At 37.9% G+C, this 144,179-nt stretch overlaps 1 protein-coding gene and 1 non-coding gene across 2 annotated transcripts; both read left to right on the top strand.

The window, feature by feature from the left end:
• The first annotated feature begins 2,959 nt into the window (after positions 1-2,959).
• On the top strand, positions 2,960-96,489 carry FRK (fyn related Src family tyrosine kinase). The gene is made up of 8 exons (XM_060114536.1): positions 2,960-3,330; positions 58,448-58,569; positions 80,312-80,475; positions 82,166-82,334; positions 84,882-85,040; positions 94,472-94,653; positions 95,730-95,895; positions 96,281-96,489. The coding sequence occupies exons 1-8, from the start codon at positions 2,960-2,962 to the stop codon at positions 96,487-96,489; spliced, it is 1,542 nt and encodes a 513-aa protein (XP_059970519.1).
• Positions 96,490-128,155: 31,666 nt separating this feature from the next.
• TRNAA-CGC (transfer RNA alanine (anticodon CGC)) lies at positions 128,156-128,228 on the top strand. Its single transcript has one exon. It is a non-coding gene; the product is annotated as a tRNA-Ala (tRNA).
• Positions 128,229-144,179: the final 15,951 nt, after the last annotated feature.

The following is a 144,179-nucleotide window of genomic DNA, read 5'->3' on the forward strand; positions in this document are numbered from 1 at the left end:
GCATCACAGTGTGTAGATGTAGGAGTCAAGGGCCGTGAGGTTCGAGAAGTTACCAGAGCCTTGTGTGTCCTGATAAAGACAGCAGGTTCTATTCCAAACATGTTGGAGATCCCTGAAGGATTTTACACTGAAGAATATTAGCCTTTTTTTAGAGTCACTGAAACACAGGAGTTAAAATCTCAGACTCTGGAGTCAGATTGAGACCAGGGTGTTACTCATGGTTCAGCCACATGGGGGCTGTGTCACCTTGGGCAAGTTACTTAACCTCTCTGCTTCAGTTTCTTCTTCACTAAAATAAAAAAAAATACTACCTTCCTCACAGGTATTGTTGTTTTTTATTTTCTGAGAGTTAAATGATGTATCATTTGTAACATTCTTAGCACAGTGCCTGGCACATAGAAAGCCCTCAAAACTGATAGCTACTTTTACTAGTACTCATATCACCTCTGGCATTGTTACTATTATAAGAACTGCTCTGGGAGTGGTGTGCAAGATGAGTCAGAAATACGAGATAAGCTGGAGGAAAGGGGATTAGTTACGAGCCCTCTGGAATAATCTAGGGAAGAATATTTGTTTTGTCCAACACCCTGCTGTCATTCAGAAGGAATAAAAAAAAATGTAGAACAAATGAAGACAGACAAATGGAATTTAGTGATTGATTAGCTCAAAGAAACCAGGGAAAGAGTAAAAGATGACTGCAAGGCTTCAAACTTGGGTGACTGTAGAATTCTGGTGCTATCGACACAAGGAAACCCTTTCTCTCCCCACCCCTTGCCTCAGGTTTCTCAGGCCATTGCTTACCTGACGTCTTTGGATGGCTGGTTTCTTTTTTCAATTTCATTCACTAGCTCAGTGACTGTGCTGTGCAGGTCTGCCACTCTGTCTTTTTCTGGAATGCCTTGTCATAACCATAATGGAGGCATATTTGAATTTCGAAACTTCAAATTTCTTAAGTCTTAAACTCCACTTACAAATTGGTTTTGAATACATCTCTCTAGTGGCTTCCAAATCTTATTTCATATTCTAGATCATGTAGATATCTCTGGAAGGACTTTAGCATCTATACCTCTGTTTAGGGGCATTAATAGGATCCTACACTTTTTTACAATTAATATTGTGTTTGGAACAAAATATTCTTGTGGCTTCTCAATATTATATAATCATTATTTTCTCTTCTGTTTTATATTGGAATTCTATTTTTGGTCCCAGATCACAAACAAACACACAAACAAACCTGGCTTGGCTTTTGGCTTTTCTCTTCCTGCCAAATTAGTACTTTCTACTCTGACTCTGAAGACAATTGGAGAAACCTAGAACATGAGATCTTGTTTTAACCCAATGATCTGTCCGCCATGAATGCCTGACTTTGGTACAAGGAAATAGCAGGAGGGGCTAAGGCCACGGTCCTCTGGTTGTCTTTCTTTTCTTCTTTTTTTCTTTTTCTTGAGTTCAGTTATTCTGATTACTAAAAGTGCCTTGCTATTTGACAAAGAACAGGAATTTTGAGTTTGTACTGGGGTTAGGTTAGCCAGGTTCAAGGCTCCAGCAACATTTAGAGAAATTGTTTTTAAGAGAGGAACTTGGTAATAAAGGTCTTATACAAAAAGAAGTGACACATCATAAACAAGTCTGCAGAGTTCTCTACTAGTGAAAATGGCCTTGTGTTGACCCATCTAAACTTACTGCCTAGGTGTTCTTGGGATCCAGGGCACCCATTTGTGAGACAGCTGCCCTGAACTAGGGGAAGTAGAGCAAAACTCACTGCCTATCGCGATGGCTGCCCTGATGTCGGCTTCATTAGTCCCTGAGCTCCTCCTGCCAGCGAAGTTAGCAAGAGCTAGTGCAGACCTGAAGTCAAAGTTGAATAGAAGGAGCTTCCACAGCAGCTCACATGCAGCCCTCCTACTCTTTCTCTCCGCTGGTCACCTAGTCTGTGTGTGTGTGTGTGTGTGTGTGTCTGATATAGTACATGAAGGATGGGAAATTACATGTCTTTGTGGGAAAATGCAGTGTTTCGGTTTCTCACCGTTTTAGTCAGCTGCTCTTGTATTTTTCCAGACTGTAAATGTATTTTGAGGCTATCAAAATCTATTCACAGTGATTAAAAAAAAAAAAGGTAGGAACTCAATGGCTCTTTCCCAGTTGCCCTTTTGTCCAGTAACAAGTACCCAAACACTTTAATTTTCCATTTTATTCCCCTTAGTGGTGGCAAAACTATCCTACTCTTCCTTATGGAAGAAAAATATCTCTGCCTTTAATTTCTGTGCTGGTAGCATAGCAGGACAAAATGCTCCCTGGGCTAGCCTGTCTGTCCAGGAGCATGGATTTTGACAGCTGCTTTTAAGAGTTTGGCTCCCTGGTGAGGGCGCTAGTCTCTCGGGTGTGGGAGAAGGGAGAGGTACAGAGGACGGGAATCCCGTTTAGATCACAGGCACAAAAGAACCAGGAAGTAAGAAGAAATTATTACAGTCTGTTCCTAGCTGAGGATGTTAAAGGCAGAAGCCTGGGCCGGTTGGTTATTCATTGACCAAAAAAAAAGAGCAGTGGGCGTCAGGACTGGTCAAACCACAGAGACAGACCTGACGCGGGAGAGAGCTGCTGGCAAAGGTAAGACGTGGAGATCTTACCTGGAGTTCACCTCTTTCGCTTGGTAACTTTTCCTTGGGACAAGAGGCAAGAGGACTCTTCTGTTCTCAGACGTTTGTCTAAATAAAGCCCTCTCAACCCAGCTCCCACCCGGTTTTGCTCTGGGGCAGCAGCTACGGCCACAGAAAGCAAGCCGGTGAGTCTCTCCAAGCAGGTCCGCGGGACTGCTGGGAACCAGGGCTTGGTACACGCTCCCCAGACCTGGAGGACTGGTGCTGATTTCAAAGTTTCCAGGTGGAGGAAGAGAAAGTGGATCTGCAGAGAGTAAGGGGAGAGGGAGAAGCCCCTCTCCCCCACTGCCCACGGGGGCGCCATGGGTAACATCTGCCTGAGGCTCCGGACGTACCTGGAGCCCTGTCTTCCCTGTTTGTCTCAGGAGGCAGACAAGTCGGTGGTGATTCAGAACCCATGGACTGTCTACCCCCCCGATCCTCCCCGGCCGCCGAGTCCGGAACCCGAGAGAAGCCAGGGCCAGTACTTTGTGGCTCTGTTTGATTACCAGGCTCGGACCCCAGAGGACCTGAGCTTCCGCGCGGGCGACAAGCTCCAAGTCTTGGACACGTCCCACGAGGGTTGGTGGTTCGCCAGGCACTTGGAAAAAAGGGCAGACGGCTCCGGCCAGCCGCTGCAGGGCTATATTCCTTCTAACTATGTGGCTGAGGACAGGAGCCTCCAGGCAGAGCCGTGAGTAGTACACACATTTTATTTCTCAGCTCTCTGAGGGCGGGTAATGAGGTTTCCTTCATACCTACCTGCAAACCCACTAATTTTCAAAGAGCTGCCAGGAAAGTATAAGGAAGTACTGGCAAGAATCTTCTAATTGAAACACACCTCCCCTGCTAGGTGAGAGTGAAACTGGAAGGTAACTGTTGAAATGACTTCTATTAACAGTTTGTATACCCACAGGCCCTGGGTGCGTTTTCATCAACGTAAACGAATGGTGCATTTAATGCTCTGTCTTTTCTTTGGCTGTAAAATAAGTCATGCCTCACTTTAACACAGAACTGCATTTCATTTGCAGGTATATCATAGATCTTCCTTAAACTACACTTGCAAATCTAAAGTCCAGCTCTCTCTTGTTTTAAACTTTTGGAAGCATCAACTCCTGTTCTGATAGGCACACACAGGGGTAACTAATGTAGAAGGTCACATTTAGAAGATGCTACATTTTCCCAGTGAAATCATGACTGGATATTTTTCTTTGAGTCCCAGATATGGAGTTATGCTACCCAAATTATGATATCTTTTGGGTTTTATTATGATTAGAAACTAGCCAGCTACAGATGTTTAGGAAGCTTTAACAAGAAAAATAATGACATTATTTCTCCAGAGAAGGAGATTAAGACTTTACCCTGATATTTGAATAAATCCTATGAGTTATAGTGGAACCAAGGAAACGTTAGGAAACGTCTTATTTTACACCTAGATAGAAATGAACTGAAATCTAGAATTTTGACAAATGGAATTGATCAGTTCTCAAATGAGAAAATCACCTGTATGAACATTTATTTCTGTGATAATCTATACGAAATATCCTTACTTATTCATTGAATGCTTAGTTATGTGCATTTATGATATGATTTTCACTACTACATGATTTCCATGTAAGGTATGGTATTATGTATGTTTTATATTCAGTGTAACATATACTATTAAATTAATGCTGTAATATTAATACTAGTGCCTTGAATTCATAATCTACTAGGCTTGGATATTTTCAATTCATTTAACTGCTTAGGACCTCCGTTTCCTCATCTGTAAGGTCTCTGGGGTCTCCTAGCCCTCTCCTAGCCCTCTAGATTCCTTGATTATCTGGGAACATGACTTCTTATGTTTCAAGTGTAGTGGTTCAGCTACATTCATACCTGACAGAACAGCAAATGCTGAAGAGAGCAAGTAAATTGAAACAAGACAAGCAATTCAAAAGAGATAATGTTTTGGGTAACAGGATCAAGCACAACACCCTCACTTATTTAGATTCTTTTTGCCTATCAAAGACAAAATAAGACAACTAAAGTATTGTGGATATTTTTTCATTCTCAGGGGCTGTCTGTAGCCAAGAATACTCTTTTCCCTCTGTATATAACTCCTGACCTTTCCTCTTGGAATTTGTTCTCAGCAGTGTTCCCCTGTGTCACTACCATCTGGTGTCTCTGTGGTGGGCTTTTCTTGGGATCTTCGCATCCACTGGGATAAAAACTTGTTGCCCAGGTGCTGCTGTTATGCCTCCTGGTCAGCTTGAGCAACTTGTTTCCTTTTAAGTGTACACCATGGCTTTCACCTGTGAACCCAGGTTGCTAATGAGGGTTCTTGCCACCAAATGGCAAAATTGCTTCAATACTTTTAGTGCAGGTGGCTGTAGCCTCTAGAATTTCACCCCATTTCAAGTAGAAGCAATTTTAACTTAGTCTTCTAAGTGAGGGTGTCCAAGTGACCCACAGTGCCTTAATACCCAGGGAATTATTAAAAAAAAAACTTCTTTTAATAACTTTCTTATATGAGTTTTCAAACTTGTACTTCATTTTTTTCCTTATGAATACTATGAAAGTTAACGTTTATTTTACGAGCTCAGTATACAGTATTAAGTAAAGATTATTGTTTATATTCACATGTGTGAGATGAGAGGCAATGGGAAACCAATGAAAGTTGAGTCATCTAGTTCCTTAATTGACTAGTTTAGTGAATGCATTTTTGTGTTCATCTGTTAATGCCTTTATTCTTGACTTGCATTAATAAGAAGACAGTGCAAACACTTTTGGAGTTATTAGTGGCAGGGCAAATCAGGTAAGTTTCAGTGTTTGGTTTGTTTCTTTGTTTCTTTTAACACTAGGAAGTAAAGATGTTTAAAAAAAGAACTATTATTAAAAGATAAAGCAATTTTATAATTGACTATTAAATTCCACCTAGAAATTCTTTACCTTTTCTGAATATTTTACATTAAGTGATATAATAAACCCATTCTTAATGATTTATTTTGTTTCTAGGAAGAATCATTGTTTTATCTTATCTTCAGTTTGAATTCCTAGATCCCTTCATAGGGAGTGTTTTCCTTCCACATCTTCAACATGGAATCCCTCAAAAATCTTGCTCTTAGGCTCTGATTACTCAGTACTCTCTGTATACTTTTAAAATTCATAGTGTTTTTAGAGATGTAGTTAAAGTTCACCCAAAAAATAATGGTATGGAAATTACATACGAATCATGGAGCCAAGAGCAATGACTTTAAATTGCATTGTTTTTATTATTAAAAAAATTCAAGTAATGCAATATGTTGATGAAAAGCAAAATGATCAGCAACTGTATAATTTACACAAAGCGTCATTCATTTACAAAGAGTTTAAAAGTTGTCTGCCTAATTGTTTAAGTGTGCTTTATGCTAAATTGCTCTAGGCTCAGAATCACTTTGTGGAAAAATTTTCCTACTCCTCTTACTGCCTTGTAAAGGTAGATTATTTCCAATTCCTCTCCTATTCACCATTTTATGGGCTGCCTTGAAAAAGATCTCAAGAATAAATATTTGTTTAGGGAATATTTTCCTAATCATGGTCCTCTTTAATGTGTCAGGCTAGAGTGCTGTCAAGATTTTATCTAATTTAAAGTCATTGCCATTGTCTGGATTGAAGAGAGTTGCATGGAGAAATAAAGTAGTATATGCTCACAAAGAGAATTCTCTTATACCACCATCTAAAAATACAATTGCAACTTTACTATTTGGTGATTTGAATACTGCTGAATTTAATAATTATCTAATACAAGTTGTACACAGTGTTCCTAGTCGTCTTCAGTCTAGATGTCAGTGGATTTCTTTCTCTGCTGGGGTATAAAGCCTGCTTTTGAATCTTAAAGATAGAGGAACAAGGTGGTTTAAAAATTAAAATTATTATTAATAAATAAATAAAGAAAAAGGCATCAGAATATTCACAAACCAGTCTGACATATCTACTTGAGTAGATATGAGTAGTTTAAATCACTAGAAAATAGTGAGTAGTTTAAATCACTAGAAAATCACCTATCAGCAAGCAGTCCCATAAATATTCTTTTTTTTTAAGATTTGTTTTGATGTGGACCATTTTTAAAGTCTTTATTGAATTTGTTACAATATTGCTTCTGTTTTATGTTTTGGTTTTTTGGCTGCTAGGCATGTGGGATCTTAGCTCCCCGACCAGGAATCAAACCCGTACCCCCTGCATTAGAAGGCGAAGTCTTAACCACTGGACCCGGGAAGTCCCTCCTATAAATATTCTTAATCCAGATCATTTATTCCTTTTTCTTTGTGCTAGGTTTCAGCGAAGACTAAATGCATATATGTAGAAATTGAAAACAATACACTTTTAGTTTCTTTCCTCTAAGACAAAATATACTTAGATCTATAGTTTAAGAAACTAAAAAAGACGTTTATGTATATAAGTTAAATGCATTATAAAAATATATATGGCTGTTTATAAAATTAAATGTTTTGGATAATCCCAAGATAAGAATTTTAAGACAAATAATTTAAATCAACGAAAGCATATTTTTATGCCGAGATTGATTAGAAAACTCTATTATTAAATGACTGCATTATAGAATTACAGATGAATTATGAATTCATCTATAGAATTATGATGTAGTCTTCTTTCTTTATCCTTTGATATAAAATAACAATATGACAAATAGGTTGCTAAAATAATTTGTAAAAAATTACATTTCAGGTATAATGTTATATGATTTTTTATATTAATATAACTGTATTACATTTATGTTTATATAACTGTTTATCTCAGTTATTGAATGCATTTTTATATACATTGTCACCATTTTTAAGAAAAATGATAATTAACTGCTAAATTAAATGCATTTTATAAGAACAATGGCAAAATCACAGAAGTGAGGGAAAGAGGAACAACTGAACTTCATTAAAGTCACAGTTAAAGTATAAGTGTAATTAATAACAGTTTAAAATAGTTGGTTAATAGAAGTAAAACTTGATCACATGCATTTCAAAATACCTTTGAGAAGCAATGAAGTGCCATAGTATGGAGTCATTAAAATAAGTCAGAAGTCATTCTTAATCTTTTCTAGGAAAATTGATAATACTCTGGAAGTTTCAACTGCAATATGCCATTCAGAATCACACTCTCTTAATAAAAGCATTGATTATATTTTTCTTTTCAGGTTTTTAACAAATTACTAGTAGTGGAAAAAAATTTATGTGAGTGAAATAAACTCACATAAACTACTTTGCTTCAGTCCTAAAGATTAGAACCTAAATTCCAACTTGATTGAATTCATTCTTTGAAAAAAAAAAGAAAGATTCTATTGGTTTGTTTTTTCAAATTGGTTTGTTTTTGTTCAAGTGAATTTATTGAAATGTTTTGTTTGTCTCTGTAGATATATCCTAGTGTTACTTTTTCAAGCATTTCACCAAACTGACATCTAAGTAGACACAACCTTCTATATAGTAAAGTAGGACTGTTGTTAAGCAACTAGTATGTCCTGTGTACTAGGTCTTGAGGGTCCCCAAAGAAAAACAAACAAGACTTTGCCTCAGTTAACTGTCTGGTTTTCAGCTCAGAAAACTCTCTTTGTATTTTCCAACTGCCAATACCACAGTGAGAATCTATATGGTAAATAAAAATCAGATAAATTTTGGGGTTTTTCTGGTGGATATTTTAACTAGGTCCAAGCGTTAGTGGTACAGAGGTATAATGCTGGTTGCCCTTTTTGATCTGCCCTGTGGTGTGCTTAAAAACATAGGCTATGGGCCCCAAAGATCTGAATTTGAATCTGGCTCTGTCATAACTTAGCTGTGTGACCTTGAGCAATTTATATTAAATAGGAACAAAAATGACCCCTATCTCATAGGATCGATATGTGACATAAATGTGGCTATTTGTGCAGAAAGCATGCACCACAGAGAACCTGACCATAGTAAGGGTTTGAGAAATGTTATCTGTTATTTAGCTGGGCAGTTCTTCCTTCACCTCTGCCTAAATATATAATATTTTGCACACCTCCACTCCAGCCTCATCTCACAATATTTTCTCCCTATAACAGCACTCACATGCAGAGTGTCTTTACATCTTTCTTCCATACTGTCCTTCACCTGCGGTCTTGGGCTTCTTATAGGAGTGGGCTCTTCTCCTGCTTGCCAACTCTCCCACCTCTTCTTTTTCTGACCAACTCTCATTCATCCTTCAGGTCTTAGTGTTTATTCCTCTTTCCCTGAAGCCTTTCCTGACATTCTAGACTACATTAGGTCTTCCTGCTCAGAGCCTTTAGCATCATTTGTCATTATTCTCATTTATTTTCTGTAAGACTTGTAAGCTCTGGATGGGGAGGGGCGAAGAGGCGCTATTGCCTTGGGCTCTGGAGCTTAGTGTGGTGCCTGTGCCTAATAAACACTCATAAATGTTGGTTCAGTAAATGAATAATTAAATATGATCGCTTATCTACCAATCTCAGGTCTTTTAAAAAGCAGCTGTCAGAGCCACCTCATTTCTTCAACTTTTCCTCTCTGAGTTGCTTTTTTACTTACCAGGAAAATCTACTGAGTTTCCTTGTTAAAGGCATTAGGCCATTTTGCATTCTTTTCTCAGTGAATTGTTCATGCCTCAATTTCTGGTGGGACTCATAGTCATAATAGTATAATTTACAGGCTCCTAGAAATTAGTGGCTTTACTCTGTCCCTAGGGGAGAAATACTAAGGGTGTCACAGACTGATTTGTGTATTCTTTGAAGTGTAGAATGAATATCAAGCCAGGAACTGATTGTGAATCTCACTGAAGTGATATCTAAAAATGACATATATACACGGTAAACTATACTGTGGTTAATTTAAAGTAAAGGAATCACTGGCCTGAGCTTTTCGTGGACAGAAAACCAAAACCCAGTTTGCAAAATTAATGTTGTGGGGCCAGAGTTGTAATTTCAGTTTTTATGGTGAACAGACATAATTTCAAACTATTATGTATATGAAATATTTTTCAGTTTGTGCATGCTGAAAGTTTGACTCTTTTACTGAATATTAGTAGATTTTCACTGTTACATTCTAAAACATTACCAAACAGAATAATTACATGTTTTTTTCACTAGTTTTCTTACTGATTAGCTGCTAATTTCTCTGCAGCATTCTCTGACTCCCATTTTTAATGGGAGTTCTTAGCACTGGAAAGATTGGGCCAGTTTTTCTGGGGAAGGTAGTTATGCAGATTAATAGCAGCTTGAATAACATTTCAGACCTCCTGATGGCTATTTTCTTGGGACTGCAACTTTAGCAGTTAGTTTATGTGAATGTTTCTTTGAAGATTAACAGAAGAATTTTGCTAAAATGCATAGATGCAAACATAGAACATGTGATCTGTATTACCCAACTTCTTGCTTGTTTGGCTAATTCCAGGTACTGCACTTAGACTACCCCTTCTGTAATATCATTTTTTTCTACAAAGTTTTTCAGTTAGATTTTTTTTCTTATTTAAAAATTGAATTGATTTTAGTGTTAGCTTCTTTAATTGTTTTATTCATGCTTTCTTTTTTTATTGATACAACATCTTTTATACTGCCTTTAATCCAGACTAAATTTCTCAATTAGAGGTTTTTTTCCATTAATTTTGTGCCTTCTTAAGGGTAAAATGAGAATGCAATTCAAGAAATAGTATTACTGAGAACTTTTGAACTTTTTATTAGGTTGCTAATTTGAAAGGCATTTAGAATCTTATTTCAAAATAAATATTGCCACGAACACAAATGTTGCATAGCACATTGGCAGCATTATTTGGATGATTCAGAAGAATCCTATATAGTTCCAATGAAAGGCCAGTAATTCAATAGATTTAAGTCACTCTAATGCTGTTCCAATATCACATATACTTTTAGCCATTTCTGAAAATCAGTTATGACATACCAAGATTCCCATTACAGGAAGGACATTATTGTAATCCCCAGAATTGTGCTGCTTGCAAAGTCACTGCCAGGAAGTCATCTCAGAAGGGTGCCTGTGTCATTTCTGTGAAGTAGGACTCAGGACACTTTCTCCAAAATCTTTTCAGCATTTCTAGTCATTGAAGAAGATACAGTCTATGGGATCCATTCCATAAACTTTTTGTGTATATTAACTATGTTAAAGGCACTGTTTTTGAGCAATAGGAGACCTCAAATGAATAAGACAATTCTTTTCCTCCAGAGAATTTTATAATTTCTGGAGGTAAGACTATTAAACCAAGAATGTATGTCAATGCCTATTAGACAAAGACCACCACAAACACACCTGTAGTAGTTTATTGTTCATTTCAGGGGAGGAGAACACACACCACAGACAACAGTGGAGCATCTCAGTAAGAGTGTGTTAGAAAGGACACATTACAGGATTTGGGGTTGTGACTCTGGGGAGAGTTTAAGGAAGCAAGACTTTGCTCTGGGTTGATTGGTCTCAGGAAGTGAGGGTAACTGTATGATTGTGTATTTTAATTAATCTTATTGAGAAAGAAGGAAGACTAGATCAAGATTAAAGCTATAATTGGTAAAGAAACAGCAGTCACTTATAATCGTCAAGGTAGGTGGATGCTTGGTTATTTTTGCTGTTGGACAATGTCCAGGCTTTTGTGAGTGTTCAGATATGATTAAGAGTGATCCGATCTTGATCGACCTTCAAGATGGCAGAGGAGTAAGACGTGGAGATCACCTTCCTCCCCACAAATACATCAAAAATACATCTACATGTGGAACAACTCCTACAGAACACCTACAGAACGTTGGCAGAAGACCTCAGACCTCCCAAAAGGCAAGAAACTCCCCACGTACCTGGGTAGGGCAAAAGAAAAAAAGGAAAAACAGAGACAAAGAATAGGGACGGGACCTGCACCAGTGGGAGGGAGCTGTGAAGGAGGAAAGGTTTCCACACACTAGAAGCCCCTTCACTGGTGGAGACGGGGGGTGGGTGGGGGAGAAGCTTCGGAGTCACGGAGGAGAGCACAGCAACAGGGGTGCAAAGGGCAAAGCGGAGAGATTCCCGCACAGAGGATCGGTGCCGACCGGCACTCACCAGCCCGAGAGGCTTATCTGCTCACCCGCGGTGGGGGGGGGGGGCGGGGGCTGGGAGCTGAGACTCGGGCTTCGGAGGTTGGATCCCAGGGAGAGGACTGGGGTTGGCTGCGTGAACACAGCCTGAAGGGGCTAGTGCACCACAGCTAGCTGGGAGGGAGTCCGGGGAAAAGGTCTGGAGCTGCGAAAGAGGCAAGAGACCATTGTTTCAGGGTGTGCGAGGAGAGGAGATTAAGAACACCACCTAAACGAGCTTCAGAGAGCAGCGCAAGCCTCAGCTCTCAGGGCAGACACCAGAGACGGGCATGAGACGCTAAGGCTGCTGCTACAGCCACCAAGAAGCCTGTGTGCAAGCACAGGTCACTATCCACACCTCCCCTCCTGGGAGCCTGTGCAGCCTGCCACTGCCAGGGTCCTGAGATCCAGGGACAACTTCCCCAGGAGAACACACGGCGTGCCTCAGGCTGGTGCAATGTCACACCGGCCTCTGCCACCGCAGGCTTGCCTTGCATCCGTACCCCTCCCTCCCCCCGGCTTGAGTGAGCCAGAGTCCCCGAATCAGCTGCTCCTTTAACCCCGTCCTATCTGAGCAAAGAACAGATGCCCTCAGATGACCTACACGCAGAGGGGGTGCCAAATCCAAAGCTGAACCCCGGGAGATGTGCAAACAAAGAAGAGGAAGGGAAATTTCTCCCAGCAGCCTCAGGAGCAGCGGATTAAATCTCCACAATCAACTTGATGTACCCTGCATCTGTGGAATACCTGAATAGACAACGAATCATCCCAAAATTGAGGCGGTGGACTTTGGGAGCAACTGTAGACTTGGGGTTTGCTGTAGGTGACTAACTAGTTTCTGATTTTTATGTTTACCTTAGTATAGTTTTTAGTGCTTCTTATCGTTGGTGGATTTGTTTATTGGTTTGGTTGCTCTCTTTTTTTTTGTCCTTTAAAATTTTTTTATTTTAATAATTAAAAATTCTATTTTAATAACTTTATTTATTTTATTTATTTTATTATTTTTTCTTTGTTTCTTTTTTTTCTCCCTTTTCTTCTGAGCCATGTGGCTGACAGGGTCTTGGTGCTCTGGTTGGTTGTCAGGCTTGAGCCTCTGAGGTGGGAGAGCTGAGTTCAGGACATTGGTCCACCAGAGACCTCCTGGCCCCACGTAATATCAATTGGCGAGAGCTCTCCCAGAGATCTCTGTCTCAATGCTAAGACCCGGCTCCACTCAACTACCGGCAAGCTCCGGTGCTGGACGCCCCATGCCAAACAGCTAACAAGATAGGAGCACAACACAACCCATTAGCAGAGAGGCTGCCTAAAATCATACTAAGTTCACAGACACCCCAAAACACACCACCGGATGCAGCCCTGCCCACAAGAAAGACAAGATCCAGCCCCACCCACCAGAACACAGGCACCAGTCCCCTCCACCAGGAAGCCTACACAAGCCACTGAACCAACCTTACCCACTGGTGGCAGACACCAAAAACAATGGGAACTATGAACCTGCCTGTGAAAAGGAGACCCCAAACACAATAAGTTAAGCAAAATGAGAAGACAGAGAAATACACAGCATATGAAGGAGCAAAGTAAAAACCCACAGACCAAACAAATGAAGAGGAAATAGGCAGTCTACCTGAAAAAGAATTCAGAGTAATGATAGTAAAGATGATCCAAAATCTTGGAAAAAGAACGGAGAAAATACAAGAAACGTTTAATAAGGACCTAGAAGAACTAAAGAACAAATAAACAATGATGAACAACATAATAAATGAAATTTAAAATTCTCTAGAAGGAATCAATAAAAGAATAACTGAGGCAGAAGAACAGATAACTGACGTGGAAGATAAGATAGTGGAAATAACTACTGCAGAGCAGACTAAAGAAAAAAGAATGAAAACAATTGAGGACAGTCTCAGAGACCATTGGGATAACATTAAACACACCAACATTCGAATTATAGGGGTCCCAGAAGAAGAAGAGATAAAGAAAGTGACTGAGAAAATATTTGAGGAGATTATAGTGGTAAACTTCCCTAATATGGGAAAGAAAATAGTCAATCAAGTCCAGGAAGCATAGAGAGTCCCATACAGGATAAATCCAAGGAGAAACACGCCAAGACACATATTAATCAAACTATCAAAAGTTAAATACAAAGAAAAAATATTAAAAGCAGCAAGGAAAAAACAACAAATAACATACAAGGGAATCCCCATAAGGTTAACAGCTGATCTTTCAGGAGAAACTCAGCAAGCCAGAAGGGAGTGGCAGGACATGTTTAAAGTGATGAAAGGGAAAAACCTGCAACCAACATTACTCTACCCAGCAAGGATCTCATTCAGATTCAACAGAGAAATTAAAACCTTTACAGACAAGCAAAAGCTAAGAGAATTCAGTACAACCAACCAGGTTTACAACAAATGCTAAAGGAACTTCTCTAGGCAGGAAACACAAGAGAAGGAAAAGACCTAAAAACAAACCCAAAACAATTAAGAAAATGGTAATAAGAATATACATATCGATAACTACCTTCAATGTAAATGGATTAAATGATCGAACCAAAAGACATAGACTGGCTAAATGGATACAAAAACAAGACCCATACATATGCTGTCTACAAGAGACCCAGTTCAGACCTAGGGATGCATACAGACTGAAAGTGAGGGGATGGAAAAAGATATCGCATGCAAATGGAAATTAAAAGAAAGCTGGAGTAGCAAATCTCATATCAGACAAAATCGACTTTAAAATAAAGACTATTACAAGAGACAAAGAGAGACACAGCATAATGATCAAGGGATCAATCCAAGAAGAAGATACAACAATTGTAAATACTTATGCACCCAACCTAGGAGTATCTGAATACATAAGGCAAATGCTAACAGCCATAAAAGGGTATCAGCAGTAACTTAATAATAGTAGGGGACTTTAACACCCCACTTTCACCAATGGACAGATCATCTAAACTGAAAATAAATAAGGAAACACAAGCTTTAAATGACACATTAAACTAGATGGACTTAATTGATATTTATAGGACATTCCATCCAAAAACAACAGAATACACCTTCTTCCTAAGTGACCATGGAACATTCTCCAGAATAGATCATATCTTGCATCACAAATCAAGCCTTGGCAAATTTAAGAAAATTGAAATTGTATCAAGGATTTTTTCGACCACAATGCTATGAGACTAGATATCAATTACAGGAAAAAAACTGTAAAAAATACAAACATATGGGGGCTAAACAATATGCTACTAAATAACCAAGAGATCACTAAAGAAATCAAAGAGGAAATCAAAAAATACCTAGAAACAAATGACAATGAAAACACAACGACCCAAAACCTATGGGTTACAGCAAAAGCAGTTCTAAGAGGGAAGTTTATAGCAATACAATCCTACCTCAAGAAACAAGAAAAAATCTGAAATAAACAACCTAACCTCACCCCTAAAGCATTTAGAGAAAGAAGACCAAAAAAAATATTTGGAAGTTACCAGAAGGAAAGAAATCATAAAGATCAGATCAGAAATAAATGAAAAAGAAATGAAGGAAATGATAGCAAAGATCAATAAAACTAAAAGCTGGTTCTCTGAGAAGATAAACAAAATTGATAAACCATTAGCCAGACTCATCAAGAAAAAAAGGGAGAAGACTCAAATCAATAGAATTAGAAATGAAAAAGGAGAAGTAACAACTGATACTGCAGAAATACAAAAGATCATGAGAGATTACTACAAGCAACTCTATGCCAATAAAATGGACAACCTGGAAGAAATGGACAAATTCTTAGAAAAGCACACTTCTGAGACTGAACCAGGAAGAAATAGAAAATATAAACAGACCAATCACAAGCACTGAAATTGAAACTGTGATTAAAAATCTTCCAACAAACAAAAGCCCAGGACCAGATGGCTTCACAGGCTAATTCTATCAAACATTTAGAGAAGAGCTAACACCTATCCTTCTCAAACTCTTCCAAAATATAGCAGAGGGAGGAACACACCCAAACTCATTCTATGAGGCCACCATCACCCTGATACCAAAACCAGACAAAGGTGTCACAAAAAAAAGAAAACTACAGGCCAATATCACTGATGAACATACATGCAAAAATCCTCAACAAAATACTAACAAACAGAATCCAACAGCCCATTAAAAGGATCATACACCATGATCAAGTGGGGTTTATCCCAGGAATGCAAGGATTCTTCACTATATGCAAATCAATCAATGTGATACACCATACTAACAAATTGAAGGATAAAAACCATATGATCATCTCAATAGATGCAGAAAAAGCTTTCGACAAAATTCAACACCCATTTATAAGAAAAAACCTCCTGAAAGTAGGCATAGAGGGAACTTACCTCAACATAATAAAGGCCATATATGACAAACCTATAGCCAACATCATTCTCAATGGTGAAAAACTGAAACCATTTCCACTAAGATCAGGAACAAGACAAGGTTGCCCACTCTCATTGCTATTATTCAACATAGTTTTGGAAGTTTTAGCCACAGCAATCAGAGAAGAAAAAGAAATAAAAGGAATCCAAATCAGAAAAGAAGAAGTAAAGCTGTCACTGTTTGCAGATGACATTATACTATACATAGGGAATCCTAAAGATGCTACCAGAAAACTACTAGAGCTAATCAATGAATTTGGTAAAGTAGCAGGATAAAAAATTAATGCACAGAAATCTCTTCCATTCCTATACACTAACAATGAAAAATCTGAAAGAGAAATTAAGGAAACACTCCCGTTTACCATTGCAACAAAAAGAATAAAATACCTCGGAATAAACCTACCCAAAGAGACAAAAGACCTGTATGCAGAAAACTATAAGACACAGATGAAAGCAATTAACAATGATACCAACAGATGGAGAGATATACCATGTTCTTGGATTGGAAGAATCAACATTGTGAAAATGACTATACTACCCAAAGCAATCTACAGGTTCAATGCAATCCCTTTCAAACTACCAATGACATTTTTCACAGAATAGAACAAAAAATTTCACAATTTCTATGGAAACACAAAAGACCTCGAATAGCCAAAGCAATCTTGAGAAAGAAAAATGGAGCTGGAGGAATCAGGCTCCCTGACTTCAGACTATACTATAAAGCTACAGTAATCAAGACAGTATGGTACTGGCACAAAAACAGAAATATAGATTAAAGGAACAGGATAGACAGCCCAGAGATAAACCCACACACATATGGTCATCTTATCTTTGATAAAGGAGGCAAGGATATACAATGGAGAAAAGACAGACTCTTCAGTAAGTGGTGCAGGGAAAACTGGACAGCTACATATAAAAGAACGAAATTAGAACACTGCCTAACACCATACACAGAAATAAACTCAAAATAGATTAAAGACCTAAATGTAAGGCAAGACACTATAAAACTCTTAGAGGAAAACATAGGCACAAAACTCTTGACATAAATCACAGCAAGATCCTTTTTGACCCACCTCCTAGAGAAATGGAAATAAAAACAAAAATAAACAAATGGGACCTAATGAAACTTAAAAGCTTTTGCACAACAAAGGAAAACATAAAGAAGATGAAAAGAGGACCCTCAGAATGGGAGAAAATATTTGCAAATGAAGCAACTGACAAAGGATTAACCTCCAAAATTTACAAGCAGCTCACGCAAGTCAATATCAAAATAACAAACAACCCAATCCAAAAATGGACAGAAGACCTAAATAGACATTTCTCCAAAGAAGATATACAGATTGCCAACAAACACATGAAAGGATGCTCAACATCACTAACCATTAGAGAAATGCAAATCAAAAGTACAGTGAGACATCACCTCACACCAGTCAGAATGGCCATCATCAAAAAATCTACAAACAATAAATGCTCGAGAGAGTGTGGAGAAAAGGGAACCCTCTTGCACTGTTGGTGGGAATGTAAAATGATACAGCCACTATGGAGAACAGTATGGAGTTTCCTTAAAAAACTAAAAATAGAACTAGCATACTACCCAGCAATCCCACTACTGGGCATATACCCTGAGAAAACCATAATTCAAAAAGAGTCATGTACCAGAATGTTCATTGCAGCTCTATTTACAATAGCCAGGACATGGAAGCAACCTAAGTGTCCATCAACAGGTGAATGGATAAAGAAGATGTGGCACATATATACAATGGAATATTACTCAGCCATAAAAGGAAACAAAATTGAGTTATTTGTAGTGAGGTGGATGGACCTAGAGTCTGTCATACAGAGTGAAATAAGTCAGAAAGAGTAAAACAAATAACATATCCTAACACATATATATGGAATCTAAAAAAAAAAAAAAAAAAGGTTCTGAAGAACCAAGGGTCAGGACAGGAATAAAGAGGCAGATGTAGAGAATGGACTTGAGGACACAGGGAGGGGGAAAGGTAAGCTGGGACGAAGTGAGAAAGTGGCATTGACATATATACACCACCAAATGTAAAATAGATAGCTAGTGGGAAGCCGCCGCATAGCACAGGGAGATCAGCTCCGTGCTTTGTGACCACCTAGAGGGGTGGGATAGGGAGGGTGGGAGGGAGACACAAGAGGGAGGGGATATGGGGATACATGTATACGTATAGCTGATTCACTTTGTTATACAGCAGAAACTAACATAACATTGTAAAGCAATTATACTCCAGTAAAGATGTTAAAAAAAAAAAAAAAGAGAATCCGATCTTGTTTTTGTCCTGATCCGTCATGGTCACAGAGTGGCCTTTTCTGACGTTGGTATTCTGTGACGTTTTTTGTGTTCAAGAGGAGAACACCCAGGCCTAGTCATAAGTGCCAGGCAAACTCCTGGACGCTAGGGTCTGCTTTTCTCTTTTTCAGCCAGCATAATACAGATGCTGCTAAATGCTGTCACACAACTGTCTGTCATATAGCATGCACTTAAAAATAATATCTTAATGGATGAATGAGGAAACAAATACATGGCTGAATGTATGCAGACATAGAAGAGACAAGTCCTGGTTTGGGGGAGAATCACACCTTTCTTTCAGGGTTCAGCTCTCATGACCCCCTTCTAAGAAGCTTTTTCTAACCTTCATAAAAAGAATTCATATTTTTCCCCCATGATTTTATATATCTTGTTAGTAGAGCAGTAATAAATAATAACTGATGTTTATTGAGAGTTTACAATTATGCTACTGATCACACAAAATAACTGCACTTGTAGTACCTTATATGTTACAACCTGCTGAGGTAGATACTTTTATTACCTGCATTTACAGATGAGGAGACTGAAGCTGAAAGAGTTTTAAGTAAAGTGCTCAAAGATTTGCCTGCTTCCAGCCTGCCTCTGGAGCTTATATTTTTATCATATAATGGCTAGTTGTACAACTTCTCTCTTTCATATAAGACTGTGAAGTCTTTGAGGGCAGGATACTTGTGTTTCCTGTATCATGACTGGAAAACTATTTAAGACAGTGCTTCTGCTCCAGCGAATTTATAATCTCAGGAGGTGAGACTCTATCTCCTCTTGAAGTTGTAGATTCTGTGTAGTAGAAGCACTGTCCCATTCAGTTTTACTCAATGCTTATTGACGGGACAATTCAGTACAAATTGTTGAACATGACATGGCAGAAGGGAAGTAAAAGTATATCCAGGGAATGGGAAGTTGTACAGTTTAGTTGAAGCATTTATGGAGAGAGCAATGAGAAATCTGGAAAAAGAGGTTGGGGCGAGGTTTTGGAAAAGACCATGTGTGCCACGTTAAAGAGTTTGAGTTTTGTCTGATAGGAAATAGATGGAAATCAGAACTTTGAAAAGGCAGTGATGATGTGAGAATGGAATGGAGAAGAGAGAAAGAGGCTAGGCAGGAGTAGGGAAATTGTACCAAATGTCTCCAGCATGAGGTTATCAGGGTTTAATTTCTAATTGTGGTACTGTTAAAAAAAAAGAAGAGTAGGAATATGAACCATCTCAGGAATGAAAAATTGAGAGGACTTAGGGGAAGGGAAATAATTAGCATTTTTAAGTACCTTTGATGTGCTGAGCACACAAAACCATATATATGAGCTAATTTAATCTTTATAATAGCCTTGCAAGGCAGGTTTTCTTATCACTGTTTTTAGGATGAGAAAATTGAAACTCAAATTTAAATAAATCCAAGAGCATTCTTTTTTTTTTTTTTTTTTTTTGCGGTATGCGGGCCTCTCACTGCTGTGGCCTCCCCCGCCGCGGAGCACAGGCTCCGGACGCGCAGGCTCCGGACGCGCAGGCTCAGCGGCCATGGCCCACGGGCCCAGCCGCCCCGCGGCACACGGGATCCTCCCAGACCTGGGCACGAACCCGCATCCCCTGCATCGGCAGGCGGACTCTCAACCACTTGCGCCACCAGGGAGGCCCCAAGAGCATTCTTATCTGGTAAATAGTAGAGGCAAAACTACAAATTAGATGTAGAAGAGAAAGAGAGAGAATTAAAAATGTTATTTGGGACCATGTGAAATAGTAAGAGAAATATACATTTCATAAAGTACTTCTTATTAGGGGGTGTGGTTGAAACAAAAGCTGACAACACATTCACTTTTAGGCATGTTGAATATGAAGTACTAATAAGTCATCTCAATGACAATATCCAGAGAAATGTAGAAATACAAAACTTTGGGCAAAAAGAAATGTCTATTTTGTGAAGATAGATTTTTGAAGGCATTCACACTGAGGTGTTATAGATATTACAGGAATATAAGAACTGCAGGGCATTGTAGGCTTTGCAAGGATTATGAGAACCATAGTGTGAGACTCTAAGAAACAGGAGAAGGGGCCAAAGATTAACTCTATAGAAATGCCCATAATTTATGTGAGTAGATGTGGTGAGTAGATTGTAGTAACGGCCCTGTTTTTTATACCTCCTTACTACACACTCTCAGGTAGTCTCCTCCCACACAAAGTCTTCGTTGACCACGGAACTTGCTTTGGCCAATGGGACGATAGTAAACGTGACAAAAATAGAGATTGAAAAGGGCTTGCATGTTGGGGCTTGCTTTCTTATTGCTCTTGGGATTCTGTAACTACTATGAAAAAACTCAAGCAAACCTCCTGGAGGAGGGAAGACCATGTGAAGAGAAGCCCTATTTTGTCCCAGCTGACTTACCAGCTGAGTGGAGACTCATGAGCCCAGCTAAGGTCAGTGGAGCACATCCCAAATTGCTCACCTTTAGATTCCTGAGTTAACCAAACACAGTTAGCTCTTCATATCTATAGGTTTTGTATCTGTATATTCAGCTAAATGTGATAAAAACTAGTTGGAAAAAAAAATCCAGAAAGTTCCAAAAAGTGAAACTTGAATTCGCCACATGTTGGCAACGGTTTACATAGCATTTATGTTGTATTAGGTATTATAAGTAATCCAAAGATGATTGAAAGTATCTTTAAGGTATGTGCATAGGTTATATGCAAATAATACACCATTTTATATAGGGGCCTTGAGCCTCCACAGATATCAGTATCCTGGAACCAATCCCCCTCAGATAGGGAGGGAAGACTGTAGTTGTTATGAAGCAAAACCTAACTCATACAGGGAAGAAGAGCCCCTGAAGGAAACAATGAGCATCTTACTCAAAATAAGAAGATAAAATGTCAAGAAGGAGGTTTTTGGTCAAATGCTAAACAAAGGTCAGAGTGATGAGGAAGAGGTAAAGACCATTAGATTTGCTGGAAGATTACTGGTGACACTAAAAAGCAGTTTTATAATGTAAATACAGATGATGTCATTCAGTAAAGAGAGTGAGCGAGTTATAACAAGGAACTTCATGCTCTGTCTGGGACTCTGCATTGGGAGGTTTTGGCTGGGTTGAGCCATAGAAAAAGTATTTTATGATAGGGCTCTACACGTGGGACTTGGGTCCATCCTGAGAACCTGAGCCAAGGAAAAGCAAAATTAAAAGAGGCAGTGGAACTTAGCTGCCTCTGTCTCTGAGCAGAGTATGCAGGGTCCTAAGGACTATGTCTGTTTGGTTGGGATTTACCAAAAAATTCACCTTCTCTAGGGCATCAAAGTTGTAGCTTTTAAACATCCTCTGATAAGTTTAGATATTTAGATTTAGAAGTTGGTGCAGAGTGAGGATAAGTCAAAGTTTACCTTTAGTGCAGTTTGGCCTTCCCAAAATTGTTGGCAAAGTTAAAGAATTTTTCTCTTGAGTGCTATTCTCCGAGTTTTGGGGTCATGTGGAAAGACTGAGCTTAGTTCAAGGTCTTAAAGTACAGGCAGCAAATATATGTAACTTTTAAAGAAGTTTGTCTGTGAAGGTAAGCCCTGTTGTCTTCTATGACATACTACAGTTATAAGATATTCATCGGTTTAACTTCAGGCTATTATCATGCAGAGAATACAATGATGTTTCAGATAAAAACAATAGAAAAGTGACTCAGTATCTTGTATCTGTGTTAGGCAGTAGTTTATAGGAATCAGGCACATATTGGTGTTGATGCTGAATCACTCTGAACTCTGTACTACCTCTTATTAAAAGCCTCACTTTAGGGCCTCCCTGGTGGCGCAGTGGTTAAGAGTCCGCCTGCCGATGCAGGGGATACGGGTTCGTGCCCCGGTCTGGGAGGATCCCATATGCCGCGGAGCGGCTGGGCCCGTGAGCCATGGCCGCTGGGCCTGCGCATCCGGAGCCTGTGCTCCGCAACGGGAGAGGCCACAACAGTGAGAGGCCCACATACCACAAAAAGAAAAAAAAAAAAAAAAAAAAAAAAGCCTCACTTTAAAAAGCAGTAGTTTAGGAAAATGGAAAGTCATGCCATTAATTTAGCAGGTCCTGGTAAAATGGTAGAAAGCAAAATAGTTACATGATAATTAATGGAGATCAAAGGATCCCAATAGGTGATTTTTCTCTTATGATAATTTTGGTGCTTACTGAAACCCCTGATATCTTTTAAAGCATAATTGTCCATTTTCTGAAAATGTTAATATTAGAAAATATTCTAGTTTACTGATGGTTTTTTAAAAAAAAACAACTTTATTTTTTTAAAAAAACATGTTTGATAAATAGAAAATAATATGTGCAACTTTAAGGTAAGATTTAAAGCATGATGATTAATGAACATCCATTTAACCAGCTAGCCTATGACCTAGACTATTACTAACAATAAGTCTATGAGTTCTTCCCCTCCCCCATCTCTATAGTAAAACCTTTTCCTAGGCAATGTTGATAGCAACTCAATTTCTAATAGCGAAAGGCTGGAATCAATCCAAATGTCCATTAATAGGAGAGGGATAAATTGTGGTTTATTTATTCAATGAAATATTATACAATAGAGAAAACGATGAAGTGAGTGGCATGCAACAAGTTGGGTATGTTTTTTTTTGTTTTTTTGTTTTTGTTTTTTTGCGGTACGCGGGCCTCTCACCGTTGTGGCCTCTCCCGCTGGGGACCAGAGGCTCCGGACACGCAGGCTCAGCGGCCATGGCTCACAGGCCCAGCCGCTCTGCGGCATGTGGGATCCTCCCGGACCGGGGCATGCACTCATGTCCCCTGCATCGGCAGGCGGACTCTCAACCACTGTGCCACCAGGGAAGCCCCATAGGTATGCTTTTGAAATATGTTGAGTGGAAAGTAAATTTCAAGAGATGGCATATAATATGATTCTAGTTTATGAAGTCTGCAAATAAAACCAAATCATATATTGTTTGGGCATGTATATTAGTAAACTATAAAATAAAGTAGGGGAATGATAAACAGCTATTTGATTTACTTATCTGAGTATTGTAGATTCTATGCTTCTGTTGAACATTTAAAGAAACGATTAAAAGAATGATTTTCATGATTCAATCATGAAAAGTAAAGGTAACAAATATTCTGGCCAAAAGTTCAAATGTAGATATTGTGATTGATCAGGTATTGTTTATGACTCTGCCCTCCTCACAATACTATTTTCACTGAATTATCCTTTAATATTACCCTCCTAATATAAGAAAGGCATAAAAAGTTATAGCTTTGGGGACTTTCCTGGTGGTACATTGGTTAAGAATCCACCTGCCAATGCAGGGGACATGAGTTCGAGCCCTGGTCCGGGAAGCTCCCACATGCCGCAGAGCAACTAAGCCCGTGAACAACTACTGAGCCTGCGCTCTAGAGCCCGTGCTTTGCAATGAGAAGCCACGGCAATGAGAAGCCCGCACACCTCAAAGAAGAGCAGCCCCCAGCTCGCCACAACTAGAAAAAAGCCCGCGCACAGCAACGAAGACCCAACGCAGCCAAAAATAAATTAAAAAATAAATTTATTTAAAAAAAAAACTTATAGCTTTTGCAATTACTGTTGTCATTATCCACTCTGACTTTTAAGATACTCCTTCCCCGAATTCCAGTGACAAGAATTCTTAACCTTAGACCATGGACTCCTAAAGTTTCCAGAGAGGGGCTTGAGACAGTCTATGAACCCTCTGAAATTACATATAAAATTTGTGTGATGTATATTTGTGCATTTTTTAGGATAAGGGGTTATAGGTTTTATGATATTCTAAAAGGAATGGTGTTTAAAAAGTGTAAGAACCTGTTGTAAAGTTAGCACAGGCAAAGTTTGTTTGTTTCTCTTGAAAAATTTATTTACTTCTTTATAGCAAATAATAAATTCTTAATTTATTATACATCACATTTTTTTTTTTTTTTTTGCTGTACGCGGGCCTCTCACTGTTGTGGCCTCCCCCATTGCGGAGCACAGGCTCCGGACGCACAGGCCCAGCGGCCATGGCTCACGGGCCCAGCCTCTCCGCGGCATGTGGGATCTTCCCAGACCGGGGCACGAACCCGTATCCCCTGCATCGGCAGGCGGACTCTCAACCACTGCGCCACCAGGGAAGCCCTATACATCACATTTTTATTCTTAGCTACGAGGAAGCTCAGAGTCCAGTTAAATGCTTGTTCACAATAACTGTATTTGACCTTAATTCTGGCTTATTTTCTTCCTTCTCTCTCTCTTTCTTTTTTTGAATTCTTTTTTATTTCTACTTTCTAGAACATAATATTGAGTTTTGTAGGGTCTGTTGTTATAACCTATTTTAATACGTAAATACTGATGATCAGTCTAGACATGTTTTATGTTTTAGGATCTTAAATTATAAATAAAAATAATTTTATATCTTTATATACTAATTAAAGAGTACTTTAAAAAATTGTCTTTCTGAGCTTTGTTGAGCGACTGGTTCTAAGCCAAACTGACAGGTTGTTTGATAGAATACAATTAAAGACTGTTGGCCAAAAACCTACCTTGCTACTCCCTTACTTTGCTCCCACTTTGCTTTTCTGGCTCTAACACTGGTTGGTGCTGTCTCCCCTGCCTCTTACTTGTTTGTTTCATTGCTTTTCAATTTCAACCAAGGGCACACATCTTTGTCTGCTGGAGAATTTGATACAGCCTCCCCACCATTTCTCCTTGTTTCCTGGATTGCAGTCAGCTTGTGTTTGTGCACATGTGTAGGATTCATTCTGGTTATCTCTTGATCTGCAGAGTGAGGCAGAAAAGTGCCCTCACTAGAGGCTTCAGCCCTGTGTAAGACCCACATGCATTAGAGGAGAAACACACAAGGAGCCAAGAAAAAAAAAAATAGAGACAACGGGAAGGAAGGGACATAGTAGTTTAAAATGTCGGTAAAAAAGGCAGATGAGGGGCTTCCCTGGTGGCGCAGTGGTTGAGAGTCCACTTGCCGATGCAGGGGACACGGGTTCGTGCCCCGGTTCGGGAAGATCCCACATGCCGCGGAGCGGCTGCGCCCGTGAGCCATGGCCGCTGAGCTTGCGCGTGCGGAGCCTGTGCTCCGCAACGGGAGAGGCCACAACAGTGAGAGGCCCGCGTACTGCAGAAAAAAAAAAAAAAAGGCAGATGAATTTTTAATAAACATCAGAAAAGGAGATGTAAGGAACAAACCGAAGATCCCATAAGCTAAAATAAAATAAAATAAAATAAAATGAAGCTAATGTTTAAGGAATACAAAGTGAGAGTATGTGAGAAATTAGAGAGAATAGGAAAGAGGATTGAGGAGCAGACAGACAATATGGCTTGGTTTGTAGTTGAGGGAAGACTAGGTAAGGATACTTAGCATTTCCATGCTAAGAATGGAAGTATGTCAGACAAATGTGTTCTGTAGGGAAGTTCATGATTCTAGGCTTATCGTATTTAACTGTATTAAAATAAATATTCCTGGAGCTTTTGCTTTTGTGTTACATAAGCGTTTATACTAAGGAGACTATAGGCAACGTAACTTTTCAAAGGCAGGCTTTCTGTTGGGTCCATAGTGAAGAAAATAAAATGCTAATCATTGTCACTGAAAGTGAGTTAAACCCTTTTCTTCCCTCATTCTATGCCCTCTTTCTACCACCCAAAAGATCTGTTATATTTTAGGGTTCATCATCTTTCACAATGTAAAAAGAAAAGAACCCACAAAAATATGCGTATTCATCATACAGAGAATGAAACCAAGTGACTTCAGGGACCTAACAATGAATTGGCCTCCCGCCTGGACTGTGGGCAATTTGGATTAAAGCAAATTGATAGTGATATAAGAAGTCTTTTACATTCACTAATGGAAAATTGGCTGTATAGGCAAAGCGGTAAAACAGAAGACTTCTGTAGGGAATTAGAGGAAATTAACAGCCTTGCTTGCTCCCACTGGTTGAGAAGGTCTCACAAAGAAAGTACTCCATTAGGGCAAACAAGGATTTATTATTTGCTGATTTAATTGTTAGGGAAATACTATGTTCATAATAGTAAAACCAACTTTTGTTCTGCTGACATGTTCACATGTAGACTATGAAATCTCTTTTTGAGGAAATAAAAGAATAGATAGCTGAACATTTATCAGGGAAGGTTTACATAAGCTTCTGCACAGTTCCAATGATGACTTTTCCTAGGACAGAGGTCACTTACTTTGCTTACCTTATCTATACATTTACATTTGCAGTTAAGAAGACTAATATTTTTCTTGTAAAGCTATTTCATTTATTTAATGCACAAAATACTATTTTTTTCCTTTTCAAAGGAACATTTTCAGTTTGACTTTGAAATTAACTTAATAGAAGCTAATCTTCAAATGCAAAGAAAGAACATCTCCCAGGAATCTTTGCTTAACAGTTCTAGGAAGATAAAATATTGCAAAAAGCGTTTCGTTTTAACATTCTAACTGCATTGTTGCAGCTGACAGAGATCACTGAACATGCTTAGTGGTTTAGTTTTGTACAGGGGTTGTTATGAGAAAAATGATCCCAACTTGTTTTTCAAACCTATGTTCTTATCCATTCAACATATTTTAGTAACTTTTGGTTATTATAATTTTGTGCCATTGTAAAGAAATAGGAGTATAAATAATATACAGTTTAGTTTGATCCAGCAGAAAGTAAGTATATTTGCTAAGGGTAACCCAAGTAATTGGCAAGGTTACTGCATTCCTGGAGCTTAACCCATCTGATGGATCTCAGTCCCTGCTGAAAGAGGGGAGCAAACTATCCTTATCACTGGAGGTTTTGTCATGGAGAGAGGCTTTGTCCAAGCAAAGAAGGTAACTTTGTCATTTCTTCTTAAATTGCTTTTCTATTTTTAGAAACCAAGTATTTGGTCTGACAAACTTATTAAAAAAGAGCAGACAGGGCTTCCCTGGTGGCGCAGTGGTTGAGAGTCCGCCTGCCGATGCAGGGGACACAGGTTCGTGCCCCGGTCCGAGAAGATCCCACATGCCGCGGAGCGGCTGGGTCCGTGAGCCATGGCCGCTGAGCCTGCGCGTCCGGAGCCTGTGCTCCGCAACGGGAGAGGCCACAACAGTGAGAGGCCCGCGTACCTCAAAAAAAAAAAAAAAAAAAGAGCAGACAGATCTACTGCATGTCCTTCTTTTGTCCAGACACTTTTCCTAGAATGGAAAATTGAAATGAAATCATGTTTAATGGAACTTAGAGGTAATGGTCATTGAGAAAGCCAGATGAAGAGAAAGAAAATAGATGGAATGAAGACAAGACAGAGGAGATGAAGGAGAGCATAAGGAAGGAGAAGGCAATTTCTATTACAAAGGAAAGTAACAAGTGTCAAACAATCACTGAGCATGTTCTTCTGTACTGTTAATAGAAACCACAGAAACAGACATTCACCCTGCTCACTATTTATTTGTGAGAATTTGTTGCAACACAAAAATTCATTACCTGTTAGCTTAGCCACTAATATTGAAAAAAGAAAATCAGTACAGTGGAGTATTAAGGAAAACCTTTAATAATAGCTCAATTAAGAGGTCAATGAGTTGGAAAGCTTGATTTTAACGAGTGGCTACACAATTTATATGACAGTTTCTCTTCTACCTTTTTTGATTCAGTCATTTTGTTACATTTAGTTCAAATGTATTGACTATAATGCACAATACTTTGCTAATCAAATATGTTAGCAGATTATAACTTTGAAACAGAATTTTTCAATCAATGTTATTAGGTGAAAAGTTTCTGGTAGTATGTTTTTGGTGGGTGCATAGGAGTGAATAACGGCTGAGGGGGCATATTGAAAAAGAATTAGCAAGTTTAGAATGGGCCTGAACCTTAAGCGGTCTGTAGCTTCAACTGAAATTGAATCTATGGATATTCATTTCTTATAAAAATTCTTGACCTCTCTTAAGGTCACCACTATAATTTAAATTCCAGTTAGTAAAGAATTAAATTATTTTTCAGAACTCATTTCCTCTTGGAAAGCTATGCAGCAGCAAGCAAATAAAATCAACAGTCTTAACTCTTAAAAACAACCCTTAACTCCTCTCCCCCTCTGGCTATTGCACATAATCTCTTCTCTACAGCAAACCTTTGAAAAAGTTGCCTTTACTTGGGGTCTTTTTCATTTTTTTTTTCTCTATCTCTCTCTCAACCACACTCCTTCCTTAAATGTTTTTACTATATAAATTTTCCAACATTTACAAAACTGTAGAAAACAGTACCCCGTGTCTCTTCACTCAACTTCAACAAATATCCTTATACTCCTTTTTCCCACCTCTACTCCCACCCCACCATGGGTTAGTTTGAAGCAAATCCTAGACATCATATAATTCTATCTGTAAATTCATTTGTAAGTATCTCTAAAATACATGAAATACTCTTAAACAAACAAACATAATTAGAGTATAATGATCACTCCTAAAAATATAAAATAACCCTAATATCATCAAATATCTGGTCAGTGTGAAACTTCCCATAGTTTTATAAACCTTTTCTTAATATTTGGTTTGAGTCTAAATTTTTGTGGATTTATTTTGTGATTTGTTTGTGAATCCAAATAAAGCCCATACATTACAACTGGTTTATTTGTACCTTTTAATCTCTCTTAACTTGGATTCCTCTTCTATGTTCATTCTTGGTTCATTCCTTGAAATGTATTTCCTTTGCTTCCCAAGCTGGATTTTGCTGACTGATTCTCTCTTGAATTGACTGTAATTAGACTTTATCACTCCAGGAAGCTGCTCTTATTAAAGCTCACCAAGAAACTCCACATTGCAAAATCCATTGCTCAGTTCTTAGTCTTCATCTTAGTTATCTTACCAATACTATAATATTTAACACACTTGATAACTCCACCATCCTTAATACACTTCTTTTAATTGATCTCCAGGATACCCAGTCACCTGGTTTTCTCCTGCATAACTGACTGAGACATTTGGGCTGGCACCCTCTCTTCTCCCAGACCATTAAATATCGGAGTGCCCAGTCCTCTGACTTTGATCCTCTTCTCTATCTGGCCTCATTTTCTTGGTCATCTCGTTCAACTTGAGACATGTATACTTGACATCACTATATCCTAATGGAAGTTTCCAAATTCCAGGCATTTCCAACACTTCCAAAACTGAGCTCCTACATTCCTCCTATGAACCTGTCCCACTGTCTTCCCCAGCTCTGTCAATAGCAACTATGTGTCCATTTGCTCAGGCCAAATATCTTGGAATCACCAACTGCCATTTCCCTTTCAGACCTCAATTCTCATCAGTCAGAACATCATTTTGCCTCTATCCTCAATAAATATCCACAAATCAGTACCTTACCAACCCCTGCCATTGTCTGGTCCAACTCATCTTGATCTTTCAATCTGGCTTAGTGTGATAGCATCCTAACTGGCCTCTCTGATTTGACTGTTGCCTTAAAATATAATCTATGCCCAACCCAGCAGGCAGAGTGACCCTTAAAATGCCAAAAAATTAAAATTACTTCTCTGCTTGAAACTCTCCAGCAGCTTCCTGTCTCACTCAGAACTAACTCCCAAGTCTCCTTGCAGTGACCCACCACCCCATTTCTACCATTACCTCTCTGACTTCACTCCTCATTTCTTTCCCTCTGGCTTCTACCTCTGCCACATGACTTTTTGGGGGGGAGGGGGAGTGTGGATCTAGCTGAAAATGATTTTGTAAAATTTTGTTTAGAGTCTGGAATTTGAATTTTTATTGCTCATTAAACTTGTAAGACATAGGGAGAAATAAAGAACTTTGTAGGTGTTCTCGTAGATGCAATAACTTGCTCTACCCTGAACCATTGATATACAAGGTGTGGCCAAATTACTCCTAAATCATTAATTTTGATATTAAGGAGAGGAAGTCTTTCTTGGTCCATGAATATGTATATTCATCCTAAGAATATTGGAGAACATAACCAGTTTCAGGTCTATTGATCAGGTACGAAAGACTATTATTTTCACTTAGATTTTGGAATTGAAGAGTGGCCTTTCAATTAGCTTGTGCTGATGTTTCATCTGTGTTTGGCATTTCAAACTGATTCTCTTTAATAAGGGACAGCCTATGTGCCATTGTATAGTTTTGAGAACACAGTCTTTCTTGCTCATTGATGCTGAGGGCAAAAGGGGAAAATCTGGGAGTTGAACAAATTGGCCTCTTGTACTAACATCAGCAAAAGGCTGTGTTATTACTAAACAGGTATTTAGATTTCAGTCCCAGGCATTTTAAGATCCTTGACATTGCATTTGCTTTTCTCTTATTTATGTCTTTATAGGAGAATTTTTCTTAATGAATTCAATGCAATGTATGCACATCTAAAAATAACTACAAAAATTATGAGTAATTATGTGTTGTCATCATGTAAAATTACCTTCTGCATCTCAAATATGTTTCTCCTTCCCCTAAGAAATTAAACACAAACATGAAAATATAAATAAATACATTCTTGCTATAATGCTACTTGACATTTTAGCTGTAATTAAAAGGACTTCGAATATTAACAACATTAATTAACGATGTAAAGTGCCTTAAGCATGAAATGTAATAACAATGCTGAGTAGACTAGGCACATTCATCAATACACTTCATGCTTATTAAAGATTTGTTTTTGAATGCTGCATTATTAAACAGGTTTATTATGCCTACTATATGAATCTTGAGTTTCTGCTATATTTGTTCTGTAGATATTACTCCTTCCTGAGGCTGTTGTGGTGTTGAGGACAGGTTCCATGGTCTGAGTATACAGGGTGAGAGGCTGATTGGAGGTGTGGTTCTGGGAGAAGCAAAGCTGACTTCTGTTTTTGATTTTGGTTATGCTAGTATTTTATTTTTCTTAAGTCCCAAAGTGCACCGGGGAGTTGAGGGGGGAAGCAGAAAGGAGGGAGAATAATACCTCAGGAGTCCCACAAAATGCTATTTCTTTTGGTGTGGTATGCCTGGCACTCTATGATATTGCTAACTTACTTCCAATGAATCCAAGAACTCAGCAAAAAAGCATTCCCCAGGTGGTGCTATTTGTGGATTCTGTTCACTTATAATGTCTATGCCGGTAGTTTTCATTCAAGCAGCTTGTGGCTAGAATGGCTTTGTGCCTTAGCTGCTCATCCTCTCATGACATTATGTTGCACAGTCCCCACCTTGGACATTTTTTATGAATATTATAATGATTTTCAGTTTTCCTTTCTTGTAGATACTGACTGGCTTCTCCCTTGACCCCTGATCCTACCTCTGAATAGTTCTTTTTGACCAGTGTCTCTAACTACCCTGACTTACTCCTGTACGTTAGCATTAAACGAAAAAAAAAACCCTTAAAAGTTCTTGTTTCACTTTGAAGTTTTCTTCTAATTTTAAGAAATCTTAATCTTTTTAATCATATTTTTTCTTCTTTAAGCCATTAACATTTTTTTGTTTACTGAATCTGTTGTAGACCTATAATACTGGATTAAAAATCTTCTGTTTTCCCTTTTAATTGCAAGTACTTCTTACTTTATGTTATTTTGATTTATACTATTTTATATATATTAGCATATTTTAATTTTTAATTATGATTATCAGTTACAGTGACCTTTTTATTCTGATGCTTTCAAAAACCTCCAAAATCTACTTCTTCTAAATTAATATTGTTTTTTCAAGATTAAAAAAATTAAGTGGATAAGCATCTATCTAACATTCTGCTGTTATTATTTCTGTATCTTTTTACCTTTGGTGCCCCAAATAGTAAAACATGCAGTTATATTTGGTCTTTTAAACCAGTCTTAAATTCTATGACTTGATGGACCATTTAGGCTGCTTATATCCATTATTCATTATATAATATTCATTTGCTTACATAATATTTATTGTTATACGTATTGTCATTTATCATCCTATTTGACACTTTAAAAATTATAGCTCCTTGTCTCTTTTCTATCGAGGGTCTTTCTTTGGGACTGTTTTTATTTTGCTCTACTAATATGACGGATGGAAGTTATTTCATCTTAAAGAGTAGAAGTGTTTAAACACTGCTAGATGATTTAAATATGTTTTCTCATTAGTCCTTTCATCATGTAATTAGTAATTATTATCTTCGACACATCAGTCAGTTTAGGGTGGTCCATGGCCAACTCTTTAAGGCCTGATCCTAACCCTGTGGGAGCACATCACTCTGCATAAAGCAAACATGATGGCCGTGTCCAATACTTTTTGAGATTTATTATGAACTCCTTATCATCTCTTCCCTACTCCATACCCTTATTTCTTGCCCCATATTGACACCTTTCTCTGTTTCTCCAGGTCCCAAGTCATGGCATCCTTTACTTACAGGCTGCATTTTCCTTCTTCTGGTAAATCATTTGTGAGGATTATCTCTTTAATAACTCACCTTTTGTCTTCTCAAGATCTTTCCTTTTCTGATTATTCTTGTGGAAAGAGTAGCCAGTTTTCTCTAACTTGAATCCCTAAGAACTTGGCTCCTTGAAGGACCCATTATTCACATACCTGACACTTTTACATCAGTGAAAACAAATCTTTATCTATCTATCTATCATCTGTTATTTTCTTATGGTAACTGATGTTTGATCTACTCTGGCCCCTTTATTGTCCCTATTATGCTTCGGCCATGAATATGGGAACTACTTAAACGAAAACAGCAACAACATCAAATTTCTGGGCAGTGTTACTCAAGAATTACTCTAGGTGCATCTCTTCTTCAGTCACTTAGAATTTCCTTACTTATCAGTATGTCTTGTTTGTCATCTCACTGACTTCAAACATTTTACTGGAAAACTGGGGCACAGGAATTGGTGCCCTGTGGGTTTTTCTCTGTCATCTTTCTAGAAATGGATGTTTATCTCCTCCTTGCTCTTTTTCTTTACCTTTTTTTTTTTTTTTTTTTACTTTATCAATATATGTTATTTTAGCTTGCTGTTCAAATTTGGTTCCTTGAAAAGTGTACCAACTCAATTTCAACTAATAATTTGGATACCTTTAAATATATCACACAGTTGATATTTTGACATCTTGTGCCACAGTAATTTATAATTGCTACAACCATTAATGCCTGCAGCATATATAAAATAAACCTCAGTTTCTTCTTTTTAGGTCTTTTATTTATTAAACAAGAAGGCATATTAAATTATAAGCAAGTGGGATAACTGATTCCACTCTGAGCTTTAAGAGACTGGGCAATTTGTAAACATCAGTTTTATTTATTTATTGTATTTTATTTTATTTTTTAACATCTTTATTGGAGTATAATTGCTTTACAGTGGTGTGTTAGTTTCTGCCTTATAACAAAGTGAATCAGTTATACATATACATAAGTTCCCATATCTCTTCCCTCTTGCGTCTCCCTCCCTCCCACCCTCCCTATCCCACCCCTCTAGGTGGTCACAAAGCACCAAGCTGATCTCCCTGTGCTATGCAGCTGCTTCCCACTAGCTATCTATTTTACGTTTGGTAGTGTATAATCAGTTTTATTTTAATTGAAGTAGAGTTGATTTACAATGCTGTGCCAATCTCTGCTGTACAGCAAAGTGACTCAGTTATACACACAGAGACATTTTTAAAAAATATTCTTTTCCATTATGGTTTCTCCCAGAAGATTGTATGTAGTTCCCTGTGCCATATAGTAGGACCTTGTTGTTTATCCATTGTAAATGTAATAGTTGTAAACATCAGTTTTTTAAGTTAAACATTTTATTTTAAGATAATGGTAGATTCACATGGAGTTGACAGAAATAATACAGAGAGATTCAGTATATCTTTTCCCCTCTTTTCCCTAATGGTAACATCCTTGAAAACTATACTGCAATATCAGAACCAAAATATTGATGTCGCTCGCTGTAGTCAAGATTCAGGCAGTTCCATCACCACAAGAATCCCTCTTCTTACTCTTTCATAGTCAGCCACTTCCCTGCTTCTCACCACCCCAGTCCTGGTCCCTCCAGCCCCTGGCCCCGTCCCCTGAAAACTACTAATCTCCATTTCTTTAGTTTTATTTCAAAAATGTTACATACATGGAATTATACATTTTGAGATTGGATTTTTTTCCCGCCCAGTGTAGTGCCCTGGCAATTCATGTAGGTTGTTGTGGGTATCAGTAGTTTGTTCCTTTTCATTGCTGAATAGTATTCCATGATGTGGATGCACACAGTTTGTTTAACCATTCACCCACTGAAGGGCATTTGAGTTATTTACATGTTTTGGGTATTATAAGTAAAGCTTCTGTAAACATTCTTACTCAGGTTTTTGTGTGAACATAAGTTTTCATTCCTCTAGGATGAATGCCCAAGAGTACAATTGCTAAGCATATGGTAGTTGCATTTCAGTTTTATAAAAATTAGCCAAACTGTTATCCAGAGTGGCCGCAGCATTTTATATTCCCGCCAGCAATGTATGAGTGATCCAGCTGCTCTGCATCCTTACCAACATTTAGTATTGTCATTTTTTATTTTAGCCATTCTGATAAGTGGTAATGATATCTTTTGATTTTAATTTGCATTTCCCTTGTGGCTAATGATGTTGAAGATCTTTTTATGTGTTTATTTGCCCTTTGTATATCCTCTTCCATGAAGTGTCTCTTTATGTCTTTTGCTCATTTTTTTAAAGGATTTTTTTTTCTACTGTTGAGTTTTAAGAATTCTTTATATATTCTAGACACTAACCCTTTGTCATATATGTGGTTTGCATATAATGTACATATTTTCTTTCAGTCTGTAGGTTGTCTTTTTATCTCCTTAATGGGATCTTTCCCAGAGCAAAAGTTTTTAATTTTGCTGAGGTTCATTTTATCATGTTTGCCTATTATGTATCATGCTTTTGGTGAAAAGTTTAAGATCTCTTTGCATAGCCCTAGATTCTGAAGATTTTTTTTTTAATTTTACATTAGTGCATTTTAATTGGAGACTTACTTGCTGCACTCCTCTGAAGTGAAATCAGTAGTCTTGATTCCAAAGTCAAAAACTATGTAAATGAATAAATGTATGAATTAGCCATAGTCTATGTCGCTGGAGTCTTTAAAAAATATTTTTGATGGTTTTAGCATTGTGAAGAAACACAAAGTGCCTCTACTGTAGGTACTGTCATGAAGGAAGAAGATCATGGATTGATAGGACTCCTGCTCTCTGTGCCTTATAGAGTTATTGGTAGATTACCAGAATAAGAGGCATCCAATAGAAATGTCGAGAAGGAAGCTGAGGTCAGAGGTCATGCAGCATGCAAAACATATTCATTTCCAGAGAGTAAATGGCAGACTTTGGACTCAAGCATAAACTGAGAACTTTTAGCTTGTTCTCCTAAGTGTGTTTACTGTCCTGTATTACAGAATCACAGAATCAATGTAACATGACTCCTAACAACAAAGGATTATAACCCATGAAAGGTTAGTAATAGGTAAGAACATTGCTGAAAAATAGACTATCAGAGAAAGATATAATCACATACCTTGGGTGTTTGGGCCTTCTAATAAGCCTGGTCTTTTAAAAAGGTCAAAATTATAAAGGTGTGGCTTCAAGCTTTATTATTTCTGAAAAGGGCTTGATTACTTTGAAAATATGTTCAAGGTTCAGGCATAAGTTCACAATGCCTTCATCAGTAGTGGTAATTTCCTTTTAGAACTGAAAATTAAAATAATTTTTTACAGTTAAATAAGCATAGAGTTCATATATAGATTTTAAGATGAAGTTTATAGTCATTTTTCAAATAAAAGTGAAAGCAAACAATGTATTTTTTTTTACTTCTTGGTCTTAATATTTCCTTTCTAAAAAAACTAGCTAACCAGAAGCATAGCTTTGTATGACATATTGAAGATTAGACATTTACTTTCTTGACTTCAGGCTTTGAGCACCAGTTAGTCTCCTGAAAATGTGAATATGTCTATACTGTCATAATCAAAGAAGCAGTGGCAGCCTGTGTGGTATCATTTGACAGATGTTATGAGGCTGCACTAACCCCAGCTTCTCCTTTTCATGGAGCCTGGAATTTTTGCTGTCCTTCGAGTTAAAGCCTTCTATGCAGAAGATCTTTATTAAAAAGGTAAATATCTTACCAGGGAAGTAGATATTAATATCCTCAAGAGACTCACATTTCCATACCCATCCCTTACCTGAGAATAGAATCCTAAAGAAGCAGAGCCAGGACAGTTATATTCATATGGGGCATCTAAAAAGGGTGGACATTTGTAGGTGCACAAGGCAGCACAGATACATTTTATTAAAGGGAGATTTCTGAGGAGGTCAAACTTTCCAAGTGAATCTTTTTTGCAAATGCCAGCCTACTTATTTTCAAGTATAACTAAGGAAATATTGGCATTATAAAAACTACATAGTATGGTTTTTTTTTAAAGTAAGTTTTATGAAGTACAGATTACACACAGCAAAATGCATGGATCCTAAACTTACATTTCGAAGAAGTTTGATAAATGTATACATACGCCCATATAAACAACACAACATTTAAGATGTAGAACATTCCCATTACCTCAGAAAGTTCCCTCATAGTCCTTTTCCAGACACTCCCTCTTCCCTTGCCCCTAGACAAACACTATTGTGATTTCTTAGTTTTGCCTATTCTGGCACTTCACATAAGTGCAGTTCTACATTTATTTTTTTGTGTCTTGCTTCTTTTGCTCAGTATAATGGTTTTGGGACTCAACCATGTTGTTGTATTACCATTAGTTTGATTTTTAGTGTTAAGTCCTAGTTCATTGTATGCTGTACCACAATTTGCCTTTTCATTTTCTCTTTGATGGATATTTGGGCTGTTTCCCATTTTTGCCCATCATGAGTAAACCTGCTATCAGTATTTTGTGCAAGTCTATTTGTGGACATGATTTCATTTTTCTTAAGTAAATACCCAAGAGTGGAATGGCTGCATCATAGGGTCAATGTATGTGTAACTTTATAAGATATTGCCAAATAGTTCTTCAAAGTGTTGTACTATTTTACACTCTTACAACAACATATGAGGGATGCTTTGTATCCTGCCAGTGTTTGATATTCTTGGTCTTTTTAATATTAGCCCTTCTACTGGGTATAAATATCTCACTGTGGTTTAAATTTGCACTTCCTTAATGACTAATGATGTTGAACACCGTTTCCTTTGGATGTTGGCCAGTCTTATACCTCCTTTTGTGAAGTGCCTGTCCAAGTCTTTTGCCCATTTTTAAACCCAATATCTGGGCCTACTTGGAGTTAATTTCTATTGACTGCATTTTTTCTTGAGTGTGGATCACACTTTCCTGTTTCTTTGCAATACTGCTAATTTTTGGTTGAATACAGGACATTCTTGCAGCTACTCTAGATTCTGTCACATTCTTCTGAGAATTAGTGGCATTCTATCTTAGTAGATAGTTAAACTTACTGGGCTTTAGCTGCACACTTTGCCTCTTACAAGGTATATAACTACTTGTATCTCTATCCTGTTCTTATTTCACCATTGACTGTGATGTTAGGTTAGGTTATGTAGTTTTTATTTTTAGTCCATTAACATGGTCAGTTACATTGAATTTTAAATATAAATCAACTGTCTTTATCCCCGAGTGGGGATAAGCACCACTTGATTTGTGATATATATATATATATATATATTTGGATCTAATTTACTAATATATTTTAAAGGTTTTGCATCTGGGCTAATGAGAAATATTTATCTGTAGTTTTCTTTTCTTAAAATGTCTGACTTTGATATCACAGTAATTCTGGCCTTATAAAATAAATTGGAAAATATCCTTTCTTCTTGTATTTTCTGAAATGATTTGTATGTAAGATTGATATTATTTCTTCCTTAAATTTTGGTAAAATTCACCTGTAAAGCCTTGGGGACATGGAGTTTCCTTTGTGGGAAGGTTTTAAATTATGAATACAATTTCTTTAATGAATGTAAGGTTATTAAAAGTTTATATTTCTCCTTGTGTTATTGGGTAAGATGTATTTATCAAGGGACATGTCTATTTCATCCAAGTTGTCAAATTTATTGACATATAGTTGTTCACAATATTCCTTTATTGTTATTTTAATGTCTGTGGGAATCTGTGATGGTCCCTTCTTTAACTGCAGATATTGATAATTTGTTTTTTCCTTGAACAATATTGCTAGAGGTTTATACCTTTTATTAATCTTTGAAAAAAATCAATTTTTGTCTTGTGGATTTTTTCTATTTTTTGTTTTTTCCACTGTTGTTTTTATTATTTCTTTCCATCTGTCTCTTAGGTTCAATTTGTTCTTCTTTTTTCTATTATGTTTAAAGGGGCTCTCTGGTACGGTTTTGAAAAAGCACTAGGAAGATATGTATACGTTTGCTTAGAAAATTTATGTTAAACAGTTTTGCAATCTTATTTTTGTTATCAGGGATTTCTTTTCAAGTGATATGTTTACTGCTGTAATTTAATTTCAGTTAATTACATACAATGGACATGAAGATTGTAGGCAGCATAGAGAAATTATAAGGCAGAAAAATCCTTGTTGTTTATTTGTCAAATCAAACTCCTAAAAATAACACTTTAATTTGAAAGTAGAAGTATAGTTATATATTTCAGGCAATATACAGCATTAGTCTTTTTTTTTTATAGTCTCTGCCTTATCAGCCACTATATGTGAAATTTTTTCTGCACCATTGACATATTGATCATACATGTCAATTATGAAACACTTCACAATACATTTCTTTTAAAATGTATTTCTCCAATTATCTGACATCAAAATGATGTATGATATGGTTAGGTAGTGTAAATGTTTTGACTTTTTTTTCTTTTTTTTCTTGATCTACATGTATGTTTTTCCAATTATAATGTAAATTTGTAAAAGCAAGCATAGTCTCAGAGTAGGCCTCAGTAAATGTTTATTTATTTTAACGTTTTTCCTTTTAGATATTTCTCGGCACTTAAAACATTTTAAAATTTATTTTTTTAGTTTCTAAAGAATATGAAGAATCTGATTTTAAAAGTTAGTTGATCATAAAATATCATTTTTAAAAACAACGTAAAACCATTGAAATTTTTGTAGTTCTTTTTTTTTTACTCCAATTTTCCCACCAAATATTAGAAACCCTGTGTTGAGTAAGTCTATTGGTGCCATTTTTCCAACAGCATTTGCTCACTTCGTGTCTCTGTGTCACATTTTTGTAATTCATGCTACATTTCAAACTTTATTGTTATTAATACATTTATTACAGTGATATGTGATCAGTGCTCTTTAATGTTACTATTGTAATTGTTGGGGGCTCCACGTACCACATATAAAACAGAGAACTTGATAAACGTTGTGTGTGTTCTGACTGCTCCACCAACCGGCTGTTCCCTCATTTCTCTCCCTCTCCTCCAGCAGGCATCCCTATTCCTTGAGACACAACTATATTGAAGTTAGGCTAGTTAATAACCCTATAATAACCTCTATGTGTTCAAGTGAAAGGAAGAGTTGCATGTCTCTTGCTTTAAATAAAAAGCTAGAAATGATTAAGCTCAGTGAGGAAGGCATGTTGAAAGTCAAGATAGTCTGAAAGCTGGGCCTCTTGTGCCAAACACCCAAATTGTGAACGGAGAGGAAAAGTTCTTGAAGGGAATTAAAAGTACTGCTTCAGTGAGCACACAAATGATAAGAAAGCAAAACAGCCTTGTTCATATGGAGAAAGTTTTAGTGATCTAGACAGAGATCAAACCAGCCACAGCATTTCCTTAAACCAAAGCCTAATCCAGAGCAAAGTTCTAACTCTCTTCAGTTCTACGAAGACTGAGAGAGGTGAGGAAGCTTCAGAAGAAAACTCTGAAGCTAGCACAGGTTGATTCATGAGGCTTAAAGAAAGAAGCCATCTCCATAACCTAAAAATGCAAGGGGAAGCAGCAAGTGCTGATGTAGAAGCTGTAGCAAGTTGTCCAGAAGATGTAGCTAAGATAATTAATGAAGGTGGCTGCACTAAACAAGAAATTTTCAATGAAGATGAAGTAGCCTTAGGTGGGAAGAAGATGCCATCTAGGACTTTCATAGCTAGATAGGAGAATTGGTTTGAAAGGATGGGCTGTCTCTCTTGTTAGGTAGGGGCTAATGTAGCTGGTAACTTTAAGTTGAAGCCAGCACTCATTTTCCATTCCAAATATCCTAGGGCCCTTAAGAATTATGCTAAGTCTACTCTGCCTGTGCTTTATAAGTGGAATAACAAAGCTTGGACGACAGCACATCTGTTTACAACATGGTTTACAGAATATTTAAAGCTCACTTTAGAGACCTGCTGCTCAGAAAAAAAGATTGTTTTCAAAATACTACTGCTCATTGACAATGCACCTGGTCACCCAAGAGCTCTGATGGAGATGTACAATGAGATTCATTTTGTTTTCATGTCTGCTAACACAACATCAATTCTGCAGCCCATGGATCAAGGAGTAACTTCTACTTTCAAGTCTTATTATTTAAGAACTACATTTCATAAGGCAATAGCTGCCATAGATAGTGGTTCCTCTGATGGATCTGGGCACAGTAAACTGAAAACCTTCTGGAAAGGATTCACCATTTTAGATGCCATCAAGAACATTTGTGATTCATGGAATAGATCAAGATATCAACATTAAAGGAGTTGGAAAGAAGTTGATTCCAACCCTCATAGCTGACTTTGAGGGGTTCAAGGCTTCAATGGAGGAAGGAACTGCAGATGTGGTAGAAATAACAAGAGAACCAGAATTAGAAGTGGGGCCTGAAGATGTGATTTAATTGCTGCAATCTCATGATAAAACATTAATGGATGAGGAATTGCTTCCTAAGGATGAGCAAAGAAAGTGGAATCTACTTCTGGTGAAGATGCTATGAAGATTGTTGAAATGACAACAAAAGATTTATAGTATTACATAAACCTAGTTGATAAAGCAGCAGCAGAGTTTGAGAGGGTTGACTCCAAATTTGAAAGCAATTCTGTGGGTAAAATGCTATCAAACAGCATTGCATGCTACAGAGAAATCATTCATGAAAGGAAGAGTCCATTGATGCGGCAAACTTCACTGTTGTCTTATTTTAAGAAATTGCTACAACTGCCCCAGCCTTCAGTAACCACCACCCTGATCAGTCAGCAGCAATTAACATGGGGGCAAGACTCTCCCCCAGCAAAAAGATTACAACTCACTGAAGGCTCAGATGATGGTTAGCATTTTAAAGCAATAAAGTATTTTTTAATTAAGGTATTACATTGTTTTTGTACACATAATGCTATTGCATACTTAATAGGCTACAATGTGTAAACATAACTTTTATATGTACTGGGAAACCAAAAAATTCATGTGACTCGCTTTATTATTGTGATATTCACTTTATTTCAGTGGTCTGGAACCAAACCCTCAATATCTCCAAGGTATGCCTGTGCTACAAGAAATAAGATTTTTAAAATGTTGATAATTATTAAAGTTGGCTATTGGATAAAAGTGGGTCATTAAACTATTCTCTGCACTTTGGACTGTCTTTGAAAATTACTATAATGCAAAGTTTAAAAATGTTATGAGTATGTACATGGAAACTAAAGGAGTTGGGAAACTTGTGTCTTGTCATTGAGATTTTCTGTCTAAGAAAATATTTCTGAACATGGGTGGATCTAGGTTTCATGGGCCTATAGCTTATATAGTCTGGAGGGGGAAGTTCTCTTTAAAAAAAAGAATTCAAAATTATGTAGACAAAATTTGGTAAGAAGGGGAATATTTATCAAGAGCAGAAGGTGAAATCACTACAAATTATTTAACGAAGCTGACAAATAATAAACATTATAACTATAGTAAGATATTAATGAACTACATTCTCTATAAAGTTTTCCCCTGCTTTTTTTGACTTCATTTTCTTTGATTGGCTCTTCATGTGAAAATGATTTTGTAATATCATTTTCTATAGAAAGAATAAGTGATAATTTTGTTTTATTTTTGAGATGTTTAATCAATTTTTTGGTTGATAGTATAGAAAAGCTGCTTTAAGCTTCATAATTCATTATTTGCAATATCCTCTATAATTTTAGGATTGTTTTACTTATTTAAATATGCATTTGAATCTTATTTTGCTTTCCATTTTCAAGTTTTGATCCTTATGTAACCAAGCCTACCTCTGAACAACAAATTAGTTGTTTAGGAATTAGTGTTTAACTTTAAAAAAGTATACTCTGTTATTCTGTGGGAACATTTTTTTTTAAAGATTTTTTTGATGTGGACCATTTTTAAAGTCTTTCATTGAATTTGTTACAATATTTTTTCTGTTTTCTGTTTTAGTTTTTTGGCCGCGGGGCATGTGGGATCTTAGTTCCCTGACCAGGGATCGAACCTGCACACCCTGCATTGGAAGGCAAAGTCTCAATCACTAGACCACCAGGGAAGTCCCTGTGGGAACATTTTTAATAAGTTAGCTCTTAGTAAGTCAAAACTATTGAAAGTGAACAATACTTTGTGTTGTATATAATATTTTTTTAGGCAGAATGTCAAAGAAAATGAAGGGTAAATATCCTCATGTGATTTTCTTTTTTTTTTTTTTTTTGGTGGGAAATCAGTGAAGTTGAAGGGAAATTTAAAAAATGAAAAATGAAAGTATATGATTTGTTACAATAGTCCAAAGCAATGGTTCACTCTGTTTAGCATTCTCTCTGGGAGATAGCTAAAAGAGAACTTATCTATTCACAATGAAAGGGATGTGTCCCCAGACATCCTGTTTTCTACTAAGACCACATTGTGGGGCAGTTTTCTAAGAATTTAGGTAACATTTTAAAAATGTCTTTTTATAATAGTTTCAACCTGATGCTCCTCTTTATGCAATCGTTTCTTTATATTTCTGACCCACTCTGTAGAGTAAAATTTTGATTTGAGGACAAGTCCACATTTCCTACTCCACATTCTGCACAGTTTTAGAGAGGTCATACCTAACTGCTTTGGACATCTACCAACACACCGGCACTGGTTGCTCTCTGCATGACTTGATCAGGTTATGCCATTTCTCCCGGCTCTAGTTTCCTCCTCCACAAAATGGGGATATTGAAGCGCCTGCTCTGACTCCCCCAAGATTTGCCATGAGAATGAGTGCCATGATGTAGGTGATGACACTGTGAATTGTAAAGTGAAATCCAAATGTTATCCTATGGTGATTGTTGTTATTGTCACCTTTTTTATAGGACTGTGATCATCTGATTGGCTATGAGGATATTCATGACTGATAAAATCTGACTTATTCTTTTGCTCTCTGTTCCAAACCTTCAGACAATTCTCTCTATAAGAATGATCTATTTTTTGAAGTTATTTGGTCAGCTTTAACTTCGTAAGCCTCACTTTAACTTGGTAAGACCCATATCCCCAAATAATAATTTGTTAATTCATTCATGGTATTTATCGAGAGTATATTTAATACCAGGTGTTGTGCTAGGCTCTGAGCATTGCAGTGATGAGCAGAAAGATAGGGGTTTGCTCTCTTGGCACTTACAAGTATTGTACGGAGACAAGGATTTCCTAGCCCAAGAGGCTTGAGCTGCAATCCAAAGGAGGAGTAGGAGTTGAATGGGAAGGAGGTGTCGCATATAATAAACCTACCATCACTCAGCCTCGCCAAAACCTGCCCCTCATTCTTATTGAGGGCCCCAGTCCTGAAGCTCTAGGGTATTCCTGTCCTGTGCTCTCATTCCAACAGCAATTCTTTTCAAATGTGTAAGATTTAAAAATCTCTTTTCTGGGACACAACTGACAGGTCAGAGTTTAGTGTACTCTGTATTTCACTGAGTTCTTCAATTAATCCCAGGCCAAGATGTTAGCATAGTGTTTTAGTGGCTGGAAAAGTCTTTGTATCACCAAAATTATGAAATGAAACCTTATTGAATTGCAATTGGCTAATGAGTAAGGTGGCCATCCACGCAGGGCATGTTTCAGCTTCTTAGAACACAGACTTGTGTACAAATAGCTTATGTGCTATTTATAAGTAATATTTACATTGTGTATCATTGGAGTTTGTCCCCTTATGAAGATACTTTGAGAGAGCAAATATTTTAACCTAATTCAAGAAATTCATTATTTTAATAAAGTTGCATTATTTAAAGCATAAATTGTAACTGGACGAAACTTTGCCCCTTCACCCTTATGCTTGGGTGTGTCCTTGTCCTTGTCAGCAAGAGAATGCGTAACTACATCGCCGCCCTCTGATATGGGCTATGGTGTGAGAGGTGCTCTGCCTAAGGATTTGATGTGCTGAAAAAAATTCTATTTTCAAAACTCTGACTGTTGGTGCTGATGAGAATCAAGGCCTGGAGTGGATGGGCCTTTATTGGACAGAATAATTTAATGTCTATTGGAGTATCCAGAAGGAGCCCCAGAACCAAATTGCTCTGCATACAAAAGCAGAGGGTATTTTGTTGTAAAAGCAGGTGGCCCTGGACCTGAGGGAAAAGAGGTGATGGGAAATTTTCTCCTCAGGGGAGAGGATATAAATTTCTAAGAACAGAGATTTCTGATACATGTTTGAACTTGTTTTCTATTCTAGATTGTACTTAAATCTTTGCTCTTCACAAATTTTGCATAAAGTTTGGACTGAATTTATAACTTGTTGGATGGGTTGATAATGAGAGAGTGAAGTCCAGTGTGGGGCAGAGTAGACCCGAGAGAACAAAGGTTTGGGGTCGATGATACAGACATAAGAGAAAGGCTTTCCACTCAGAAAACAGGGCTGTACTTCTCAGACCATGGTACCTGGTTCCAAGCCTCTGAATTGTGTGCTGCGCTTGGGAACCTGCAGCATCCCGAGCTCCACCTCAGGCCTGGGGGCATTTGCCTTGTACACATTCTTCCTGGCATTCTTAGGCAAACTGGGGTTGGAAACTCAGGCCCTGGAGGAAGTTAAGTGGCCCTGGTGTGTGTGCGGCAGGTGAGGGACAGTTTTGCTTTTCTCAGCAGCCTTTCCTCATAACAGTTCCCAGGAATGAAGCTTTAATATACTTGTGCAACTGTCTTTTCCTCTAACTCTAAGCAAAAACAAGCAGAAAACCAATTTTCAGGTTCAGAAAAATCCTCCAGGGCTGGCAAAGCCTTCCTTTTGTTTCCTGACAAATAGCTTGTTGACACTGAAAACAAAAGGTGTATTTTCTGGCACTGCTTCTGGCTTTCCTTTTGACAAGAACCAGCTGCTTTGTGGACGTGTTCAGCTTCTACCATTTCAAAGTCCAGTGGGTGGCATTTACATAGGTTATAAACTTCGGTTATTTATGCTAGCATTATTATTGGTAATTATTAATGATATCATCTTTAGTGGGTAGCTGGGTGCACAGGGTCAAATTATTAGAAAAGAAAAAAACTGTTTTTTCTGACCTTTAGTGAACTCTTTATCTCACTCTGTCTGCCTGGGAACACCTGCTTCATTTAAACCTCTAAAAAAGCAGTGAAATTAGTGCACATCTGTGATGGTGGCTGCAGGCATACACACACACACTTATACTTCCACATCCACATATATGTGTGTGTCTCTGTGCCACATAGGGATAAAGATTAGCCAGTAGAGATTTTGTTTTTCATTGTATGTTTGCCAAATGTGAAAGACAATTTCATTTAAACATTTTGATTTTTATATGGATTTAAGAGATATCTATGAACAAATCCTACATTATTTATTCTATTAGAATCAAAAATATTATTTCTATTCTGTGTATAGTTATTTTTCATAAAATGGTGCTCTTCCCTTTAAACAGATTGCTTACTTTTCTTTGGCTAACGAGCCCTTGCTTCCAAGAAGACCCTTGGAGGATACTCATAGCTCCTGGTGTTTTGCATTTCCATAAACATCAGTGATAGAAATGAGTGGAGTTGATGGACACTGTTTATTCCTTAATTAGAAAAAAAAAAACTGCTGATAGATCTTGGCCAAACTGCAGTTGAAAAACCTGGATATTGACTTCAATCCTAGAGTGGATTATGATCCTCACTCATTTACTTCTCTCAAAGATTCAATTCAGTTTTTCTCCATAGCTCTATTTATTCTGATTACTTTGACTTTAGGAACACACAGGAAAACCCTCTGGAATTACTGCTGCCTACTAAGAGTGGTTTTAAAAATGCACTCTCCCTCTTCCTTCTTTTGCTTCTTTTTTCTTTCTCCTTTGCACTTATCACCTTCGAACTCACTATATAATTACTCATTTATTTTGTTTGTTGCTGTCTTTCCCCATTAGTACGTGAGCTCCACAGAGGCGGCATTTCTTGTTTCTTTTATTGACTGCTGTAATTCTACCAACTAGAGCTGTGCCTGGTGCAGTGTAGGTGCTTGAATGAATGGTTGTAATTGTTGAACGAAAAATGAATGAGTGAATGAATTTTATGGTGGTAGACTCTGGTTATAGCTTTGTCACCAGCTCTTGTGTGAACCTGGAAAAAACACTTAGCCTTACTGAGGAAGATGAGTATTTTCTGTCACAGGCATCACTGAGAATTTAATGAAATGATGGAGTCTTTTCCCAGAAAAATGCATGTACTCTTTAAAACACATTTACAGTGAGTTTCAAAGAGTTATGGGCCCAGATAAAAATTTCTTTCCAGCTCTAACCTTCTGATCAACTCTCCTGTGTTCCTCCCACAGGAGAATTCTTCCTTGTTCCCACCCTCCATACTGTCATCTCTTAAATTTATTGTTTAAATAAGTTTTAAAGAACAAGTCAAAGTTTTCTACCATTTTTGCTGGTGTGCCCCAAACTTAATATTCTCTACCATGCTAAATCTTAAATGCAATATCTTATCCTCCTAATGAACTTTTTGAATTTTGCTGAAGATCTACTTCTTCCATGGAGTTAGTAGTTTCCACATGGAATTACCTATAAACATCAAAGAAATGGTTTTCTTGTTTCTTCCTTTAATGGACCCTTCTCCCCCACTGTTGCCCACCAAACCAATCTGCTCACAGACACCTTGCTGGTTCTTTACTTGTGCACATGCCCTTGCCCTTCATTTCTTTGGATTTCTCATCTTTTCCAAATCCGTATTCACTTAAGAAAATACACTTAAAGTGTATTTTCTTTAAGAAGCCTTCCATCGTTGACTCACTGTTAGTTGTTCATATCTCTGGCAGTACACTCTTGGTGATTAAATGTTCTTTTTGTTTTATCACTTTCTTTTTGAGTTATTACTCAGATAAAAAGGTCTTTTATCCCTCCCTCAATACTCTAAGATTCTCAAAGGAAAGGAAATACACCCTTCTTTTCCTCTTTTGCTTTTTCACCTGTTCTCCATATAGGTATTATGAAATAAATATTACTGATATATTTCAGCTTATAAAGCACATAGAAAATTATATCAATATTACCCTGTAGGGTAATAAGAAGGTTAAGATATTTTAAAGATGTTTACTATCTTTTATTTGGATAAAGGATTTAATGAAAGTAAGGGATGACACAGTGCATCCTTTAGTGTTAAAATGATAAGTACCACGGCTGAAATGTGGACGTGAACCTCTGGTTTTGCTGGTGTCTGTTCTAATAGTGGGCACCTGTGCTGTATCAGTCATAAAATACTTTGAATATCACCTCCGATATTGGCAAAAAAGAAGACAGATACTCCTCATTTTTTCTTTTTGTATGAGAAACCTGTATCCAGTAAATGCAGACTGGGCTGCAAGTCCAAAGCATAGCATTATTAACCCATCCAGAGCAGATGCACACAGGGACTGCCAGCTGATTAGAGTGAAATGTTTGGTCTTGTTTATTCCATGAAAGTAGTTCCCGAAGAACAAGTTATTTTGTAGCTTGTTAAAGGATACTCAGTGGCTTAAATAAAGTGGGATGAGATAATATCATTCATGACACCAGAAATTAAAATTCTTTAAAGTTAAGTGAATTTAAAAGTTCCTTTTATTTTTGTCTTGGAGTGAGAAAGGAAATGATTCATGAAAGTAGATAACTATGTTTTTGGTAGGAAACTAAGTGGGGCTGTCACTCTGAAATTAGTGACCCATATAACTATTAAAAAGAAATGCTACTACCCCAAAGCTTATTGATATAAGGAATCCGAATGAACATTTGTGGTGTTTGTGAAGTAAAGCATTTCCCCAGGAATTATAAAATCAACTGCATATACTTTCTTTGGATGGGACAAAGGTAGAAACTATTTAATGGTTAATGCTTTCAACTCTAATCCATATTCCTCTAGTTTCTGGGACAAACATTATCACAAATGTTGTACAAAAACAAAGCAGACAGATTAAAATTTACGCTTTTATCTCAGGCTTGATGATGGGAAATACCATAATGTATGTGCACATCTTGTTTTTTATTTTAAAAGAGACATCAATATTAGCTTTTATTTCCTTTTACACAGTCGGGAATTGTTGTGAAGCAAAAACACTGCCTTGAGATTAAATGCCCATCTGAACTTTGCTGTATTCTTTGTAAATCTTTTGTGAGGAATTGCATACTTTTGATGACTAGACTCAGGGAAGTGGATTCAGGTTACAATCAGATTCTTTCATAAACACACAGTACACACCTTCCTCAAGTGGGGAAAGTTCACCTTACTTCCTCCCTAAGAAAATTCCTTCAAAAGTTCCCTTTTGTGATGACTATAAAGGTGAATAATAGCAACAAAAAAGCTTTATCAAATGACCCACGCAAGGAATTTCCTGTTTTCTCTGTGACTGCAAGACGTACTTCAGGTATTGGATGTGACATTGTCAGTTTGTCATGCACGGTTTTCATGTGTGCAGCCCTGACATGCTTGTGTTTTGGAGAACAGAAGAGTCAGCCTCATTTTTGGTCTCTACATTCATGTGGAAGTGTTTTTCCCCTTTGGGAGAAGAGAGTGGTCAGATTGGAATCTGTGGTCTGAGGCCAATTAACATTCGAATCTGTACTGCAACTGGCCCAGAGCAGATAAGGCTTCTCTGGTAAGTGCTTTACCCTCCACGCACTGTGGCAAGCACAGGTGAAAGGTTACATGAAAACACAGGTGTTATCTAAAGTCCAACATTCAGTATAAACCAAAAGACTATATAAGATGCCCACATTGAGGTACAACGTGTTAACTGTTCATCAACAAGTATTTATTTAACTGCTCCAAAAGGCATATGTGGTGTTATCAGACTCAGTCTCTGTGCCAAGAAAGTCTGCAGCCTCAGGTGAACACAGGGAATAATCTAAAAATAAAAAGTAAAACTGTGCAGCACTAGCTTTTGTGTGCTCCATTCCAAACCAGAGGGGTAGAGGCTGAGAACTGTGGGAATTGTGAGTAGGCAGTTTTAAGTAATGCTACCACCAACAGCGGTGAGAAGATGTGTTTAGCTGGAGCACAGTTGATGTAGGGAAGATAAGATGGAAGAAATGGCTGGCATCTAGATGGAGGTGGGCTTGGAATTCCAGGTTAATAAGGGTTTTCGTCCATAAGCAAAGGGAACCCTTAAAACTTTTAAAATGTGTATGTACCAGTGAGATGTAGCAGGTCATATTTTCAGATGATTAATCTAGTGGTGGTGGTGTAAGCAAGGGGGAGAGAGACTGAGGTGATGCACATACAACTTGTAGCAACAGTGCCTGGCTCCTTGTGTGTGATCTGGGAGTGGAAGCTATTAAGATTAAAGATAAGAGATAGTAAAATATTACCAGAGTCCAAATAGTGATGATGCATTGGACAAAGTTTGCGGTGGGGGAAATGGAAAGGAAGGAAAGGATAAGAAAATACACGGAGCAGTATTATTATTATTATTTTGTCCTTATCACGGTAGGGGAGTGGGGAAAAGCGACAGGGTTCATTTACTGCAAGCCAAGAGGGATGCTGAGCCTAAGGAGATTTTTAGAGAGGGGAAGGGACATGATTACCTGGACCATAAGGAACTTCGATAGAGGCTTTCCTGTCAATGTTGCTGAAACACAGATCAATGCAGGCGAGCCATATAGAACTTCCATAGCTCAAGGGGTCATGATTCCAAGCCTTACATTTAGGTACCATAAATGGCTAAATGTGATTTTGAGTGTACCCGGCAAACTGTAGTTATTTTGCAAAAATGTTAGTGTCACTGATCCTCCCAAACCACACTGATGAGGACAATAGGTGGGTTTATCCCTGATAACGTGTGTACCTGTGATGACAACAATAAAAACACCCCTAGCCTGCATTCCACCAGGGGAGGCGCCCAGGGTACCTTCCCCGTGGTGGCTATGTGTCAAGTTGATCTACCCACTTTCCCTTTTGCCGTTTCTGGGAAGATCCATGTGTTTTTCTGGGACTCGTTTTAGGAGTTTATTTTTTGAGGGTCTGTCTACTGTGGTTTAAGGCCAGCTGTCTTGGATTTTAGGGAGACATTGGGGAAAGAAATTGTTTGTTAGATTTTGTAAACCTTAGCCAGCAGTTACTAAGGATGGGTTTTCCCTTTTTAAAAATGTAGGAGGAAATTACCTCCATCTGATTGGAATTATCAGTGTCCTGCTTCATGCCAGTCAGTGAGGCAGCAGCGTGGATAGAATAAGACTCCAGTAAATGAAATGAGGAAACATTCATGGAGATACCACACTGATTAACAGGTTGAGTTCCCTCAATGTTGATTGATATCTATCTATATTATTTAAATGTTGTTTTCTTTAGGAAAAATGTAATACATACACACAATCAAAAAATAAACTGTACAAAACAGTGTTGGGTAGCCTTCCACAAATATTTTATAAATATTCAAGAGTGTGTATAAGCACATCCTGCTTTTCTTTTCTTTACTTAATTTATTTATTGTTTTATACAGCAGGTTCTTATTAGTCATCCATTTTATACACGTGTTACTGTCGATTTCCTCTTTTATAGCTGTTAGCAGTTGCCTTATGTATTGAGGTGCTCCTATGTTGGGTGCATATATATATATAATTGTTATATCTTCTTCTTGGATTGATCTCTTGACCATTATGTAGTGTCCTTCCTTGTCTCTTGTAATATTCTTTATTTTAAAGTCTACTTTATCTAATATGAGTATTGCTACTCCAGCTTTCTTTTGATTTCCATTTGCATGGAATATCTTTTTCCGTCCCCTCGCTTTCAGTCTGTGTGGTTCCCTAGGTCTGAAGTGGGTCTCTTGTAGACAGCATATATATGAGTCTTGTTTTTGTGCCCATTCAGCAAGCCTGTGTCTTTTGGTTGGAGCATTTAATCCATTCACGTTTAAGGTAATTATCGATATGTATGTTTCTATTACCATTTTCTTAATTGTTTTGGGTTTGTTTTTGTAGGTCCTTCTCTTCTTTTGTGTTTCTCATTTAGAGAAGTTCCTTTAGCATTTGTTGTAGAGCTGGTTTGGTGGTGCTGAATTCTCTTAGCTTTTGCTTTTCTGTAAAGCTTTTGATTTCTCCATTGAATCTGAATGAGATCCTTGCCAGGTAGAGTAATCTTTGTTGTGGGTTCTTCCCTTTCATCACTTTAAGTATATCATGCCACTCCCTTCTGGCTTTTAGAGTTTCTGCTGAGAAATCAGCTGTTAACCTTATGGGAGTTCCCTTGTATGTTATTTATCATTTTTCCCTTGCTGCTTTCAATAATTTTTCTTTGTCTTTAACTTTTGCCAATTTGATTACTTTGTGTATCGGCATGTTTCTCCTTGGGTTCATCCTGTATGGGACTCTCTGCACTTCCTGGACTTGAGTGGCTATTTCCTTTCCCATGTTAGGGAAGTTTTCGACTATAATCCCTACAAATATTTTCTCGGGTCCTTTCTCTCTCTCTTCTCCTTCTGGAACCCCTATAATGTGAATGTTATTGCGTTTAATGTTGTCCCAGAGGTCTCTTAGGCTGTCTTTATTTCTTTTCATACTTTTTTCTTTATTCTGTTCTGCAGCAGTGAATTCCACCATTCTGTCTTCCAGGTCACTTATCCGTTCTTCTGCCTCAGTTATTCTGCTATTGATTCCTTCTAGTGTAGTTTTCATTTCAGTTATTATATTGTTCATCTCTGTTTGTTCTTTAATTCTCCTAGATCTTTGTTAAACATTTCTTGCATCTTCTCGATCTTTGCCTCCATTCTTTTTCCGAGGTCCTGGATCATCTTCACTATCATTATTCTGAATTCTTTTTCTGGAAGGTTGCCTATGTCCACCTCATTTACTTGTTTTGGGGGTTTTTATCTTGTTCCTTCATCTGGTACATAGCCCTCTGCCTTTTCATCTTGTCTACCTTTCTGTGAATGTGGTTTTTGTGCCACAGGCTGCAGGATTATAGTTCTTCTTGCTTCCGCTGTTTGCCCTCTGGTGGATATATATTATTTAAATGTTGATATTCAGTAACACTGCATAAATTTTGATTTTTTGTTTTTAAAAGACGCATTGTGCCTTTTTTTGTAAAATAACGTCCAGTTAATCACCATATAGCTTTCGTTAGCCTTTTTGGTTTAATAAAATGGTATACTGCCACCTGGTGGCAGCATGACCTAGTCAAGACTGGGCAGGCAGAGCAGCAAAGTTAGTACAAATACAGTTAGAGAAGTGAGATCATGTTCCCATATTCACTCATGTTCTACCTTTACCTCAAATCCATCGTGTCTAAAACCAAATATATAATTTCTCCCTTAAATCAGTTCTCTTAAAATAGGTGCTATTTATTAAGTGTGAATGTGGCCAGGCATCAAGCACTTTACACACATTATTTTTCTTCATCTCAAAACAAGCCTACAGGGTAATGATTATTAGTCCCACTTACAAATGAGAGAATCCAGGCATAACTTTCCCAGTGAGATGCTGTAGCTATTACCTGTTATTACACTCTGGCTTCTGATGTGCTGCTGAGTACATTGTCCTCTAGTCATGCAGATTTGAAACCCTGGTGTCATGTTTGATCTTCCATCTGTTTCACTGCTCATCTATAATCACCCATCCCATATTCCTTTGAGAGTTTTCTTTTAACTATTAATTCTAACTGCCAAAATCTCTAGTCCAGATCTTTATGACATGTAGGTTTTTGTAGCATATACCTGATTGACTTCTTTCATTTTTTTGTGTATAAATAAATTGTGAAATGATATAACTACATCTTATCGTAAACATCCAATTATAGAGAAGAATGCAGAGTAAAAAGTGAAAGTCTTTTGTCATCTATTTTGTCATCTCTCCCTAATCTCTGGAGAAGTAAGCACATATAATTTTTGGTTTGTTGGTTTTTAAAATATAAATAAGACTATAATATTCCTAGTACTCTGCAATTTACCCTTTTTCATTCAGCAGTATATCTTGCAGATCTTTCTGTGTCCATGCTACAGAATTTACACACAATAGACACTCAAATGTTTGCAGAATGAATCTTAGATTTCAATTACATACTCCTTTCATCTAAAACAGGCAGTGTACTTTTTGCTCCACTTTCACCTAACTGAAGCATTTTTCTCCAAGGTTATAGGTTATTATGGATCTCCTCTCCTTTTTGGTTATTCTTAATCAAGATCTCTTTCATGGCAGGTATGGCATAGTAATAAAGATTATTTTCATTAAATATCAATAAAATATGTATGTGTGAGTGTGTGTAGTATCATTTTATTGGATAATTTTTACATTTAAGTGCCAAATCTAACTTATTTTCGGATGTCTTGTGTAAATTTCCAACTTCTTTACTATTTCTGTACCTCAGTAGTTCTCAATCTTTGGTGTGCATAAGATTTACTGGGGGACTAATTATTAAAACCCAGATTTCCGGGCCCCACCTTCAGAGTTTCTGATTCAGTTGGTATGACGTGAAGCCTGCAAATTTCCAACAAGTTTCCGTGTGATGCTGATGCTGATCCACATTTCGAGGATCACGATCTATAAGACTCTCCCCTGATGCTTTCTACCTCCTAGGATATCCTGATCTCTTCTCAGCACTCACTGTTTACTGCACATAAGAACTACAGCTTAAAGAGAGCGTTGAAAATGGCTGTGGTGGACAACGAGGCCTGGGGTATACGTGCCCTTCCAGAGTGGGACCAGCAGGGGCTCTAAAGGCAGAACTGAGGAGAATGACAGTTCTGCCCATGGCTCAAACCACAAATTAAGGAACGGTTTTCACCTGTGCAGAGGGTGGCCCGAACTATCGGTTGCCCATTAGTCTGTACAGCAGCACATGCTCTAGCAATCACAATCTATAGCAGACGCATCATCTTTGAGTATGAAAGATGGCATTATAATGCCACTACATCCAGAAAACAATTATTTATTTTCTTCACTTCTTTTTTTTTTTTTTTTTTTTTCTTTTTTTTTGCGGTTTGTGGGCCTCTCACTGTTGTGGCCTCTCCCGTTGCGGAGCACAGGCTCCGGACGCGCAGGCCCAGCGGCCATGGCTCACGGGCCCAGCCGCTCCGCGGCATATGGGATCCTCCCAGACCGGGGCACGAACCCGCATCCCCTGCATCGGCAGGCGGACTCTTAACCACTGCGCCACCAGGGAGGCCCCTATTTTCTTCACTTCTTGATGGTAGCTCAGCCAAGTAAAATTCCAGGTATTAAGTGAGCTGATGCATCCAGTCAAATAGTTACATGTATTTCATTGTTATTATCAATTCATTACTGGTGTGATTTGCCTTGTAAAGTGATTGTACAAGAATCCAGAATTCAGGGTGGTGGGGGTGGTGGTGTGATGAATTGGGCAATTGGGATTGACATGTATGCAGTGATGTGTATAAAATGGATGACTAATAAGAACCTGCTATATAAAAAAATAAATAAAATTAAATTAAAAATTAAAAAAAAAGAATCCAGAATTGGTGAGACAGAAAAGAATTAAAAAAAAAATTCATCACACAGTTCCTCTCAAAAAATGTAGTAAAATTATTATATCTTTAATCATTTGATTTACAAAACCTGCTTGCTTATACATATATTAGGCAGAGAAAAGACATCATTTTATAAACTTGATTATCCAAAATACAAATGTAATGTATATATGTAAAGCTTATATAATGGAGTATTTATTCTTTAGAATTATGAGATATATGAGATATAATTGTACTTCTAAGAATTTCATCTGTTAGATAAATTGTAATTCTTGTAAAGGTTTACATATTTATATTTGGACCAAACATTTTAATGATGCTGCATAATTAATGCACTAGAAATCAGGAAAATGCATGAGGTTGATAAGTATATTTGATCCATGTTGCTTCTTTGCTTGAAGTATTTGTGTGAAGAAATTTTTCCATTGCTGGAAATGAAGTCTAAAAAAAAATTGCCTGAGTATTTTAACTATTAGCTTTCACTAAGCATGCTATCCATAAAAATATCTAATGTTTTTAATGTGTTTGTTTAAACTGAATATAAATAGTATTATAAAGGTATGTATCATTCTTCAACTTCCTTTTGTCCCTCAATAATTTATTTGTTTTAACTGCCATATAGTATTCCATTTTATATCCATAATTAAGTTTATTTATTTCCCTATGATGGGCATTTAGGTTGTTTCCAATTTTCCATGCTAGAATTCTTCAGTGAATGTGCTTGTGGTATATTTCCTTGAGAACATAGAGTATACAATCTAGAAGTGAAATTAAGTAGCATACAAATATTCAGCTTTACTAGATATTGCCAAATGTTCTCTGAATTAGTTGTACCAAATTACATTGCCACTAGTATTATATAAAGGTTCTTGTTTCACGGTTTTCCCAGTGCCTGAATGTGAGAGTTTTAAATTTTGTCCAGCCTGAAAAGTGTGAAAGTGCATTTCATTTTTTTATATTTAATATTCTTAATATTCCTGATTACTGGCAATAGAGACTGTACTTCTTTCCTTATTTTTATTAGTTATTGGGTTTTTCTTTTCTGTGATCTATCCAGTTATATACTGTGTCAGTTTTTCTACTGTGTTGGTTTTTTTTTTAGTGATTATAGGTCTCTATATAACCTGAATACTAATCTTATTCTTGTTTATATGCTCTGCAAATACCTCCTCCAGGTCGGTGGCTTATAGTTTCATTTTATTTCATGGTAATCTTGGTGTTGCAAGTTTTTAATTGTGGTGTAATAAATATTATTAATCTTTTCCCTTAAGGCTTGTATGTCTTCTTTTTCTTTTTGTCTTGTGGAAGAAAACTTCCTTAGTCTTATAGTCTCAGAAAGTTTTAGAATGTGCCTTTTACATTACGTTTTTAATCTATGTAAAATTGTTGTGTATGCTATAGGTAGCAGCAATTAATTTTTTTATATGGATTATGATTGGTACCAGCATCGTTTATTGACTAATCCATCCTTTCATCACTAATTTGTATGTTTGGGTCTGTTTGAGTTTTTTATTATGTTCCATTATTCTATTGATATTTATTTATTTCTGCAATAGTGGAAAACATATGTTTCTATTTTTCTGTGAATTCATTCCATGGCCACCTTGGAATGTTTCCAAGCCTTTTAAAATTTCATTTGGACAAACAATAGCCTATGGACATTAATTTGGTTCCTGATATTGAATCAATATGGTAGTCATTAGTGTAGTCTACCAAATGTTTCCAGTTTTCTGCCTTCAGGGAAATAGTAGGATTGCATTTTCTACTCTCTTTGAATTTAGTATGAACATACAACTTATTTCTCAGCGGGCTCATTCTTGAGCAGAAGCTTTAAGTAGAAGCTCCAGGAACCAGCCTGTGTTTTGCCACATTTTCCAATCCAGCCTGCCTAGTCAATCTTGGAAGCATGGAGATGGAAATTCTTTGGTGGACATAGAGATGGACATGGCACAGATGACCTTCAGTGGACGTGCAGTTGAGTGAAAAACAAATCTTTGTTGTCTTAAACCACTGAGACTTTTGGAGTTGTTCATTGTTCCAACATAATCTGGCATTTCCTGGCTAATAAAGTTAATATTGTGTAATTTGCAATTTGATGATTGGGAAAATGGTAAACAAACATCTTACTTTTGTTAGAAGGTAATTATATTTTAATGTCTCTTTTTTTTCAGTTTCTTCCCCTCTTCCTTTCAATTGTGTCACCCTTAATGCACTCGTATTCCCCAATACCCATGACCTGTCAAACCAATTGGAACCAATTTTTGAGGTCCTCTCCCAGCCTGCAATTTCTCACCTGGCCTGTATTTCTTCCCTCAAGCCTACATTTCTTCTCTTTGAGTGTTTAAATTTTTAAAGATGATGCCTAGAAAGATAAATGTTTTACCTGAAGTCTGTTATGATAAAGATCGACATTATGACCCTATAGGGAAAGGTCATTAACGCAAAGCTGGCTGTCTCAGTCTCCTCTTATCACATTAGTGTCTGCTGACTTGATATATGTTTTAAACTGGTTCTGATATTAAAATCCGTAATGCTTTGTTGGGGTTGATCACATTCACATTTACTGACTCTTGTAGTTCTGGAATGTTAAGGATAAGAGTGTAAAGATGAGAAGTGGAGGGGACACTAAGAAGACACATCCCAGGCAGAAGTATCTTTTTCACATAATCTCTCCACCGATGAAAATTTCCTTTTAAACATGCAAAACCATCTTATGTTATGGGGGGCGGGGGGGTTGGGCAGTGATGGAGGGGAGAAAGATGCGAATTAAAACCCAGAGAACTACATTTTTACTGTTCACACTTTGATGTGAAATATATGAATCCCTGGATTGGTATGTTTGCCTCCTAACACCTAGAAGGTGTTAGGAGAGGCAGTGGACAGTCTGATGGTGATGTGAATAGTTTTAGAGCGTGGAACACGGCAAACTTACCGAGTGGTGGGCCCGCCCTAGAAGCTTTGGATTTGACAGGAGAACACAGGGTTTCTCAGACAGAATGCAGGTGTGAGAAGACATGTGGTAGCAGAGGCATCAGCCAAATTCCTATTTTGTAATATATTAAAGACTCCTGGTGAGTGTTGCAGACATCCAGAAAAATCATGTCAAGTATCAAAAACTGCCGTTTATACCTGTTATAGTTTCACTAAAGAGTATAAGCCCTTCTGATATTGGAACTTTCTTGCCAAACTTCTTGCTCCTTAAAAAAAATGAATGTCGGGGCTTCCCTGGTGGCGCAGTGGTTGAGAGTCCGCCTGCCGGTGCAGGGGACATGGGTTCGTGCCCTGGTCCGGGAAGATCCCACATGCCGCTCAGGCTGAGCCTGCGCGTCCGGCTCCGCAACGGGAGAGGCCACAACAGTGAGGCGTACCGCAAAAAAAAAGAAAAAAAAAAAAGAATGTTGACTGGTTAATTAATGTTTATATCTCTCTCTTTTTTAGGTGGTTCTTTGGAGCAATCAAGAGGGCAGATGCTGAAAAACAACTATTATATTCAGAAAATCAGACAGGTGCTTTTCTAATCAGAGAAAGTGAAAGTCAGAAAGGCAACTTCTCCCTTTCAGGTATGGGCATTGTCCTGTGTGATTTAAATGTGGATTTGAGAGTCTGTAGTCATGAACCTTCTGTGTGAACATGGACATGTTAATTTTAAATTTGACTTATCTGTTATCTTCACAACAGTACCAAAATTAAATCTATTGAACTACTCAAGAGTAATATAAAAATTAGCAAAACAATTTCTGTCTGTGGCTAGATGTGACTATAAATGTTTCAAATACACACACTCTAGGTATGAGATGAAAAATATATAGATCTGCCTGTGTTTTCTCACTTTTGCATTATCTAGGAGCCTATCCGTTTAGGGAAATGATAAGCAAGAAGCAAAATCCAAACTGTTGTCAAAATTGATCTTGCCATAATACCTTTTTTTTTTTTTCTTTTTGCATTTCATTTGTCTTTGCCTGGTAAATAGAAAATGAATTGAAATGCTGAATGCAAATGTGCTTATTTAACCAATGACATGTAACATTCGGTCAAATGTAGTTTTCCAGCTGAGAGTCAAGTGCATGTTTACTTTACAATACCCTAGGAAAGAAAAAGCACAGGAGACCTGAGAATTATCTTTAAGTGTTACAGGTGCTTATATATTAGGTAGTCATTAGTTAGCCAAAAGCTAGATTAAATGTTTTAGATTCTAGCATTAAAAATATAGAAGTAGAATATTTCCATGAGGAAAACAAAGAAAAAGTAGAATTAACTGAGTCATATCTTTGAATAATTCCCAAGCTACAGTGACTATTCTGAACACTTTCTCAGTAGAATATTATGGAGCAAAACAGCTTTACAGGCTTAGGACAAAATTACAAGGATATTGGCTGTTATGTGCTGAGAATACTGTAATGCTTGCTTATGGGTTTAGGAAGCTTTGTAGGCCCTACTTGGAGACTAGCGTAACATTATAGATTCCTTTTCAATGAAGTCAAACCATTTAGAGTCTTTCAAACAAATTATCTGATGGCTGTGTATTCACTAGGGGACAAAGTAAATGCAGACCATTATGTCTACTGAAAGGATAATTTTCTTATTAGCCAGAAGGAGGGCTATACAGGAGAAAAATGGAAAGAAAAGGGTCTTCAATATAATCTACATTAAAACGAACAAACAAGTGAACAACCCAATTGCTGACTGTTGATTACCACTAAGGATCTTCAGGTATACCAGTCATAGATTTATTTCTCAGGGCAGTTGTCTCCTAATCAGTCTGAATTGATGGTCTTCAATTTTGCTGACAGTTATGCTGCTAAAGGAAGGCAAATAATATCCCTTTTCTATCTCGGTCTTTCCCACATGAGTTTTCCTTAGAAGTATTGTCTTTATTCCTCAGGCGACAATGGCTCGCAGCTGTCAGAGAAATGCTTCACGAGGGGGCATGATTTATTGATACTGCGGCAGGCTGCTGAGAAACAGCAGCCCAAGGTTGGGGGGGGTGCTAATTGGCTTGTTGTGATCCTTGCATGGCTGTCAGCTCTTGTGAGGTCTGAGTAGAGAGCTGGGGAGAGAGTTAGGGCTATGACACCTCTCATAACGGCAAGACACTAATTAGCTGTGAATTACAGCAGTGCTTTTGGATGTTACGTATTATACGTGGTAGCCAGAGAATCCGTCTTCATTAGGTTCATGACAGGTAGTTTTAGGGGCCTTACTGTTATTTGTCATTGGTAGAGAATTGTTTTTCTGATGAAAAATATAAAATTCTGACTGCATGTCAACTGGTTTGGCTATTTCTTGACTTCAATCATTTACTTTAAAGGAAATTATTATTGTTATTGCCATTAATATAAATTTGATGTTTGGCATTCCATGAGCATTTATATTATTGCTTAAAGTACACTTTCGGAAAAATACACCTTGAGGGATAAAACTGAATTTCAGGCGAGTTTTTTCAGAAAGGATTTTGCATTGCACATTGTAATTTTACTTTAGGCAGCTCTGCATAGGAAAATCTCTAGAGTAGTAGAGGGAATTCCAGATTCATCCTCAGCGAAAGCTTTTTAAGAGCGAATGATAATCGATTGAAGATAGTTGAAAAATGACAGAGGACATGAGGCAAAAAAGCTCATCAGCAGTGTTCAGGGTGATGCATCTAGTAGCTGATATCATTTATTTATACACTGTCTATTTCTTGAACAAATATTTGAGTGCCTAGTCTGTGCCAGGCTTTTGCTAGGTCTAAGGGCAGCAAGGAATGTGAGGCACAGTCCCTGGCCCAGTCTCCAGGAAGGTGATAACACAGCTGTCTGGTGAGACAAGAGGAGGCAGGGGCCAAGTCTCAGAGAGAGTTAGGAAGGTTTCACAGAGGAGGTGGCACTTGTGTGCAGTTTGAGTCACAAGGTAGCCGCATGGGAAGGGTTATTCCCGGCAAGGCAAATGCACAGAGTGGAGGGTAGGGAGTGGGGAGGCCAGTGCAGGGGTGTGTGTGTGTGTGCGCGCGCGTATGTGTAGATGGGGAGCAGAGGTGGAGGAGAGGAGGAATGGCCAAAAATGAGCCTGGAAAGGAAAGTTGGAACTAGACTGTTCAGGGCCTTGTATACCATGCTGAGGAATTTGGAGCTTTTTCTACAGGTCCAAATATACAGGGAAGTTTTAGGCAGAAAGTGACTCGGTCTGACCTTTGATGACAGAGTGGAGAACAGAACGGTTGAAAGATTTATAGATAATAGTCTGGGGAGGAGTGACGGGGCAAACACAGAGGCATCACTTGCTGTTGTCTGAGATCACAGGTGTGAGACAGAAGAGTCAGTTAGCATTCCGCGGAGTAGGGCCAGGGAACCTACACTCAGCTGGCTGCACTAATGCTCCTCTGTCCGCAGATGCCTCACGGCCCCTCTGTTGCTCTCCTTTTTTTATGGGGCAAGTGTGGGAATGGCCTTAGGACTCTCAATAGCAGTCTTTGCTTTGGTGCTAAAAAGTGAGTTTGGACATCAACTATTTGCAGGGTGGTTTGAAAAGCCCAGCACCTCTGGACTTGGGCACCATGCGAAATTGCAGCTTCTCTTTTGTAGGAAAGGAAACCATAGGGCCTGTTGGAAGTTGAATTCAGCTGCAGTCCTTCTTGCTGGCCATAGGGGGCGATGGTGGGACAGGCCCAGTGGACCCATTACCATGCCATCTAGAAGGAGCTCCTGGGGCTCTTTGCTAGAGAGTCTTGTTTATCTCCACAGGTGATGGCTTGATCCAGGGCAGTTTGGGCAAATAGAGGGTAGGGCATGGAGGTGTGAAATATTTAGAAGATAGAGCCAACAGGAATTGGTAGTTGATCAGAAATGGGGTAAAATAAGGGAGAATGCAGAATCTAGGATGACTTGCAGATCTCTGACTTGAGTGATGGGGGGATAGTGGTCAATTGAGCCAAGATGAGGTCCATGGGAGGAGATACTTACAGGAAGAGAGAAGAGGGGACCAAAGGAATTAAGTTCAGAGGTGTTTGAAGTAATTGCAGGAGGACATACAAGGGGCCATTATCTCTTTTTTGACTTGTGTCTGCTGATTTTGAGCTGAGAACTCACTGTGATACATCTCCATTACAGTGAACATGTAGGTCCCATGGAACGTGCAGGACTTTTATAATAGTACTTTGTGATTGCTATGAAGTCCGTTCTTGAGAATATAGGTAGGTCTCTGTAGCAACATAATTTAATTTTAAAATAAATATACTAGAAATTTTAGAACCAAATAAATGTTTTATACTTCAGAGGAATAGACTGCTGTTATTCTAAGTATTGCACAAATGGTAGAACTCCCTTTACAGAAAGGATATCATTTTATGTTAAAGGCCTTAGCTGGGCAACTATATGTTCATTAAGTGCAACTTTGATACTTGGAAGTGGCCAGAATTATCTGAAGCCACTTTCTGAATAATATGGATGATTAACCCGAGCGAAACCATGGACTTGCAACTTTGTAAATATTTCTGCATGCCTTACAGGTTAATTCTGAAGGCAATTCAAAAAGTAATGAGATTAACAGCAGCTTCATTAGGGAAGATGTGTATCTGTTCATGTTGACCTTGTGTGTATCCTTCATGATGAACTTACATATTCAAAGAGTCTTTTATATTTATGAGTAACTCTTTCACTGTAGGTAAAAATATGCTTCTCAAACTAGGTTATACAGTCCTTGAGCCGAAGCAACATACTTTTATTTCTTCTGTTTCATGCTTCTTCTCTATCTCCATAGTTTCTAGTACAGTTTGTAAAGACAGTAGATGCTCAAACACCTCTTTACCCTGTCATCTACCAAGAGCAAAGATAAGCAAGGCCATTGTCATATTCTTAAACTTCTGAAGTCTGGACCATGTAAGATCACAAATAATCCTCTTCCTTGCTGTGTTTCAGATTTATTTTAGAAAGACAATTTCTCACCTTAACAGGTTAGTTGTTTCCCAGTAACAAGACTTTTGTAGAGGAGACAAAATTGGAAAAGGATGTCACTTGCATTGTGACCCTGTCTCTCTCCGCCTGGCACAGGGTTCAGACCCAAACTCACTTTCCAGCAGCCACTGAGATACCATTATTTCTCCCAAACTTTTTTAAGACCTGCTGATTCATTCTAATCTGATGCTGACCAATGGCAAAAGGCTGTGTGTTTCATTGTCAGTCCTCTGAGCCTCCATTTATTCTTCATTTAAAATTAATGTGGACATAGTGGCCATAAGAGTGTGTCAGGAATTCTATTACTATTAACCATGGATGTAAATACAATTGTATATCCCAAGGAGGGGCAAGTATTAAATGGTTGGAAAAAATTGCTCCTCGAATTTATTATGCAGTGAAATGTCTATGGATTCTGGGAGCATTTTGATATTGGTTAGAGATGATGTTTTGCTTTTTAAAAAATACACAAGATGCAGAAAGAAATTTTTGTTAATAACTCCAGTACCTCATATAAAATGTATTGAATTTTAAACATGTTGGTGCCATCTTAGAAAATGCCTTTTAATTAAAGTCATAATTTAGTTGTGTTCAACTTAATTGCAAATATCATTGCCTATAATAGCAAGTGGCTTTTTGGGTCAGTTATCGTATATGCTGCCTTTTCTTAATGTTACTACTGATAAATTATATTTCAGATGTTTTAAATACTCTATAAAGTTAAATTAACATTTTATTATATAGTACATATATCTGTGTTTGTGTGTGTACACAAACATACACACACAGATGCACAGGCAAAGAACTTTTTTCTCTAGGGCACTGCTCATGGAGAAATCTTTTATTTTATTGAAAATCCATGGCTAGCATTTCTAGAAGTTGCAGTATTATTTAGGGTGCTTGCATTTTTTTTTCTTTTGCTTCTCTGTGAACACCACATGTTGACTCATCTAAGTTTTCTCTTCTCTTCTGCTTACCTTATTTTGTTTATTAAAAATATCTTTTCTGTATGAGTAGTTTGAGCTATTTGGAGGCAAGCACAACAAAGAACTGATGCATATTATTGCCCTTTGAATGTAACTTTATAGTAATCAATTCCAGATATTAAATAAATGAGAAGTTGATAAGTCATGTGGAGGTTGGTGAAATTGCTACCTTTTCATACTTCATGATATATTCCATTCTCTTATTTTTTTTTTTCATTTTATTGGCTGACAAATTAAATTGATCCTTTATTTACATTTTGTCCAATGTTGTACTTCAAATGAAGATAGCGGCTAGCTAACAATCATTTAAGTTAGCATCCCCTACATTCTATTCAAGAATATACATAAGAGATACAGAATCAGAGCAGCCCTGTAAACTGAGTCTATCAATCAATGACTTGTTAGACTCTATGTAAATATTCTCCTAACTTCAGTGTGAATACAGGTGAACTGACATATAGGAGTAGACTTTGACTTTTGCATCGGTCAGGGCTAGTCATAAAGAAGGTGCGAGGCTGCTTTGACCCCTACTCAGTATGTGCCCCTATCTTAGAGAGGCAGGACATGCAGATACCAGGAAACCAGGCAGCCACTGTTTTGGAACCGACTTAGTGATTTTGGTCTTCCCTGGGCATCTGTGCATAGCCCCCCCCCACCTTTCTATATCCAGTAAATGTTATAAGGGCAGAAGATGACAGATGATGACTGTGTGTTGCAAATTAGGTGAAGTTAACCCTAAAGAAAGAAGGAAATAAGAACTCTGCTCTCCTGTGATTGTGTTTTTCACACAATCTTCTGGTTAAACAAACAACTCAGCATTGCTGCCTTAGTTTGGACTGCTATAACAAAATATCACAGACTGGGTGGCTTAAACAACAAATATTTATTTCTCACAGTTCTGGAGTCTGCAAGTCCTAGATCAAGGTGCCAGCAGATTTGATATCGGTGAGGGCTCTCTTCCTGATCTGCCTTCTTGTTGTATCCTCACATGGCAGAGAGAGAGAGAAAGAGCACTCTGGTCTCTTTCTCTTCTTATAAGGGCACTAATCCCATGATGAGGATTTCACCCTCATGACCTCATCTTAATTACCTCCCAAAGACCCACCTCTTAATGCCATCACATCGGGGATTAGGGCTTCAACATATGAATTTGAAGGGAAAACAAACATTCAGTCCATAGCAATTACAAAGGAATGGATTCTATTTCTTATGGCAGGCATGCCAAGTGAGTAGGAGAATATCCACCCTTCCTCCAGCAAAGCCACAGGAGCTGAACATTTGCTAGACATCGGAAGTATGTTTAGAGGCTTGGTGTGTTAGCAGCCCTGCTGTGCGTGTGCTAAGGGAAGGAAATGTACACTCATCTAAGTGGATGGAGAGGAGGACCAGTTGTATATGTTTTTTTCCTGAGCATCAAGTTTCTTTGCATTCAAGGATGAGTATAATAAAAACAAAAGTCATGAGATTCTGGATGCTCAATAACAAAATTTTCCAACTTATGTTCTAGAACAGGAATTCTTTGGTAAGTCAAAAGCATTCCATGGGACAGAGGGTTCAGGAGTTAAATACATTTGAAGAACACCTCATATTATATCCTCTCTGCCCTGACTCAACAAAAGCACATTAAAGTCTCAGAAGTCCTACAGCCAAGAAAGTTAGCTTTTCAACCCAGAGTTTTCCAAATTACTTGATCATAGAACCATTTCTTTTTCTCTCAAACATGATTTGGGAAAAAATAATTGTGTAACAGATGATAAACAATAACCTGAAGATGTAGAGAAAACTCATTTTTTTTTTTTTTTTTTTTGCTGTACGCGGGCCTCTCACTGTTGTGGCCTCTCCCGTTGCAGAGCGTAGGCTCCGGATGCTCAGGCTCAGCGGCCATGGCTCACGGGCCCAGCCACTCTGTGCCATGTGGGATCTTCCCGGACTGGGGCACGAACCCGTGTCCCTTGCATCGGCAGGCAGACTCTCAACCACTGCGCCACCAGGGAAGCCCGAAAACTCATTTTTTGAGACATATTCACTAAAAGAAACAGAAGAAAAAATTGAAAGCATTTGCTTTGAAACTATAAAATACAAGAAAACACAAACTATGAAATTAGGCATCAAAAGGAGCATGAAAAGGCAATAGATGGGAGATAGGAAGCAGAGAAATTGTCACTTTAGGGATGTAAAGAGCAGACTTGAAGTGCTCTCTGGAGAGAGGAGAGAAATCAATGAAAATATGTAAGGGTAGATCATGCACAAACAGACATTTCTTTGACATGTAGTAGAATAATTAAATGGAAGCAACAGCTAAATATGTAGTAGAAGAAAACTTTCCTGAGTTAAAAAAAAATCTGTGCTTGTAGATTAAAAGTACTCCTACTTGTTCTAAGTAGCATAAATGAGAAGATACATACCTAGGGTATCTTTTCAAAGTACTTTAATATCAGGTATAAAGGAAAAATTCTCTGAGCATCCAGGAAAAAAAAAAAAAACACTGCAAAACAACTCCACACCACTAAATACCAAAACTCAATATAAACATATAGAGTCTTTTTTTCTCCCTAACTTTATTGATAAAGTTGAAAAGATAACTATGTCCTTTCACCTAAATTCATCAATTGTTAACACGTGGTGACATTTACTTTCCATCATTCACATATCTATATATGTCTCATATATGTAACATATATGTAAGTTGCAGGTATTATGTCACTTCACCTTTAAAAGCTTTAGTATTAGTATGTATGTCCCAGGAATAAGGACCCTCTCTTACATTATTATAACCCCATTATTAACCCCCCAAATTTTCACACTAATGCAATAATATTATCTACCATAGAGTACATACTCAAATGTCTCCAAATGTCCTTGCTAGCCCTTTGTTTATTTATTTGCTTTTTGATGCAATAAAGGATTATGCATTGCATTTGGTTCTGTATATAAAAACTCAATTTTCAAAAATATTGGCAAGAATATTTTGAATTATTTTTTAACCATTCATGTATTCATTGATTCATTCATTCACCCGTTCATCATAGAACTTTCATTTGTGTTTACTATATGACATAATTGTGTAAACAACTAAGCAGTTCACACTATAACATTCACTTGATTATTATGCATATAAAGCACTAATATGCAAAGTGCTTTAAGAATTCTGAAAAGAGAACCGTTATTTTCTGAAAGGGATTAAAAAAAGGAGGGCATTACAGGGACATGAGACAACAGTCAACACTATACCAAATCATGAGTAAGAGTAAATGGACAATAGCATGCATAAAACTTATTTTTCTCTTTAGATAATGTTCATTCTTAAGAATCTTTCTTCCTTTGAAAAATCAGGTGATGCTCCTTAGATTAAAAATAAATCATTTTCTGTGATGCACTTTTGAACCCTTTAAAAAATAAAATGGAGATCTGTAAATTGTTCATCCATTGCCATCAGCATGCTTTAATAACTAACAGGGTGCTAGATTGTATGTATTATAAATGCGATCATGATAAATTCAATATGGGTTATATTTTTGGATAGCAAGACATTACCAGACCTGAGGTGCCCGACCAGTTCTCTCTGGATCTTGGGCTTTGATAATATATAAATTTAATGATCTCAAACTGGGAAAAGGGGGAAGGATTAAAAGCAGAGTTGAGCAGTGGAATACAAAAGGAGGTATAGATAAGGAAGAACATTTGAGGCATGGTGCTGAACTTTGGGTTGAACAGAAAGTCAGAGACCAGCAGGCCTTCCAATTACTCCTCCTTACCGCCAGGCTTGAGCAATTTAGTCCATTTTATACTTCAGTGAAATAATAGCTAAATAGACGTTTACACTTCAAGGTTACCTGATTCTTAAAGTATCTAAGCAATTTCTTTTTGTTACTCTAAGTGGCAAATATGTGTAATTGAAAAAAATTGTAAAATTAAGCTTAACCAGAATATTTCACATGGTGTTTATACAAACAGGGACATTGTCTGCAATGCTGAATGCTATATGTGTACCTTTATTTTAAAACCAAAACACCATACTGGCTTCTGCTTTCTGCTCCCCACTCTTTACAACTGCAGCTACTGAGGGCTTTCAGTCAAAATGTGCCCCCTCTTGTGGCATGTCAAGAAATTGCATGCCATCATGGAAACAGTAGTTTAGATTGTTTTCATGACCCATTAATTTATAGGAAAGGGAAGAATATCTGATTTTAGTTGAAAAGAAGTTTATAATTTTAAAATACCTCTAGCAACTTGTACTATAAATATTAAAAACACCCGACTGGCAGTAATCTTCCTTTATTAATGTCAAAAATGTCAAAATTGAATGTCAAAAAATTGACCAGGGTTTACATTTTTCTTAATGATTCAGGTATCTAGTTTCTTTGTAATGAAAGTTACATAAGATGTGTTCATAATGTAAAAAGTGAATGAAATAAATACAGTCCAATTTAATAAAAGAGAGGCTCTAATTTTAAACAGTGTATTAAAATGATATATGTATAGTAGCTACTTTCTATTTGTCAGCATTGCATCTATCATGAAGTCATTTCTAATGCATTTTAGAAACGTGCTTTGCATTAAGCTATTAGGCGCTTTGGCACAGGGATTACAATTTAAGAAAGTATTCTGTTGTCTTAAAAGCCTATGCATGACAGAGACTAAATTTATTTCCTTATTTGTTTCACCAGGGCAGGGACTTTCCTTAAATCCTCTCTCTTAGCTATCTCCCTTTCACCTGCAGATGCTTTTAAAAATGTTTTGCTAGAAATAAAATATGCAGGAAGCAAAAACATAAAAGAAGCAAAAATTATTTTCCTATTTTCATATAATTTTAGTAAGCATCATTTTCTGTATATCTCTTATGTGTATAATCCTGAACAAAATGATGATCCAGGCCTTAAAGAACTTGGGATTCACTCATTCATTCATCAGATACTTATTTAATGCATACTATGTGCAGTTGGTATTCAGAAGGCTGGGCTACGGTGGTAAACAAGACCATCCCTGACCTCATGAAGTGTATATTCTAGTTGGCAGTGGAGGGGAGATGCCAACTAAATAGAAAAGACACACTCGTTTAGGAAAGATATCTACTTATTTGTTGTGTTACTCTGGTTTTTACAAGACTAAGCAAATAGTGGAAATCAAGGAAAGCATTTTGATTTTCTTTCTTTTTTAAAAATTTTTGTTTATTTTTTGGCTGCATTGGGTCTTTGTTGCTGCGCACGGGCTTTCTCTACTTGCGACGAGTGGGGGCTACTCTTTGTTGAGGTGCACAGGCTTCTCATTTTGGTGGCTTCTCTTGTTGCGGAGCACGGGCTCTAGGTGTACGGGCTTCAGTAGTTGTGGCGCTTGGGCTCAGTAGTTGTGGTTCATGGGCTCTAGAGCGCAGGCTCAGTAGTTGTGGTGCACAGGCTTAGTTGCTCTGTGACATGTGGGATCTTCCTGGACCAGGGATTGAACCTGTGTCCCCTACATTGGCAGGCAGATTCTTACCCACTGCGCGACCAGAGAAGTCCCACACTTTAATTTTCTATACAGACTAATGATGGGTTGGAGTAGAAATGAGGATTGCTTTCCTACATTGGAAATTTGAGAGAAATCTGGAAGCAGAATATTATGCTAAGATTATCTTGGTTGGAAGATGAGGTCATCAGAGTGTCAGTTGGATTCTCCCATTAAACAGTAATAAACTCTGCAGCCTGGGTATGGCACTCTCCTTTGAAGGGCAAGGGGGGAAGGGGAGGACATACTGTTCAGATTCTTTAAAGCTTCTGTTAGGATGTGCCATATATTGTGTTTGCCCGCATTCCAAAGCAAGTCACAAAGCTGCATCCTAAGTTAATGTGATGGGGAATGATGCTTCACCTATTGCAAGCCATTGCAAAGACCAAGAGAGAATGATTCACTGACCTCATGTCTCATATAAGTAAATGCAGTCACAGGGCTCAAAATCCAGTAGGAGAGGTACAGTATAAATTACAGGAGCAATACTGTGAATGAATTCAATAGCAGAAGTCAATGTGCAGTGGGATATGAAGGGCCAAGTGAGCTGCTCTGCTTGCTTGAGTCCAGGGGCTTAATCGAGGAGGAGACGCCTGAAATGGGCCTTGAAAAATGAACTTGTCTATAGCACATAAATAGAGTGACATCGTAGTTGGAGTAAATAGTCTGTGCAAATGCACAGAAACAGAAAACACCATGGTGCATTCAGGAAACTACAGATAAGTGTTTAAACCTTGAGGGTAGGGTGCAGGAGAGAATTCCGTTAAGGCGTGTGAACTTTAGGCAATGGGGTGCACTTGAAGAGCTTTAGAAAGGAGAATAACAAATTCAGATTGTGTTTTAGAAGATGACTCTGGAGACTGTGGAAGCTGGACAGTGATGCAGGACACAGGGAAAACAGTATATGAGCTTACTGCAGTGGTCCAGAAGAGAGACTTTAAGGGGCACGCCACAAGGTGATGGCAGTGGAGAGTACTGACAGGCTGACAGGACATAATGCTCGGTCAGAGATGAGAAATCAGGGAGACAGAGGAATTCTCTCTCATGCTCATCAGAGAGAGGCATGACCCTCAAATCTCTAGCTTTACTGTCTGGGTTTCAGGATGGCAGTGCCATTCACTGAGATAGAATATTCAAGCTGGGGAGGAAACTTAGGGAATAAGATAATGTGAATTAAGATTTTGACTTGGTACATTTGAGGTGCTGGCAAGGAAGTTGAGTGAGCAGCTTAGCAGAGAGAGACTGGGGAGTCATTACACATTCAGTATAGTCATCAGAAGCCAAATGTCTGCAATATTACTAAGAATGGTTGTGAGAGCTGATATGGTGGCCCAGGTGAGAACCAATATAGAAGAAGATGGAGGCAGAGAAGCCTGAGAACCAGTAAGAATAAAAGTAGAATCACTGTGTTAGATGGAGGAATGTTCAACCTGTGTTTCCCTTTAAAGGTGTCAGTTGCAGAAATAGACCTTCTCAGCAGCATTATCCTCATCTCAAGATTAAATAGTACCAATAAGCCTCCTTGCTCCCGGAGCTGTGAGCAGTGTCTTGTGAGAGGTGCCTAAAAATACTTGCTGTTTGGCAGTAGAAGGAGACAGTTGGTGGAGGGATTAAGAGTGTGGTGTGGGGGCTTCCCTGGTGGTGCAGTGGTTGAGAGTCCGCCTGCCGATGCAGGGGACACGGGTTCATGCCCCAGTCCAAGAAGATCCCACATGCCACGGAGCGGCTGGGCCCGTGAGCCATGTCCGCTGAGCCTGCGCGTCCGGAGCCTGTGCTCCGCAACGGAAGAGGCCACAACAGTGAGAGGCCCGCATACCGCAAAAAAAAAAAAAAAAAAAAAAAAAAAAAAAAAAGAGTGTGGTGTGGGATTCAGAGTCTTGTTCCCTGGTTTTGACTCACAGAATGAATATTTACCTGCTTTGTATCCAGGGGAAAAGTACTTAATCTCCCTCGACTTTAGTTTCTCCTCTGTAAAATGATGAAAATAATATCCATATCCCTTAGGGTTGGTATGAGAATTAAATAAAATACTTCATGAAAAAGCACTTAGCACAGTGCTTGCTTAAGGCAGGTGCTCAATAAAAATCCAATTGCTTTTATGTTTATGCGTCAAGAGTACTACCTTTTGCACAGAAAGATGGAGGTGTTGGCCCACCTTGCATTGGAACGTGTACTTTGAACTGTTTTTCTGGGGTAGTGGTGAATCATCCTGAGTACCCACGGTTGTTTACCTGGTTCACCCCTGAACTAATGAGAGTCATTAGGAAGATGGTTGGCCAGCCTTCAAAGTGTAGCCTGTAACTAGGAGATGGTTTGTCTTTATATGAAGTGTTACCTGAACATGACCTGCCTGAACTGTGCTGGCTGGAAGTTATGACAAATGAAACCAAATCTAAACAGACTTGTGTAAACTTTGCCTAATACTTGTCTGAAATAAATAGCAGGAATGTATCTTATATCAAGGGTCCTCATTTAATATGAAGCAATTTCCAAGAATGAGAGCTCTCTGCTTTTGGAAACGCGAAGGAATAATGAGCAAGTTACCAAAAGTTGTCTTGCATATGTAAAAGCAATGAAAAAATGGAAGGAGACAGTATTCTGCTGTGAAAATCAATTAGCTAATACACAAGAAGGTCCTTTGTATTTTCACAAGAAGATAAAAATTGATTTCAAGGTATTTCAATTATCATCCATTACATATCTCCAGGACTTTCATGTTCACTCTGTTTAGCATGTCTCCTCATTACCGAAATGGGGTTCAGAGAAGAAGAGAGATTCAGGGACTGAGTTCTCCTTCATAATAGAAAAGGCTTCCCAAGAGTTTGGGGAGAGTTTGAAAGATGGCATTCTAAAAGTCCTAAAACATTCTCCTGAGAAATTAGTAAATTATTACTTGAAAAAATAAAAAACAACTAAACAAAACAGGAAACAAGAAATAAACAGTTAAAGGTTTCTACTATTTCTACTGTCATTCACAGGACACCCTAGATGACTAGACTTGGATTCCAACCCTGCGAACAAATAGTAGTTTATTTTGAAACTCTAGGCTCATCAGTAAAAGAGGAATTTAGACTAAATCATCTTTAAAATTTCTTGTCATTCATATATCATATTCTCCTTTCGTTGATAGAATAGTAGGATTTGCAAAAACTGTCTAGTCTCATATTGGCCTTTCTGAGATCTCTTATAATTTGAAACTTCTAAGGGGAGCATCAAACCTCCCATGAACAGAAACCCCAGAGAACCAGCCTATTCTGGTGTTGGACAGTTAATTTCATGAGAAATTCTTTCTTATGTTTAGTAGATGTGCCATTTTATTTGATTATTTATCACTTCATTTGTGAATGTGTTTGTTTACTTCTACGAAAGGATTTAAGTTGGCTTACATTGCTGAAACAACGTGCAAAATACAGCTAAACATAAAAAAGGCAAATCAATGAAAAAGAACAGAGAAATAGATCTTGCTGAGCCTCAAATGGGAGATAAGTATCACAGTTTAGAAATCAGTTTAGCTGGGAGTTCTCTGGCAGTTAAGGCAGAAAGGGAACCATATTGTGCTTCTCACTGGGTTACGTAAGAAGAGATGCATTATATCTTAAGCGTGAAGTTCAAAGAGAAATGAGTTCATGGGGGTCTTTATATAAAGAATATCAAGGGGCTTCCCTGGTGGCGCAGTGTTTGAGAGTCCTCCTGCCGATGCAGGGATCACAGCTTCGTGCCCCGGTCCGGGAGGATCCCACATGCCGCGGAGTGGCTGGGCCCGTGAGCCATGGCCGCTGGGCCTGCGCGTGTGGAGCCCGGGGCTGTTCATTACTGTTCATCAGCCAAAACAGGGAAAGCGATATGTATAAGAATGTTCACTGCAGCATTTTTACAGCATTAAATGACTGGAAAATTGCAGCAAATCTGAAAATTAAGAGTTAATATTATAATCATAAAAATTATGTAGTAACAAGAAAAAAATAGATAATGTGTTAAGTGAAATAAAATGTGTTAAGTGAAATAACTGGGATACAAAATTAAGAGAATAGTATTATTTTAAACATGAGGATACATCTGGCTGCTCACACATCCTGGAGCCTTTTCCTGCTGAAGGAACCCAGCTGAGGTTCCTTGTGAAAACCATAATCGCATGAGGCCCAAGATGATTCAATTTGCCAACATGGTAACACCTGAGTTAGATTGGCAGATATGTGAGTATTTTACTCACTCTTGTTTTTCCAAACCAACTGTAATGAAGGTATAGTGAATTTAAAATAAAAATATATACATAATGCTTCCCACTTTTTTAGAGAGGCCACATAAGATTTAACTTCCTAAGACAATGTCCACATATACTTCTCAAGACACTGACTATAATGATACTTAATATTCTTTTTTTTTTTTTTTTTTTTTTTTGCGGTACGCGGGCCTCTCACTGTTGTGGCCTCTCCCATTGCGGAGCACAGGCTCAGGATGTGCAGGCTCAGTGGCCATGGCTCACGGGCCCAGCTGCTCTGCGGCATGTGGGATCTTCCTGGACCAGGGCACGAACCCGTGTCCCCTGCATCGGCAGGCGGACTCTCAACCACTGCGCCACCAGGGAAGCCCTACTATTAAGAATCTTGATGATGATATTGCTCATTATATTTTTCTCTGTGTGTGTGTGTTTTATGAAGACCTATGTGAAAAGTTTCTCATTTCAGTACCAGCAATAGTGTTTTGTGTTTTTTTTTTTTTGAGTAACAGTTTATTAATATTTTATTCAGGGAATCAGGTAACTGAATGAGTTTCTCTCATGGTTTTGAGCTGTCAAAAATTGGCCCACATCTAGCAAACATGGACGGAAATCTAAAGAATACCTTACATAAAGCTTACCAGCCTTGTTCCTGGAGTCATTGTCCTTTCCTTTCCTTTTTGTCCACTTATCTTAAATTTCATTTTATTTTGATAATTTATGCAAGCCTTTGGATCTTTCTGGAACAAAGCAAATATATAACTAAATGAATGCATGCAAATACTTGGATTATTTCCTTAGGGTAAGTTTTGAAAAGTAGAAGCACTGGCTTTCATGTCACATTAAATCTTAATCCAGTGAAAGACTTTCTGTAGGAAACTGAGATAATATAATCCATGGATGTAAATTCCTGATGATTTATAGCAGATATAATGCTGAATGAGAAGTTAAGAGTCCCAAGAGGAATAAAGAGTCAAGTTGTTTTCCAGAGACTTTCTGTGCAATATTAATTGCTGCAAATGCTATTTTCATGTAAAACTGTGGTAGATGCTTTTTAATTAAATTATATGACAAAATATTGAATGTTATAATTGTGTATTAATTAAAGTGATGCTCATCTTCATAAGATATCATATGTATAAACAGCAAAACTGACATTTTGTTCTGAAAATTTAAGAGCCAGCTTTGATTGGGGATTGGCCTGTTTTAATAAGGAGTTAGACCATAGGGGTCTTGAGGATAAGACCAACAGTTTTCTCAAAAATATCCTAAGTATTTGGACAGATATGTGGTTCAGGCTCATGGATTTCCATGCTATGTAATATGGAAGAGATAGTTGATTTTTGCACGTAAGGGTAGTTGATTATGTTGTCTTTGACTATAAAAGTACCTCAGCTGGTCTATTGGACCAGTAACAATGCTGAAGCCCTCAGGACATGAGAGCTATCAGATATATCTTCAAATAGATTTTTTAAGTTTTTTTTTTTTTTTTTTTTTTTTTTTTTTTTTTGCTGTACGCGGGCCTCTCACTGCTGTGGCCTCTCCCGTTGCGGAGCACAGGCTCCGGACACACAGGCTCCGCGGCCATGGCTCGCGGGCCCAGCCGCTCCGCGGCATGTGGGATCTTCCGGGATCGGGGCACGAACCCTAGTCCCCTGCATCGGCAGGCGGACTCTCAACCACTGCGCCACCAGGGAAGCCCGATTTTTTAAGTTTTTTGAGTCACCTAATGTAGACATTCTCTTAATGAGTCTTCACTTAACCTAGCAGTTTAGTAGTCAAACTTACTGACTGATGTCCACAGAACACTGAATATGCCTGGCTGGGAGACAGGTGACCTTGGGGACCCAGTAGTTGAGTTTTATGCATGAAGAGAGTCAAATCTGTTTGTTCCTTTTGGTTTAGTGGATTTTTTTTCATCAGAAAAGAACAAGTCTTCTACATGATACCACTTTAATATTTTGAGACAGGGGTAATTTCTTCTTTCAAAACTACTCATACAGGAATTCTATTCTGTTTGCTGTAGAACAAAACACAGTGTAAAATGGGTGTGTGTGTTAGATTCTGTTTTAATGGGGGATACACTGTACTAACTCAATTTAATGCTATTTACTTACTGGTGTAGAACTATCTTCACATGATTTCTAAAGCAATGGTATAGGAGGTGTTATCATGATTATAATAGTTTTGAAAAGTACAAACCACCCTTCCAAAGAGAAATCAAATAAACAGGAGTTTACATGTGTAGGAGTTCTCTCACACAGAATTAATGGCAGTTTCTTCACTTAATATGTTTGGTAGCCACTATGTCATGTAGCCTTTATTGTGCAAAGAGTGGAAACTTTTACTTTGGAAGTGGCTCTCTTGTTGACAATGCTATTTGATAATACTGATATTCTAGTACAGTACTCACACATTGCACATTTAGAAATGTCTATCATCCTTTGTGAATAAAGACACTCAAACTACCCCGTGAGAGTATATAGATAAGATCATTATTTTCATTTTCTAGATAAGGAAACTGAAATGAAATTCCTTGCCAAAGGTCAAAGAACAAATCACTGGGAGAATTAGATTAGGGCAGTGAGTTCTTGATTTTCAATCCTTTGCTTAATCATCTAAGTCATATTGTTTTACCCAGTATGGGAACAGATTATTTTCAGTCAGTAAGAATAAGGCTTTGCCCAGATGATGCCAGAAGACTAGCTGAAAAATGAAAATCTGCTCAATCATTTGTTTATCTGTAAAATGCCAAACTACTTGTTATACTGATATTTTTCACTAAGCCTAATAGATTGTCTCACGTTTTGCAGACATAGCCCCTAACTTAATGTTTATATTGTACTAAAATTAACTTTAGTTAATTTCTGGGGGTTCTGTCTTTTAAAAACTTAATTTTGGAATATTATAATTATGTACTATGTTCTGAATAATGTGTTAGTCATGTGGTAAATTGAGGATAAAAACTCTTTGAAAGTGTTTTTTGATGAAATCTCACACCTTTGTGCAGTAGTAGACAAACTCTTTTCTATCATCAGAGACTATACGATAAGATCTCACCATTAGGAGAAAGCTGGGCTTCTGTGTCTGCCACCAACTCCTTCTAAATTCATTTGGGCCTGGCATTTAGGACTGAAATCATAAGACTCCATCTATATCACATGCGTTCCTGCAGAATCAGTTACCCTGGATGTGAAGGTGGCCAAATAATCAGGTCATGGGCAGAAATAGCTGAATTCTTTCAATGTTCAACAAACCTTTATTGTACTCCTCATACATACTTACCTGCATCTCTGCAATATATCCTAATTCTTGGACATGTTCTGGTAGATTAAGCAGTTGACAGGTGAAACATTTTCCCCTAGGTCAAACAGCATAAATGAGAGTCAAGATGTAAACTCAGGATGCCTGGCTTTTAGTACCTCAATTCATTCAATTGTGATGCTACTGAGTTTGTTGATGGATGATTCTGTTATATTTTATATAATGTTTACATGTTTTGCAGTTAAACTACTAAAATGCTTAACTAATCTGAACTCATAGTAATTCACAATAAGAATGGCACAAGCATTATCATTCACTTATAGCCTGTAGAATTTGGAATAGGTTTGGTTCAATAATAAAGATCAAAGCAAACCAGAAAAGGAATAGAAAATTCATTTCTCCTTAGTTCTGAGACCTTCTGAATTCAATCTTTATTAAGAATGACAGTTTGCAAATGTGTGGACTCACTACTAACAAATTAAAATCACTTAAAAAAACCCACTTATTTTGGATTTGATTACTCAGGAATATTAAAAGTGCCTTCATCCTGACTACGGTGTATTGAATTTCTTTGATGTAGCTTCTGTGATCTAATTTTAAAATTATATATATATATATATATATATTTCAGACTGGGCTAGTCTGAAAACTTAAATGAACTGCATATAAGTAATCTATGATGCTGGTCAGAGATGGAGTACTTATTCCTGTGTTATGTTGCAATGCTCAAATAATTAGATATAAACATGAATGACTGTCCTCTAATAGTATTTATATGCTGGGACTAAGTTTGTTTTCCTCTATTTAAAAATAAAATTCCAGGGAAGACTTGACTTAAAAGTATTTGTATAATTACCTGTTTAATTTTGCAGTAGACATTGCAGAAGCTTACATTTCTCTTCAAATCCAAGAGTTAGTGACATCTAGCCGATGTTTATGTTAGTTGTTACTCTGTGTCAGGCTCTGAGTAGGTATTAGTTCAAGACACAGAGTCCCTGCCCTTCACAGAGCTGCCTCCACTGAGATAAATCCACCATCACAATTAAACTGGGTAATGTGATAGAAGGGAGCTGGGAGGAGTACATGCAACAGGGTGATGGGGAAGGCTGGTTCTGAGGATTTAAATTGAGACCTGAAGAGGGGCTGGCTACTAGAAAATTCATAGAAAAAGCATTCAAGTGGTGTTCAAGGCTCCAAGGTGAGAATTACTTTTTTTTTTTGGTAATGTGTAGTTTTCACAATTTGTAGTTTTCTGAAAGCACTACAGAAATAAATGAGAATTCAGAGAGAGAAAGCAACAGCCATTAGAAATGTTGGAATATTAGAGTGGAAACATTTGGAAATTTGGAGTTTTCTTAAAGCCTGCTCTTTTAATGATGAAGAAATGGAGGCCCAGTGACATTGCCATGTTTTGGTCACATACTAGTTAAATTGTAACCTGGGTCTCCCATCTTCCTGTCTATAGCTTTTTTCTATTAAACAAAATTACCTTTATTGTGCTTGACAACTCTAGATGTACTGAAAGTATTGGTTTTTACAGTTGAGAGTTTAAACCTTTATCTACAAATAGTTGGCAAACATTTATTTAGGCTTTCTTTATGATCAGTGGCAATTGCCAAAGCCATATCAATCATTGGGATTTGCATCCCTTATTAAGAAAATCACAAAGAGTATTTTAACCCTTCAGTCGTCTATTGACTTTAGTTTCTAGCTTAGAAATCATGAAGTCTTTTGTGATGCATTAAAAGGGAATTCCTGAGTTTAATTTCCATGTAGTCCACTTCAGTTTGGAACCAGATATGGTCCATATTGATTAAAAAAGGAGAATTTTTTTATTGCTTCCCATCATTTCCAATTATAGATCTGTTGGCTTGCTAGACATCTCAGTCATACTTTATGCACTTTTCTTTTTGATAAATGGCAAACGAATTTTCAGGCCAACAATTTATATAAATTGCAGGTATAATTTATACTTAGCTACCTTTCTACTTCTAATATTTTTATTACTTTGTGGAGAAATGAATTGGGGCTAATATTGTTTACATCTCTCTTTGATTTTTTTGTTAGCCTTTTAATCCATAAACGGAATCTGTAATGAGCTTAGCTCTGTATCCTAATAAAGCCCCTCCATTTGGTGATGATTATATAAGGCAATTAACATTGCCCCAAGAGTTATAGTCAGTGGGAATGGTAATTTGACAGATCAGAGTGTACAAGGATGTGTTCCAGACACTTAAAAAATTGTAATTTAAGAACCTTATATTACTTTTGGAGGAGCTAAATGTTTGCCTGTTCTCTGCATTTTATTATAAAGAACTGAAAATAAAATATTCTCCTGTATGCAGATGAAATGCTTTTTTTCAGTTTTATTGAGGTATAATTGACAAATAAAATAAAAAGGTATCTAAAATGTACAACATGATGATTTGAAATATATATACATTGTGAAAGGATTCCCCCTCCCCACATCGAGTTAATTAACATATCTATCACCTCACATATTTCTCTGTTTTTGGTGAGACCATGTAAGTTTTACTCTCTTAGCAAATTTCAACTATATCATACAGTGTTATCAACTTTAGTCACCATGTTACATACTAGATGCTTAGAACATACTCATCTTATAGCTGAAGTTTTACCCTTTTACCAACTTCTCCCTAATCCTGCTCTCCCCAACCCCACTCCCAGGCAACAATTTTTCTACTCTGTTTCTATGAGTTTAATTTTTTTTAAAAAAAGATTCCACATATAAGTGATACTACACAGTATTTGTCTTCCTCTGTCTTATCTCACTTAGCACAATAGCCTCAAGGTTCATCCATGTTGTTGCAAATGATAGGATTTCCTTCTTTTTTTAAGGCTCAATAATATCTCTCTCTCCCTTCCTCCCTCTCTCCCTCTTTCCATCTCTACCTGTAGTTATATCTATATCTACACATAGATTTTGCTTTCTGAGAACACTGTTTATTTTATTTTAGTGTCCATGTTATAGAATTTCATGGGAGGAAATTCTCCTTTGTCTCTGTACCAGAAAGAACTGTTTCTAAACATCTTTTGTGATTTTATCTTATGAACACTGTGGTTTCTGAAACTCTTTCCTTCTTAATATTGCTAGAATGATAGAGTCCATTTTATAGCTTGTTTTAAACAAGTATACTAGGCCTCAAATCACAGTTTATTTTTGGTGCTAACTGTACTCTTTTATTTTTATATTTCCTTTAAAATATGATTCCACATTCTTTTTTCCTTTTTAGTCTGCTGTATGTCCTTTATAAGCTTCCTGAAGTCTTTTCTGAAACAAAGTTGAGAAATAAATAGAATTTGTTAAAATTTTATTCCATGCATTGAAACTATCATCACAAAACAAGCAAATCTCCTTTGCTTTGGCAAGAAGTTTATTAAAAGGACTTATTTTGGGTTCCAGTTTTAGACGAAGGGGTTGTGAAACACTACAGAATCAGAAGACTGGATGAAGGGGGCTTTTTCCTCACCCAGAAAAGAACCTTCTCAACACTGAATGAATTTGTGAGTCACTACACCAAGACAAGCGATGGCCTGTGTGTCCAGCTGGAAAAACCATGCTTAAAGGTGAAATGCTTTCAAACTGTGTTCCTTTATTTTTGAAGTTAATTTTTTTCCTTCAGGTGTTGGAGTTATTTGTCATGTGATATGTCAGCTCAGAAAAAGAAGGTCATTGAATACCCAAGTCATGGATAGGCAAACTGTGGCCCCTGAGCCAATACGGCCCCACACTTATTTTTATAAATAAGCTTTATTGGAGCATAGACATGCTCATTCATTTACAGATTGTCATTGCTTTTTTGCTATAATGGGAGAGTTTAATAGTTGAAACAGAGACTATATGGCTTACAAAGCCTAAAATATTTACCGTCTCAGTCTTTTCAGAAGAAGTTTGCCAAGTCCTGACCTCAAGCAACCACTGAACACAGAAAATATTCATTCTTTGCACTAAGAAACTAATCTGGTATCTTGTTATTGCAGCATTTAATGATATGGCTGGAGGGGAAAAAAGTTATGGAATACAATTCTTACTTAGATGATCTGTATTCAAGATTATTAACATGAAATGACTAGGTTCATTATCTGGTTGTCTGCATATAGATATCATTTAACTGTTCTAACAGTTTGATTGTTTGACCTGGCTGTTTGGTGGGAGGAGGTAACATTTATAGAATTAATCTACATCTGTCATTAAATTCCGTTGTTTGCATGTTTTACCTTAATGTGTTTAAAGCTAAGTAGTGGTCATACACCTCAGTGGGGCAAGCCCTCAGCTCCGCATCAGAGTTCAGGTCTCATGTACTGTCAGTGGTATAGCCAACCCTGTGGTTTATACCTGGATGACTGGTGAAAGCTTCCTTGTGATGCCTGATTAGAATTCTACAGACAAGTAGAAGCTGAAGAATTCTGTCCCGTATGCAGGGAATTTATGAGTTAAATCCTGAGACGTGAATAGGCAATTTTGGTATAAGTATGTACATCTTAGATGGAATAGGAATGACCTCACAAGAGTATCTAAGCTTATGCTAAGAAATAGTTCAACTGATACAAAGATATGACTTAAAAATTTTTAGTTTAACCAATATTGTTGAATTCTGGTAGGGAAAAGGGTTTACAAAGCATAGGTGACCTTCTGTGCACTCAAGATGCTGATGACTTAGTAGAGGAGATAAGATACATTTCTAAAGGCAGATGACAAACTAGACTATGCACTCTAGGAGAGCAGAGACCTTGCCTATTTTGTTTACAGAATGGAACCTAGTTGGTGCTTGAAAAATATTTATTTATTAAATAAATGAGTAAATGAGTGAACAAATAAGTAAATGAATTTGAAAAAGATGAAATTAATTATGAGAAATTTTGTGATACATATGGTAAATGCTATAGGCCAAAGAGTTGGGGAGATAATTATGGATGAGATGGAACTTAAGTTTAGCCTTGAAACTTGATTTATGTAGGCAAGGAGGCAAAGAGAACTCCCACCACATAGGTGAGAGGGAGGTATTTGGGTGTCATGTGGGACAGATGGACAGCAAGGTGCCTGACTTAGCAGGATTTGGGAGATCAGCTGGAAGAGGCAAAGATACAGATTCTACCACAATTGCTTTCCATTTAAAAGTAATTAGAATAAAAGTTACAATATTTTGTTTTTAAAAATGATGTCTCTTTTTAAAAGTACCTAGACTGTTATTTTCAACCAAAAAATTGTTGAATATAACTTTTTTCTTACCAGTATTCTAATTATTCTGTGAAGCAGATACAAGTCCCAGCTCCCTTTGATTTGTCGTATAAAACCGTGGACCAGTGGGAGATTGACCGAAGCTCCATACTACTTATGAAGAGATTAGGATCTGGTCAGTTCGGCGAAGTGTGGGAGGGCCTATGGAACAATACCACTCCGGTAGCAGTAAAAACATTAAAACCAGGTACGAGAACAAGAATGGCAAAGGTTAAATGGCATATGTTGATACTTATAAGCTCAACTTGCCACTGTAAATGCCCAAGAGGTCATGGGACAGCCAGTGTGGGCACCAAGCAAATGTTATAATCACTTTCTATAGTGACCACAATGATCTATCCCAGCACCTGAGATTTTCAGAATTACTGCAGGTATGATTATGATTTTGAATCCTAATCTTATTAACAACTGAGACTAAACTTTATTGTCCAATCTGATCATTTTTTTTCCAAAAAAGAAGCAGCTAGCTATCCATCCTAACACTGCTCTCTAAGGAAGGCCTTTTGGAGGTCAAAAGAGAACAAAAAATCAGATTTCTTATATTAAAAAATAGCGCCATGATAGTTTTCTCTCCAAGAGGAATAATTATTATTGATTTACAGTGTAATAGCAGCAAACAGCTTTGGTGATTGCTTAAATGTCTTCACTTCACTGGGGCCATTAATCAATCTTCTCAGCTATTTATTGCTTAGCAGACTACCACGCAATAAAGACGAGCCTGAAATCAACTCCCACAGTAGCTTTGACAGGCAAAAATTAATATTTAATGTTGCATTACTAGCTGAGTTGAGATTGGGTCTCTTTTGCTATGCAGCTGTCAGCTGTAACCAGCATAGCCAAGGAGTGCTCTGAGCAGGCTTCCCCTGCAGAGGCTCCTGACGTACATGGTTTCAGCTCTAGCGGATGGTGTGATTTGGCAATGATTCAAGTGTCCTGCATTCCATGAATCTGATGGCCACCCAAAGCATCAACATAGAAACATATTGTAAATAAATCATCTGAATGGAGATCATAATTGCTGCTATCACTGGAAACTTCATCAATCAGATTGTTTAGGGGTGGGGGAATGATCCTACTATATCCGTAACTAACCATAGGCCAAACTATTTATAATAACCAAAAGCAGTCCTTTATTATGGTTTGGATGCCTCTTTTATTCTTAGCTCCATTTTGCCACAATGATTCAAGACTTTAATCCTATTTGATTATGTGGAGCAGAACAGTGGTAGAGATGGAAGTGAGGGAGCTCAGCAAAAATTGATGGAGAACAGAATAGGCCATTTCCCCCTATTCTCCCTCTGTAAGTCCTTGCCTCTTCCCCTCAGCCTGTGAAGAAATGCTTACAGTTGATCTGTCTGGTTTTCCTAAGAATATGCCTATTATTAATAATAATACAAATATAGTCAACACTCATCGAACACATATGTACCAGACAATGCTATTATCCTGACAATGATTTTATGTCAGTAGGATTATTAGCCATGTTTTAGAGATGAAGAAACTGAAGTTCAGAGACATTTGGTAACTTGTTCAAGATCACACAGTGAGCTAGGATTTGATCGAGCCTGGCTAGTGAACTTCTAGACTCTCAAAAGGCATACCAAAGGATAGATTGCCTAAATGCTTTATGTGAAATGATCTGCAGGTCACATGTAACTCTTTCTAACTGCATATTAATAAACAGTCAGAGTGTTAGCTTGGAATGTCAAAGCTTATCCATGCCTGGGGTTCAAATATTAGCTGTGAAGTCTTCTATATGAGAGAATGAGGAACGAAACAGACTCTTTAAGCATCAGTGAAAATGATATTTGCACTATCCATAGTGAATACTGAGATGTGAAACAACAGTATTCCTTCAGTTACAACAATGGCTCTGAAACATCATATCCTAAAAGAAATAAAAGATTTTTAAATGACTAATGAAAGGTAACTCCAGGTATTCTTCTTTCTCTTAGGTTTTATTTGATGTTAACTGTTGATACTTGGCACTTTGCATGGTGAGTCAGAGTTGAGCCATTTAAGTGCAATTTAATTGTAGATGAGTCTTCAAAATAAGCTCCAATATCCCCCTTAACATTTGGTCAGGCTATTAAAACCAACTGTGGAGATATTAATACAGGAGAAAATGTTGAATATCAGCTTCAAGAGGAGGAAAAAAACACTAAGTTTTGGGAGTGGCCCTTGAATGTTTTCTACTTGGCCTATACTATGGATATATGTCCTTGCAGAATTAAAGACATAAATATGGTAGAATATCATTGCTTTTTAGAAAAGTTATCCAGCTCTTCCCACAGTGGGTACCAAGGACAGGGCAACTATTAGTCTTCTCTGCATCCTGGACAGAAAAACTCGCTGCAGTAATTAAACATTCAGTGTCTTCCAGTGTTCATGTTAATAGAATGTCTTCTCTTTGTGTTCCTAAGATGCCTGCCTTGTTTTGTCAGTTAGACCATCAGTGTTTCCTTTTTCCTTCATTTTTCACATGGACCTGAATCAACCTCTCTTCACCTACAGGTCATAATACATAAGCTGTACAGCCCTGATGCACCAACACATCAGTTATTAGGTTGCCCTGGTTGAACTGATTCTCTTCCTTGATAAATCTGAAGATTTGTGACACTGATGCTCTTGCTTTACTGAGAGGCAGGAAGCAATCTTGGTGATCCCCACCAGGCTTCTGTGAGGGTAGGAATGCCTCAGTAACATAAAGTGATTTCCCCTCTTCTTGTTTCAGGTTCAATGGATCCAAATGACTTCCTGGGGGAGGCACAGATAATGAAGAACCTAAGACATCCAAAGCTTATCCAGCTTTATGCTGTTTGCACTTTAGAAGAGCCTATTTATATTATTACAGAGTTGATGAGACATGGAAGTCTGCAAGAATATCTCCAAAGTAAGCTAAAGACTTAATAAAAGGAAAAAAGAGGAATTTAGTTTAGCTAGTCCTATAAATGTCAATTTAGCAAGGCTTCTATAACCCAAAGGATATCTACTATGGTATATCTGTGACAATGAATGTCTTACCATTGAATTGCTCAACTACTCTTTAATAGGATATATACTGTGTACTCAAAGGGAGGAAAAATATTTATGTAGTGGAAGAACAAATTGTTCACCATAGACATATCAGAGTACTTAAATGTCATATGGAAAATTGAAGAAGAGATGTTTTTCACGATGCTTTGTTTCCTACAATAACTAATTGCACATTATCAGTCATGGACCAGTATTTTCTATGGCCCAGAATTAGGGGACATGGAATGCTTTCGGGGGAAGGGAGGGAAAGGTACCCTCATTTTTCTCTTTGCCAGTTTTGCACAACATTGTGCTTGTTGGAATTTAAAATACTTCCAACCGCTAGGCAACATTAGAATATTCAGACTAAAAAGCAGAAATATACTATTACTTTATTTTTACATCTGCTTCCTGTAGTCTGAGAAGACTTAAGGGCACTGTAGACTTTTGATGTTTATTACAAATTAATAATTTAATAAGCACAATATTATAAGCATTAAAATGAGATGTTCAAAGAAGTAGAGATGAAGTACTGAGAGAATAATTCATGCTTTAAAAAGAGGCATTTTCTATACTTTCTTGGAATGTCAGAGTGGGACTGATAGAATGTCTAGAGGTAAAGGGAGGTGAGAATAATGGAGCAAACATATCGGAAAGATAGGAGTATTCTCTCATTTCAGGGTGACTTGTGAAGCTGGTGATATTAAATTGCAAGACTAGATAGGAACAAAGAACATAAGACTTGCTAACTGCCGTTAAAAACAAAAATAAACCTAGCTCCCTTGCAGAAAGATATCAAATTTAACAGTATTAGATTGTGTTACCCACCATAGAGAGACTAACCTCAGCCATTGACTCCTTTTGCCTTATTCCCAGGGACAAAAGTACAGGAGCCATTTCAGGTCATCTCTAACGAAAATGCTTTGTCAAATTATAAACATTTGTGCTGTTAAATCTCACAGTCAATTCTCAATCCTCAGATCTATCAACAGTATTCAATTCAATGGACACTGTCTCCTTCTGGTAACACTACCTTCTGGAAACACTACCTTCATTTGGCTTCTGGGACACTTCATCCAATGTCCTTTTATCTTCCTTTCTTGCCAGTTCTTCTCAATCTATATGATTTCTCTCATCTCCTACACTTCTGAATATCTTGGAATTTTCCAAGACTCTTTTGCAACATCACCAGATTCCTTGCTAATCTCAACCAGTCTTATTGTTTAATAACATTTATGTATTACCAATTGCCTAAATTATATCCCTCCATTACTTCAGAATCATATATCCAACTGCCTTCTTAACTTCTCCACGTGAGCACTGTATCAGTCTGGATAATATGGGTATGATGCAGTAACAAACGCCTCCAAATCTCAGAGTCTTAACACAGGTGTTTATTCTTGCTCATGCTACATGTGAGATATAGATTGGCCGGTGGCTCAGGTCTTTTGATCACCTTGGCAGCAGCAGGGGATATGACTATTCTCATTCTGGCTCTTAAAGCTTCTGACCAGGAGTGACAGAGGTAATTTCTGTGCCCTTTTCATTTGGTTAAATCAAGTCAAAGGGAGTAGGGGAGTACAGCCCTCTAAAGTGCTTAAAAGCAGGAAAAAACAAAAGTTTGCAAACAGCCCTCATTTCTGCTACATATGTCTATTAGACATCTCAAAATAATTTGTCCTCAAACCGATCTCTGATATTATCCTCAGTAATCTGCACCTCTTGTGGTCTTTCCTTCTCTGACAATGTCAACACACAGGCCTAACATCTTGGAGTCACCTCTACTTCTCACATCCTCTATCTGACCAACCAGCAAATCCCACTGGCTTGCTTTCCAAATATATCCAGAATTTTACCACTTCTCAACACTCCTACTCCAGTCCGAGTCATCATCAACTCTCTCCTGGATTCTGCAGTAGCCTTCTAATTTGTCTCCCTCTTTTGGTTCTTGGCCCCTTCAGTCTCATCTCAACACAGTAGCTGGAGAGATCCTGTTAAAATGTAAGTCAGGTCACGTCCCTCCTGAGCCCCAAACCTTCAGTGACTCCTTGGTTCTCTCTGTGTAACCCATAAAGTCCTGCCTGACCCGGCTCTGCATTAGCTCTCCGACCCCCTCTCCCACAGCTTTGCCCTGGTTCACTCTGTCAACTACACTGCCCTTCTTTGCTGCTCTTTGTATCTTCCACATGTGCTCTGCTGCAGGCCCAGCGCACTTGCCGTTTCCTCTACCTGAAAATTTTTCCCATTACTTATCCGCACAGCTCATTTCCTCACTTTCTAAAGTCTTTACTCAGGTATTCCCATTACAGCGAGTCCTTCCTGGGTCACCCTCTAAATTCTAAGATTTAATCTCCCTTTGCTGACTCTTTGTATTCCTCTTTCCTGCTTTTTGTTTTCTCTTCCTAGCTGTTAGTCGTCATATAATGCATGACACATTTATGTAGCTTATTTTAGTCTTCTAAAATACAACTTGGAGAGGACAGAGATTTTTCCTTGTTTTAGTGCTAGAACGGTGTCAGGCACACAGAAGGTGTGCACTAATTGTGTGTTGACTAAGTGAATGAATAAATTAATGGATAGATTAAGTCAGGGCTATCCTGAACCTAATACAGTTGGGACTTGTTTTGTTGCGCTTGGTATCAGCTTGCAAAGATACGCTTAGTATATTGCAAACTCCTTTGACATTGAGGATTTCTGTGGTTTGTTGATGTGTTTTACTCAGGGTTGAGCACAAACTCTGTCGTCTTCTGGGTTGAACTATCAGGGTCAAGTTTACAGAGGCCTTCATTTGCCTGGATACTTAGCAGCCAGGGGGAGTAATGAAGGCATGCTCATTACAGATAATCCCTTCCCAATCAAGAGGATTTGATTTCAACAACGTGATCTTAAAATGTATCTGCCACTCTTAAACTTCCCATAATGATAAATATTATTAAGCTGAAATGCTCTTGAGTAATGGAACATAACTGAAAATATTTCCTTGCTGCAGATGCAAATTGTCACAGGTCTATGAATGTTTATATCAGTTTTGACATCTGGCTGCTGTATTAGAAGTGTGCTCTGAGGTTGTATGCAGTTCCTAGGCCACTGTACTTTTCAGGGCAGGAAATATGTTACTACTCAGTTTCCTTCACTATTGTGCCTGTCAGTGAAAACCTTTTTATATCCATTGTAATAGGATTAGATGTTGTATTTGATAGCTGAAATAACACACATTTTTCTATAGAACCATCTTTGTAGTCCCTAAGCTTGGCTGAATATTTTTTTGTAATACATTTCTCCAAAATGGAAAAGGCTTGTCAAAAAACTTTAGCACTAAGGGTAATTGATGCCTGGTATTTCTTACTGAAGTTTAAAGAGGATAAATATCTGCAATTTTTTTACTTTAGCTGGGCTTGTTTTCTTTCCAATAAATACTTCTAGAGCATCTAGTATATGCCAGTATATTTTCTTTGTTTTACAAATCAAGTCCTAGCATGTTGTTCATCGTTCTCACAGACAGTTCAGTTAAGTGGATTGAAGGAGACAGGAATGCTTTCACTGAGATACCCTTTAACTGAACACAACTCCATAACTATTTGCTGTCTGCATGAATGGAAGTCTCTTCATAGCCCCTGACTTTGGGTGCTCAGGAGTGTAAGGTGGATTTTAGGGAGGCAGTACAGAATGAATTTATGACGCATGAGATTTCAGCCTCCAACATATCCTGGATTTGAATCTCTTCTCTATAAATTATTACCTGTTCCTCTGAGTGGTAGGACACCTATCAAACAGGGCAAAATACTTCCTATAGTTGTTCTGAGTATTAAATGAGGTGATTTACTGGAAAATCAACCATATGGGATAGTGGTAGGAAAGGAGCATATATATTTTAATGTTTTTTTCCTCTAAAAAACACTATATAGCACTTACTGTGTGCCAGGAATTTTTCTAAGTCCTATACAAGTATTATTTTAGTTCATTCTTCTAACAACCTCATGAACTAAGTATTATTATTATCATCCCCATTTTGCAGTTGAAGAAACTGAGGTATGGAGAGATTAAGTAACTTATTCAAGATGGTTGAACAAGAATTCAAACGCAGGAAATCTGGCTCCATAGTCCATGCTTTTAACCATATACATAGCACTGATATTATTCTCCTAATATCCAACTATTATTTATTGCTGCACGACAAATTACCCCAAAACTTAGTGGCTTACAGTGGCAAACATTTATTATCTCACAGTTTCTGTGGTCAGGAATCCAGGTGCAGCTGAGCCGGGTCTTCTGGGTCAGGGTTTCTCACAAGGCTGCAGTCACGGTGTCAGCCGGGGTTCCAATCATCTTTATCCATTCATTTGTTGACGGACACTTAGGTTGCTTCCATATCATGGTTGTTGTAAACAATGCTGCTATGAACTTTGAGGTGCATATATCTTTCAAATTAGTGTTTTTATTTTCTTCAGGTAAATACTCAGGAATAGAATTGGTGGATCATGTGGCAGTTTTATTTTTATTTTTATTTTTTTTTATTTTTTTTTTTTTGGTGGTACGCGGGCTTCTCACTGCTGTGGCCTCTCCCGTTGCGGAGCACAGGCTCCGGATGCTCAGGCTCAGCGGCCATGGCGCACGGACCCAGCCGCTCTGCGGCATGTGGGATCTTCCCAAACCGGGGCACGAACCCGTGTCCCCTGCATCGGCAGGCGGACTCTCAACCACTGTGCCACCAGGGAAGCCCTATTTTTAATTTTTTGAGGAATCTTTATACTGTTTTCCATAGTGGCTGCACTAATTTAAATTCCCACCAACAAAGCACTAGGGTTCCCTTTTATCCACATCCTTGCCAACACTGGTTATTTCTTGTCTTTTCTGTTTTGTTTTGTTTTTGGCTGCGTTGGGTCTTTGTTGCTGTGCATGGGCTTTCTCTAGTTGCGGCGAGTGGGGGGGCTATTCTTTGTTGTGATGCGTGGGCTTCTTATTGCGGTGGCTTCTCTTGTTGAGGAGCACAGGCTCCAGGCGCCAGGCTTCAGGAGTTATGGCTCATGGTCTCAGTGGTTGTGGCTCACGGGCTCTGGAGCACAGGCTCAGTAATTGTGGCGCACGGGCTTAGTTGCTCCACGGTATATGGGATCTTCCCGGACCAGGGCTCGAACCCGTGTCCCCTGCATTGGCAGGCGGATTCCCAACCACTGTGCCACCAGGGAAACCCCTATTTCTTGTCTTTTTGACAATAGCCATTCTTACAGGTGTGAGGTAATATCTCATGGTTTTGATTTGCATTTCTCTGACGATTAGTGATTTGAGCATCTTTTCACGTGCCTGTTGGCCATCTGTATGTCCTGTTTGGAAAAATGCCTATTCACATCCTCTGCCCATTTTTTGATCAGATTGTTTATCTGTTTTTGATGTTGAGTTGTACGAGTTCTTTATGTATTTTGGATATTAACCCCTTATTGGATATATCATTTGCAAATATCTTCTCCCTTTCAGTAGACGGTCTTTCCATTTTATTGATGGTTTCCTTCATTATGCAAAAGCCTTTTAGTTTGATTTGGTCCCATTTGTTTATTTTTGCTTTTGTTGCCCTTGCCTGAGGAGACAGGTCCAAAAAAATATTGCTAAGACCAGTGTCAAAGAGATTACTGCCTGTGTTTTCTTCTAGGAGTTTTGTGGTTTCAGGTCTTACATTTAAGTCTCTAACCCATTTTGAATTTATTTTTGTATATGAGAAAATGGTCTAGTTTCATTCTTTTACATGTAGTTGTCCAGTTTTCCCAATGCTACTTATTGAAGAGACTTTCTTTTCCCCGTTATATATTCTTCGTTGTAGATAATTGACCATGTGAGCGTGAGTTTATTTATGGGCTCTTTATTCTGCTCCATTGAGCTATGTGTTTGTTTTTATGCCAGTACCATACTGCTTTGATCACTATAGCTTTGTCTGAAGTCAGGGAGTGTGATACCTCCAGTTTTATTTTTCTTTCTCAAGATTGCTTTGGCTATTCAGGGTCCTTTGTGGTTCCATACACATTTTAGGATTATTTGTTCTAGCTCTGTCGGTATTTTGTGAGTATTTTGATAGGGATTGCATTGAATGTGTAGATTGCTTTGGGTAGTTAAAATGGACATTTTTAACAATATTAGTTCTTCCAATCCATGAACACATAACATCTTTCCATTCATTTGTATTCATTTGTATCATCTTCAATTTTTTTCATCAATGTTTTTTAGTTTTACAGGTCTTTTACCTCCTCGGTTAAATTTATTTCTAGGTATTTTATTCTTTTTATTTGCTTGTATATGGGATTGTTTTATTGTTTTCTCTTTCTGATAGTTCACTATTAGTATATAGAAATACAACAGATTTCTGTATATTAATTTTATATCCTAAAATTTTACTGAATTCATTTATTAGTTCTAATAATAAATGAATCTTATTTATTATTGGGATTTTCTGTATATGGTATCATGTCATCTGCCAATAGTAAAAGTTTGACTTCTTCTCTTCCAATCTGAATGCCTTTTATTTCTTTCTCTTGTTGGTTGTTGTGGCTAGTACTTCCAATATTATGTTAAATAGAAGTGGTGAGAGTGGGCATCCTGGCCTTATTCTGGATCTTAGAGGAAAAGCTTTCAGCTTTTCACTATTGAGTATGATGTTACCTGCAAGTTTGTCATAAATGGCCTTTATTACTCAGAGCCTATTTAAATATGCTGCTTGCATTAAAAAAACACACACACTCACACACAAACTGTGCTTAGGTGTTTCCCATTTGAAAACTTCCCTTGACTCCATTTATTTCATTTTTTTAATTGTAAAAGATGACATACATGTAGAAGGGACATGCACGATTTACGTCCTTTCTACATATATATTTATCATGTAATTATAAAGTGAGCAAGTAAACAACTGTGTAGCCACTATGCAAATCAAGAATGAGAACATAGCCAGCAGCCCAGAAACTCCTCTACTACCTTATCAATGACAATCCCTCACTATCAGGAACTTCATGATAATTGCTTTCCCTTCCTTGACTTACATTTTTCTCTGCTAGCTTCTTCTTGTCTTCCCTTCTTGACTAGGATTTTGGAAATTGACATCTCCTCTTACTACCTCCACATCCTCAGCTCCCCTTCAGCCCTTAACCCTTTATACTCCATCTCCAGCGAGACTCTCTTTCTGCAACCAATGTTTCCAGTGACTTCTTAATTATTATATTTTAGAAATGCTTTTTAGTTCTTATCTTGCTGGACTTATTTGACAATGGTGGTGATTTTCTCTTCTCAAACCTTTGACTGTTATGATGTTCTCTTCTGGTTCTTCTCTCATTCTTTAGGCTGATTCCTCTCAGTTTTCTTGCAGGTTTATTTTTATATGCCCACTGTAAATGTTGGCATTTCTCATGATTCTATCACTTTCTAGCAATCTCACCCACTTTTTTTTTTTTTTTTTTTCTTTTTGCTGTATGCGGGCCTCTCACTGTTGTGGCCTCTCCCGTTGCGGAGCACAGGCTCCGGATGCGCAGGCCCAGCGGCCATGGCTCACGGGCCCAGCCGCTCCGCGGCATATGGGATCCTCCCAGACCGGGGCACGAACCCGTATCCCCTGCATCGGCAGGCGGACTCTTAACCACTGCGCCACCAGGGAGGCCCAATCTCACCCACTTTTAATGTTTAACTCTTGCTCCTAAACAATGACTGTTAAATCCATATTTCTAGCTGCATGCTTTCCTCTGAGCTTCAGAACGATATGCTTGTCTTCTTTTAGATATTCCCTCTTGGGTAATCCATATGCGTCTCTAGCTTAACAAATCTTAAACTGTTTAATTCTGATCAGGCAGCAGCAATGATAGATAATAAGAACAGGTAGGCTTTACTAAGTTCTTCCTAGGTGCCAGGTACTGTTTTAAGTGCTTTACATGTATTAACTCATTTTAATTCTCATTTTAACAAATAATACCACAAGGTTATGATAATTATTGCTATATATATGGAGAAACTGAGACATAGGAGTATTAAGCAGCTCACCCAAAGTCAGGAAGAAATGTAAGGCAGAGCCTTGATTCAAATTGTGGCACTCTAGCTTCAAACCAATCTTCCTCACTCCTGTACTGTAGTTGCTCAAGTCAGGAATTGTGTCTGGGACTCTTGACCATAAATTCAATGCATTTTTGGTAATATTTGGCTTATTCAGATAGGGATAATGATAATTTGGATTTATATGAGACTTTTTCAGTTCTCCAGAAATTTGAAGAGCTCTACTAACAGTATGGCAGCTAAACACTTATCCAGGGATGGCTGACCCCATTTCACAAAGTCACCACAAAATAACACTAATCTCTCTAGTAATGATCAAACTGACTCTACTACATAAATTTCCTATACTTAGTTATATAGAATCAGCAGGAGGAGAAACTATGTCTACGAAAGGTATATCATGCCTATACCTTCTCTTCATAGAGAGATAAGCAACCTATTCTAAGAATAACAGGCTAAGAAAGGAAAATTTAATGCATGCATCAAGCTTAATGGAGTACAAATGTAATATACACAGTTTATAACTATGTAACATATATAGAGCCTTCATTATTGTGTGAGCTAGTTTTTTTTTTTTTTTTTTTTTTTTGCGGTATGCGGGCCTCTCACTGTTGTGGCCTCCCCCGTTGCGGAGCACAGGCTCCGGACGCGCAGGCTCCGGACGCGCAGGCTCAGCGGCCATGGCTCACGGGCCCAGCCGCTCCGCGGCATATGGGATCCTCCCAGACCGGGGCACGAACCCGCATCCCCTGCATCGGCAGGCGGACTCTCAACCACTTGCGCCACCAGGGAGGCCCGTGAGCTAGTTTTTAAGAACAATATGATGGAAGAATGAGAGCTTTTCATTGGTTCAGCCATGCAAATTAGTATTATTTTTAGGTTTAAAGACTAAAACAACTATGAAATGTTTCAAAGAAATCCAGAGGGAACCAAGTAACAATTTCCATGAAGAGATGAGTCAGTGACGTGTGGTATTAAAAATGGCAATACCTGGACTCTTTCGGATATTTATACCTGTGTTTGGATCATGTGGTACTGTTGCTCCTTTCTCCCAATAATGCTCGTTTAGGGAAGGGATGGCCTCAGCTTTGAAACGTGTTTGAGCTCTGAAAATTGTTGCCTCATTAACCCTTCACAGGAAATGGAACGGTTTGTATTTGTTATATTTATTTTCTCTCAGTTCTATGGCACTTGATCCCACTGATAGCTCGTTCATCAAAATTCTTAGAATTTGCTTCAATAGTTCAAATGTTCTCCAAAGTGAATCTCTTATTTTCTCTTTTTACGTAGATGATGCTGGATCAAAAATCCATCTGATGCAGCAGGTAGACATGGCAGCCCAGATTGCTTCTGGAATGGCCTATCTGGAGTCCCAGAACTACATCCATAGAGATCTGGCTGCCAGAAATGTCCTTGTTGGTGAACATAGTATCTACAAAGTGGCAGATTTTGGACTTGCAAGAGTTTTTAAGGTAGATTTGGCTTTGTTTTAATTAGTTAGTAATGGGTCAAAATGCTAGACCAGTATACTAATAGATTTACTGTTATTTTTCAACGTATTTCTCCAAGTTCTATTGGTCCGTAGACCATTTCAGGATCCCAGGGCTCTACAAACAAACTACTCCCTATTTCTATTTCTTCACCAAAGAGAAAGAAACAGAAAAAACGATGATCAACCAGATGGGAAAGTACATAATTAAGTTTGCAGTTGAATAAATGATCAGTTTTTCAGTACCAGTAGCCTCTGTTTGTCTGCCTCTATTTCCCTTAAAAAAGGCAGCACTCTTTGTACAGAGTTACCCTATCCATTGTTGCTCACTTTATGCCAGACTAATATGCATGCTGCTAGGCATGCTGCCAAAATTCTTCAGCAAACCTTGGCTTTTAAAATCCTGCCCCCGCCCCGCTCCCATTTTATGACATTAGGCCAAAAGACACTAATATAGGAGATATAATAGTAGGTGTTTTTTTCTGAATTTAATTTTTTATTTCTACATTGTATCATAAAAATATGAGTGTGGGGCATGAAACACAAGTAAATGATTCTCTTTTGATCTTTATGAATTTATCATCTTTTCTCTTTGTAAATTAATTAAATCCCCAGTGAGTTGATATATTAATTTAAATCATTTGGACCCTACTTTTCAGGATTAGAAAATGGTTACATGGTAATTATCAACGTCAGTGGCTCTTCCAATACCAGCAGTAAATCAGAAAACAGGCTTTGCTTTCACTTTCTGTATTTGCTAAAGACCAGGTGTAAAGCCAGTGTCATCAGAGATGAATTTCCCATATGTATTACAATGCTCCTTCCAGTGCTACTTTTAGCACATAGTAGGCTCTCAAATAATATTTCATTAATGAATTCCCACAGATTATTCAGTCTTGTGTGTCAGATTTGGAATTTGCTACTGTAATTATCATTTGAACTAAACTCATTTTGAATCTTGTCCCTCTAAATTTTAATGCAAAGCAAGTTACAGACGAATGAGGGTGACCAAAAAAAAACCCCACTTTAACTTAGCTTGATTCCTTAATGCATTAACAGGTAGATAATGAAGACATCTATGAATCTAAACACGAAATAAAGCTGCCGGTGAAGTGGACTGCGCCTGAAGCCATTCGTACTAATAAATTCAGCATTAAGTCTGATGTGTGGTCATTTGGAATCCTTCTTTATGAAATCATTACTTATGGCAAAATGCCTTATAGTGGTGAGTAATTAATTCTGAAGAGGGCCTTTCTGCTGCAGGTCACTTACTTAGGTGTGACTTTAACTGCTTTGCCCAGACTTAGAGGGCAGAGTTATGAGGCTGACCACACCATGTGCCTGTGGGAGCATAACAGATAAAATTTGATGATGATGATTTGCATTAATGAGGGGGTTTATTGCCTCCTTCTTTGCTCTTGAATTGCAGTCTTATAGACATTACTTGCTGTAGGATTTAGTTTAGTCTCTGCAGTCTGGGAAGGGGATGGTAGACTTCATAGTTTCTCCAGGGAAGTCAATTTGCTTTGTCCTCTAGAGTGTCAGTATCTATTAATTTAAGACTCTGATTTCCAACTTGTTTTTTGTTGGTTCCATTTTATATTTTTTAGGTATGACAGGTGCTCAGGTAATCCAGATGTTGGGTCAAAACTATAGACTCCCTCAACCATCTAACTGTCCATTGCAATTCTACAACATCATGTTGGAGTGCTGGAATGCAGAGCCTAAGGACCGGCCAACATTTGAGAAACTGCATTGGAAATTTGAGGATTATTTTGAAACAGACTCTTCAGATTCAGATACAAATAACTTTGCATGATGAACACTGAAGAACATCAAATAATGGAGTAGCAATAGAGTTCAATAATCAGTTCAGAAATACAATCATATTAACCAACTGTAAAAATGAATTTATCTTGACATATTCAAGTGATAAGGTAAGTTTGGCCATATAATACAAAGAAGATTATATGCACATTTTATCAACTGGGCAATACTGCAGGACAGTCTAAGATGAAATATCATCTCCCCACTGCCTGGCAAAATCAAATGCACTAAACAAAGTTATTTTCCTTCTTAAAAGACACATTTCTATTTATTGTTTGAAATGCCATTCAAGAGGATCAACAGATGATAGCGAATTTTTACTCAGTGACTGTTGTAGCATTTTCCTGTTTACTGATTAAGGTGGTTATTCATTATTCCTCGGATTGCTGAATCCCATCAGGCTGTTATTATGAAGAAATCTGATAGCTTTGCTGCACAGCAGGACCTGTGCTTTGAGATTTTTTTTCTCTTTTAAAATATCCTGTTAACTACAATGAAGGCAAAGACATGTTAAATGACTTGATTGTACTTGGAGTAATTGCACATATTTTTTTTCCTATGCATAAAAAAATGAAGCAGCTGTTGAGAAAAAGAATTAAAATCTCTCTCATTTTGTAGAAGGAAATGATGGAATTTTTCTCTACCTCGGTATGTGTCATCTGAGATTCATCTACATTAGTTTTAATCTCTTAATGCTAAGAATCAGCTTGCAAAGCTGATGAGTTATTATCTTGGAAATATGCAAGAAACATCTAATAGCCTGCCAGATCTGAGAAATAAGTATCAAAATAGTTTAGGAAAATGAGAGGAGAGCAGTAGGATTGCTAAGGCCTGGGATTTCTGAATAATTTAAAAAATGTACCTTTGCTATATAGGCTACAAAACAGGCCAAACTCTCTTTCAGATCTAGAGAGTAGGAATAAGGAATAATAAGGTTTCATAACATTGGTTATGAAACTGTATTTTTTGTGTGATAGGACAAGAGGGTTTTTACTCATCTTAAGTTTTCATTAACCTTTGTAAGAATGTTATTTCTTCTTAAGCAATGGGTGTATCAAGTTCTGTGCCTCATTAGATGATTAGGGAGAGCTCTCAAAGGGGCTTTCAAAATCAAATATATATTCAAAGATCTTCTAATGTAAAGCAATATGAATGAAAAAATTCATAAGACAATTTTGAGTATATTGAGAATATTTTGAGTATCTTCTTTTATCTTTCTTTAAAGGGGAAGAAGAGCATTTTTAAGTGGTTACAGAAACCCCAACACAAAGTAGATTAAGCACTAAGTAAATCTGTATACTCTGTAACTGGAAGACAGAAGTTGTTAAAAAGGAGACAACAGGCCCCAGATGGAGTCGCCTGTGCTAAGCCCCATATCAGCAAACCAAGACTTAATACTTAAACTAATTGCAGTTTCAGCATTTCCCAGAAATGTAATCTTTAACCAGTCAACCTGGAATTACCTGGCCAGCATGATAGACCCCTTCCATCCCGCTTAGGAGGGCAGGAGGGCGACCTTGTCAGAAACAATGCATTCTTTGCTAATGATGTTCTTTTCCCACCCCATTTCTGCTTTTAAAAACCCTTGCTTTTCTACAGCGTGGCCGTGCTCCTTTCTATTTGTTAAATGAGATGCTGCCCAATTCACGAATCACTGAATAAAGCCAATTTGATCTTTAAATTTACTCAGTTGAATTTTTGTTATTTAACAAGATAGAGAGGACTCCATGCACAATACCATTAACAATTCAATGATGTTAACAAAGACCCAAGTCCTTTCCCAACCTTCCCTCTGCCATCAGCATTGTCCTCATTCCTATGGTCATAGATGGCTCTCAGAACCAACTGGGGTTCCCTCTTCTCTTCACCCAGCAGGAGAAAATGGGAAGCCTCTCTCTTTGCATTTTCAGCTTACATAAAAATCATTTTTTCTGTTCAGGCAAACTGGGGTCATGTGCCTAACCCTAGACCAATAATAGACTCTTATGTGCTGACTGAGAATAAATTCTGCCACACTGAAGCTGGGAATATGGTAACCTTTTCTGGAGACTGGTTGGGAGATTGGCTTATCTGAATAAAATTAGAGAAGATTGGATCCTGGGTAGGTGTCCATTAAGGAGAAAGTCCCCTGAGATGAAGTATCTGTACTATACATATAAAATAGGTGTATGTATGTGTATATACACTTAAACTTTTTTGAAACTAAAATGGGTCATATGGAGCTAACAATTATAGAGCCCCTTGATTCCTTTATGAACAGCAAATATTTGTAAGGGAAGGTCAACACTAATCTTTCTAATTAGTTGACTATGTATAGGACAAATTCAATTATTTATTTAAAGTCATAGCATCTAATGCAAAGAGCAAATTATAAATAACCAGTTATTAAAAATAAAAAGAAAATAGCTCATTTTCTTTGAGTTTATTTCTTGGAGTTCAATCCTGCTTGAACATATACAGAAATGAATTAAAATATTCCCATTTCATTGTGAAAATTCAACTACTGTATAATTTACTTTTTTTGTAGCAGCTAATAACAATAAATTTTTTAGTAAGATCTGATTTTGAAATGTAAAAAGAAAGTTATCCTTTCTTGTTTTTATACTACCTGAAACCCGTTTGACTTACCACATTTGATTCTTGGAGACATTTATGTTCAAGTTGCTGTCAAAGCAATCTATTATTCTTGTTTTTACCTGATGGATCACAGAGCAAAATAATGGATTCAGTTACGAGAAGCAGGAATAGATTTTTTTTTAACTGACATAAATTTCTTTCCCTGTATAGAATAAAAGGATCAGGAAAAGGTAAGTTGAATTTTCCTACAACGAGCCAGCTCTTGTTAAATTTACGTCCCCTAAATTGTAGCTAAGCACTTTCTATGTAATGTTTTATTTATGTAATTCAGTTATTTGGAGGTGGTGGTGAGGGATGTGAGTACATCATTTCCTGTGGTATTTCAAATCTCTTTTGACAAAAACCCAAGAATTTTCACAATAGAAAGAAATTCCAAATTCCATTAAGGCTCTTTTAAGAAGGTTATGAAGGAAATAGCTTTACATTGTCTAAGGTCAAAAGAGACACAGAGTACAACTTCTAATAGTTTTGAAAACTGAATATTATGTCATTAAAAACAAAGGTAAAGTCTAAGTGACCAACAATCTGCAAAATGGGCTGTGGCAATGGGTCGTCTTAAAGGACACCAAAGAACAAGACATTGGGAAATATCAGGCTGGGCACATTCACTTACACATTTTGCTCACAATGTGTGTCTGCATGGTGACTCCATGGATGACTGAACTATAGGGGGCCCAAACTCTATCCATTCTCTCATGGCCCAATGGGAACCATTGCCCCTGGAAGGATGCCGACTGTCACCCAGCTGGTGTTTCCTGGAGGAAGCAGGGCTCAGCTGGTGATCCAAGGCTTTGCCAAGCATCTGCCCTATCTGAAATTCTGTTTTTCGTGGGGTACTTGAGCATATGGTTTCTGGTCCAAATGGCCTGGTTGGTAGTGTGTTTTGTGCTGACTTTTCAGGACTCTTTGCAAAGATATATTATGTGAATCACAATGGTGATACTTTGGATACTTATTCAGATTGTGTGAAAGGCCACTTTAAAAAAAGTAAATGAGGCTTTTATACATGGGTATTGGAATTGCCAGTGGGTTATCTGGAAATGTTCAGTCCTTGTATTTCCTGGCATCATTACAGAGAAGTTTTGATCTATAATCTTCAACGTGATCCCAAAATTCCATGGAGTATGCTAAAAAAAAAAGAAGAAAAAAGCTGGAAAGTTTGATGGAGAATACTTCAAACCTTTTAAATCCATGACCCTTGAAATATTTTAATTTTCACAGTGTCATCTTTTCACTGCCTACATTGCCCCATTAAACTCCTTCAGATTTTCCTTTTTTATATTAAGGAACTGATAGTAAAACTCTTTAATTATTTATTATATTTAGAAATGAACTGGAGAATAAAAATAGTGTACAACCCTGAATCTCAGAGCCTTTAACAAGTTTAGCTTCAATCTGCACTCAGATGTCACTATCTACATAGGAGTTATAAGATTAAGTTATAAGGAAAGAGACACCCAATTATTTCCATTTACACTTCTTGCTTGGGTAGTTAATCTATTAGTCATCTAAAGCAACTGACTGCAATGTAACATCTTTTTCATCCTCATAGAAGATAATCAGCTCTTCCAGAAAAGGGTAACAAATCTCGAACATGCCTTAAGTATCTAGTTAAATGTATTGCTGTACAGGAGATTCAAATCATATAATATAATAACCATGGACTCATATGTTAGGGGAAAATGGTTAAAAGCAACTAAAGTTGCTTGGTTTGGAAGAAGCTAAATATTGTCTTATAATTCTTGAAATTTTAGAATAGAGGCTTTAATTGTACTATTTGTGAAGGATAAAAATTGCTTGATATTAGCCAAATTATGTTTAATTTTTATGGCCTACACAATTTCAGGATAAAAGATATGATAGCTTTTAATCATTTTTCTAAATCTACATTTAATTATAGATTCAGAAAGTGGGAAACAAAGCAGATTAGCCAGATTAATATATTTTAAAGATACCTCAGTGAGATTTTTGTCTCTAAAAAATGTGTATTTCTATATTGTACTCTTTAATAATATTTACATGTGAATGTATTACACATGCTTAATTTATATGTGTAACAAAAGGGATAAAAAAGACCTCTTTTAATTGTACCACTTGTTATACTGCTATTACTTACTTTGGTTCAAATGCAAGTATTTAATTTTAAAAAAAATTTTTATTTCTGTGTTCTTTAAAATACTAAGGTAAAGGCTTTTCTTGAAAATATATTTTACCCTAAGTGTTCTCTTTTCATTCACACTGGGTTTGTTTATTATGCTAGTTATTTCAAACTGATTATTTTTAACTTGACTTTTAAAAGTTGACTTTATTGTTTCAGAGGTCAAGTTAGTTGTGAATCCACTACATAAATTTAATGTATTTCATAGCAAGTAAAATGTTTCCTCAGTTGACTATATTAAAAGAATTTACATTTGTATGATGGGGAAAGTCTGTGAATCCTAGGAATATGGTCTTGCTTATGTCACATATTCACTAAAGCTTGGCTGCTTTATATCACCTTTCTCAGAAACCCAAGCAAATGGAGAAACTACCAGCTCTTAAGTTGTTGGTTGCTCTGGCAGAGGGAATGAGAGTGCTGGTGGGTCTCATGTTGGCAATTAAATCCTTGGGCTTACAACTCATTGGCCACAATCACAGGGCTTCACCCAGACACAAAGAGTGCTGGATGTGCAATCCTACCATGTACCCAGATATAGGGCACCAGAGATTCTCAGTAAATAGCACTAACACTGTCATACTGCATTAAAACGTCAAGTAAGTTTTAAGAGATATTGTGTGGTGGAAGGTCATGTATACTCATTTATCCATTTCTTTTCTTTAATTATTTTATTCATTTGTTCATCAAACATATATTGATTACCTATAAGTAGCAGACATTGGGCTAGATGCTTAGATAAAATTGTGAACACGAGAGAAATAGACCCTGCTTTCCTAAGTTTACAATCTGTCAAGAGAGGCAGATTGGGGTATGTGAATCTCAACTCATAAACCTATAAGCACAATTTTACTTTCTCATTTTCTTCCTAAGAATTAACTTACTGTCTGCAAGCTGCTACGCAGTATCCATTCTCTCCTTGTTCCTTAATAGCAGAACCTGTTTTCTTGGATCCCAGCTAAAAGATCACATTTCTTAGCCTCTTTTGCAGCTAGGGGTGCCTAGGAGATGTAAGAGAAAGTTGTTTGGCAAGACTTCTAGGAGTGTGTGAAGTGAGGGGGAAAGGCACAAATTAGGGCTAGCCAGGCAGGTCCTGCCCCAATCATGGGGGGCTGTGTAGTCCTGGTTAGTAATCTTAATCTTCCTGGACAGACATTGATAGCCTTTAAATTGGTAGCATAATCGAATTTGAACTTTAAAAATATTATTTTCATAATGTATGGAGAATGAATATGGGGAGACAATCTAGGAAGACTGATTGGGGGAGCGATGATAGTGGGTCAGGTGAGTGGATGGCAGGAGATAGAGAAAACAATGAACACACGTGAGACACTGGAGGTAGAACCAGCAGCACTTGATAACTGTTTGGTTATGTGGATGAGGAATAGTTAGGTATCAAGGATGACCTCACATATCCTCTAGGGGAAACTAGATATGACATAACAGAAAAGAAGCAGGTAAGGGAGACGATGATCATTGGAGCTAATTAGCTGATCAGTTGTCATGACATCCAACTTGAGATGTTAAGGAGTTGAGTATTTGTACATGGAGCCTAGAAGTGAAGTACGAAGCCAACTGTAAATTTGGGAGGAGTTGGCATAAGAAAATCACGTAAGGGAAGGGGACCACTGAAGGAGAGAATGGAGAATGAGGAACAAGAAGCGCTCAGCATTAGTCCCTGAGGAGATGGGACAGTTAAATTTAGGTGGAGAAGAAGAAGCCAGAGAAGTGGGTGAAAAATCAGGAGTGTTTTCACAGAAGCTAAGAATTAAGGAACAGACAATTGTATTGCATGTTAATGAGAGGTCAAAGACCTTGGAAAGTGAAGGTTTTCCATTAGCTTTTACCAACTTGGTGGTCCTGAGGAAGTGCATTTTCACTGGAGAAATGGGATCAAAAGTGAGACTGTAGTAGGCTGAGGCAGAAGCGAGAGATGAGTGGGGACAACGCCTATGGCCCTGGCAGTCTTGCCCCACGTGTGGTCGTGAGTGTAAGAGAGAGGCGGCAGCTCACCGTAAATACGGGATTCGGGAGGCGGGAGTGTGTGTTTCTAAGAATCAGGGAGATGACACCTTGTTTGCATGCCGTTAGGATGGTTGTTGGAATTTATTTTAGCAGGAGGAGAGTACATAGTGTAGGAACATTTTTCAATTCAAAGAAATCTGAAAGAACAACTGCTGTCTTGCTCACTGAATTTGTATGAATTTTATAATATGAATATTTCGTTGTTACACGAAATATCTTTGCTATAGGGGAACTAAGGCCTGGAACCTACAAAAACATGTTTTGAACGAATACGTCTCTGTTCCAGGACCATTTATTTTAATGAAAATTTCATGGTGAAGTTTTCTTACCTGTTTCTTCAGGATTGATCTAGTTTCCTAATATTCTGTGAGTAGATAGGTGGCTTTTCCTTGGAAATGTAACTTTTATCTGGATTAGAGAAACAGGGCAAAAAAAAAAAAGAATTCAAGTAATTCCAACTAAAGTGTCTATTCATTTTCCTTCAATATGCATGTCAGGTCTAATTGTTCAAAATGAAACAATATGGCTTATAGCAGATGAATTATGAAATCCATTTAAGAGCATGTTAAAATAGTGTCAAAGAGGTGATAAGAAAGCTGGAGTTTTAATATTTCAGGGAGAAGACATATGAACCACCCCAAAGAATATAATTATAAGAAAGAATAAAAGGGAAAAAGAAAGGAGAATAAAGCAAAGAAAGGCAAAACTATTTTAAGAAAACATATCATCAAAGTCTTAGGAGAAATTGTTCTTCCTTTATTTGGTTAATCAGCTTATGAATAATGCAGAAATGTTCTTATTTGGCTTTAAAATATCCTTAGTTCAAACTCTAAGTTTTAGGACCTGAGTCAGACAGAAGTGATTTTGTAGTAAAATCTTTCCTGGGCATTATCAGCCTCAATATATTTTCATAGAACTGCAGAATGTTAGAGCTGGTAGAAACCTTGGAGATCATTTGTCAGTCTCTCAGGAGTTCTTCTCCATCTTTTGGAATAAAAACTCGGAAGCAAAAATAATAAAAAGAGATATTTAGTCATTTGAGAGAGATTTTCCTTCAAATAAAACTGCTTCATAGACTCCTTAAATCCTTGCAGAATTATTTGCAAATCTTCAGGAAAAGACTTGGCATAAATAAAATTGTTTCAAGTTAATTGTCTCTTCCCTGTATTTTGGAGAAACTTATGGCACTTAATTTAGGGAACAGCATAGAGAAACTTCAAGAGTTGATTTTATGGCTGCACATTAAAAATATTTTAAAGCATGCAAGTTGTGCTATGTTGTGCAAATGGGAATGGGTGCCAATCTTAAGTTACAGCCAAAAGTCAAAAGCAGCAGGATAAATTAATTCCATAAGTTCTCAAGCTGACCAGCAGGTGGGGGCCCAGATTGCTGCCAAAGAGCTTTTGATTGGAAGAAAAAAAGAAAAGGGACCTTAAAATAATCTAAAATTCTCATATAATATTCAGTCCATGTGAAAAAAATTACTGGAAGTAAGCTCACTTGATCGTAGGTAACTATGCTCAGACCTGCAATGAAGACATTGATTACAGATTATAACACAGTGCTCCCAGTTTTGGAGAAATGCAGAATTACATAGTTCACTTCTCACCAAACTGTAATTATCAAAGTAACTGAGTGATCCTCACCAAAGTAGAGTACTGGTACATAGCCCTCATGAATGTTTCTTTTTCTATATATAGGTTCTAATATTTCAGCTCTTATTTTTATATGTATTTTTATGACGCACTCAATATCTTCCCACATGCCCAATTATATTTCAAAAGCACTGAAATCTTTTTTATATATCTTTGCTTGCTTTCTTTGCTTATTCACTCTTTTAACAAAGAAGTATGAATAGACTTCTGTAAAATTAATTTTAAAAAATTACTGGCATTTGGATTTTGTTATTAATACAAAAAGTAAAACAGTTTCAGTACCAACTTGCAAAACTGACAACTAATCATAGTTCATTTTTTCAACCATAGGAGAGTTAAATTATTATTATACCAGTGAAAAACTGTGCAATTTTTCCTACTGTGGTTTAGAACTTTTCGTTCACAAAACAGTGAAAATGATATATTGTTTGTAGCATTAACTCTACTTCATTTGGAACCTTAGAATAATTTTATTTTCTTCCACTAAATCTTTAATGCATTTTCAGCATAAAATTTAAATGTATTAATATGTCAAATATTGATTCTGTGTTAACCTTTTAAGGCTATCTAAATTACATACGTACTTTTTGGTGGATCCGAAAACCAGTTGATCTGTACTTTATTATCTACTCAATATTATGATTTTAAGTTAATTTGTTGACTAAAGAATTACATCCTTCAGGTTCATTCTATTATGATAATAAAATTTTTAATACTGTGTAAAAGACTTAGGAAGATTCACGTACTTTTTCTGAATAAGTGATACAATTGTATTTTCTTTCTCATTTTTGACATTACATGGTTAAATTCTGGCAGTCTCTTCCATGGTGAGAAGGTTTTAAGAAAGGGAGGCACTACTTGATTAATGCTGGAAAAATGCCAGTGGAAGGTTGACTTTACATCTTGTTGGTCTTATTGTTTCTTGGGTAAGACGGATGAGAAAAGGTAGAATGTTAGAACCCCAGTCTGGTTCTGACAGAATGCTGTGCTAAGAGAAAATTTGCCTCTGGGCCCATTTAAGAGAACATTTGATTTACCTGTGGAACAATCTTTCAGTAATACCTTTATAACTACTAAGTGGTTTCAGGAAAAGACAAAGCTTCCTGAAAGGGCAAGGGTGGATGCTTTCTGAGGAATTCAGGGATTTTTTTCTTTATGGATCCCCCAGGGGTTGTCCTATTTTCCCTACAACATACTTCCTGTGTTTGGCAAAGGGTAGGAATGAGATAAGAGGGAAAAGGAGAAAAAGGGAACTAGGAAGAAGAAAAAATGTAGTTAGCAGCAAGATGGTGAGCTGGTGAGAGAAAACTAGTTCTTCCCTCTTGAGACTTAGTAGTCAGATTTATAGTATCTATTTCAGTCTCAGCCAGAGATTTACTGACAGATCTTTGCCAAATCAAATCACTTAATTCTATAAGCCTTTTTTTTTTGCTCTTGGTAAAATATTATTGTTAGTATTTATGAATTGCAGTGAGGATTTCATAAATATAAAGCCATGAATATTTCATGACGATCTTGAGACATTTGGATCTAAGTATGTGTTATCAAATACAGCCAACTCTCAAATATCACTTAGTGGGTAATGCGTGGAGAACTTAGTTCGGGACTGATATCCCCTTGCCACGTAATATATTTCTGAGCTGTCGCCCTTCACAAGTTAGTCAGTGTGTAGTTAAGGAAAGCAATCTAATTTAATTTTAGTCTGGGCAGTAAATCTCCTGCACTGAAGGTTGAGATATAAGGAGGTTGGGGAGTGGTGGAGGAGGAACTGATCTGGGCTTTCATTCAATCATCAGTCCAACATGTAATGAACATCTGCTCCACGCGAGGGACTCGGTTAGTGTTTGGGAGTAAAAGTATGAACAATAGAGGAAGCCTGGTGTGGTTATGCGCTAAGGCTTTGGAGCTAGATTTATAGAATTCTCGATTTGGGTTACTAGTCCTTAGCCTTGAGCATGGTACTGAATCTCTTTTACCTGATATCTGTAAAATGAAGATAGTACCTAGGTCAGAGAGTTGTTTTGAAAATTAAGTGAGAAAAGCACTTGTAGTGAGTGGTATCTGGCACATGCCTATGCGCTCAGTACATGTTAGCTGTCAGGATCAGGTCTCTGTCCTCCAAGATAGTCATCTATGGGGAATTTGGGTAACTGATGACTATAACATAGTGTGGTAAGTGGTGTCACCCAGACATGCATGGGCTATTAGGAAGGCTCAGGAGACACACTGAAATCAGACTAGAGGGTTAATACAAGTTGGAAGAGGATGTCAACAACAGGTTTTGAAGGGAATTGCATGCTAAGCTAAGGACCTATATTCTAGTCTGAAAAAAATATGGTATAAAATTTTCAAGCTTCTAGTCTGAGTTTCAAGCTCGGGTGATATTTGAAAACTGACTAGAATTTCAACCTGTGACCTCTCTCTTAAGACATGAGAGAACATAGTTTTACATCTTTGGCTTTTGACCCTTGTAGTCCATCAAATATTTCATTTAATTATTAAGGATCCCTTTATCTGATCAAAAATTTAAAAATCAATTTTATGTTTCACCTATTTTTATCTACCTTTATTAGCCAATTTAGTCTTTACATTTTATTCCTATTTCTAAAATGTAATCTCTTTCTTTAGAGGATTTTGGAATTTCTTGGCCCTCATAAAACATGATTATTTGCCTCACATTTTCCTTCCAGTCTGGAATATATTGTGGAAGAGGAAACACTGATTTAGGACAGGTGGCTCCAGGGTAGCAATGCAGCATGTAATGAGGTTTGGTAGAGAGAACTCAGTATATGGAGGAGAAGGCCTGTTCCCTAACTCTGTGACCTTGAGCTGACTAATTAATCACTCTTAGTCCCATTTTTAAAACTCTTAAAAAATATGTGTATCACATGTAATAATGAATATGAAAATGGCCAGCCCACCAAAGATACTGAACAATCTAAGTTGCATCTAGTTCGTGTTCATGAATAGAACCCCACCTTGCACTTTACAATTATTTTCTTGTCCTAGAGGAAGCTGGCCTCACACTACAAATGACCAAATCTTAGCACAGCACTGGCACACAGTAGGCAACCGATATATAATATATGCACAAATAAATTAAAAAGTGAGACAGCCAAAATCTCCACAACTAAAGCACAGCTTCTGTCTTCTCAGCAGGTTGCAGGTATACCCCAAGAGCATATTGGAGATGGTGTGGTTTGCTTACACCTAGATCAGCTGGTGCCTGGTGGTCAAGTGGTGAAACTTTCTGCTTCCAGTTAAGATATCATGCAGTTGGTACCATAGAGTAAATGTGAATAATGGAGCCTAAAAGCTCCATGTCAAAAGACATTTTCCAGTATTCACCTACTCACAATTCTGTTTCTACAAAAAAATAAAGTGATAATAAATCTTTTCTTCAAAGATTTCTACAGAGAATCACAGGATAGGGTTCCTGATACATTTATTGGAATACCTGCTTCCAGGATAAATAGAAACAAATGGATTAAATTCATTTTCGTCCCGGGCTAAATTTTACAAGGATTCTTTATCTCCATTCCCTTCTCTCAAACAAGTTACCTGTGGTTGGGATCAGTAGAATCCAAATTTAATATAAAGATGGATCATCTCATTTACATAAAATAGGTAAAAGAAGTACTTTTGTTGTTTCTATTTTCATCCATGCTAAGAATGAAAACTAAGTACACATGGAACCTGCTGTGGGTGATATCTGTTTGTCAGGTTTGTGACTTAATAATCTGAAGCGACTTGAAAGTCAGGATAGGAAATGATCTATCAAATCTTAGATTGAGAAGTTTCCACACTATGGGCTGGTTCTTAAAAAGAGCCTCCTGAATCATAAAGGAAAATTTCAGGTGAAACAAATTTATCATTATAATCTAATTCAGGTACACTCAGGCTAAGTCTTTACTCAAGTTCCCAGGATGAGTCACTATTAGTGCTTTTCTCCATTCTGAAGATACATGTTTTAGATCAGGTTACAGTGATCATTCTTTCATTCATTTTCATCCAGCAACTATTTATTGAATGTTTAATATGTGTCAGGTATTTTCTAGGGATAATGGGGCAAATAAAACAGAGCAAGTCTCTGCCCCATATTCTAAGGATCATTTCATGCTTAACCTTACTATGACCCAGTATTCCTGCCTGAATCCTTCAGTTTACATAATCAGTAGGGCAGTATTATGGGTATATAAGGGTGAAATGGAGCTAAAATGCTTCTGATTATGTAGCTAATCTTCACAGTTCTAAAAGACTCTAATTATCTACTCACACTACCATATATGTTTGAGTTTTCCCCCAAACCAAATTCCAAGGCCTTGGTGATTGAAATTGGTCTCAACTGCCCTATGCTTGGAAAACAGAGAATTGACCATCCCATCTCCTGGTTAAATAAAGATTATCAGATTTTTTTTTATCCTATAAAATTTCTAGACACATTTCTGGTAGAACTCATATGAAATTATTTAAGTGCCTACATTAAAATTTTTTTTTTTTGCGAAAAATGTAACATCTCAAGCTTAGATTATCATAGTTTACATTAGGGGAGCTACAGCAGGGCACTGTTGGCAATTATAGGTCTTTTAAAAGAGAAACTGAAAATACAAATACTACTGATACAAATACAAGCATTTCACTCAGTTCTTCTATGAGGGTCCATCTGAGTTTTGTCAGTTGCAGTGTTTCTGTAGCTGTAACAAAAACAACAATATCTCTGTGTTCTTTTAATCATCTGATCAGTAGACGAAAGCTGAAAAGGGCCTTACATCTTTTTTCATGAATCTTTGCTCCCCTGCTTTTCAGACTTCTCTGATAAAGCAGGACATTTTGGTATCTACTTACTTCACCTTTTCCAAGTTTGCTTTTAAAGTTAGTGAGAGTAATTTGCTTAGTGATATGGTGATTGCAATCAATTGATTTTCTCCCTCTTTTTACTATTTATCATTTTTCCTCACCAGTGGACTCAAGGCAGAACTCTACATTCTAATAAAGTCAAATAAACACCACAAGCTTCATGATGGATGAGAAATTTGTCTCAGTTGAAATGTGGGATGGGACAGTTTGTTACTGAAAATATTCACGGGTAAAATTATAGAATCAGCATATGAAAAAATGGGTGACCAGCAGCAAAGATCATGCATGTTCCTTCCTTTAAACACCCTTTCTTTTCTTGGTCCCTAAATATGGGCATTTCTTTTTCTTTTTGCGGTCACTGTTGTGGCCTCTCCCGTCGCGGAGCACAGGCGCCGGACGTGCAGGCTCAGCGGCCATGGCTCACGGGCCCAGCCGCTCCACGGCATGTGGGATCTTCCCGGACCGGGGTACGAACCCCTGTCCCCTGCATCGGCAGGCGGACTGTCAACCACTGCACCACCAGGGAAGCCCAAATATGGGCATTTCGTAAGATTTGCTCCTGGATTTTCTTTTCATTTCTAAATATACTTCTGCTAGAATTCTGGTCTACACTTTTGGCTTTAACTGTCATCTCTACGTAGATTGAGCAGCTACTAGGTCTCACTGGACACTGTGCTGGTTATTCTCTGCTTGCCCTTGAGTTCTTCTCTGCCCTGCTTTGTTCCATGAGAGGCTGATTGCCATAGACTGCATTACCCTAGCTCCTTGCCCTGCACTCTGGTTGTATGTAGACAATGGAAGGATGGGAGGAAAGTGAATTAGGGTTATTATTTATCTTCCCTCCTCACTGCTGAACCTCGATTCTGGCTTCAGCTCTTGTTGGCCGGCCCCTTCTCTACCACCAGCTCTCAGTGGGCTCAGTGTAACATCATTTCCTCCGCTTTCTCCTTTGTACCTGGAGTTAAGGGCAGTTTCCTTCTGTTGCTGGTTTATGTGACTATCTCTTTTGAGTCCCTTAATCCTGCCACACTTTGTATCCTGACAGAGGCAGCCTCTCACTGGGTACCTGGAATCATGGTAAGTGGTTAACAAAACAGGTACTGTTTTTGTCTTTGTGGAATTTAATGTCCTAGTCTGTGGGCATAGTCGATAAACTAGCAAACCAAAAGTAAAAACAACAACTACCGTTTATAGTAAAATTTATGGAAGGGGCTTCCCTGGTGGCGCAGTGGTTGAGAGTCCGCCTGCCGATGCAGGGGACACGGGTTCGTGCCCCGGTCCGGGAAAGATCCCACATGCCGCGGAGCAGCTGGGCCTGTGAGCCATGGCCGCTGAGCCTGCGTGTCCGGAGCCTGTGCTCCGCAACGGGAGAGGCCACAACAGTGAGAGGCCCGCATACCGCAAAAAAAAAAAAAAAAAAAAAAAAAAAATTATGGTAAGAACAAAGTGGTGTAAAAAACAGACAGATGTGGGGATTTGGAGGGTGAGCTAATTTAGACATGGAAATATGTTCCCGTGGGGCTAACACATGAGGTAAGACATCAGTGATTAGAGGTAAGCTAGCTATTTGAAGGGCAGGAGAAACAGATCAGCAAATACAAAGAGCCTAAGGCAGAAAAGAGGTTAGTGATACTTTAATCAATATCTAAGTAGAGGACCTCATATTTAAAATCTCTTCTTACATCTTAAGCTGTTTATAGATGTATATTTCTATACTAAACAAAGACTTAGATTGTACTTGCCAAGTGCCAGACACTGTTCTAAGTGCTTTATATTACCTCGTTTAATCTTCATTAATATCTTAAAAACAGATGCTATTTCCGTGGAAACTGTAACACAGAGAAGATATGTCCTATTGTCTCTCAGATTTGGCAGATCCAGGACCAATTTTATTTCTGATTTTTTCAGACTTATTTATATCAATGGAATTCTCATTATTTCAGTCCCATGGGGTACAAACTTTGATACTGGACTTCTTTTTTTTTTTTTCCATTCCTCTCATTCCCTTTATCAGGCATGAGCCCTTGTCAATTATTCCTTCAACACATCTCTTACATGTGTCACTGTCTTTCCATTATCACCAGCAATGCCCTAATGCAAGCCCACTTCCCCCCTAGATCACTGGATTACAGTAGCATCCTCTGATTGTCCCCCCGCCTCAGAAGGGGAGGGTCTGAAGAAGCTACCAGATTATTTCTTCCTAGAAAAATCAATTCATCATGTTAGTCCCCTTTTAAAAAAAAACCCGCTAAAGTCCTCCCAATTCCAAGCAAAAGGACCCATCATTAGGGCGTTTGGCAATCTAACTTGGTTCTCTTTATCCTTAATCCCCTGTTCTTTCACCGTGGGTCTTCTGTACCTACTTTTCTGATTTCTCTACTCTTTTCTGAACATGAAGGAAACAGAAATTCCATGTGTACCGCTGTCTTCAAGCATAAATCAGGTGAACATGTTAGTTGTAGGGGAAAACGTGTTAATCTAGGAATCTATTAATATTTGGAAGATTCAATTAATATATATTACAAAAAGATTACACACATGTGACTGAGAACACATTTATAAATATGAGAAATGACTCCCTCTTCCTGCATCCACCATGCTGATTAAATAACAAGGTAGTGTGTTTTGTTTTTGTGTGTGTGCATGTGATTATCACAATTTCATTTTCTTTAGTCAGCAGTGCTTTTGCTAACTTGAATGTTGTATTTAGCTATGAGGAATGTATTTAAGGAAATTAAATCCATTCATTTACTATAGTATATTTACTGAGCCATTATTATGTGAAAATTCTGTTTTAGGAGCCATAGGGAATAGGAGAATAGGATATGCTTTTCCCCGCTAAAGGACCTTAGAGACCACCAGAGTTCAAAATGAAGCTTATACAAGTTCACCTGGAGGGTTACTGGCAAATAGTGGAAGGAGCTATTAGAGGAACCCAGGCACCAGGTAGGTAGAAAGCACTCATTAATTGACACGGTACTTGGATTCACCAATTTGTAATGGAGTTTGAATTTCTTTCCCTTTAGCCCAAAGCTGCTCTCTGGTTCAGTGCTTAATCTTCACTTATACCTTTTAGCATTAAGAAACTGCCAATATTTGTCTGAAATTAAGAACTGAGAAATCAATTTTTTTTAAAAGTCCATAATAACCAATCTCCTAGGGTATTTACTCACTTTCAGAATCACGTCTATTTCAATCAATGCAAAAGCTCTGGATTTATTATCCTGCCTCAAGAGCTAGTCCCTTTTCCCCAACATGATATGTTCTTGTGTCTGCATAACTCGATCTAGAATAATGCCCCAGGAGTTCCGGTCTGTGGTGGCTTTTGTCGTTCTCTGTACCTCAGGGTAGTTAGGGGACAGGAGAAAGAGTCTCAGTATTTCAAATCCTTTAGAACTCTTTGGGGTGGCCATGTGCACCCCTATTTCAGTTCTCCTTTGAAATCTCCCCATTAATATAAGTGGTATATAGGCCTCTTAGTTTTTCTCATTGTCTAAAACAATAACTATAGGAACATACACACATTGTCACTCCCAAAGACAAACATTAGCTCTCACAGACAATACAGCTTAAACTAGGGGGTTCTAAATTCAACTGTGTGCTGAGGCCAGCCAGGAAAACTAGGTGAAAGTGGGGACACAGTGTCACAGGCAGCGATGGGGACTGTGACAACCTCTGCTTGAGTCCATCTTTTTGTTACTACACGGGATTGAGTGTCTTCAGTGTTGCCATACAATTTGAATTATGTCAAGAAGAGCTAGAAATCCATATTTTTAAAATAAAAAGACATAAATTTTTAAGTACTGTGATGATAAATTTTATGTGTCCACTTGACTGGGTGCCCAGGGATTTAGTCAAACATTATTCTGGATGTGTCTGTGAGGGTGTTTTTGGATGAGATGAACATTTAAATAAGTAGTCTGAGTAAAGCAAATTGCCCTCCCTAATATGGGTAGGCCTCATCCCATCAATTAAAGACCCGAAGAGAACAAAAATACTGAGTAAGAAGGAATTCTTCCTGCCTGACGGGTTGAGTTGGGACACTGATATTTTCTAGCCTTTGGATTCAAACTGAAAAATTGGCTCTTCTTGGGTCTCAAGCCTGCTGGATTTAAAATTGGAACTCACACCATCACCATCAGCATTCCTGGTTGTCAGGCCTTTAAACTTAGATTGGAACTACACCACTGGCTCTTCTGGGTCTTCAGCTTGTCTCCATAATTTTGTAAGCAGCCAATTTCAACCTCTCTCCCCCCGCCATATCTCTCTCTCTCTCTCTCTCTCTCTCCATATATATACATACGTGCACACCCATACATACATACATGTAGTGCCTATTGGTTTTGTTTCAAATAAAATAAAACAATGGCATGAAGTCCTTCATGACATGCCTGAAAGCCAGTGCCATCATTTCAGACTTTATATTAAATCTGTAAGAGAACAGGTAAACATTTCTTAGCTGCTCCACACTTTTCAAAGTTCATTGCATCTCACAATGAAGATATGATATCAAGTTAGTATGTAGAACAGTGCTAGTGATTTTATTAATCTTCCTTTTCCCTTTTAATGATCTTTTTTTAGATCTTTCTAAGGCCTTCTAGGAATAAGAACCACCCCGTTTATGGGCCACACACCTGTAAGTGACTGTTCTCTTAGTGACACAAAACCCATGCCAAAGCTTACTGGGACTAGTAAATTCTTAGATCAGAGACCTTATCCTCCTTAGTCCCCATTACAGGAGGTATTAGAGAAGCAGGGGATGGAGTTTCATTATTCCAGTTAGGTAAGTAAAGAGACTTCACTTTTAAGCAAACCAAGCCATATACATCAAAAGGGCTGTTGATCTTTAAGGTAGTCTCCTTAAAAACTATACTTTTTAAATAAAGAGTCTGCCATTTATTCAAATAATATTTTTATTCCTCTTTCAGAATTGCATTTTAAAACAATTTCACAAGGAAATTTTCTACAATTAAATTAGTTACTCTTTGTGTTTGACTAAAAACATGAACAGCCAAATTAAAAAATTCACCTTTTCAAATAACTTTTGAAAGGTGAATTTAAATATACCCTCAAGAAAAAAAAAAAAAAGATTTGCTACCCCTAAAACTACATAAAAGAATGCACCATAGACAGGTGGCTAAAATATTTTAAGCAATGGCCATATCACTGGAATAAATGCATATTATGCAAAGATGGCTGCTCTGAAGGGGTCCCATGGAAGGGCTTTGGTGCATTTTATTAGAACTCAGTCTTGTTACTCAAAGCGAGGGTTGCAAACTCATTGAGTGACTTGGGTTGGGAATAAGACAGCAGGAAATGTGGTGAGTTTAGGGATGAGGCTCTGGCAAGAGCAGGCAGCTGCTCTGCGGCAACACCAGATGTGGTCAGGGAGGCTTTGAGCCATGTGTTCTCAAACTGCTGGTATTTCAACATCTGTGGAGAATGCAGAGGAGTCTGGTGACGTGGGGCTGACTGGTACCATTGTGGGCATGTTTCAGTCATGTGGTGGCCAGAACAAGAGCGGGGAGAAGTAGAAACCCTGAGTGCAGGTTGTGCATTTGCATTTACCTGTGAAAGGAAGACAATAAATTAGGATATTAGCAAGGTCCAGTGGATTTTCATTAAGGTGGATGTAAGTGGGAAGGAAGGATTCTGAGTGTAGGAGATGAGTAATGTGAGTGGAAAGGGAAGAGTGAAAATGTTGTGGAGAGCAGGACTGAGGAACATGGAACCAGGGAACTTGAAAAGGATTAAGCCAAGGGTCCAGGATGAAGGGAAGGTTATGGGAATGCAGAAGGAGATCTCATCCTCTGAAAAAGAGATTTATTGTGGTAGAGTGAGATGATCAATTACTTGGATAAAAATAGAAAACACACTTATCAAATCTGTGCATACTACCAATCTGTGAGGAATAGCTAATGTGATTGATAATAGAGTTAAGATTCAAGAAGTCATGTTGGAATGTGGGAATGATGAATTGAAACAAAATTAAGTTTAGTGATGATAAATGCAAAATTTTGTACTTTATACTATATACTTTATACTGAAATAAATCATTTAAAATACAGAAAGGAGAATAAATGACTTTATACCATTTCACATGGAAAAGATTAGCATTTTACCTGATAAAAAGCTTACGTAGGGCTTCCCTGGTGGCGCAGTGGTTGGGAGTCCGCCTGCCGATGCAGGGCACGCGGGTTCGTGCCCCGGTCCCGGAGGATCCCGCGTGCCGCGGAGCGGCTGGGCCCGCGAGCCATGGCCGCGGAGCCTGTGCTCCGCAGCGGGAGGGGCCGCAGCAGTGAGAGGCCCGCGTACAGCAAAAAAAAAAAAAAAAAAAAAAAAAAAGCTTACGTATTAGTAATACCAGAAGGGTAACATAATTGCTTCAAAGCTAATGCAAACCTAAGTTTAATGAATTGGGAGAGTATACGGTTCACCTCAGGAGAGTCTATAATTATGATATGTGAAATGTCTAAAATCGGGGCAGAAGGAGCAGTCTATAACTGGGGCACTAATTAAACAAACTATGATAGATCCTTATAATGGAGTACTCTGTAGTTATGAAAAAGAATAAGGAGGCTCTCTGTGTACTAATTAGGAAAGATTTTCAGAATATATTGTTAAGCAAAAGATGAGGGTGCATGATAGTACATATAGCTGCTACTTCTTGTCTATGAAATGGAGAAAATGAGAATATGTAATCATATTTTTAAAGTTTACATAACAAAATCCCAAAATAATAAAAAAGGAATTAAAAAATGTGGTTACACATAGCAGGCTGAGTGGGAATACAGTAGACGATGACAGGGTAGGAACCGTCACTGTCCAAATTAGATAGGGACCCTATTCAAAATTATATTCTTCCTAATGAGGGGGTTTGCACTACATTTATCTGTTCTTCTTCTGTAGTGTCTTCAATAATATTTGTCAGGTAGAAGGCTATCAACTAAATATTTGCCAATCAAATGAACAAATGAATGAGTACATGAATGATATGACATGAGATGACAACTCTCCTCAAATGTACAAATGACTTGTGTCAAATAAGAATTAGCCCTGTTTTTAGTTCTATGTGATCAAACTAGAACGAATGAATGAGAGTTATGGGAAGAGAAAAAAAACCAGTTTGTTCTTTCAATAACCATTTTTGAGAGCCTATTTTGTAGTGGTACTAGAATTATCAAGCAGAATAAGACATGGTTTAAGCTTTCAAGAGGGTCGCAGTTTCGAATCAGAATGTCAGGCTCAGAGATAAGTACATTGTAACAAAACGGACACAATGCTAGAAGCAGGCATAGAAAGTGTGGAGAGTGCTGAATAAACCTGGGATGAAGGGGTATGTGTGAGTTTGGGGTGGTCATAATTAGCTTCCTGGAGAATGGCATGGCTGAGCTCGATCTTAAAATAAAGAAGGGGAGGGAAAGGAAAGGGGAAAGAAGGGATAATCCAGGGAGAGGGAAGGCAAGGGAAGAGACTCAGGGCAGAGGAGAGTGGAGTGTGTTGTGAGGAACATCAACCAGTTCATCCTGGTGGGAGCATAGAGATCAGAGCAGGGATGGCAGGAGATATGACAAGAAAGGGACGCAAACAAACTTGAACTCGGTATATTAAAGAGATTGCTAGCAGGCTGCGTCATCTAAAAGCGGGAAATGGTCCTCAGTGGAGGTTTTCATGTTCAAGCCCAGGCAGGCTACATGACCTCTTGCTAGTGCTGTAGAAAATAAAAGAGCATGGGCTCAGAATTTAAAGTAGACTTTTGTCTTTTAAAAGAACTGCATTGCAGGAAGAAAGGAGGGTGGGGATGATTACATTTGAGTTCCCTGACACATCAGAATTGCAGGTTTTCTTTTACACAAGTGCTACTTGCGATCACATCTACCACTGCCTGCTGGTTAGCAGGAGAGGAGGGTGTCACGACACTCAGGGAAAGGAGAGAAGACCTCATGATACTAAGCAGTGGGGAGAAGGTGGATCTTGAAGTGAGTAAACTTGAAAAAGGTTGTTTGCAAAGGGTGTTGATAACATGCATTTGAAAAAACCTTGTAATCAGTAAAGCATTAAGCAGCTATCATTTTGTTGAGGCTTAACTTTCTCTAAGGACTCTCATATAGAGCGGTCTTATTATGGAGAAGCTGATTTTTTTTTCTTCAGAAAAGACAGTAAAGAGAAGAAATCTAAGCATAGTGTAAGGGGTTGGACTAGATCATCATTTATGATACTTTACAGTCCTGAGTTCAGAATGTGAAAGATTGCTGTTAAAACCTGCCTTAGGACTGTCTGGCCTCATATCATTCTGAGAAAAAATCTTTTTGAGAGGAAGGAAGGTTTTTTGTTTGCTTTTGCTTCCCACGACTTACTACAGAAGCTTGCTATCTAGTAGGGACATGTGCTAAGTAGCTTCTATAAATCTTTTCATACACACACAAACACACACGCACACCTTTTACAGATGCAAAAGCTGGGGAACAGCAATGTTAGGTAACCTGCCTGACATCACACAACTAGTCAATGATGGAACACACAAGGTTTTCTAACTCCCAAACTCATGGTCAGAGACTACTCTACTGGCAGATTTATTTGGCTTCTTCTATTATTCATTCTTTTTCTATGTATTTTAGATTTTATTTTTTTAATTTTTAAAAAATTTTATTTACTTATTTATTTTATACAGCAGGTTCTTATCAGTTATCTATTTTGTACTTATTAGTGTATACATGTCAATCCCAATCTCCCAGTTCATCCCACTGCCACCCCCTCCCCCGCTTTCCCCCCCTTGGTGTCCATACGTTTGTTCTCTACATCTGTGTCTCTATTTCTGCCTTGCAAACCAGTTCATCTACCATTTTTCTAGATTCCACATATGTGTGTTAATATATGATATTTGTTTTCCTCTTTCTGACTTACTTCACTCTGTATGACAGTCTCTAGGTCCAACCATGTCTCTACAAATGAACCAATTTCATTCCTCTTTATGGCTGAGTAATATTCCATTGTATATATGTACCACATCTTCTTTATCCATTCGTCTGTCGATGGGCATTTAGGTTGCTTCCATGTCCTGGCTATTGTAAATAGTGCTGCAATGAATATTGGGGTGCATGTGTCTTTTTGAATTATGGTTTTTGCTAGGTATATGCCCAGTAGTGGGATTGCTAGATCATATGGTAACTCTATTTTTAGTTTTTTAAGGAACCTCCATACTGTTCTCCATAGGGGCTGTATCAATTTACAATCCCACCAACAGTGCAAGAGGGTTCCCTTTTCTCCACACCCTCTCCAGCATTTGTTGTTTGTAGATTTTCTGATGATGCCCATTCTGACTAGTGTGAGGTGATACTTCATTGTGGTTTTGATTTGCATTTCTCTAATAATTAGTGATGTTGAGCAGCTTTTCATGTGCTGCTTGGCCATCTGTATGTCTTCTTTGCAGAAATGTCTATTTAGGTCTTCTGCCCATTTTTGGATTCGGTTGTTTGTTTTTTTAATATTGAGCTGCATGGGCTGTTTATATATTTTGGAGATTAATCCTTTGTCTGTTGATGCATTTGCCAATGTTTTGTCCCATTCTGAGGGTTGTCTTTTCATCTTGTTTATAGTTTCCTTAGATTTTAAATAATTTTCAAAAGCTACACAAAGGAAACAGGGTGGGATTCTTTCCCCTTAAATTAAACCACAAGGTCCTGGTGCTTGTTAAGAAGGAATCCCAGGGTAGCAGCCTGCATCCCACGGGGAGCCCGTGTCTGCTTTAGAGATTTGTCTTGTAATTTGGAGAATGGTCGAAGCTGACAGTGTAGTGAAAAGGGTACAGTCAGCTTCCTGACATGGGAAGAAAGCCTGCTAAGAGGTAGTCTCCCTGGAGCCCCTGGGTGCCAAGTGTGGGACAGAGCTAACAACTTCCAGAGGGATTTGGGGCAGCCCTTCCTCTCCAGATGGCTCATTGCAGGATGGAGGGCCCCACAGTGGGGGGCTGTGGAAGGGGCTGTCCTGGAGGCAGGAGCAAGCGATAACAATGAGGAACCCTTCCGATACCAACTGGGGCACGCTATCCCTGAAAGAGAAGGATCTGAACTACGGTCACCTCACAGCAGGAAGCTGCCTCTCACACTGCTCAGCTGGACTCACCCAGGCACTCCTTTTGATGTGAATAATTATGAAAGCACTAGATACAATCTTGCATATGTTTCATTCTTTGGCAAAAGTGTTTATACTAATTACTAGCATTTTGAGGGCGTGTCACTGTAGCCAGACACCTGAGGTGAATGCGGTTTTTTTTTAACCTCATAAAAGAAGCTACAACACCCTACACGTGTGGTCCTGTATTAATGAGTTACCGAGAATATAATTTAACTAATTTTGGCTGTTTTCCTCTTCTGTATGTTATTTCCTTTCTACTTCCCTGAGCGATTGGGCTTGCAAAGTCTGCAGCAAATGGAACCCTGTAGCCATCATTTCTCTAACAAGAAGAAAAATCAAATGTAAAACCCACAAAGCTGGCTTCCCTTCACATAGCTATGATTTTCTGTTTTCTACCTTCCTCCTACAAATAAAATCTAAGAGAAACATAATACTTTCCAAGAGCTTTTTTAGTTTTTCTAAGATTGTAATTATAACATTCAGTTTTACCTTCTGTTGTACGTCTAACCTCAAAGACCTTCTACACTTGCTAAGACATTAAATTTAACACACCTGGAAACCATTGTTTGACTCCTTGTTTCACTGTTGCTCGTTAGGCAAACTGCTGTTAACACTTTACACGTTTTTTGCTACTGGGCGGGGCCATGCCGCCCCCCCCCCCGCCCACGCCTTCCCCACCCTCCCCGCGGCGGACCTGGCGTCTCAGGCCGGAAGGCCCCCGCGAGCGGGCCTCTTGGAGACGCGGGGCGAGCGCGGCCGTGTGGCCCGCCCTCCTGCCACAGATACGGTGACCCTTGTCCAGCTTCCCGACGCTAAGCCCTAACGCCACCACACAGCCGGCGCCCGCCGGGCTTGCGCCCACCTTGCTCCTTACGCCTCAAGACCCGCGGAGGAAGAAACTACTCTCCCTTTTTGCAGGTGGAAACCCAGGGACCGGACAGGTCGCATGACTAGCCAGGGTCACACTGAACGGGGACAAGGGCAGCGGGGACGGGCCGGGCTGGCCGCCTCCGAAGCCAGGCTGTTCGTCGAGGCCCACCCGGCAGCCCGCCTCCCCGCAGAGGCCGCACGGGGCGCATTGGGGCCGCGCTGGGCCGCACGCGGGCGAGAGCTCCCAGCTGCCGACCTCGGAGTTGCAGGGTGACGACTCAACGCCAAGGCCAATCGAGAGCAGGCAGCGGAGGCGTCAGGTAGGTGAATCCGAACGAGGGACTCGGAAGCGACACCTCTCACCTCCACAGCAATGTCCTTCCACACTGAGGGAGAAACGGACCGATAGTGTATACTTTTAAAGAGCTTTTAAGACATACGTTATGTGCTCATTAAAATAATTAGTCCTGGGCTTCCCTGGTGGCGCAGTGGTTGAGAGTCTGCCTGCCGACGCAGGGGACACGGGTTTGTGCCCCGGTTTGGGAAGATCCCACATGTCGCAGAGCGGCTGAGCCCGTGAGCCATGGCCGCTGAGCCTGCGCGTCCGGAGCCTGTGCTCCGCAACGGGAGAGGCCACAACAGTGAGAGGCCCGCGTACCGAAAAAAAAAAAAAAAAAAAAAAAAAAAAATAGTCCTATTTTGTTAGAAGTTGAGTGACTTGCAGGTTGGCAGATGGTAGGTGGAAGCTGGTCTCTGATTTGTAATTTAGGGCTTTGATCATTGCGTTTTCTTGCTTTTCTGAGAGAGAAAATTTATCTCAGCTGCTAGGAACCCTTAGGCCATTTTCCTCTCAATTTATGGCTGCTTCATGTACAGCTATTTAATACAAGGGGAAGAAGCGGAGGGTGGAATTAGACGAGTATCTCTGCAAGGGTTGGTCCTTGACTGATTTCTTCTGCCTCCCAGGAATATTGCTCTGGTCACTGTTGTTCAGTTGGAAGCACCATTTCTCTCAGAGTTGGTTTTTTTGGGCTTACTCCAGAAGAAATAAAAAGGATCAGGAGAAACTGAAAGATCAAACAACCCACCTCCTAAAAGAAGTGGGAAATGTGACAAGAAGACATCACTCAATCCTCCAGAATTTCCTGGGTCTCTTCTGCCATCTTCTCTTCTACATCTTCTCTCATCTCTTTCCTAATTCTCTTTCCCCTTTCCTTTGGTGTTGATATCCATTTCTCACCTTCATCCGTTCTGTGAATCTCTTGCCCTTTCCCTTTCCTTTTCAGTGTTTCTGTGGTATCTGGAGAGGGTATGACATTGGCTCTAGGTAGAACAAAGGATCTCGGTCTGTTTAACAAATAGTTAAAGAATCAAGAACTTAGTGGCCACAGTGTCACGTCATGCTTGTCTGTGTCAAACTCTAATGAACAGTAGTACCTCTTCCTTTTACCAACAGCTTGTTTAGCTAGAGTGGGCAGTGTAGTTAGGATATAGCTCTCTATCTCCATCTCTATTTGCCTCTGCATCTCCAGCTCTCTGTTTCTGTATCTTCATCTATGTATCTATGTATCCATGGCTGTCCCTCTTTCACTCACTCACTTACTTTCTCTCTCCTTCCTCCAAAATGAAAAGGAGAAAACTATCAGTTATATTTTGGTTTTACACATCTACGTAAAAATTTATTTTCTTATTTGTCCCAAGGATTTGTAAAATAAGAGTAATGATACCTATAACCAGTATGTTGATATAAAAAAGTAACATTTAGTAAGAAAATTAGAAAGTGTTACAGTTTGGCTGGGGATGCTGAGAGATGTCTGATTCCTACTAGACAAAATTCATCTGAGGAGATTCTTAACTATAAAGGTCCAGATATCTAGGAGTCACTGAACTTGAGACTTTGCCCCCTTTTAACAAATATTATGCTGAAATTTATGGAAAATTTCCATACTACATAGTGATATTTGTTGTTAAAAGTCAGTTATCAATTTAGTAGACAGTAATATGACAGCTTTTCCCATGTTTTTTTAATTAAAGGAAAATATCAAACATCTGTGGTAGTCAAGCAATTAGGAAAGACTGGGAGCAAAATGCTGAGAGTGGAGAAAACTTCAACAAGAAGTAAACTGGCTATATGAGTGGGGAAAATGACTATTTATGTTCTTTGTGTGAAAGTTTAAGGCAATAACTGGACGGAAAACCCCTAAGTACTTAATACTAAAATTTATACTATTAGTTTAAGACTCTCGGAGAGACAGGAGGTCTAAGATTAATTACAACTTTATATTAAAACTATTGTGACAGAATTGTTTGTTGCCTACCCAATATCCACTTGCCCTTTTCTTTATGCACTAGAAGAAAATTTATATCAATGGGTGGCTATCTACCCAGCTAAAAACCATTTCTCAGCCTCCCTTTAGGTATAGGTGTTAATGAGCTATAAGCAGGAATCTTTACCAAGGGTACTTGCTCAGTGACAACTGCCTTTTTTGTGCCTCTTTATCTTTACTTTTACCTGTGTGTAGACATGATAGATGGAGAACAGTGGCCATCTTGTGACCACAAGGTGACCTTCAGAATTGGGGCCATGGGACTGGCAGGCTGATAGAAGAGCCTAGGGTATCAGTTATACCTTGGAGCTTCCATACTAGCTTTAGTCTGCAGTACATCAGAAAAATTATCCCCTTTATACCTATGTGTGTATGTATAGTTTGTGTATTTCATGTGTGTATATATACACACATATGTCATAATTAAACTGGTTGATTCCCTCAGTGTTTCTTCTCCAACTTTCAGCAGTCTCAGTCACATTACACTGTTCTACCTTTTCTTTTTTTCTGTGCGCTTATCACTTTTTCACTGCTCTACAGTTTCTTTTGTATTATGTGTGTTGTCTGTCTCTCTTTGATAAAATATCAGCTCTACTAAGGCAGGGATCACTGTCTGTTTTGCTCACTGAAGTATCCAGAGTGCTTAGAACAAGGTCTGGCACATGGTAGGTGCTTAGGAAATATTTACTGGATGAATGGATGTGCTGCTAAATACAAATAATGTCAGTGAAATACTTGGCAACATCAAAGAATAAATTGTAAATAGTAGAGAACGTAATCTTCCATGCATATGTGGGATATTTGTCTCTGGATTTTGTGTGTAATGTTGGTTATTAAAACCTGAGAAAGCATAAGGGGATTGGGGAAGGACTACAAAAGGACAGCTAGAGAGGGCTGGATATGAAGGTGGACTTTAAAAGATTCAGATTGCTTAGTTTGGTCAGCCAAGCTGAAAGGAAAGTTAACCAAAGTTCAAAAATTCTGTATGGAAGTTTCTTCCACTGTGAAGTACCTTGTTCATCCCTACCCTGCCCTCCCCCTCCCCCTCCACCAGTCAGAGTTAGAGGCCCCTCCTCTGTCCTTCTCCTCTCTACTTTCATGAGATCTCCTGCCTTATAGAACTTCTGAATGCTTCACTTTCTAAGGCGTTCCCTGTGAAGCTGGTGTATTAATAGGTGTTATGCAAAGAAAAATCATGTAAATAACTTTACATAAAGTCTAAGTAAATAATTTTGGATTCTTAGTAAGTAATTTAAAAGAGCTAAGGCTACTTGGAGTATACAGATGACTTTTTGGAAGTTAATATCTATGGAATAATCCCACCTCCCATGAACCTATTTTGGGGTCATTCTCAGAAAAGTGTACTAAAATGGAGAAGCTATGAATCTAATTGAGTTTATCAATTTATGTTTTTGATTAATGAGTTAAACTACAAAAGAGAAAATAAAAAATTTCCCTATAGAACATTGGTTTTTAGTATCATAACCATTACTAACCCACTTATTTGTAATCTTTCTCCTTTGGCTTACTTTTCATATTTGCGTAAGGAGAGAATTTGAAAAATCACATTGCCCTGTGCCCATTTTTTTAATGCCAGTATGGCAAAACATTTATCTGTAAAATTATTTCACCACGTGTCTTGAAGTTTGTTTCTATAAATGCCCTGATTTTGCATTTTTATAGGCAGTATTCTAAAGGGAGATATTGTGGCATTAATTAACCTTTTTTTGAGAAAGTATAACACGGTTGGGTTTGTATATATGTGCAAAGATTATTTATATAGAAATGGGCTTAGGGAATAGTGAATTCATACTCGGAGCATTGTGGTATGTTTATCACAACAAATATGCTATTATTAAAGATGGGCACTTTTTGGATCCTCATTGGCTGCAACCAAGGAATGATTCTGGTTTCTAGGGGTGATTCTGGTTTCGACAGGTGGTTCTTTGCCAGTATTCTTCATGATGGCCTTCACGCAAGGAAGTTGGGCCCTACCTATAAGACAGTACTCTGAAAAATCATTATTAGAAAAAGGAATAGCCCTTTTGCCAGCTAAGGAAACTAATACTTTTTATCCTTTATTCCCCTCTAGTCACGATGGATAAACACATTAATTCACTGTGTACAAAGGGCATGCAGCTCCATTATTTACTAGAGGCATAAATTAAATGCTGAGCATAGTTCAGGAGGCAGAGAGGCATCTTTCTTTCTTGAAAAAGTAAAAGGAGAGAGAAAAGCTTTAGATGCTTCTAATCTTGCCTATTCATATTATAGGGAACACATCAGGTTTAATCCATTTCACTGTTGGGCTTTAAATTTTCATCTTTTCTCTCTGTTTTTCAGTAGAAGCTGGCGTGCAGACCAGCCATAGTGCTTGTTTGTTTTTATCAGAACAAATGTCTCCATTCCCACCAAAGGACTTGTGTATTCTTCACCCTTTCTCTTCCAAACGACCTGTCCAAACTCAGAGATGCCATGTTAATGTTTTATGGACAAACTATCCCAGCTGCTTCGGGACACGGCAGCATCCCTTCAATAACTTACATGGCATTTCTGCTCTCTTCTTCTTGTGTCTGTGAAGCTTCAGCAGTGAAAAAGCAGACAGCAGTAGGGCTTCTAGGTAGCGTATCTATCTCTAGAGCTTTGTCCACTTCTAGTCCTACTGTTTCCTTCTTAAATAAAAAAGTCAAACAATTTCCATTTTCCAGGCCAGTAGGAACCATCAGTCCATTCTCACACAGGGGCTGTGTTTCAAGTTCATTTTGTGGTTCAAGTTTCACACTTGTTTTTACGTGTTGGATTTATTAACTGTACTTTGTAATTAACAACTTATTTTACATTAACTTGTTCATTACGGGTTCCATCCATAAATATCTTGGTTCCTTATCTTGAAGAAAATGTCCTGGCTAAGAAGGGAGTGCATACTTCCTCTGTGCCAATTTGATTTATTCATCTAAACTCTGGCACATTAGACTCAAGTATTTTTCAAGTGTAAAAAATATTATCATGAACAAAGTTTGCTTTTGGTTTAAATATGGTGTGGTGGAAAGAGCAAAGACTTTGCAGCCAGGAGGCCTCGAATCAAATTTTAGTTTTGCCCCTAACCTAACCTTTTTGGATCATAGTCAAGGATCTCTGTTTCTTCATCTGTGAGGTGAGAATTCTAATACTTGTCTGACATCTCACAGGACCTGTGTGAGGACAAAGTGAGATGCTGTATTTATAATGTTTCATAAATAGAGGATCTTTAATCAGATCCTTTCACTCTGTGAGTCTGGAGCTCTCACACACATTGACCTTTGTATCAACCTTTCCAGGCCTTGGTGCTCTGAGTCAACACAAGTCCAAGTGGGCAGGGCTTAGTAGAAGCAACATAACCTCGTGGCTTCTGGAAGTGTGAAAATGCCCCCCAAACAAGAAAACTGTAGCAGGGCGAGTGCAGTTTGGTGCAGTCTTGTGTCAGAGAGTGTGAAATGTGTTAGATAAGAGAAAACCATTTCTGCTAATTTCCTTCCAATAAAAGGATGCCCTACACCAAGGCCTGGTCATCTTTTTCTAAACTCTCATTCTGAGGCATTAAAAGGCATATACTTTTCTGAAGAACCTTAAACTTACAGGTCTTTGGTAGATATTTTTTAAATAAAAGAGCATGCGCTTTTGTTTAGGATTAATTTCCAGGGCAGGTTAGCTTCTATGCATAATCTAAAGTCTTGGTTTATAAAACAAAAATCTAGCATCCACCAAGAGGTACATATTTTCCATCTTGAAAATGGATATTTGGAATTTTACTTTACATGTAGATTATTTTTATACATAGCACTAAGTATCTATTATGGCAACTGTATATAAATTTGAATGCATTATCTTATGTTCTGGTATGTTTAATTGCCCTGCATCTAAATGGTTTGTACATTGTACATAGTTTCAGAGATTTCCCAACTTTATTTCTTATATTATAATATCTCCCTTACCAAAATGGGTTATTGCCTTGAGGTGAGGTTAGTAAGTAGAGAGGCTTAAGTCTGCCTTATAGTTACTTCTGAGCTTATCTTTTCGTTCTTCTTTTTTTTTTTGGCTGTGTGTGCACCATGTGGGATCTTAGTTCCCTGAACAGGGATCGAACCCGCACCCCCTGCATTGTAAGTGCGGAGTCTTAGCCACTGGATCACCAGGGAAGTCCCTTCTGAGCTTATCTTATCTTTCCTTTGGTGCAGGGGATTCAATCATGTTTTCATAAGTCACATAATTACTTGAATATATTAGTTGCTGAATAGATACTTGTAGAAGGAATAAATTACTGTTACTTTGTACTGTCTTGACAGAATGATTTCCTAAGTGATTTTCATAATCTTCTCCTTTCAGCACTTTACTATGGCAGACTTAAACCATCTAAACTCTTGGGCCTGTTCATTGTGAATTCATGAGGCAAGTGATTTCATGTCTCCAGGTATCAGTTTCCTCACCTGTAGAGTGAAGATGCTGACATGGGCAATTCCCAAGTTACCAGAAGCTGATTCCATTGTTTTTCTTATCACTCAACTCAATGCCAGTTCCCTGATTTAGATGATGTTACTCCTACCTGGAATTTGTCATGTGCATTAGGGCACACATGTAACCATATGGAATTAATGACTTTATCATTCTATCTGTGTCAAATTTCCCTAGAACTTCCTTGCACTTTTGAAGTAGAAATTAGGTGGAAGCGGGAGTGTGAGTGTATGTGTACAGACATTGGAAAATGTTTGCAAAAATAGGTATTTGTTGTCTGTAGGTGGACTGGTTTTTCTTAACTAATTGAAGAAAAGGAAATCAGTTTGTTGAACCAGCAAAGGATGATTTGCAGCTCTTGAGAATTCTCCAACTATCTGCAGATTAGGAGACAGACATGGGAGATCCCCAACATCTTGGAGAAGATAGTTGCAGAGAATAGGGAACCTATGTACAATTTGGCGGGGGTGGTGGAGGATATCCTTCTTAAAAATGTGTGATGCAGGAACTTCCCTGGTGGTCCAGTGGCTAAGACTCTGTGCTCGCAATGCAAGAGGCCCGGGTTCGATCCCTGGTCAGGGAACTAGATCCCACATGCTGCAACTAAAGATTCTGCATGCCACAACTAAAAAATCCCACGTGCTTCAACTAAGACCCTGCACAGCCAATAAATAAATAAATAAATATTAAAAAAGAAAAGGAGAGGTCACAGGGGAGCATGTTGCTGTAGAGCTCTAGTACCTGTAAGTCCCTCCAGAGCACTCCTGGACCTCTTCCTAAAAAAAAAAGTGATGCAAATAACATTATTTATTCCAAGGAAATTACATTTACCAGTTAACCTAAATATGTTGCTAAGTGATGCCAGTGCCATAACTTGTTTAACATTTTTATAATGGAATATATGCTTATAAATACAGTTTATTATTTCTCTCATAGTTACTTTTCACTCAAATTGTCCATGGTGGTGTCTCACTGCAGCACCCTCCTGCTCACCATTACGGTGGAGAGGACAGCATCCCTGGCGGTCATCATAAGGATGTTTATCCTGCATTGTGTGGGTGCAGAGGCTCTTGTGTTGCAGAGTTCCAACTGTTAACTCTCAATTTTGATCTTGGCTTAAAGAAGGACCACCCCCCATCTGCTACTTGCAGAAAAAAATAAACCAGTTTCCATTGCTGCATGTCACCAGTCAGCAGATGTTACCACTGTCTTTAACTGGGCATGATCCATAAAAATTATTTAATGTACCAACTAACATTGTAAAATAACCTATTATTTGATTTTTTTGTATTATGATTTTTTAAAGAAACAAGCAAACAAGAGACTTTGCCTTTCCAGAGGGAAATAAAGTGGATACAGCTACCAATTTAGGTATCTGTTGAAATAATGAAATAATAATGAAAAAAGTTAAACCTAGATGAAGAATATTACTGGTCACAGTTACAGAAAGTGAGGCATAAATATTAGGTATTAAGGACTTCTTGAATGCTAAAACACGTAGTTGTGACATCTCCCTCTTGAAGGAAGCTGGGCACTAAGAAATGTGCTACGCTTTTGGCAGAAAGTTGCTGGCTCAGTTACTGAGTGGTTTGGCCCCAGCTGTGGGTTGATTGATGGCACTGCATCGGAGAGCACTCTTAGGGGAGCTGTTTACCTCCATCTTCCATCTGGAGCTGCTGGGATATAGTTCACTGTGATGATGGCTACTGAATGAGCTGCACTGGCAGGACCTCGGCAACAAGGAAGGATGGTGGCTGGGGAGCGGGCCCAGAACCAAAGGATGTCAGGGTAATGAATGGAGCTAAGCACAGAACAGCCAGCGCTTCTCAAACATGACGGGGTGGCAATTCAAAAAGAAGGATGGTGCACAGCTTTTAAAACTACAAATCGGTGAAATATCACGTTCCTTTGTTCTGTCACTTAGAGACGTTACTTTCTAGAGATTTATTTCAAATCAAGGAAACATTGTACTTATGACTGAAATACAGTGACTTTGTTGACAACTACCTATTTAAAATTCATTTGACCACATTAGATGATAAACTTCTTTTAAGGAAGGTATTTAACATTTATCTGGGCACATTGACAACCAGTAGAAGAGGTGCGTTCTTGATCCACAGGTTCTCTAGGAATCTGTAATTATTATGTATTAGGAAAATGACAAGAAGTAAATGTTTTATATATATATATATATATTCTTTAATGGGAGACGGTACAGAAAAGTCCATAAAAATAGTACAGAAGTGATAGTGCAGAAAAGCGTTTGCAAGAGGTGGATGCACACAAACACACACTCCACCAACCACAGGTGTAGGTGGAGTGAGTGCTAAGTATTACAGGGATTTGAGAGGCTATTGTAGAGGTGAGGGCATGTCTGGGAATGAAGCCAGCAGGAGAGTGTCTAGAAAACCTCTGTGGAAGGGATTTGTAAGGAGAGATTGCAAGGAAGGAGAGATGTGAGTGTCTGGGTTGTTTTTTTGCGGGGGGGGCGTAGTTTACTCTTCTGCTTGTGGCTATGTATTATCACTCTGGCCCTCTAGTTTTGCACAGTGTTACTAATATCCTTTCCTTTTCATAATAAAATCCATTTCCTAAACTATGCTGAGAGTTACTGAGCATGGCATGTAAAATATCCCAGAGATGAAAAATGTAAGACTTTTAAGAAGAGTGAATACTTAGGCTAGATCCTGAGTCGGGTATGAATTGGGGCAGTTTGGTTGGTGGAATAAAATTCTGTGAGCATTACTTGTAATTTGATAAGAGATTGTTGCCGTGATGAGATCAAAATGGTAGTTGAGGGAGGCAGAGTCAGCTGCGTTGAGTTCCCTGGGATTATTTTCTGGAAGGAAGTTTGAAGGAAGGAAAGCTGGAGTAATGAGAACATAGCTGAAGCATCGACACATCTTGGTTCTCACGCAAGCAAGGAAGGTCCAATCAGAGAGTTCTATCTGTTTGTCAGCACTTTCTTTTATGAAAGTTTTGTTCATTTTGCTATTTGGAGTTCATGGATTGATCTGTGATTCTCACTATCCTGGCTATGCCATGTATTATCACTTTGCTCCCCATTTTTGCACAAAGTTAATATAATACTTCTATCTTTTTTGCAATAAAATCCATTTCTTAAACCATGCTGATTAGGTAAAAGAATGTGCTTTTTGGAAGGAAAATTGCATTGTGTATTCTTTTGCTTTGTAGGCAATATTTTTTTAAGGCCTGCACTCATAGACACTAAGATTCTCATTAACTGAGGCAAGTACAAACAGGCGTAAAATAATTAACACTTGAAAATCAGTAAAATTACCAGCTAGGCACCTAACTTGTGTCCACTGCTTTGTATTTGACTGCTTTTTAATCTCTCCACAAGAGTACCATGATGTAGGCATTAAAATGGATTGAGTAATTTGCCTGGGGTTATGTGGTTAATGAAAGGATGAGCGGAGATTTGCACTCAGCTCTCTGAGTGGATGCCCACCTTTTACCCATTACTCAGTTTTGCTTGGATTTTTCTACACTTGATTATCTAGATGTTGAGTTTCTCAAATTTTTGACATCCTACAAGCTGCTTCTTAGCTAGCTGCCCCAGGGAAAATGAAAAAAGGTAGAATATAAAATTCATCAATCTTGTTACTTACTATAGCTCATAAAGAGTTTTGCTGAAGAAGAAATGGAAACAAATGCCTCAAATTAGAAGTGTATAATTGTGTAACTATAATTTAAATTTTTAAATTCTGTCTCTGATGTAGAAAATTGTGACTCAAAAACAGGAGTTACAATGTAAAACCTTTGCATCTAAAGTCAACATTTTAAGGGAATGAAAGTTTCCCATTCTTCCTTATGTTCCCATAAAGTGTTATTGACACTTTTATTAGATATAACTATTGCTAGATATACTAAACATTATTCTAAAGCAGTTAGCTCAAGTTACGATGCTTTTTTAAAAAAGAGATTTTCCTTTTTAAATGTGCTTGCTGTTTCTGTTTACTGTTAGCTTCTGAAAAATTTATGGAAAATTATTTTCTGAAAAGAATTATGAAAAAGCTTAAATTTGGATCTGTTTAGTGTATTTGAGTCAGACATTTGTTGTGGGCTGGATTGGATCATCCTAAAATCTATGTTCAGATCCTAACCTTTGAATGTGACTTTATTTGGAAATAGGGTTATTGCGCATGAAATCAAATTAAGATGAGGTCATACTGGATTACAGTGGAGCTTAACACGGTGACTATGTGTTTATAAAGAAAAGAAAATTTGGACACAGACACAGAAAGACACATAGGGGAGAGTGCCATGTGAAGACAGAGGCAGAGATTAGAGTGATGTGTCTGTAAGGTAAGGGACACCAAGGATTGCCAGCAACAACCACAGTCTAGGAGAGAAATATGGAACAGATTCTCCCTTAGAGCCTCCAGCAGAAATCAACATTGCTGACACCTTGATTTTGGAATTCCAGCCTCAGCACTATAAAAGAATAAATTTCTGTTGTTTTATGCCACCCAGTTTGTGGTACTTTGTTCCAGAAGCCCTTGGAAACAGATACAAAAAATCAACAACAAAGTGCATTTTTCTCCTCTAACGGGTATTTTCTTTTTCCAGTTTTACACTTTTTCTGTAATGATATCAATAAACTCCTAATAGGGAACAGCCAAGAAGTATACATATATTCCTTAAAAAATTTTTATTGAAGGCAGGACATTTCCTAGTATAAAGGCATTTCTAACTTCATAGTTCTGAGTGCATCTGGACTACATTTTATTTTTAATATAGCTACAGTGCTTTTTGGGAGGAAGACTTATAAGACTCTCAGCAGTTTTCAAATATACAATACAGTATTATTAACTGTTTTCACCATGCTGTGTGTTACGTTTTTATTTAGGAATGGCAAAGGAAGACTTCCTGGTTCAAGATAAAAGGATTCAAACCATTTATATGAATTCTTAGGCATCAAATAACATCTACACAATAAGATGTAGCAGATGTGCTACTGTTAGGAATCAATGTGTGATCCTATCTCTGAAAAAAGAGGAATGTGTTGGGCAAAAGGATGGTGGGCACACGCCAGCAAGGAGGCACTCAGTTTGAAAAGTTTGAGTCCCTGCACTTGACCAACCTCGCTTATATTTTGTCATTTATAACTGGGAAAAACATCCTTCACTTTAACATCTGTTTGTTAAATAAAAAAACGACTAAAAGTAAAACTCAAGATAACTATAACTATTATAAAGGATAAAGTCATAAAAATGATTTAGAAAACCAAAAACTAATTGGGTACTGTACACTTTGTGCTTTTGCGTATGTGGTCTTGTTAATCCTTCAGTAAACCCCATGATATACAAATATCATGGACAATTTCCCCTGTTTTTTCAGTCAAGGAAACAGCATCAGGGATGTTTAATGACTCAGCTGTGGCTGCAAAGCTTGTTATTTGCAGGGTCAGCGTCCAAATTTGTAATCCAAATCTTCTGACTCACGTAGTCACCAGTTGCCTCTTTTATGCTAAACTGCATTGAGATGACCTTCTGTCTACTAATCTAGAATATAGAATGCTTATGAAACATCCTGGCTGAAAGAAGGCTCAGTGAAAGAGATGCAGAAATGATTTCTTACCTGGGGACCAGAGGCTTGATCTGAAGGATCAGATCAGGTCTATGTAATTGAAACATTTATATGAACTTGAGCATTTTACAAAAGGATCTTATTTTGAGTGCCTTCACCTGCACTAACTAAGGTGAAGTAGAAATAATCAGCAGACATAAAATGAATAACATGCAGTGGGTTCCGATATCATTTTTCAGTTTTTACTCATGAAGGGGTTGCTGAAAATGCGTCACCTGCGGCTGAGATTTGTGTGCAGCTGGTCCTGTGGGATCCTCCACAGCGAACCTCAGGGAATTCCACTCCTGGCAGGGCAGTTTGCAAGGCTTCAGGCATTTTACTAAGCCTCAGTATTGACATTTGCAGTGGACCCAACTGCAGAGAATTGAGTACTGGGTCTTGACCAATTGACACCCACAATGGTGGCATAATGGCAAAATGCACTTATTATCCATCATGCCCTAAATAGTGTAGGCTCATGTTCACAAATGCCCTTTTAACCCTCTACTCAAGATAGAATGATTTACAGACCCTTTTCTGTCCTCAGCTTGTCTGTATATTCTCTTATTTCCTAACCGAAGAAAGCTCACCTGAGATTTTTGCCCCAGCAAAGATGTATTGACATACAAAAATACCTTCCTTTTTTCTCTTCTTTCTTTTTCTCACATAGCCTCTTTTTGGTTTTGTTGTGCTTATAATAGACTTTTCCTTACTTTTGCTTTGAATATGTCTCTGCAGGAAGGATGTTTCTGGTCATTGCAGTCAGGCTGAATTGACAAAACCATCTTCTGGGGGATCTTAGTGGGTCATTACAGCTGAGTAAGAGGTTCCTTTTGCCATTCTGAAGTCAGTTTGCTTTTTTATATATTTTATATGATTCTAAGTCCATCTTAGACATGATATTTCTGCTTTTTAAATTCAATATTCCATAAGAACATATTCACCATTAAAGAACTTCTTTTCTTACAAAACGTGCAAATTTTCAAAATGCCATACATTAAAATAGAAGATGAAGCAGAAACTAGGACATAGCTTTTTTCCCTCTCCTCAAAATTGTAGCATGGAGAGTCCCCACTAGAGGGTGTCATTGAGCTGTTATGGTGTATATGACCTGCTCCCACACAGGGTTTATTGCCTGGCAGTCTTGCCTCTTGAATGGATAATGTGGATAGTCTGGCATGCAAGGGAGGAAGTAGTGATGCTTCATGGTCCTAAGATTCTACGTGTCCAAATGGAAAAAAAGAGAGGTTTTGTATATATTTTTAAATTTGATGAGCAAACTCACGAGATAACCATTCTTCATAAACAGCACACATTTGTACACACATTCACACATAAAACAAAACTTCACAAAAGCCTAAAGATACTTGGCTCCAGTAGAAATATTGTTTTCTCTAGAGTTCAGTGAATCTAAGACCTGAGGTCATGCAGATTGATGCATTTTTTTTTTTACCAGGAAGATTAACAGAAACATTTCTTGAAGCTTTACTGTGTGTTACCTCCCGTTACCCCTAATTACTAGGTTTGACTGTAAAAATTCCCATCTAGATGCTTCTTTTTTTTTTTTTTTTTTTTTCGGTACGCGGGCCTCTCACTGTTGTGGCCTCTCCCGTTGCGGAGCACAGGCTCCGGACGCACAGGCTCAGCGGCCATGGTTCACGGGCCCAGCCGCTCCGTGGCATGTGGGATCTTCCCAGACCGGGGCATGAACCCGTGTCCCCTGCATCGGCAGGCGGACTCCCAACCACTGCGCCACCAGGGAAGCCCTAGATGCTTCTTTTTCATTTCCGTTCTCAGATGCCTTCATTCTCCATGCCACTCACATCAGAAACCTAGGTGTCAGTCCCAATTTTTAGTTACCTCTAACCTCTTTGGACTAATTAGTCACTAAATCCTATCTCTCAAATATACTTCCTGTCCAACCTTATCAAGATTGAGTTAGTTCAAGCCTTCAAGAACTCAGACAAGCCTATAACTAGTACCCTCTTTCCCTCAAGTCTCTCTTGTCTATTCACCCTCTACTTGCCTTCTAGAGTTAACTTGTAAAAAAAACAGATCTAGATAGTGCAAAGTGACCTTGGTTTTCTGTGTTAGAGTGTTTTCATTATAAAACATTGTAAATAATTTTTAAATAAAAATACTGCATTTGGCTGTAAAGAAAGATGGACCACATAGCCTGGCATATAGCAAGCTCTTGATAAATGTTTATTTATTTATTTTTTATCAGTTCTCTTCCCCAAAGCCTTTGCCATTTTATTGTAAGTGTTAGGTGATATGTTAACTTATTCTTCATTTTATTCCCAGGGCAGAGCATAATCTCTGAAACATAGCTGACGCTTAATAATTATGGATTGAATGAAGAAAAGTGTAATTTCATTTATCTACAAATATAGACTTTCTTAGTTTTATTGCCTTTTACATTTTCAGTGTCTTAAGTTTTGAAGATGCTATTATCAGATAAAAATATACTATAATAGTTTAACAAATATTACCTAACTATATGAAAGAATTAACCCGTGAACATATTGCCCTCAAGTTGGCAAAATCCCTAGCACATTTTACAAATACATTTCTTTTGAAGTCCTAAAGGAGCAAAAGTCTTAATCTGCCTGTAGCTGGGTATGGTGAGGGGTGCGCAGAGCCCCTGAAACTCCTGAAATTCCTCCTGATACTTAGCGCATGTGGCCTATGCATTGTGTTTGGTGGTAGGAGTAAGGAGGAGAGGTCCATTGCTTTTGTCAGATTCTCAGAAGAGATCTGTGACCCAGACACGTAATAACCACTGTCATAGAAGATGGCAGGCCACAAAGCACCAGGGGTTGCGAGGTTCCATGACAGACTAGTGGGATGTATTCTTCGGCAGCGAACAATTTTGGAACATGTCAAATCACACAATGCAGGCAATTGTCACATATTTAGGACTGAACTTTCAAAATAAATTATCTGAAGTCCATGGCCTTGAACTCAAAGTACCTGAACCCTAAGCAAGAGCCAACAAATAAAACCGTTAACTCACAAGGCTTAATTTTGTTCATGCTTATTCAGAGTGCCTCTTGGGTTTATTGCCAACACTGCTGGGGTTCACACAGAGCCTGTCATGTTCATAACGTTGGGTTTTGTTTCTTTGGTGTAAGTCTCCTGACTTTTTCTTTCATTTACGTGTTTTCAGCATGATGCCTATCATTTTTTTATTTTTAGAATAGAAATCAGAATACATCTACAAAGAGGACAGTGTAGCTTCCCTGTTTTAAAAAGCCTGAGCAGAGAAAAAAATGAGCTGCTATTTGACCTTATAATAGCTTTTGAAAAAACATATTTGTTACATGTTTTATCAGGCTCCTTTTGAACTTTGAACTTACTATGTAGATAGTGTAACTAAAACTCAGTAAAATATTGGAAGATTCAACTTGGATGAAATATAGATTCTAAATGTAAGATCATAAGCAATGGGACAGGAATGGGTAAAGAACCTAGAAACAGTGAAGAGAACGCCAAAACTACCCACAGCAGAAGTTTTAACTAGCACCTTTGAGCTGAAATTCCATATGCATCGTTTGTAAGTACCAGGCTAGATTAGAATCTAGAATCCAGTCCCCGCTCCATAAGGCATATGTTTCCATTAGCCCAAGACAAGCCTAGTTTATACCCATTGCCCTAGAATCTTATTGGTTCCTTTTTCACTCTCAAAAGTATCTCAGTTTGGACAGCAAATTATATGGACTTGCTCTCTGCCACAGTGTTAAAAGTCTACTGATGCCTCTATAATTACGTACATATGCAGTCCTGATTAAAACCGAAAGGGAAAGTGAGATACTGGGATGGCCAGGCATTATGCTCCTTTTGTAGAGGCATTAGCTCATAGCCTAGGGAAAAGGCCATAGATTGTGTTGCCTTAAAGGTTCAGCATTATGGTGGAGACATGAGGCATGACTGTGTAGAATAACCTGACCTCATCATTCAGCGTGTTCTTGGTGGACAGCCCATGGCTCAGTGGTCTGTGCAAAGGGATTATGATCAAGATCTTGTCCACAGAAAATGGAGAAATGCCTCAATGGCTACCATGGTCAGCCTTTTTTCTTGTGATGTATTTCATTTCTGCGTATGTGCACATTTGCTGAATTAACTTAGAAGAATCGAATCTGTGATGAGGTTGTGGGACCATAGGTGACCTCTGGTGCTCCAGGTGGTCTGATGGATACGGAATGTGTTTTAATCCAAATTCCCAATTATCCATTTTTTCCCCATTTGTGGCTTTTGTAAATTAAAAGTAGAACCCTTTGTTAAAATGTATCAAAATGAATGTGTTGCTAAACACTTTAAAAATAACGCCCTCCTTGAAATAGGTTAATGAGAACAGCAGCTTTTGGGTAGTTGGTGCGTTTCTTTCTAACGCTTTACTGTTCAGATTCCTGGTCCTCTCCTTTTTCATTTCTGACTTCAAAAAGAGACATTTCGGGCTTTTGTATTTGTCGACTGCTCACTTATTAGACTCTGCCAGAGTATCTGTGGCCCAGGTTTGTGAATGACCTTGGTTCCACTTCTGGCTGTGATCAAGCTTGTCCCTCAGCCACTCCTGCAGACACACGAGGCAGACACGTGGGTGAGTGGGATGTGATTCCTCCTTTGTTGGAAACTCTTAGACCCAGTTTATTTATTTATTCTTTCCTGTGAAACTAGAAACACATTGTATACTTCATATCATTGGAATCCTACTTACCTCAGAGTTTTCACTGCAAGTTTTCTTCCTTCCTTCTTTTTTTCTGTTTTGAAGAGAGAAATAGCTCTGGACGCTTAATGGTGTTTTTTACTGTCACTGGAGTTCATGTAAACTAAAATTTAAATTCCTTGCAATAAATCTTAAGTCACAGTCTCTTTTCAGAAACAAACTGCATGTTGACACAGAGCTTCTAGTTGTAGGGACTGGATTTTAAAAATAAATAGCTTTTAAACTTGCTTGATGTAAATATGGGTTTTGAACAGGTGAGTGTTGTTTTGTTTAGTGCTCTTTTGTTTTCTTGAGGTGTTTCATCCATACTTCACATTCTACCAACAGCCAGGAATATATTCCTTTCTTTTCTTTTGCTTTTGCCCCACTTACTCATCCTAGTCCATATGTAATGGCTGTAAAACCTGTGAGTTAGCAATGGCCACCTGTGCAAGAGTGTTTCAGGAATAGAAGAATATACAGGAAAAGAACAATTAAATGTGGGAAATATTGAGTGATACTAATCTTATCAAGTGATAAGGAGTATGCTCTTTTAATGAAAGGCTGGCTAATGTTCATTGACAAACTCTGAGAGGTGGCGGATACTGCACAGTATTCCCTAGTATGTTTGCCCATGGGAATCTTGTTTATGGATACTTCTTTGGTTTTGAATATTTCATGGGGGCAGTGGCCCATGGTAGAGATTTTGGGAGATGCTCTGCTTGTCCTATTGAGTGAAAACAGATGCGGTAGCTGCATATGTGTGGATACCTCTGTGTGTATCCGTGTCTGGCTGTGTGTGTCCACGCGTGCATGCATCTATCTATAATGACTTCCTGGCAGTGGGAGGCACTCTTCTGTTGGCCCCTATCTGGATTGATGCCTGCATGGGGGATGTGTCACTCCATGAGTGAATGTGCAGGTGAGTGTAGATGGATATACTTTATGCCCGTAGTTCCTGTGTAAGACAAGGGGAGAGTCAGTTTTCAGCATGACTGGTTTCAGGCCAGTAGAAGATGGTGACTGGCGTTAAGCCAAGATTACTATTTCCATACCTAATTACATATACAGATCTGCTGGCATATAGGATTTATATTTTAAACATTGCGAGAAAGTTAACTGTGAGCTTAGAGTGGAAATTGAAGCTGTGTTGAAGGGAACATATGTAATTGAGGTGCCGGGGGCTCCAGTACCATGGGTAATTGTAGCTTTGTTGCATAATGTATGTGAAATTTGTATGGACTAGGGCAGGATTCTTCCTATTTCTGGATTCTCTTTTGTTTATATGGGCAATGACACATCAATTATCACTGTTCAAATCACTTAGTGCTCCAATTACCATTCACTCCAAAGTGTGTGCTTTTGACTTCAGTGCCTAGGTCAGAGGGTAACTTGGAAATTTATGTTTGGCTAATGGCTAAGAGCTCCCTCCCACTCCCATCTTTTGATAACAGTGCTGCCCTTATTGTATGCTTCTGTACATGAATAAAAATACAGAATTGCTTCCAAGGCAAAGCAAGTAAGGTATCTGACACAAGGCCTTCCAGTGCCTCGTCCCTAGTGAAATCTCAGTGTCCGCTTGTACTTAGAACTCCTTTGGGTCTGTGACAGATTATATAATCACAACTGAGTCCCCAGAGGAATGCTTCCCAGATTATCACCGTTTTAAAAGCAGATCCGTGTCACAAAGGAGGCAGAGTTAAAGTGACCTGAGTGGAAGCTGACAGGTCGAGAAGGTGAATTAGCCACTGGGGTGTCAGTGGGTACAAATCGCTGTAGGGGTCGGTGACCATGGAGGGAAAGGTCCCTTCTGGGTTAGCTGCTGGGCCAATTAGGTGCTAATGGCGTCAGAGAACTCTTCTTTTGGTGGCATAAGAGGCCCGTGGAGATCAGTGTCAGTAGGATTGCAAAGATGAGCGTTTTGTCATGATATGGAAACAATAGATAGTTTTAACCTTCTTTTACAGCATGCTACAAAAGCACACAAGAGCTAGCCTGTCAATGAAAATTTTACTTTTCTTAAGGACCTTTGCCTCCATTAAAAGCAATATTTCACCTCTTCACTGTTTTATCTTTGTGTGTTTTCCTTCTCTTACCGTTATCCTATTCAGCCACATGCAATTCAGTTTGTCCGTGCCTTATAGCAAGAGTCTGGCTTTGAATTATATTTTCTGACTGATCCACCCACCCTTGGAATATTGGATATGAATTCCTCTAGAAAATAGTTTGTGCTCTCATCATAAAGAAATAACATACATGTGATTATAATTTGGCAAATCTATTTTAAAATCACACATTTTAAAAGGCAGATGGATTATTTTATTAAATTAAAGTCTTATGGCATTATTTGAATAAAATAATTATGATGCTATGAACAAATTCCATGACAAAACACAATATTTAAAATTTGTGGTGTTTACTATCTGGTAAGATTCAGTAACATCAGTTTGAAGTCCTAAGAGGTTTGATTTTAGGTTCAGTCCTGGCCAAGAGAGTAAACTTTTTAATCTCCTTTATCTATGGAGTGTCTTTCACTTTTATACCATCTTGGCACTAAGTGTCACAAAAAAGGATCTGACAAGGACATTAATCTGACAAGGAGTAATTGTAAGTATGAAACAGATTATTTCGAATGTTAAAAAGGACCCCCCCCAAAAATGACTGCTTAGGCAAGAGGAATGAATCACCACATGCATACAGACACACACACAGGCACACACATGCATGTGTATACACACATTATACATTGAAACAGACCTTTTTGGTGGAAGGAGAGTCGCCCTTTTCTCTACCTTTTTAATCAATTCCATTAGTACACAGTCTACTCCATGTCCTCATTCTGTACACATTTTTGTAGTATTTTAAAAATAATCCTTCTTTTATCTTGGAAACTTGTAAAATACTGGATAAATGTATTAAATCCTTTTAGTAAACTGGGGAGAGATTTTTTTTAATTATAATTTTTTGAAACTATTAATCAATATATAGCAATAGTCTCTTCTACTACAACTCAATTGTAGTGTTTTCAGGAAAACACAAGTTATTAAAAATTGCATTATAAAAATAATACTTTCAACGAGGAGAAGAGGGAAATGTTTAAGTGCTTTAGACCTACAATAATGAAGTTATTGCTTTCTTTCAAAAATTTCAATAGTGAGGGACTTTTAAATAGCTCTAAAGACCTCTGAGACCTAAGTATCAGGGAGCGAATCCAGCATTTGATCACATCCATTTCTGCTCAAGACTAATGAAGAACTTCCATTCACTTTTAGTACCTGTATCACTCATTGTTGTGAACAGCAATACACAACTCACCTCAGTTTCAACAGCCCCACTGCAACAGAACTTTTTACCTAGCCCTGACCCTAGTAAAATTGATTTCTCATCTACTGTGGTTAGCGTAATGCAGAACATCCATAATTAATCTCTTCTGTTATATCCAGTACTTGTTATGAAAATAATAATCTGACAGACAGCTTTTTTTTTGGAATGGAAGCAAGCGTTCATGATAGACAACATGTGGTATGTTGGGTCATTCCAGGAGGTATAGATGATCAAGGCTTTGCAAAGACCATTGAAAGTATTCCCAAACTGGACTCAAGAAACCACTAATTTATGTGTCTTGGAAGAGGGGTGGTGCCATGTGTAACTTACAGTTCCTTTTCCCTTTGTTGTGTTTCACAAGCTTTGTTGTGTTTCTTCTTCACCCTATGTCTCGTGAACTGTTCATCTTATTCACTTCTGCTCTGCTTTTTTTTTTTAACTTCAACAATAAAACATTTTTTAAAACTGAACTTTGTATCTCATTGATTTAAAAAAAATTTTATTTTACATTAGAGGATAGTTGATTAACAGTGTTGTGTTAGTTTCAGGTGTACAGCAAAGTGATTCAGTTATACTTATATATGTATCTATTCTTTTTCAAATTCTTTTCCCACTTAGGTTATTATAGGATATTGAACAGAGCCTTTACCTTTGGGAGGTGAGTGTGTGGACTTGTTTGAATCTTGATAAGGAGCATCTAGAGACCACAAAGAGGAAAATGAGCAAATATGGGGCAATGGAAACATTGGGAAGAGAAATAGGAATAAACAGAGGTCTGAGAAGAGGGAGAAATCCCCAAGCCAACTCATCATTTTCTTTATATATTGTGGTGAAGAATTTGAAGAACCTCCTGTGCTCAGTTCATTACTCGCTATCTTTTTTTTTTTTAAACATCTTTATTGGAGTATAACTGCTTTACAGTGGTGTGTTAGTTTCTGCTTTATAACAAAGTGAATCAGTTATACATATACATATATCCCCATATCTCTTCCCTCTTGTGTCTCCCTCCCTCCCACCCTCCCTATCCCACCCCTCTAGGTGGTCACAAAGCACCGAGCTGATTTCCCTGTGCTATGCGGCTGCTTCCCACTCACTTGCTATCTTTGGATGCCCATTTCTTTTCTGTGCTTTTGACACACATTTCATCTTGATTTTTCTGTCTTCTTTGTTGCTGGAGGCTGCCTGGGCCCTTCTGTGCTGGTCAGCACATAGTCTGTTGCTTTGGCACTTGTTTGTCATCTTTATGTGCAGTGCCATAGGCATTCACATCTTGTCAGCCATGTCACTACTCTGTACCTATCAGCATTACAGTTGTCACCTTCTTGATAGATGGCTTTGGAAACTGGTTAACATTTCACTTTTGCTTTAAACCATGTAAGAATGTCATCTTATGGACCAGATAGAAAAAAATAAATTAAGAGACTAGAAAACAGGGAAAATGAAGATCACTAGAAATAAAATTTTCCTATTAAAATGCTGAGCTTGAGGATTATTGAAGCCAAAATGGATTGATGAAAAGTGACCCTAACATACTGGATCCAACTTAACTCTGTTAAATATCTTTCCATAAAATTACCATCTTGTGTATCTATATTCCACTTCACACAATCAAGTCATATCTTTCAATCAAAAGTTTTTGTACTGTCCATTTATCTAGAAGAAAAAAGTTAAGTATTAATAGTGATTGCCTCTGGATGGTAAAATTATTGGTAATTTTGTTGTTGCTTTTAGAAATGTTTCTTTAATGTCCAAATTTTCCACTCTGAGCATTAAAAGAATGCTACTCTATGATTATAAAAGAAATGCTTTTAGAGTCATAAAAAATTTAAGACACAAAGTCGATAAAGAGGCACATACACAGTCTATTGTTTTTGTCACATGCTTGTCATCTTCGTGTCTTGTCGACTGTATCACTACTCAGCTCTTTTGAGTGGGGGATAAAACAGCAATAAACTGTTGTGAATACCCTGAATCCATCTTTTTGCCAAAGATGGTGTAATCATTCATCTCCATAATATTTATGGAAGACTATCAGTTTTCTCACTAAAGCAATTTGCTATTAATTGGACTGCTGTTTCCTTCAGGCCAATAATTATTTTATTTATCTTTACTTTCAAGACCCTCAGTTAGTGTCTAAGATACATAGAAAAAATAATTGTTATATAATTTGAATTACTTTTTGGGATTTTGGCAGTCTAGAGTACTTTTACAAAAAGAATCTGTATACTTGAACTAATATGATCCACAGATTTTATAATATCTCCAAAGAATTTATTAACACCTGGATATTATATATTTATCTTATGTATTTATTGTTTGCTTTTTCTTCTCCCACCCAAGTCAAGTAGAAATAAAGTAAAAAGTCGAGTCTCAAGATGGCAGTGCCATCGTTTGTTTATGTGCCAATTCTGTAGCCCCTGTGCCTCAAATAGCACCTAGTAGGTACTCAATAAAAATTTGTTGGATGAATGAATATAGTATCTTTCTTCAAAATTATAAATTAAGAAACGTTTACAGCAAAAAATTAGCATATATAGAATTGTATAATAAAGACAATAAAAATCACTCACAATTCAATTACTCAGAGGTAATCACTGTTAAATATTTGGTGTATTTCCTTCCCAGATTTTTCCATGCCTGTAACGTAAATATGACATTATAATTATAAAAATGAAATTATACACATATATACATATATAGCTATGTAATCTGACTTTTCCCAGTTCTTTTTACTTTTTTTTGGCTGCACCCAGCACATGTGGGATCTTAGTGCCCCAACCAGGGATCGAACCCACGCCCCCTGCTTTGGAATCACAGAGTCTTAATCACTGGACCACCAAGGCATTCCCTGACTTTTCCCATTTTTGATATGAGATAGACATCGTCATTTGTAATGACTGCATAATATTTCAC

Source organism: Mesoplodon densirostris, chromosome 12 (genome assembly GCF_025265405.1).
Source record: "Mesoplodon densirostris isolate mMesDen1 chromosome 12, mMesDen1 primary haplotype, whole genome shotgun sequence".
Lineage (NCBI taxonomy): Eukaryota > Metazoa > Chordata > Mammalia > Artiodactyla > Ziphiidae > Mesoplodon > Mesoplodon densirostris.

Excerpts from the sequence above, each read along its gene's own strand:
- FRK (XM_060114536.1), top strand. The coding sequence starts at position 2,960 with ATGGGTAACATCTGCCTGAGGCTCCGGACGTACCTGGAGCCCTGTCTT. Across the intron at positions 80,476-82,165 it reads TGGAAAAACCATGCTTAAAG|ATACAAGTCCCAGCTCCCTT; the intron begins GTGAAATGCTTT and ends TCTGTGAAGCAG. Across the intron at positions 82,335-84,881 it reads AGTAAAAACATTAAAACCAG|GTTCAATGGATCCAAATGAC; the intron begins GTACGAGAACAA and ends TTCTTGTTTCAG.